Here is a 121,896-nt window from a genome sequence, read left to right as displayed (position 1 = left end):
TGGCCAGTAGAAGCCGTGGATTTTCTTTTTCCAAGAGTTGGGGTTTGCAGGAGTCCAGCTAAATGCTTGTAGGGTAAAGACAGCATGCAGAGGGTGACATCAGCCTGCAGCGGGGGCCAGAAGCAACAGAGCACAGAGAGTCTGGTTTTCATTTACAGTTTGGGTCAGTCCCGCGGTGGGGAGGGGGAAAGGAGGGGTCTGGAGGAGGGGAGGAGGAGGAGGAGGAGCTGGAGGAAGCCCTGACTGTATCCCTGGACCCATTCCAGATTGGAGCTCAATCCTCCACCAAAGACGGCTCAGTTCTCCTGGGCTCCAGCCTTCCGCGAGCACCACAAGGGGAGCTTTCGTCCCCCACGCACCGGGTCCCCTCTCCTGCAGAAAGAAAAAGAGACACAGCGAGTGGGAAAAACATGCATCAGGTTCCAACATAATTGGACATAGAAGCCCAGGGACATACACTTCTTCAGGCTTGCTCAGGGTAAGTGCGGTTTCCCCTCTGTTTTCTCCAGTCTGTGGTCAAGAAGGAAATGCTTTCAACCTGGGGATCATTTCTAGGTGGCTCTCACGTTCACTCCTTTAGAATCAGCTTTCTGTACATGTTTCAGGACTCCGGGAAGATTCAGTTCATTTTCCTTTCTCCGTTTGGGCAACTGGGTTACTTAACTCGGTTAAAGCCACGGACAGGACGGCCCAAGGATGACAGGGGTACCGTGGTGGGGCGTCACGGGCTTTCTCTGCTCACCCTACGCTGTCCTGACTGTAGCGTTTCTGGGCTCGTGACTTATTGGACGTTGCCTCCTCTTTCTCATACGCGGTTGGAATCTGCTTTGTTAGCAGAAGTGTCTCTTCGGAGGATTCTGAGAGCTACCTGTTGAGCGGCTGCTTGGGGCGAGTCTCCGCGCTCTCCCAGGTCAGCCTGGGCCTCGCGTGGGCAGGGGCTGGTGGAGCACATCTGTTGCCTTCTGGGGATTGGGTGACTTTGGTCCCCAGGCTCAGGACCAAGTCAAGAGTTGCTCAGCCATGACCATCAGGGTTTCATCTTTTCAAGACCCTGAAGTCGCTGCTGAAGTCTTTGTCCTCTGGGGTTGCTTAGAGGAGCTGAGGAGTCAGAGGTGGCAAAGAAAGTTGGTGTCTGGGCAGCAGGCCCAGTGGATAAGGCAGGGCTCCTGGGGCCACGGGCCGGCCTGTATTGCCCAGATGTGGCGCGGGTGCCAAGCTGGGAGGCCCAAGGCCCGTTCCCTGGCCAGGAGGGTGGGGCTTGGGTCCTCTCTCGCCCAGGATGGAAAGTGCTCCCTGACAGTTGCCAGCCTGCTTTGGGGACCTGTTTCAAGGGACTACTGTGTTAGAAAAGGGACTGGGGTTGAAGCAGGATGGGGTCATCGGGAGGGCCCTGTGGGGCGTTGGGGAGTATGAAAGAAAAATAAGCATTTCACAGCAAGCCCAGGGAACTTACTGGCCTGGACCCCAAGAACAAACTGCTCTTAGCCTATGGGAGTGTCCTGTGGCCAGTGGGAACACGGGGGTGTTGACCCTCGCCAGCCAGCTTTTCTCCCTACGCACGGCTCTCTCCACATGAGCACTGTAGGATCTTAGAGCCGCGAGGGTGCTCAGAGCTCCTGTGGATAGATCATTCTTAGCCTGGGGTCCCACAGCTTCCCAGGGGACCCATTCTTAGCCCTCAAAACACTGAGCAGAAATGGCTTTGAAATCAAGTGTTCTTTGTCCTAACCAAAATCATATTGAAGACTAGCCGGCTGTTGGACATGACTGGAACTTCTGAGTTCCTTGCTGGGCTAAAGATAAGGGAAATGATGTTTGGTTGGAAGCCACTCAGGCACAGTTCCCGGGTTTTCAAGATGAAGCATCCGGGGCTCTGAGATGCGAAATTACTTGCCGAGGCCACAGAACTAGTAGGTGGCTGAGATGGCAGGCAAATCTTTACCACTGCAGGAAAGCGGATGACGGAGCAGTGGAAGACCCCAAACTAACTGACATCTAGATTTGGAATGTGCTATTTGATTCATTCTTCCAAAGGAAATTGTCGTCCTGTCACATTCTATTAAAAGTAATGGGAAAGTTGGTTTATGCTCCCTAAGAGTCTATCCACTAAATGGGGAAAGAAGTGCGGGACAGGTGAGCCGGTCCTCAGGGACAGACATTGGCTCTGTGACGAGAGCACCTGAGCAGCCTTCCCTCCTCGGGGCACCTCTGGGGACGGGGGCTTAGGGGATGGAAGCCTGCATCTTGCTTCGCTCTTGTGCGGGCTCATTAACGAGGGTGAAGGCATGGGGGTGGGGAGGTGAGGGGCTTTGTAGAAATTCAAGATATAGGAATGGTCACGTGGTCTTGATACCTTCTTTGATGAGTCAAGTATTTTTGGTTCCCACAAGATTTATTTCTCTCTTACCTCGCTCACGGCAGTGAGAAAACCATGAAGACCTTTGTTGGAGATGAGGACTTGGGAAAGTGTTCCACAGCAGGGTGGTGAAGTGTGGCCTCCTGCCTCTCTCCTGTGGCAGAGGGGGAGGGCGTGGCCACTGCACTGTCCTGGGAAGTGGCCGGGGAAGCCTCTACAACATTAGTCCTTGGCCCTGGCTCTTTTCCTACTTGGGAGAGTACGTGCCCCACCTCAACATGCTTGTGGTCCTCAGGTGATGGGGTATGTGATGCATGTCCAAACCTGGGGTTTTAAGATACAAGATAAGCATCTTTCTGAACAGGAATTGTCTTCATTTCTGCACCTCCCTTTGTTACGGTAGGATTCACTACATCTCGTTCTGACATCAAAAGTGCTTTCGTGGTCTCAGAGCTTAGGATTTAATACATCACTGATAATAAGTAAGGGGAAACCCTTCTACCCAGCTGATGAGCCATGATGGATTTGTTTCTTAGGTGAGGCTCCCCCCCGCCCCCACCTTAGTTTTGGGTTGGCAGGGTCCAGAGGCTTCAAGCCAGCTTGAGATTAGCCCTCCCACCCCTTTGAACGTTGGTAGAGTTTATGCCCTCGAGGCTCCCTTTGTCTGCTTGCTGGGAGCATTTAGACCGCAGGATCAGGCACAGTCTTTCTCACCACCCGCCTTTAGGTGAAGTTCCACATTTAAGATTTAAAATTCACCGGCAGGTCCCGAATCCTGCCGCATGAAACTTTCTTGCAGGCATGCTAACAGCTTTAGCCAAAACTTTTGCTTGAGACTTAGTTTTGTCGCTGTTTTTGTTGAGGATTTGCTGTCTCTTTGGGGGTGAATCCCAGGCGGTTCTCCCCCAGCGACCTCCAGGAGCAAAGCTTTCAAGGGGCCTGAGCAAAGAACACACCACGGCTGCATAGAGAGTTGAGGATCCGAGGAGCGACCTGACATTTAAAAAAGTCCTATTAGTAGCTCTAGCTAAGGAAATGAAAGCTCCAAAGGATTCAAATTTTAAAGCAGGGGAGCTTCAAAAATCTCCTGCTAATTCAGAGGGTTGTGAACTAGACAAGGATTGTTGCCTTCATCCCGCGTTTCTAGAGATGGTTTTTCTCTTTTCGTTGTAAAAATTCTGGGAGGTGATCCTACCCTTTAAAGAAACGCTGCTCGTCCCCTCCTAACCATGGATAATGACCGTCTCAAGTTCAGGGGGCGCACACGGCGTCCTGGTTTACAGAGAGAGGTTCTCTTCAGGAATTCATTATGTTAACTTTTGAAAACATAATTTGAATTCCCTCTGGTCTCCTAGGTCTATTTTGGGAAGGAGATGAAATTTTGGGTTAACATGTTCATCCTGATAGTATAGCCTTTTCTGAAAAGGCAGCCCGTTTTCCTTCCTCTAGAGGGCAATGTCTCCCTCTGAGCTCCGGAAAAATCTCAAAGTGGTTTCTGGGGCGTTTCTCAGGGTGAGGTTTAGGGTTCATAGGCGGTTGGTTGATGGACATCCCAGCAGAGCTCCTGGGGAACTTTAGGACTGACCTGGAGACTGTTTCAATACATCAAAAAACTATGACTGCTTCTAATACTTGAAGTAGATGTAAATTTAGAGTTTTATTTTTTTTTCCGTGCTCAGGTATGAATGTACTGAGGTGAAATTATGCCTTGAAATGAGGTGAAATTATGCCTTGAAGTGAGGCGTTCTGTACTCTAAAATAATCGCATTACAAGGGCATTAAGCAAATTAGAACTTTTAAAGGAAAGATTATGCCCATCTCTAATAAGAAAAGTTTAAATTAACATGTAATTAACCTGGGGTTTCGAACCAAAGCAAGTTTGCACGTCCATACCACACTGTATCTGTGTAGAATTTTGGAATTTCAGAACTGGAGTGGACGTGACGACGAACTGATCCAGAACTCCCAGACTTTTCATGACCTGCCCTTGGCTGTTTTCTCCTAATAGGCAACTTGTTTGAACATATTTTTAAAAATCCACACAAACTATAACTATGAATGTCCCATTTTAGATATGTGTTAGTAAAAAATTAAAAAAAAAAATCCCACTGTTAGGATCCTGAGTTACAGAATTCCAGCTGAGAGCAAAGAAACCTGACCATCTGCTTCGTCTGGGAGTTGTCCTATTTATTTAAGCTTAATAAGCCCCATTGCGCTCCATGGCATGGCGCTTTGGGGCCTTGGGAGGGGACAAAAATGACTAAGACATAGCCTCTGCCCCCTGGTTGGCAAATATGTGACTTCCATTTGGCTATTTGAAATACCAAAAAATTACTGCCTTAGTGGATGCCTTCTCCACACCCTTTACACTTCGGATGGAGGAGGAGGGCCCAGAGAGGGGAATTACTGGTCTGAGGTCGCAGTGCTAGTGGGAGAAGAAAAACCAAGATTTCCTGGGCTCTTCCCCACATGTCAAGACGTTCCCACAGGCAGATATGCGGGACCCGGTATATGGAGAGCGCAGTCTTTAAGAGTGCATTGTAGAGGGTCAGGTGAAGAAAGCACTTCTTTTCATTGACCAGTCTTCTATGGAGTAGCGTAGTTTAAGTTTATTTAGCAGATAGGTAATTGTTGTTAAAAAAAAATCTGCAAAAAACAAGGAGAGAAGCAAAATAAGGCAAATACAAGAACTTCTGCCAAACCCTCTCCCGAAGGCAGACTCTTCATCCTTTGTAGGGGGCTGGCCACGTTCAGCATAGCGTAATCCTGCTGTTCTCCTGAATTTTAGGAGGAACTACAGAGAAACATTTGTGGGTTTGGAGTGGCCAGGAGAAAGCACACTGGGAAATATTTCTGTAAAATCTCCCTGATTTGTGCTATACATTCAGCTTTCATGGACCCCGGGCATGGAGAATTGGCCGCTGGAAGAAAGAACTCGTGGTTGGCTTAATTTCAAAATCAAAAATTGAACAGCAGCTGGAGATGACTCAGGTCTCGGGGGAAGCCATTCCAGGAAACTGGGTTTTCTCTTCTGGAATGTTCATTAGTTGTTTCAGCAGCCCAGTGTCGGTACCTGGAGCTGGAACCAGCTCAGCTAAGCCTACAGATTGCCCTGACTCCACCGGGCGACTCTGTTTCTCATGGGGGCAGCAGGAAACCCACCACCGGTCAGATCCTTGGATAACACATGGAAGAAAGTCACAGGCCCACTGCCTGTTAAATTATCAGGCAATTAGTCTTATTTTATGCATAAAATAAGTCAGGCTGGGAGAGATTAACTGACCATTACTGGTAGAGACAGTAACGAAGTAGAATTGTTCCAGGCTGTTACACTAAATCCAATGTTGATGATATTTTATCAGATGTCTCAACTTAATTTTTTAAAAAGTCTCTATTTAAAAAAATTTTCTCTTCTAGACTTGATCAGGAATCAAACTAGAAAACAAACAAATGTTTAATTTTTCCTTGCAATATGAGAACATTTTAGCTGCTTTGTCTGAGTAAGTCAGCAATGGAACACCGTGGTTCAGGAGAGGTGGTAGCCCCAAAGACCGTGGCCAGGAAAGAAAGCAAAGAGGACAGAGTATGCCAAGGACCAACCTGGGGCCAACAGCGCGATGTGTCATGGGGCTGGAATGGAATGGGTGTTTGTGCAATTTCTTTTGAAGCATTTTCTAAGGCACTCTCTTCCTTCACGTTAAATCTGAACTAGTCCCTGCCTGATGTTCGCAATTAGCAGTATAAATGGAGAAAAAGCCTTGTCTGCCTGCTTTATATTTAAGAGGATCAAATGTTTTTTACATTTGTATGGTGGTGTCTAGTTTTCCAACTAGAGCAGTTATGGAACTTTCTGCTTCATGATTATTGTTTTGGACCCTAAGAATATGCCTTTAAATAAATTTCCAAGTATCTGGGCAGTGAATTTGGAGGTTCCTCAAGTTGCCTTTATGGAGGAAGGAGGCCAGCTCAGCACGTCTTCGCACGTGACCTGATTCAAGGAGGAGGCCGCATGCGAGGGGACACCCCAACCCTCCCTTTCTGTATTGATCTTTTCGAATCATGAGCTACTGAAAGGGAATTTGTTTCACTTGATTTTAGTAGGAAGAGAGAAGACCTTGGGTCAGCTCCTCAGTGTCAAACAAGGATGCCAGCAGAGAGTGAGGCCAAGTCAACACAGACCATCAGAGGAGTTAAAATTTTGCTATCACAGGAAACATGTTCAGGGTGGAGGTCAAACAGATAATTGTTTACAGATATGTATGCATGGATGATGTTTTCTTCCCTAGTGCGTTTTCATAGAGTAGAAATGCGAGATTCAATTTGTCAAGTAAAAGTAAAACACCAGCTTCCCGTGTATTTCTTTGGAGGGATTTTCTTAGGGTTGTTCCAAATCATTTGCTTGTGAGGGTTCCCCTGAAGCTCTTTCAGACAGCCATATGTGTAAAATTCCATTCTCCTCTTTCCTTGACCAGAGGACTTCATAAACCCTCTCTGAGCTTCCTCTCTGGACACAAGAACGGGGACTCCTTTCCCAGGATTCAAGCAACAAAGGGGAGAAGAGAAAGAAACAGAGAAGGAACTAGGGCAGCAGCAAGCTCGAGACCCCTGAGGTTTACTGAAATGGGACTTTTCATTCCGCAGAGTCCCAGCTCTCCCCACGTGGTCCTCCCCGTTCTTGCAGCTCCCATTTCGAACGGGACAGTGAAGAGTTAACAGAAAACCTCGAACTTGATAGGAGAACCAGCCTGATTTTAAAAGGCACTGCTAGGAGAAGACCAAACAAATAGCTTCAAAATGGGAGCTCTGGATGCATTTAAGCCTTTGTTTTAAAATGATTTCCTTGTGTGCATGTGTGTGTCTCTTTCTTAAAAAAGACTTCCAGACGTGGAAAATGAAAAAGCTTTTGAGTAGACTTATTGAAAACTAATTTCACAGAATTGCAGAATCTCTTGGGAAAGTCTTTGGACTACGACTGAATACAATTTGAAGTCCAAGGGCCATGTAAAGCCACCTTTATGCAAAGAGGTATCTTTTTAAGTTTCAAGTGGACAGCTACTAAAAGGAAAAAGGCACCTTTTTAGAATGAGGCAGAATAAAAAACAGAAATTCCTAATACCAAATAGAAAGATAGGAATGAAAGTTTCGTGAGGGTCTGTTACTGAGTCTGTTGCCTTTAGGGCACAGAGGCTGCGACACAAAGCAGCAGCCCACCCCACCCCACCCAAGATTCTCAAGAAGGCAGTGCTGACATTTTTTTCATATTTGAAAGGACAGCAGCAGACAAATGGATTCTGTTGACACAGAGTCTGTGGTTTGTCACCACCAAATAAGTCTATTTTTTTCCCCAAAAAACATGGGGAGTTTCCTTGAGATCTGGGCCAAATCCGGTTCAGAATCCTGGGGTTCTTCCTCTGGGCTTTGGAAATACAGACTTTTGTTAGTGCCCTGGTTAGTATTCTGGTTCAGTCTTGTTTTTATCTAAGTGGCCTTGGGCAAATCACTTGGCCTCACCTGGTTTCAGTTTCCCAGTCATAAAATGGAGGGAAAAGCAGCCATTGGGTTGTTGGGTGGAGGGTATGAAATCTACCTCCGAGATAGGAGCCCAGTAAATATCATTTGTGCTCTCTCATTTCTCTTTCCTTAGGGAGGGAGGAAGAGAGGGTTGGTTGGAGGGTGATGACGGGTGTTGTCGCCTCCTTCCCCCTTATTAAAATGGGTGAGCAGGGTGACCATTTGGGGCGACGATGTTTGACATCTTTTGATAATCGAAATGAAAAAATTCTCCAAGATTCGCTGCCAGGAACTTCGGTTTTAAAAATTGGGATTCCAAGGCAGGATAAACAATAGAACAGATTTAATCACAAACAAAAACATTAACAAATATTCAACAGCTGGGCTAGGGATCTTTGGGCCACATGACTGACTCCTAAGCCTGATGGCAGGAAAAGTGTGTGGAGCTGAAGACGTTTTTCCCGCCTGGGAATTCAGCTCCACTAAACCACGTGTGTTCATTAGTCATCAGTGGAGCCTGGAGAACTCATTATTCCACAGGCATCATCTCCTGTCCTTCCTTTACAGAGCTGGAAGACCTCCTCTCCTCTCCCCCGCCCCCATCCCTTCTCCTCTCCTCCCCTTCCTCCTCCTCTCCACACTTTCTTGATAGATTTTGGAAAAGATAACTCCTGTTCACTTTATATTTGTTTGATCACTTTATGTCCCAATGGGAAGCACTTCGTTTAGCGAGCTACTTTTTAAAAGATGAATATCTTTAAATGTCATCTTTTTCAAAGATGATTATCTTGGAAATAAAAATCTTGACATGTGATTTTCAACCAACTTAAAATTCATTTTCTCTCTAGAGAATAGTTGAAGCAAGTCATGGCTCAGAAAAACATTACAGATTTCATCCTATTATGATTTAGATTTTATTGAGCTCTATCAAAGACTAGAAAATTACTTTGGAATTTCTCCGTACAGAGTCCATTCCATGTTTAACATATGACAGAAGTGGTGGATCCGATGCTGTGTGAGATATAGGGATGGTTAAAAACCCTTAGCAAAAACTGCTCAATGTACAATTCACCCACATTCTCTGTCAAGGTTCTCTGCGGAGGCATCTCCAGCTCTTCCCATCCCACCCTCAGCAGTGGTCAGACAGGTCTCACATCATGTCCCATGTTTTTCCACATGGATTACATAGTCCAATGCTTTGCGGTGAGCTTCTGTAATATTCTGTTCTAATTCTCAAACAGAAATACCGCTTAAAATCCTGCATGGATCAAATATTTAAAACAATTGAACTGGATCCCCCAGAAGATTTGCATTAAAACTTTTTGATTGAAGCAGTGGTTCTTAAACTTTTTTGGGGCATTTACATGTACACAGATGCCTTTTAGAATCACATATGGGAACATGGATCCTATCCCCAGAAAAATCCACATACACAGATACAATTTTGGACACATTTTTGTGAGGTTCACAGATCCTTTGAAATCTTTGGATCCCATATTAAAAGATTATTCTCAACCAATTATAACATTTCAGATTTGGAAAGGACAGCCTAGAATTCTGGAAAAAATCCAGCAAATTTAAATAATGTGGACAATTTTCCCATCAAGTAGTTTTCTAGTAGGATGCTTATTGCTGATAAAAAACGTTCTATGTTTAATTTCATTTTCTTATTTTTAAAATTTTATTTATTTATTTATTTATTTTGGTAAGGAAGATTGGTACTAAGCTAACATCTGTGCCAATCTTCCTCTATTTCATATGTGGGACACTACCACAGCATGGCTTGATGAGCAGTGTGTAGGTCTGCACCTGGGATCCGAACCCATGAACCTTGGCCTGTGGAAGCAGAGAGCATGAACTTAATCGCTATGCCACCAGGCCGGCATTCGATGTTTAATTTTAATAGTAAGAATCAAGAATAGCACATGTACAATGTACTTTTGCATTGTTCTAAGGTGTATATCACCAGTTAATGGAGAATACACACACAAAAATCACAGACATTGCAATTGATTTTGTTTGTTTTAAAGAAAAACTCAGGAATAGATCTAGCCAAGTGTGAGGGAGGAAGGTATGGCTGGATGGAAAGATCTGGAAGATTACCAGGGTAGACCATGGGCTTGAGGGATTTCTAGAGAGCAAATGGGAGAATGCTGGGGTTATGGGTGTGGGAGGTCATCCTCAGTGGAGAAAGTAGACCAACCAGCCAACCAGTGGGTTTCTACCCTGCCTGTGGAGTGCCCCAGACACTGACCAGGACTTGACTAGGATTGAGGACAATGTGGAACCAAAGTCGTGAGTGTTGGAGGCTGCTTTTCTGTGTTATGTAGATCTGTGGCTAACACGCATTGACCACTTCAAGCCAAGAAGATTGGACTGTGCTTTTGGAATGTTGCCATTATCATCACTAGCAACTACTCCATTGCAGCAAGAAATACGTCCTCTTGATGACTTGGCTCCTGATCACCATCAGGACAGCATTTCCTTCTCACTGTTGATGCATTTCCAAGAGAAAGTTGTATTGACAGGTGGTTCTGTTTTAGCTGCTGAGATTGTGTCTTCTAGCTCTCAGAATTTGAATCATGGGGTAAATTTTTTCATCATAGGTGATACTTTTTGTTGACTTTCCTTGGAAATCCGAAGCCACAGTGGGTCTTGGAATCTTTTCTCTAGTTTATGGTTTTATTTTTCTCTAGCCCACTAATTTTTGGCAGGCCAACCTAGGGCCCACCTCTGCCCTGCTCTTCCTCACAGCTGGGCTGCAGGATTTGGACTCCAGCTTCTCCTTCTGCACCTGAGCTTAAGCAGGAAGCGTTTAACAGTAGAGCCATGGGACTGAGCTGCAGGTTTTCTTTGTGTCCATTTTACCCATGTCCTTGTGTGGTGGCCTCAATAATGAGCTGCTCCTTTGTTCTCCTTGGCCCTCCACGCCATCTTGCTAAGTAGTCTATCTGGATACTAGTCCCCTGCCTCATTCATGACAAATCCACATCTCTGATTAGCCAGACAGACTTTCTTCTGCTATCAATCTCTAGATGGAAGGTTGAGAATATTAGACCACTAGAACATTGGCTTTATTAGCAATATGGGGAAAACGGAATTCCTACATTGTACAATGGGCAACCATGAATAAAATCCCCAGGCCCGTGGGGCATCTATGGGAAGCAAGATCAAGTGAGTACAAAAGCTTAGTCTTTAGGTGGAGTCGATTTCACGGCTCAGATGATCCTAGTTAGGGCAGAGGTAACTTTTGACCAGATCTTAATGTTTACCTCAGATTCTTTTTCACTTTCATGAAACTCAAGTCTTCTCCCCCAAACCTTGACATTTTGCTGCCATGTACTTCCTTTCTCTTTCCTTTCCAAATATTACTTAGGAGAAAGGACAAATATTGTGCTATTTAATTTTAGGGGCACATACACATGCTTTAAGAAGATGGCTAGTTGTGTTGTTTTCCCATTTCAGCTCTTAAATGCTATTAAACCCCAAAAAAGAGATGCCACATTTATATCATTCCTGTTAAATCAATGCCTGCATTTTAGGGGTACATAGTTACCCATACTTTAAAAACCACAGGTGACTTTTCCTCTCTCTCTTTTTTTTTTTTACTGTGGTAAAACACATATAACATACAATTTACCATCTTAGCCATTTTTAAGTGAACACCACTGTAGTGTTAATTATATACAACTTGAGCGCAACACATCTCTAGAACTTTTTCATCTTGGAAAACTGAAGCTCTCTACCCATTGAGCAACAGTTCCCCGTTTCTTCCTCTCCCTGCCCCCTGGCAACCACCATCCCATTTCTAATAGTTTGGCTATTTCAGATCCCTCATAGAAGTGGAATCATACAGCATGTGTCTTTTGCAACTGGCTTATTTCACTGATCATAATGTCCTCAAAGTTCATCCATGTTGTAGCCTATGAGAGAATTTCCTTCCTTTTTAAGGCTGAATAATATTCCATTGTATGGATACACCACATTTTCTTTATTCATTCATCTACTGATGGACATTTAGGTTGTTTCCACCTCTTAGCTATTGTGAATAATGTTGCGGTAAACTTGGGTGTGTATATATTTCTTTGAAATCTTATTTTCAATTATTTTGGATACATATCCAGAAGTGGGATTGCTGGGTTATATGGTAATTCTATTTTTAACTTTTTGAGGAATATCTATAATGTTTTACTGTTTTCTATAGTGGCTGTACCGTTTTACATTCCCACCAACAGTACACAAGGGTTCTGATTTCTCTGCATCCTCATCAACACTTTTTTTTCCCCCACAGATAGTGGCCATCCTAATGGGTATGGGTTGATATCTCATTGTGGTTTTGATTTGCATTTCTCTGATGATTAGTGATGTTGAGCATCTTTTCATATGCTTATTTCCATTTGCATATCTTCTTTGGAAAAGTGTCTATTCAAATCCTTTACCCATTTATAATCAGATCACTTGTTTCTTTGTTGTTGAGTTGTGGGGGTTGTTTATATATTCTGGTTATTAACCCCTTATCAGATATATAGTTTGTAAATATTTTCTCCCATTTTGTAGGTTGCCTTTTCACTCTGTTGATTGTTTCTTTTGCTGCACAGAAGTTTTTGAGTTTGGTGTAGTCTCATTTCCCTATTCTGGCTTTTGTTGCCTGTGCTTTTGTTGTCATATCCAAGAAATCATTGCCAAGGACAATATCATGAAGTTTTGCCCCTATATTTTCTTTCAGGGGTTTGATAGTTTCAGATCTTATGTTTAGAACTTTAATCCATTTTTAGCGTTTGAGTTAGTTTTTGTAAATACGTCAGGTAAGGGTGCAGCTTCATTCTTTTGCATGTGGATAGAGAGTTTTCCCAGCACCACTTGTTGAAGAGAATATCCTTTCTCCATTATATAGCCTTGGCACTTTTATCAAAGAACATCTGACCACATATGAGGGTTTATTTCTGAGATCTGTATTTTATTCCATTGTCTACATATCTGTTTGTATTTCAGCACCATACTGTTTTGATTACTATAGCTTTGTAATATGTTTTGAAATCAGGAAATATATGGTCTCCAGCTTTGTTTTTCTTTCTCAAGATTGCTTTGGCTTTTCTGGGTCCTTTGCAATTCCATAAGAATTTAGAATTTTCTCTCTATTTCTGCAAAAAATGCCATTGGAATTTGAATAGGGATTGCATTGAACCTTTAGATTGCTTGTATAGTACGCATATTTTAATAATAGTCTTCCAATCCATGAATATGGGATGTCTTTCCATTTATTTGTGTCTTCTTTAATATCTTTCAGCAGCATTTTGTAGTTTTCAATGTACAAGTCTTTCACCTCCTTGGTATTTATTCCTAAGTATTTTGCTTTTTTTGATGCTATTATAAATACAATTTGTTTTCTTAATTTCCTTTTCAGATTGCCCATTGTTAGTGTAAAGAAATGCAACTGGTTTTTGTGTGTTGATTTTGTATCCTACAACCTTGTCAAAGTTGTTTATTAGTCCTAACATTTTTTAGTGGAATCTTTAGAGTTTTCTACGTATAGGATTGTGTCATCTCCAAACAGAGATAATCTAACTTCTTTCTTTCTAATTTGTATGCCTTTTATTTTTCTTGCCTAATTGCTCTGTATAGGACTTCCAATACTATATTGAATAGATGTGGCGAGAGAGGACATCCTTGCCTTGTTCCTGATCTTAAAATGAAAGCCTTCAATTTTTTCCCCATTGAGTATGATGTTAACTGTGAGCTTTTCATATATGGCCTTTATTATGTTGAGGTAATTTCTTTCTATTCCTACTTCTTTAAGTGTTTTTATCACGAAAGTATATTGAATTTTGTAAAATGCTTTTTTTCTGCATCAATTGACCTGATCATGTGGGTTTTGTCTTTCATTCTGTTAGTGTGGTGTATGACATTGATTGATTTTGTGTGTTGAACTGTCCTTGATTTCCAGGAATAAATCCCACTTGATCATTTACTACCTTTTAAATGTGATGTTAAATTTGGTTTGCTAATATTTAGTTGAGAATTTTTGCATCAATATTTTTCAGATATATTGGTCTGTAGTTTTCTTTTCTTGTAGTATCTTTGTCTAATTTTGGTATCAGGGTAATGCTGGCCTTATAAAATGAAAGTTTGAAAGTGTTCCCTTTACTTCAATTTTTTGTAAGTGTTTGAGAAGGATTAGTGTTAATTCTTCTTTAAACGTTTACTGAAATTCTCCAGTAAAGCCATCTGGTCTTGGGCATTTTTGGGGGGTTTTTGACTACTGATTCAATCTCCTCACTCATTATAGGTCTATTCAGATTTTTAATTCCTTCATGATTCAGTCTTGGTAAGTTGTATGTTTCTAGAAATTTATCCATTTCTTCTAGGTTATCCAATTTGTTGACGGATTCCTGTTCTCACTTTTTCCAGGTTTCAGGGAGTGTTATTGATGTTCTCAATCTCTCAACAGTGATATATTTTGCAAGTCATTTCACATGCCCAACTTGCCCTCATTTCCCCTTGCCTCTCTCAGGGAAGAGTCAAACCTTTCCTGAGGTGGAGATTATAAAACCAATTCAGAACCATTTGGACTTTTAGGATTATAAGACAGGAAAAAAATCTCATTTGAAAATGTGCCATTTACTTGAAAACCAGAGATAACTGTTTTTGATTTTCATTCACACTGATGATGGATGTCTTTTCATGTCATAATTCACTACAAGTTCTTATTTTTAACCTCCAACCCCTAACCAGGAGATATAAATGAGGATATAAATAAGGTAACCTAATCTCTCTAGATTAAACATATTTAGGTTTCTTAAACCAAACGGGATTTCCCACATAACTATAGTCTATACTATATCATTTCCAATATAAAATAGTACTTCCTGAAACTGAGTACAAGAAAAAATAACCAATGATATTAATTAGCACCCTGAAAGTTTATGTTAATGTCGGGATTGGCTCTGGGCCCTCCCTAGACCCTCTTTGGAGAAAGTTTGATCATCTACATGTTCCAATCGTCTCACTTGGTCACAGGGAGGTGGTGAGCCCGTCCACCTAAGGCTTTCCACTTGCAGTTAAAGGAGTCCAAGGAAACAGACATCCACAAACCCTCTGGCCTGAGTCAGGTAGAGACCTGGGCAGGTGGCGATGCCTTTAGCTAGTGCTTTAGAGGAACAAGCACTTAACAAAATCAGACATGGGAATGAATAGCTCACTGCTCCTGAAGTGTGCATGTGAATAGCTGTCATTGAAGAAAGACTTCATGAAACATATATTTGGGGAGTTCTGGGTTAAATAAGGTGCGGCAGGTTTCTTTGCTTTGTACTCTACTTCTCAAAGCTATTATATGTTAATGTATATTGTAACTCTTCCAGAAGGGACTTGTTATTCAATGCTCCTTAAACTCTGTTGCTCATGGAACCTCCTTGTCTTTCCCTAGAACTTTTCATGGAATGAATGTTCCATGAAATACACTTTGGGACTTGCTACAAAAACCTACCTTGGAAGAGAATGTAAGGAATGGTGGTTAGAATTCACTTAGTATCCATTCTGTGTCTGACCTTTAACAAGCAGACTGCTCCACAGTCCTCACAATTATTATTATTGCTCTGAAGTTATAGATGAAGAAACTGAGGCTGCAAGCAATTAAATGACCTGCCTAAGGTAGGGCTTGGTGGATCCAGGATCCAGGTTTATCTGCCTCCAAGCACCTTGTCTTTCCCCAACATAACTAGCTCCTCATTTGATTTCTAAAAAGCCCCAAATTCAGGCTACTGAGCTTGATTGATAAGTCATCACGGAGTATAAAAAATGTTTTTCTTCATATCCTTTCCTCTTATTAGCCTTCAGAGTGGCCAGTGCCTTTTGAATGCCAAGGTATCCCTTAATATCTATGTGACTTGGGCCAATTACTGTTTGAGCCGTAATTTCTTTATTGAAAGCATGAAGGTTAGCATCTACCTAGAGGGATGATGCAAAGATAAATGAGATAATTATGAAAAATGGCTCTTGACACATAGCAGGTGCTGAATAACTTTTGATGACATGACGGCAAAACCAGTGCTTTGATGACATTCTAGCTGACTCCTGCTGCCAACGTTCCTCTCCTCTAGCACTGTCACCCAAGCCCCTGGCCAGGAAGCCCCTGACCAGTCTGGGTGAGGGTAAGAGAAGTCACTGGTACATAAGCACAGCTGCAGCCAGGACCAGCTCCATGATTTGTGGACCCAGTGCAAAAGGCCATAATCTGAAAGTTATTGGAAATTTTGATAGCTCCAGGAATGCATTAAACCAACCAACTGCACAGATCACGTACCCATGACCTAAGAAAAATTCTGGGGAACCAGAGCCTTGGGTCAAGGGGAGGAGAATAGAAGGGCTGTTCTGGGAAAGGGACTTCAGCCCAGACCGAGAAGACCTAGGCCAGCTCTCTGAGGAGTTTTAAGGAGGCCCCAGGCCCCAGCTTATCCCATTGGATTGAGGATTGAAGGGTGAAGAGACTGACATGAAGGTTTCATGGGGGTGGGGCTGTTTTCTGGTTTGGGGTGGGGAGAGGGTGCTTTTCAGGGAAAAGATCTCGTGACACAGGCTTCTGAGCCCGTCTGAACATGATCTTGGCTGGTGGAAGTCCTGTTTGCAGCCACCAGCTGGTGTGTGGATACAGGAGACCATGCTGCAAGGTGGTCAGCCCTCAGGTCCAGTGTCACAGCCTTGTTAATTCAACATCCCTGGGCTTTTTCCATTCTTAGACTGGAGATTGGCACACGGCAAGTTTTTGTTGGAGGAAAAGAGCTAAATATTAATACAGAAGAAGAGCGAGATGTGCAATGGTCCCGATGCTGTGGTTGTATTTACACATGCTGTGATTCGGCAAAGCCCCTTCTGTCCCTGAGCTGAAGCTTTCCTGTGGGATTCCTCCAAACGTGATACATAAAGGGAAGCTGGGTGTCACAAACCTGCCACTTTTTGTGCTTCTGGGCACCTTTACTCCTGACCCCCTCCTGTTCTGCCATTGGTTTAGTGACATGCTATCATTACCTGCCTCCATTTGAGAGGAAAAAGGTTCACTTGCATGGTTTTTAGCAATGGCTAAAGAAATACAGACACCAGATTCAAAGATTCTCGTTTCGTCAAAACAATTTTTCATAGGAGAGAGAAATTCCTGATTCACCAATTAGGAATCTGAGGGTCAAAACTCGATCATCCTCTTCGGCCCTGTTTTCTCTTGCAGGTGCTCTCTTGGTGCTTAGACAAATCCAAAATGAGGAAACATCGACATTTGCCCTTAGTGGCCATCTTTTACCTCTTTCTCTCAAGCTTTTCCTTCACTCGCGCCCAACAACAAGCAGGTAAGACCCAGTAACGTCTCTTAATGTTATTAAAAGGAATAGCGTTCTCTGATTTTAGATCTTAGACATCGTGAGTTTGACAGGGAGCTTAGATATGCTTTTAAGAGTCAGCCGAGCCATTTATTACAGGATGTTCACATTGTTTGCAGATCTTTTCAGATTCTTTTTACCCAGTGAGAGGTGGTTTATTTTTTACTAAAACTTGGGTTTGATGTCTTGGACTTGGTTTGCGAGTGGTTTGTTTTCACATTGGGTGGGAACAGAAAGTTCGTATCACAAATATGTTACCATCTGAAGAGCTCTTCCACATTTCTGGCACTGGTTGGTCTCTGAACTTACAAAATCAGGAGAAGGCAACTATTGAGAGTAAAAGTTATTTTCTCTGAAAAAGAAAACAAACAAAGATCACCCTCTTTCTCTCTAACTCTGGACACAGAAAGATATTTTTCATCTAGAATCGTCAAAACATCGGTTTCCCAAAACTATTTAAAAAAATCGATCCTAATTAACCCTATTAAGAATCTGCCTCCAGAGTTTTAGAAAAGTGAGAGACGCTGCATGCATTATGAGCTCAGAAGGGTTGACTTGGTCCCCCTCCTTCCCTGGGGAGCTGGGCCTCTGATAGATTCTCCCACCATGCTTGGTAGTTCTCAGATGGCGGGGAGGTGAGTGCCACCTCAATGGAAGGGGGTGTTGGTTGGGGTATTGGGTGAACCTGAGGTAAGTAGAGTCTGGGAGCCTACTGTGTAGAGCCAGCCTGGCCCACAGCTGCAGAAGGGCCTTCCCCAGCCACCGACAGCCTGGCACCCTGAGTCACCTGCTTCTCCTTTTGAGTGAGAACTAGATTCCTCTTTGAAAGAGAGAAATAATGTTTCACGTCTATGAAGGCTTTCCTGGCTCTGAAAAATATGTAGTAACGACTCAGGGTCCCTTTCTTCATGCTTAAATGTCAGAAAAATGAGACTTTGTCCTTCTTTACGTTTACACAAGTCTTCCTCACTTAAAGAAGACTATTTATTGCATTTATTTTTTTCTTGCAAATTACCCGAAACATTGGAGGTTAGTTAAAGTAAAACAGTAGTAGTTTCACTATTCCTTCTTGTCAAGGCCCAGTTTCAGACATAAAACTGAAGAACGAATTCATAAGATGATGGTTGGTTATCTGGGATAGGATGTCCTTCCGGTCTGATCAGGTGGGTCTTGGGGCTCAAACTGCCACAAAGAATCAGGCTTGAATTAAAGGACACCCCAGGGGATGCTTTTTCCCATCTGGAGCCTGCTTCTGGCTCATGTATGCTGGTCATTGCATACAGAACTGGGGTCAATGATGGGCGCCCACAGCTCTTGAGTCCTCGTGTCCAGGTCCCTTCTTGTGAGGTAAGTCAGCTACGTGCCTGTGTGGCTAGTGAGGTGTGCGTTATTTAGGAACAGCAGAGTGTAAACTGAATTAGTCTAGGCAGGCTTTGCACTGATAGGAAGAAATTGCTTGAACAGGAGAAAAATCTAAACCAATGTCTTTTTTTAAAGATGTCAAAAATGGTGCCGCTGCCGATATAATATTTCTAGTGGATTCCTCTTGGAGCATTGGAAAGGAACATTTCCAACTTGTTCGAGAGTTTCTGTATGATGTTATAAAATCTTTAGCTGTGGGAGAAAATGATTTCCATTTTGCTCTGGTCCAGTTCAACGGCAACCCACATACCGAGTTCCTGTTAAATACGTATCGTACTAAGCAAGAAGTCCTCTCTCATATTTCCAACATGTCTTATATTGGGGGAAGCAATCAGACTGGAAAAGGATTAGAATACGTAATGCAAACTCACCTCACTCAGGCTGCTGGAAGCCGGGCCAGTGATGGAGTCCCTCAGGTTATCGTAGTATTAACCGATGGACACTCGGAGGACGGCCTTGCTCTGCCCACAGCGGAACTTAAGTCTGCTGATGTTAACGTGTTTGCAATTGGAGTTGAGGATGCAGATGAAGGAGCGTTAAAAGAAATAGCAAGTGAACCGCTCAATATGCATGTGTTCAACCTAGAGAATTTTACCTCACTTCATGACATAGTAGGAAACTTAGTGTCCTGTGTGCATTCATCCGTGACTCCAGGAAGGGCTGGAGACACAGGGACCCTTAAAGACATCACAGGTAATGGCGACTTCGCCAAGCTGCTGCCTGCCTTGCTATTCTTTGGAGATGAGCTTGGCAACTGCTGGCATTAAAGCTACATTACGGCTGAAAGAGGGTGGGTGGATTAGGGAAGAGATGACCATTCACAGGTTTAAAAACAAAGGTTTGAATAATCTCTGTAGTCTCCTTCTAAAACAGAGCATTCACCTATAGCTGAGAGGAGTTCTTTGTTTTTGAAGCAATTCATATTCTAACTCTAAAAAACCAAACTTGATATTATGATCCCACAAGAGGTATTTCTACCTTCCTTGGAAAGGAAAGCCCTGGCGTGGCTAAGTAGGCATCTGACAAAAATCCCTCCATTTGTTATTGGGACAAAGGGCCCGAGTCCTTTACAGAAAACTTCATGTCTGAGGGAGCATGAGCTGAGGCAGAGAGCATGTCCACTTTTGTGTCCAATGGGATAACATACAGAGCTCCTCTTTTCCACTCTATAGAATTTATTTCAGAGAATTGATGGAATTAGAAATTGAGTCCTGGAGGGTAAGTGACACACAGTAGGTGGAAGAACCAGAACTGGGGGCCCTTATGTTTCAGCTCTAGGTCTGTTCTTACTTCTCCTCCATGCTATGACCATGGCTGTGCCTGTAGAGACTCTTACGGTTCCAATGACCATCATCATTGCCACCCTGGAAGCCAATGATAATGCATAGATGCTATATTGACGTGTCATTGTACAGTGACATGTGGGGAACCAATTGACTGGCAAGTTATTTAACCAGTCAAACCCATTAGCTCTCTTTCTAGTGCTAAGTGCCTAAAAGACTGAGAGGGAAGGAATTTGATATGGAAAACATCAAATGTATTGTACTGCAGCATTTTGACAAATGCCCAGGGTTAGGCTTACTCATTAGCGATGGGCAGGGCAGAGACACCTCCTTTTGTCGAGAAATGAGTCCATGTAGCCATTTGAAAGTTGATAGCAGAGAATTCTAGGAGAATGGGCAGGGAGTTACGGTGGAACCAAGAACCTCAGGGCAAAGATGAGCTCCTGAAGGAGAGAATCATGTCCTCTGGAATGGAGTGAAGGGAAGAGAAAGGGGCTGTGTTTCTAAGATTTTGAGGTGGATAGGAGGGAAGCTGAGAAAGTTCAGGTAGGGTTAGCATCAATCATCTCAAAAAGAGAAGATGCCAGAGGGAGAGAGGCCGTGGTGTTTGGGAGCTTGGAGGCATTGGAGTTATTTTGAACAGCTGCTGCAGGGCTGTGAGGAAGGGACCACAAAATGTGCAGGAAGCAACTGCTGCCTTGTAGTGATGATCAGTTATGGGCAGAGATTACGAGACTGTGGCATTCTCCATTAGCACGGCACCTGACCTTCTGCAGGTATCTCAGGCACTCTTGGAATAAAAGGAGTTACCGGGTTTGGAGCTTGCAAAGAGAGAATAATAGAGAGGCAAATCCAGTATGAGAAGGAACTCCAGTATGGTGGCAAGTAAATTCCTGAAATAGCCCGCCCTGGCTGGGCAGGGAAGCAGATGAGAGCTGCATGCGTTGGGAGACTTCTGAAGAGCCAGAGGATGAGAAGCTAGGATGAGGGGGAAGAGTCCTAGAGGCAGCTGAGTGTGTAAATAGGAGGACACTGCCATGTGTATGGAGGGAGACTTGGAAGGCAGATCATGGGAGTGGAGGAGTTTCAAGTGATGCTTGAAGAGTGGGTGTCATGTGCTTAGGATGCAACAGGCAGAGGACCATTGGGGATAGGGCAGTTGGGGTCTTGAGAGTCTGGTGCTCAGGAGAGCTGTCCATATAGATGTTAAAGTCTCTGGAGATGACCAGAGGGTATGTGGCGTGGACACAGGCTGAGCATAATGTAACTGAAATCATTTAGGAAGATTGGAGAATCCCTTCAGTGTATGGCAAAGAAGTGGATAATTTTTTGAATGAACGTAGAGTGAATGGACAATCAGGCCTCAATAGACAGGCATAGCACAGAGGAAGTGATCATATGGAGCAAGGTTTACGGTCACTTTTCTCCTAAGCTTTTGCAAGTGGTTGCCACCAAGAGGGTTTCAGAGACAGGAGGCAGGAGGTGAGGTGAGTGGCAGAAAGTCAGTCCCTTTTTAGTTCAAGATGGTAGATGAAGCGAGAAGGAGAAAGAGTTGAGATTTTGAGGCATAAATCAGCTATCTAAAGGGCCACATGGGAGAGACATCTAGAAGGACAGAAGGGACAGGAGGAGTCTACAGGAAGGTAGAACTTTCTGTATTGTGATCAGAACAATTGGGAAATTGTAGGTAAACAGTACTAGACTTCAGTTTTTCATGACAGAGGTTCAGAAAGCAAGGGATGGGGAACGAGATGACTAGATGTTGGGAGAAAGGAACCAGCAGTCTTAGGCACACAGAGCTTGGTTCAGAGAAGGGTTTCAGAACCAACCAATCCCAAGGTGTTTCAGGATATTGTTTACAAAATGGTTTCCCCAATGGTTACTCATGGTTTCAGCTTTGATAAGGGTGGGAGTGCTAATGCCCCTACCAGAGGGTCTACTTCTAATAGAGAGGAGCAAGTGACAGTCTGTATTACTTATATTTCACACCAAAAAGTGCTCCCTACTTCAAATGACATACTTCACCTCTGTATTATGACACAAGTGTTGATCCTGCCTGTGGGACCCTTGAGGGCATCCCAAACCAAACACTCCAGGTTACAAGGAAATGCCAAGAGGGTATCTATAATGACCTACTCTGTTCGCTACAATATTCTTGGTGTCAATAATTCACTAAACATCACATTTCTGAATACGGGGATAATAACGAATCCATGTCAAAAACAGTGAAGGGGATCAGTGAAGAAATGGGACATCTTTTCTTTCTTGATGTTTTGGCCAACTCAGGAAAAGGAGTGGATGAGTTGGCCTTTATATTTAACCACTATATGAATGACAATCAATCAGATTGCCGTATGAATGCTAAATGAGCCTATCGACATAGCGTGTTTCCACACAGATGATAAAACCTTTGTTTTTATGCCAAGAAAGCATCTCTGTCTTCTAGTGTCCAAGCCACTAGCAGCACCGGTGTGGAATATTAATCCGTTTATGTTGTCTTTTCTAATTAACTTCACTGTGCAATTCCTCTAGTATCATGTCCCCCTGCATGTTCCACAGGGAGAAAAGAATAATTCTCTGCTTATAGTCTTTGGCAAAGGGAGTAAGGAGGGCATTACAGAGATTGCTAGTAAGTTAGGGCCATTTCTTCCCATTGCCTGTCCACTAGGTAACTTTTCTCCATGAATATACACAGTCATGCGCTGCATAATGGCGTTTCGGTCAATGACAGACTGTATATATGACAGTGGTCCCACAAGATTAGTACCACACAGCTGAGGTGTGTAGCAGGCTATACCGTCTAGGTGTGTGGAAGTGTAAGTGTGGAAGTGCACTCTATGATGTTTGCACAACAATGAAATCACCGAACGATATACTTCTTATAACATATCCCCATCGTTAAGCGATGCATGACTGCATATGTATACAATGTGAAGGATTGCCGCTGTCCTAAATGAACTCCACTCAAATAATCAACTTCTAAAAGTTGTGTTTTTAAAACTATCTTTTATAAATGGATATAAGATCCAAAAGCTTTATACCGAAGCGAAAGCTAAGGGCGATCTACGAGTAGGGCAGATTTCAACATGAGCTCTCTTTTCTCTGCAAAATATAAAGATTTCAAAAACTCATAAAACCTGTCTACAATTTTGTGTTTGTATAGGAAATACAGAAAAAGGAATCATCCCGTGAGCTAAGGAAGGCAGTGTGCCCACACTAATGTGCTCAGGAAAATAGCATTTCCAACGGTGTTAAGGGAGCCTATGATTTTTCCAAGGGCACTGTGAAATTTTTCCATAGAAAATGCCACAGAAGGTGTGATAATAAGCCATAAAAGCAGAAAACCAGACAACTTCACATTTTTAATTTTAGACAGATCTGATTACTCTTAAGAGTTAATATTGATCATTGGTGTGCCTTGCTGTACGCAAGAACCTGGGGTTCTTGTATCTATTTGAGGCTTCGGCTCTCCTGGGTAACACAGCATGCCCTTGTGTGTCCCATCATTGTGTGCGTAAGAAGACAATGTTGTTTTTTCAGTGATGACAAATTATCCAACATTTTTCTATGACTCGCTGCTGTTCAGCTTTTTAGAAGAGAAATAATCAAGGGTTTTCCCTCAAGGTTCATTTATCTTATTTATACGATTGTAAATTACAATCAGAAAGTAAGTAATAAATGAATAAGGAATGTGTCATTCTGAGATTTAGGTATCATTTTTCTATTATTGACCCTGGGATCATTGTTAATCCTCCTTTTAAATGTCTCGCTATGTTGAGTAAGTGACAGATCTTCCTTTGTCCCTTGGGGTTACTGGTTTAGGTTTGGGAAATGTTGCAGGACTTTGTGGTATGGACTGCAGGACCTCTAGCTTGTGTGATGACCTGAGCATTTCTACGGCCTGTTATGTGGTTCACACCGCTAGTATGGCAACTTCCAAAATCCTTCAGGAATCAGGTTTTAGCTAAAGAGAGGCAAATACTTTGGAATTCTTAGCAAAGGCCCAGTCTGATGTAACACTTGTGTGTGACAATTTTTAAAAACACAAGATCTTAATTACTGTAGTAAAAATTACCCTTCTCATAAGACCTTATAAGATATTTCCAAGTTAACATTACAAGATATTTCCAAGTTAATATTACAAGATGTATTCCAGTTAATGTCTCTCTGTATGCAAGGAATTCATCAGCAAAAGTGTTGTCAGGGATTTTGTGTCTGTAAAGGAAGGAAGAGCAGTTCTGATGCTATCAATCCCTGGGTCAGCTCGCACAATGAGAGAGCTTGGGTTAGAACATGATTTCACTACAGCAAAATTCTTCAATTTTGCGAGACAAGATTTGTATTCTGTTTCCATAGTAAAAATAAAAGCAATTTTGTTGGAACAAGGAAATATTAGTTTTAAGTACAAAATTTTCAGCCTCATGAAAAAGATCAGCATGAATGATCTTACCTGTAATATTGCAATTACACCCCAAATATAGCTTCTTGAAATCCTAGGATATAAATATTACATATGCTCACGTGAAATCTCTTCCTGTTCCTCACACACACTTAAGTTATTAAAAACATTTACTAGAATAATTTTGCTTTCCCTGTAGTTTAAATCAGTCTGATTTAAACGTTCTAGCTAGGCCTTTGAAATATTCTACTCAGGTTTGTAGATTTACTGATGGCTATTTCTCGCTCAGTGCTTCTGTGAAGCCCCCATTCTCAGTAATGGAATGGAAATTTCATGTTTGACATTGTGGGGAGAAAAGAGATCTTGGTCATCCATTTTTATGTCCATTTGTATAAGCCCAGAGCTAATTCTGATTAAGGGTTTGTTAGATGCTCCCAGTCTTGCTAGGCTATCAGTTTAGGACGTCATAAAAATAAGGTTGGATAATTATGTCATGACTGGTTTCATATCATCCTGCTTAACATCGTTCTGCATTGTGTGACTGAGTATAGAGGCAATGGCAGGAAGAAATACATAAAACACCTAGCCGACTCCCAGACCTGCAACTGAGTTTCATGCAACTAAATGCCATACGTGACAAGACCATCAAACCAAAAATTGATCAGGGTATTTTTAAAATTAATTAATTTACTATGAATTCAATTAATTTTAGTTAATTAATTACTTTAAGTGTAGCTTGAGCTGTTCCTTTCAAATTCACAAAGTTGCATGTGTGCCGCCGTTTTGGCTTTTAAAGAAAAAAAGGAGAAACAGCAGTTGCTCAAGGAATCGAGTGGTTAACATACTGAGATGATGAGTCTCCAAACCCTGAATCTGAGATTCTGCCTTGTAGCGGCGCACTTGGACAAAGAACGTTCTCAAAATCACTTGAGGATTATAAAGGAAATGTCCCCAAATTAGAAATCGTGTTTGGACCTTAGTAAATGTACTCGTTAATCTTCTCCTGTGGGTATGGTAATGCAACTACATTTCCCTCCAAATTTAGTAGAAACTTCTAGAATATGTATCCAGGATTTCTCCCTCATGAAAGTGAATATGATGTTTTAAAATTTAACTACAAAGATGGCACAAGTGAAAATTTGATGAACATGTTCCTATTTCACACCATCATTTCTAAGAAGTTGCCTCTTATCCTTTCCGAATGCAGAACTAAAAGAGAATTTCACGTTCCTTAATCAACATGTGTTTTGTTTGTCCATATTTCGTGTTTCTCATTGGTTTCCAAAGAAACATGTCAGAACACTGAACGGTGCATGTGGTCACTTGTTCTAACGCTTTCACATTTTTTGCATTTCTTTCTTTTAAAGCACAAGACTCTGCTGACATTATTTTCCTTATTGATGGATCAAACAACACCGGAAGTGTCAATTTCGCAGTCATTCGCGACTTCCTTGTAAATCTCCTTGAGAGACTCTCAATCGGAACCCAGCAGATCCGAGTGGGGGTGGTCCAGTATAGTGATGAGCCCAGAACCATGTTCTCCTTGGACACCTACTCCACCAAGGCTCAGGTTCTGGATGCAGTGAAAGCCCTTGGGTTCACTGGTGGGGAGTTGGCCAATGTCGGCCTTGCCCTTGATTTCGTGGTGGAGAATCACTTCACCCGGGCAGGAGGCAGCCGAGTGGAGGAAGGGGTTCCCCAGGTGCTGGTCCTTATAAGTGCCGGGCCTTCTAGTGACGAGATCCGCGACGGGGTGGTAGCGCTGAAGCAGGCTAGCGTATTCTCATTTGGCCTCGGCGCCCAGGCCGCCTCCAAGGCAGAGCTTCAGCACATAGCTACCAATGACAACATGGTGTTTACTGTCCCGGAATTCCGTAGCTTTGGGGACCTCCAAGAGCAATTACTGCTGTACATTGTTGGCGTGGCCCAAAGGCGCATTGTCTTGCAACCGCCAACCATTGTCACACAAGGTACGTATGCTCTTCTTGCCATCCGTGTGGGAGCGGGGTGTTTTGTGTGTTGGGTTTTTAGAAGTAAGGCGGGCACCTTACAGAATGATTGGCCTCAGGAGAACCTGTAAGTACCCACAGCCGAGTCCTTCCGAGGCGAGCTGGCTCTTGGATGTGATGATGGTGACTGCTGTAGTGTTTGAAGAAATGAAAGACCCATGCGTGAGTGGGAAGCTCGTGTTAGAGAATGAGTTGTTGAGAAAGGATGCTTTTAATACTTGTAATTCAACAAAGCTTTTGCTTTGAGATTATTAACAACCACTGTATTTTCAACTTATGATGCAGTCATCCTAAAAATGGATCTCAGGGCTCATTACTGTTATGGGAAAGTAACTCCAGGATAATGGCATTGGCCTCTAAATGTCAGTATGTTAGAAATGCGTGCATAGATACGTGAGGGCTCTCTCCCCAAGTCCTGTTTGTGTGGATTATTGAGAGTTGCACTTCTGAAGGTAAGAAATAACAAAGCTCCCGCTTGGTAGAATATTAATAAAAAACTCTTTTCCTGTGTTCATCAAATTCAGGAGTAGTTCTTTTGACCGGAGAGATTATGATATATACTCAGATGGAGGGCCTTTGGCAGAAAAGCCCAGCTGGAGTCATTGAAGAAATGTAAAACTAACCAAGTCACATAACAAGTATACATTTAACAAATGTAGGCGGTGGGAAGCGAATTTCAAAATTTAAACAAGACTGCAGTGTACTTGGTGGTGTGGCAGTTAAAAATCAGGCAGATCCAGTTGTACCAAGTTCCTTTAACTAGTGATTTTATTAACAATGGTATTTAGCTTACTGCTGGGTGGGGTAAATTAGAATTGAAGTGAAATTACATGCAGAAAGTTCTCTCGATAATTTTAGACGTCCCTCTCATTGGAATACAAACTAGTAAGGTTCCTCTGGGCTTGCATAGTTTTGGAAACAAGCAAATAATTTCCACAGATTTTGTACGCACTGAGGAAGCCCCATGGCTGCATCAGAAGAACTGGCCTTTGGTGCTGGGTCTTATGTTAGCCAGCTGTGTGATCCTGGGCAGGCCACACAACCTCTCTGGGCTCCACTTGCTTGAATTTATGATAATGGAGTTATACCAGATGAAGATATTTCTCTTATAGGAGAAGTCTCAAATTCTTTCTTATTTATGGGCAGCACATTGCCCCCATTTCAATTTTCCCTAGCTAACTGGAGTATTAACTCCTTGTTTACAAACATCATCTTTAATATTTGTGATTAACTGGTAAATATTCAACAAACATTCTTGGCTATCCAGTATGTGCCCGACACTATGCTAAACATTGGAGACATAGTGCTGGTGGATGAGACCGACGTGGCTGCTGGCTTGTTACAGTATAATGGTGAGATAGATAATAAAAATATAAACCAACAACCCAACAAAATGCTCCCAGAGTGTGATAAGTTAGATGAGGACGCTGAAGGGGACCGTCATGGAAAGAATGCGGGAGGAGAGGTTTGGAGAAGGGGACCAGGGAAGGCTGGTCTGAGAAGCTGCAGGATGGGAAGATGCAGATGAAGAGTAGAGGGAGGGATGTTCCAGGTGTGGTGGTCCTGTAACATGAAGGAGGCTGGACCCTTCCCAGAGCTGCTGGAACAGCTGCAGGGCAGGAGCTTGCTTGAGGCATGGATGCTGGAGAAGCCACTAGTTTAGGGCGCAAGCATCCACGGCTTTATCGTGGGCACATCAAGTTTGAGGTGAGCCTGGGAGTTGGGTACTGACATTTGCAGGTGGGTTGAGAGGGGTGGTCTGGGAGTGTGGATGGGGAAGAGAGGAGGCCTCGGGGACCAGGCTGCAGGAACTGTACTGGTATGGCTGGGTGTGGAAAGGAATGCCCTGGAGAGGAACTGGGGAGGAGCAGTCAATGATGTGGGGAGACAAGAGAGCATGGGGGGGTCAGAAGCCAGGCGAGGATGTGTCTCAAGGGCAGAGAGCTTGCTTGGGCCCCAAACTGCTGAGAAGCTGAGTACAATGCAGACCAGGAGCACCCACTGCATGTCCACATGGAGGTCACTGATGGCCCCGGCAGCTAGTCTCAGGGGAGCGATGGTGGTGGTGTGGGGAGAAGAGATGGAAGACGCACAGTGAGGCGAGAAGACAAGTCTGACACTGGAGGTTGTGGTATATGTGGTGAGAGCTCGCCTCCAGTGTCTTCTATTTTCTTGGTGACCTGAGGTAAGATGGTTGTGTGGGAGGGGTAGTGGGACAGGTTTGAGCAGAGAGCAGAGAATGAAATAGTCCTTCTGGAGGATGGGAAAGGCAAGTTTCCTGGAGAACAACTGACCACAGGCTGGTGTTGGTGGTCTCCCGTGTGTGGTCTGGGGGTTCCACACACCGAGGTTGTGTGATTTTCTCAGGAATGTCTAGCTGCCTAGGGGACACGTGGAGAGGAGAGAGGAGCAGGGTGAAGGCTTTGCCAGGAGTGTCTGAAGGAGGGAAGGGACAAAGGAACTTAGGGCAAAGCCATGAAGATGGGCCCAATAGTGAGGGACTTGAAGTCAGAAAGGGGCTGATTGAGAGTGAGAGGGAACAGATTTGGGGCCTCCTTGTGGCTGAAGAAAGGGTGGAGCACGCGTGAGCTGGAGGGAAGACGCCAGACAAAGGGTTGGGTGAGTGAGATTTCAGAGGTGGGGCAATGTCTGGAGACAATAAGGCCAGGTGTGGCCCTAGAAGCAGGTGCTGGGGGCACAGGAGGACATGCTTTATTGGAGGTCAGGGTCCCTGAGTCACTGAGAAGAGCAGCCTAAGAGTAGCCTCCAGTCACTGTAAGAGTAGGGTGGAGAGGAAGGCAGCACTGAGGACGAGTGCTGGGGGTCTGGACGTTTGAGGAGAATTTGCTTGAAAATAGTAGCATGAGAGAGCAAGGACAGTCACCCTGGTCCTGGGCTTGTGAGGGCTGCAGGGGAAGCTGCGTCATGGGGGATGTGCTGGTGTCGGTCAACATGGAGGTGAGGGCTGAAGCCGACAGATTAGCGGGACCTTCAGTTTCACCTCCCCACAAGGGTGTTTCAAACCTAGTCACAGCAGAACCGTGCGAAAGAGAGAAGACGGCTCTGTTTGGGTCGGCATCTCATGTCAGGAAGAAGGATGTCTCCTACTGGAAGGGGATGGGAGGGCTGCCTCTCGGCCAGGTGAGGTGAGTCAGCCTGGGGATGGGGGGGAGGTGAAGGGTGATCTGTGTTTCTATTCATCCATCATACACGTTATATACATCTTGTGGAACGTAGGAATCTCTGCATTTATGATAGCAACATCAACTTCTACATCTATGGTATGGAAGGGGGTGTGTGTGTGAAAGAGTGTGGATCCAGGTGTGCTCACCTTGTATGTGCATAAAAGGCACACATGTAGTTGTCTGTATAGCTGTGTAGATGCCTTTTATGACCAGTGGCGCAAAGGAGAGGGAGAACGAGAAGGCAGGGCGTGTGGCTCTTGGTGTTTTTCAGCCCGCACGTATAGTGACAGTTCCACCTGTCTGCAGGTCTCTATGGAGAGCATGAGGACTTGGAACTCATTGTTTATACCACAGCTTGATGCCAAAGCAATGTCCACATGTGCCTGTCCCTGGATGTGTTGTATCTATGTGTGCATTTACATGTGTTCTCTTAAAGAGGGACCAATGATGTCAATAGAGTCAAGTGTCGAGTGAATTTGTGTTACATAGAATCTATCTGACTGTATGGAGTGATGGAGGCCTCCTCACGTCCCGATAATTATTTAATAGCTTGCAAACACTCTTGCCTCAGCTTTAACCATTTATGTTCTCCTGAGTCTGGGAAGCCCTATTGGGTTTCTGGACTGGGTGTTGTGGTCTGATACAACTCCTTGTTCCCGAGACCCAGGCGGGCTGCCTATGCTTCGATGCAACAGGTGGAGAGAAGTTCTCAGTCACTTCCTGGCAGTGATCTTGTTGATAACTGTCGCGTTTTGGCTTTGTGGTTTGTCTTTATGTTATCACAGTCTGAACATTTAACTTAGGACCCTCACAACGCAGGTCTCTGAGATGAAAATACTCCTGTGTCACCTGTTGGTTTTGACATCAATTTCCTTCTTATATTTTATGAAGCCGAGTAATTGGCTTCTTTTTTCTTTGCCTGAGAAATCAAGTCATGGAAACAGACCTGAAGGGAGGGGGGATGTTCATGCTCTTTTAGCTTCTGCACTTGGGGATAGGTGTTTGTGAAATCAAGATTGTGAAACCAAGGACCCTCTGCGCAGACACTGATCTTCTTTTATTTGAGTCACGGGCTTCATTCTGACCTCTAAAATCCAAGCGATAGATTTATGGCAGAAAAGAACTTTCCGACTTTTACAGTGACAATGTGCTAAATAGGTGGCTACTAAAACTAAATTTGTTTTTGTGCAACTATTTTGTAAAAGGTACTAAGAGTGCGTGGTGAGGGTGGGCCCCCCTGCCATCCCATGAGGAAGGATGTAGCTGTAACTAATGTGTGTGTTGTGAGGAAGTCCTCAGGGGCTCCCACTGACGTCACATTGGCCAGAGTGAATGGGAGCGCCCTTTGACTGGAGTTAGCTGGGTAGAGAGTCCTAGTTGAATGTGATTGGTAAGGCTTTTCTACTCACCTTATAACGTTGTACCTACAGTCATTGAAGTCAACAAGAGGGACATAGTTTTCCTCGTGGATGGCTCATCGGCTCTGGGACAGAACAACTTCAATGCAATCCGTGACTTCATTGCCAGGGTCATCCAGAGGCTGGAAATCGGACAGGACCTTATCCAAGTGGCAGTGGCTCAGTATGCAGACACTGTGAGGCCAGAGTTTTATTTCAATAGCTACCCCAGCAAAAGGGAAGTCGTGAACGCCGTGCGGAAAATGAAGTCCCTGGAAGGCCCGGCCCTGTACACGGGCTCTGCTCTGGACTTTGTTCGAAACAACCTGTTCACTAGTGCGGCTGGCTACCGGGCCGCTGAGGGGGTCCCTAAGATTTTGGTGTTGATCACAGGTGGTAAGTCCCTAGATGGAATCAGCCAGCCCGCCCAGGAGCTGAAGAGAAATGGCATCATGGCTTTTGCCATTGGGAACAAGGCGGCCGACAAGGCCGAGCTAGAAGAGATTGCTTTCGATCCCACCCTGGTGTTCATCCCTGCTGAGTTCCGAATCGCCCCTTTGCAAGGCATGCTGCCCAGCTTGCTGGCACCTCTGAGAACACTCTCTGGAACCACTGAAGGTATGGTGGGGAGGGTGTCAGACGCACAGTAGGGTGGTCTCCAGGTAGAGCCTTTGAGAGAAAAAGGCACAAAGTTTTATTTGTGTTCAGCTAAGAGACAACTCTTAAATGAGGGAAATGACAGCAACAAACAAGGTTTATTTCAGGTTTTCATTTACCCTGAGTTGGGAATTGTATGACTTAAAATGCCATAGGATACAACTGTGTGTCTTAAAATGTCATACGATAGGAATTGTGCGACTTCGAATTTCATAAAACAAGGATGGTCTGACTTAGACTGTAGGACCAGGGGCCACCAAGCTTCTGGCCCCGGAGGTCACTTCTCAGTTCTTATCTCTCATCAGGTCCCAGAGTTCTGTCGCCTCTTGTGACTCCTGTCTAGCCTTCCTCCCACCACCAAGATGTGGCCTGGTTCTTCCTTTCCTGAGTCCACTTCTCAATGACCCAAACCTGGCCAGCATAGAACATTAACCCTCTCTCCTCTCTCTTTAAGTGATTTCCTTCCATGGGAAAGCATAGTCAATGAATGGGTATGAAGACAGAAACCCAGTGGTTCTTCAAATCCCTCATTTGATATGATTATCAGTGAAAAATGAGTTTTAAAGACATTATAATGGTCTATGAGGTTACAAATCGAATAAGTACAATTTGCCGTCCTTATGAAGATGAATCTCACGGAAACAAGCTTTTCTGCCTCACACACTTTACCACGAGAAGCCTGTGCAATGCATGGTCCATGTTGCACGGACACACGCTTTCTACTAAGGGTCTCTGGTCTTCTAAACAAGTCCCCTTTCTCTTTTTCTTTTCTTTCCTTAAAACTTCTAATCCACATTTTCATAACCAAAGTTCAGTTTGAGAGAATGTGGGATAAAATTAGCTGTTAGGTTTAAACTTTAATGAGACACTAGGGAAGAAATGGTAAATAATTTATTTTAAGAACACATAATAAATGTGTTGGGAAAAACACTCTAATTTGAGAATTATACTTTTGATTCTTCTCGTGTATAACCTAAGCCAAGCATAGTACATAGTCTCTTGGTTTTTAATGTGTTTTTGTGATCCCTGTCGTCTCACCCTGGAGGGACTCCCATGGGTTGGATTATTGCATGGCAATGCTATGGCTCCCGAGAGGAGAAGACCAGTAGAGAGTGACAAATGGGCAGTCCTAGGACTATTTTGAGATGAGAACAGCCTAATTTTATTAATTTTTTTTAGCCCTAAGGAACTCATGTTCTCAGGTTTACTTGGGCTAACACTTCTAGTCTATCCATAAGTGGGAATCTCTCTGGAGAGGTGAACCCCAGAGGACACGGTGTCTCACATGTAAACCTGGCTGTGACCACGGTCATTACCATGAGCAGTCCAGAAAGGCACAGTACTCGTGCAGAATTCATTTTCAGGAAAGAAATGTTTATTTCAAGGATTCCCATCCTTTTTGCTGGTTATAAACATTCTAGCTTTGCACTGCGTCTCTCTGTGAGTCAACTTGGTTTCGTAAACTTGGCTATGAATATGCCTCACAGACACCAGCTGCCACTAGAGGAAAATATGCAGCCTTCTGCCATATTTTACAAGATGGATGTGCTTTGCCTCACTGATTTTCTCTGTGTTCTGAATGTTGGCATGTGTGCACAGGTTGCGGGCACACATGAGAAACCCTCCGGGGTTGTGTATGTCTCACCTTGTTTTCTGTGCTCCACTGCAGTTCACGTAAACAAAAGGGATATCATCTTTCTTTTGGATGGATCGTCCAACGTTGGAGAGACCAATTTCCCTTATGTGCGGGACTTTGTAATGAACATAGTTAACAGCCTTGATGTCGGAAGTGACAATATTCGTGTCGGTTTAGTGCAATTTAGTGACACTCCGGTGACGGAGTTCTCCCTAAACACATACCAGACAAAGGCAGAATTGCTTGCTCACCTGAGGCAGCTGCAGCTCCAGGGGGGGTCGGGCCTGAACACGGGCTCAGCCCTAAGCTATGTCCATGCCAACCACTTCACCGAAGCTGGAGGCAGCAGAATCCGTGAACGTGTCCCGCAGCTCCTGCTCCTGCTCACAGCCGGGCAGTCTGAGGACTCCTATTTGCAAGCTGCCAATGCCCTCGCACGCGCAGGCATCCTGACCTTTTGTGTGGGAGCTCGCCAGGCGAATAAGGCAGAGCTCGAGCAGATTGCTTTTAACCCCAGCCTGGTGTATCTCATGGATGATTTCAGCTCCCTGCCAGCTTTGCCTCAGCAGCTGATTCAGCCCCTAACCACATATGTTAGTGGAGATGTGGAGGAAGTTCCCATCGCCCAGACAGGTAAAGCTCCCCGACTGACCGCACAGGGCTGCCTCTCTCCCCCGCCACCTCCCTGCGGGCAGGTGGCCCCATCTGAACTCAAGACCCTGGTGCACTGTAGAAAGACGATGGCTCACTTTGGTTGAAGTATTTTGAATGGAGGCTTGAGACACTGTACCAGCAAGCTTAGATTCACTGCCTAAAGGGTGTTCATTAATGAAAGAAACACTAGAAAATCCAGCTATGTTCTGCCTTATTAGCCCACCTTATATTCAGAAGCCTTATTTATTGATTTTTTTTTTGCCCCAGTGCCCTGTGAAGATTCTGGAGCACAAATCCATATGGAAATGAGAGAGAGAGAGAGAGAGAGAGAGAGAGAGAGAAAATTGATTGTCTTTCATACATGAGTATGCATTGAGGGCATTTAAAGATTGAAATTATTTTCTTTATATGATTTTTTTATACTGAAAATCTGCCATATCTCAAAATTCATTTGTTATAAACCCAACAAAGGCTGCATCTTCATGTGAAGGTAAAATGACTTGCAAAGGAAGTCTGGATGATGATGATGATTGCATATTAATATGGTGGTAAGATATGGATGCATTAGATCCACTGGCTGGCTCACATCACTGATGGGTGGCAAGACTGAGCCAACTGAAAACTAATCAAAACAGTTCCAATGGGCCAGCCCCGGTGGCCTAGTGTTTAAGTCTGGCGCGCTTTGCTTTGGCTGGCCCAGGTTTGGTTCCCGGGCACGGACCTACACCACCCACCTGTCAGTGGCCATGCTGTAGAGGTGGCTCACATACAAAAAGAGGAAGATTGACAGCAGATGTTAGCTCAATGCAAATATTCCTCAGCTTAAAAAAAAAGTTCTAATAATTGTTTGAACCAAAAATAATGTTCACATTACATCTCATAGCCCTCTATGGGCTCTTGTCCATGTTTTTTTTGGTCTAATCACAGCAGGTTGGAAAGCAGTGACAGAGAGCCTACACGCAGAACAATCATGGGCACTATCTTGGGTCCCAACCCATAACCTCAAATTTAATGAAAAGATAATCCAGTTAGAGAAGACATGTGTCAACTCAGTTACCCATGGGTGGTTAATCCACATCAGCCTTTGTCACTAGAGATAGGTCAACTTTTAGCAAAAGGACAATCAGGACGACATTTTCAATAGTTTTATTCATAACAACTTGAAAACTCTGTCTGTTCTCCTACAGTGATTGTCACCTGATGCAAGAATGGAACCCTCTGGGGCTTTCCATTGGCTTGCTTTGCTGACTAGGCACGATGCTAGATTGGGTGGACCAATCTAATTGTTCGAGTCCTTTGCAAATATGCACTGCATCAAAATGGGGCATTTTAATGACAGCTGGTGCAGGCTTTCTCTTCTCTTGCTGGTACAGTGATCATCATGAATTTCATGAACTCCTTACCAAATGCTAGTGATGCTGGGCTGGTCAGTTTGGTGCCTGTCATGTTCCGGCCCCTCATTGTGTCCTAACCTACTTTCGTTGTAGAGAGCAAGCGAGACATTCTGTTCCTCTTTGACGGCTCAGCCAACCTGGTGGGCCAGTTCCCTGTCGTCCGTGACTTTCTCTACAAGATTATCGATGAGCTAAATGTGAAACCCGACGGGACCCGGGTTGCGGTGGCTCAGTACAGCGATGATGTCAGGGTGGAGTCCCGCTTTGATGAGCACCAGAACAAGCCCGAAATCCTGAATCTTGTGAAGAGAATGAAGATCAAGACGGGCAAAGCCCTCAACCTGGGCTATGCCCTGGACTATGCACAGAGGTACATTTTTGTGGAGTCCGCTGGCAGCCGGATTGAGGACGGAGTCCTTCAGTTCCTGGTGCTGCTGGTTGCAGGAAGGTCATCTGATCGTGTGGACACTCCGGCACTCAACTTGAAACAGAGTGGGGTGGTGCCTTTCATATTCCAGGCCAAGAATGCAGACCCCGCTGAGTTAGAGCTGATAGTGCCATCCCCTGCCTTTATCCTGACCGCGGAGTCACTTCCCAAGATTGGCGACCTTCAACCACAGATTGTGAACCTCTTAAAATCGGTGCAAAATGGGGCACCAACACCAGGTATGGCTTAGAACTTCCGCTTGCCTCTGCATCCCAGTTCTCCTATGCATGAGTTGACAGCAGGCTGTGGCTCAGGTCCTGAGATGGAAACCCTCTTCTGGTTTCCAAGGAAGATGGAAAATGAGGAGATGGTTTCTGCAGGAACACTGGAATATGACTTTTCTTTTTCCATACTGACTTTCTAACTCCTCTAGGACAAAAAAAGAGAATCAGGGTGATTATTTTTAGGGACATTAGAATATTTCATAATAAGATACGTTATAAAGATTTAGACATATCAGTGGTTAAAAATCCTTTTAAAAAACATTATTTTTACTATATGCATAATGAAAGGAACAGAACATGGTTACATTATAGCTAAAACAGTCCTTATTTTCATTTTCCCCCAGTCTTATTTCAAGTGGGTATCACTGTATTATAATTCACTCACTACATTCATTACGAATACAAGGTGTGATGAGAAGCAGATAAATTCCCACCTTAAACGCTGTATTAGAATTTCCAACTGCTAATTTATGTTAGTGTGACTTTGCGTTTAACTACTTAATATTTGCTGATAAAAATGCAGTGAAAAGAGTAATTAATTTCATGTAAAATCCTTTTGATTGAAAACTGAGAACCCAAAACTTCTACATTGACTTTTGGGCCCATTCATTGTTAGTCTGGGACTGTAAATCAGACATCTGGGTTACCTTCTTTCCTGTCGATCCTCTGTGACTCACAGTGAATCATGTGAAATCTCCCATCTGCAAAATGCTAATGCAGACTCAGCCATCTGATGTCTCTGTTTCCTCAACGTTTTTTCTTGAGTGCACCTTTGCGAGTCAAAAATACTGTTGGAGCATTGAAAAATTCCAAAATAAAAGGGCTACCTATTGGTGTATTAGTTTCCTATTGCCATTGTACCAAATTACCACAAGTTTAGTGGCTTAAAACAAAATGAATTCATTATCTTACAGTGTTAGAGGTCAGAAATCCAAAACCAGTCACACTGGGCTGAGATCGGGGTGTCAACAGATTTGCTTTCCTTCTGCGGGGTCTAGTGGATCATCCATTTCCTTGCATTTTCCAGCTTCTAGAGCCTGCCCACGTTCCTTGGCTCCTTGCCCCTTCCTCCATCTTCAAAGCCAGCAGCACAGCGTCTTCTCTCTTCTCTGACCTCTGCTTCCATCCTCATATCTTCTCTCTCCTTCAGAATCCTCTTGTCTCCCTCTTACGACACAAGATTGATTATACTGGATCCACCTGGATAATTGAGGATAACCTCCCCATCCCCTAAGTCCTTAAATTAATCACAGCTGCAGAGTCCTTTTCATAAGTTCTGGGGATTCAGAATTGGATATCTTTGGGGCCCATTATCAAGCCCAGCGCAATCGGTATGAAATTGTTCCTCTTATGTCCGTGTGAGTCACCGAGGCTGTCTTCCTTCCAGTTTCAGGTGAAAAGGACGTGGTCTTTCTAATTGATGGCTCTGAGGGTGTCAGGAGTGGCTTCCCTCTGTTGAAAGAGTTTGTCCAGAGGGTAGTGGAGAGCCTGGACGTGGGCCCGGACCGAGTACGCGTGGCCGTGGTGCAGTACAGTGACCGGACCAGGCCCGAGTTTTACCTGAATTCATACATGGACCAGCAGAGTGTGGTCGGTGCCATACGCAGGCTGACTCTGCTGGGCGGGCCAACCCCCAACACTGGGGCCGCCCTGAACTTTGTCCTGAGAAATATCCTGATTCGCTCTGCTGGAAGCAGGATAGAAGAAGGTGTCCCCCAGCTTCTGATTGTCCTCACGGCCGAAAGGTCTGGGGATGACGTGAGGGGCCCCTCGGTGGTCCTGAAGAGGGAAGGGGCAGTGCCCATTGGCATTGGCATCGGGAACGCCGACATCACGGAGATGCAGACCATCTCTTTCATCCCAGACTTTGCTGTGGCCATTCCTACCTTCCGACAGCTGGGGACTGTTCAACAGGTCATCTCCGAGAGAGTGACCCAGCTCAGCCGCGAAGAGCTGAGCAGGTTGAAGCCAGATTTGCTGCCTCCCACCAGCCCAGGTAAGGAGTTGCTAAGATTCATGTTTTTGGCTAAATGAAAGTCTCAAAGAGGGGCATATGCTTGGCTTGTAGTGTGGAGCCCCAAATTCTGTATAAAGGCTTCTGTGCAGATATCTGGAGGGAGAGGTCATCTAATTGACAACACAGTTCAATATCAGTTTTAAGCTGCCCCTGGAGGTCCAGCTGTCAGCCTTCCATGGTCACGGAGAGTGTGGCCACAGGTGCTCTGAAAAGCTGTGGCATAGCTCTGAAATCTTGGTATTTACAGAGCCAAAGTGTGAAGATTGCTTTTGAGTTGGCTTGGTGCTAAAAAGTAAGTGTCTTACCTGGGAGGAAGGCCACCTGGCTCTTACAACTGTAGTTTATTCTATTTCCTCCTTTCTCTTCTCCTTTTCTAGGCCTGGTACAATGAACTGAAAAACGGTGGGAGCCCTGGCTGCTGGGAAGGAAGGGGGCTCAGATATAGCCACCCCTTCAGAAATACCCACCAGGGGCCTCCCTTCTCTGGCTCTCGGGTGGGGAGGTTCGCTGTGGTGAAGAGGCTGCTTTGTCCTTGCCTTTGCTCCCTGTGGCTCCTATTCTGCAGAATACCATCTGCAACCTCAGGGCATGGGGTGGGGACTGGAAAAGACAGGAAATAAAGGAAGGGAAGAGTGAGCAGGGAAGGGAAGAGTCAGACTCAGGACACAGTGCCCTTTGGGTGAGTGAAAGACCTGAGGGTGCTGGCATGGGCCATGGAGAGGGGCCTTCATGCTGGGGTCCAGGACACAGCGCAGCATGCCCCACAGACTTCCATGGAATGTTCTGAAGCGTTCCAGATCAAACAAATTTAGGAAATAGTAGGATAAACAAAGTGAGGGTTGCTTCCCACCCCCCACCCCCACAATTGTTGTGTTTTGTGTATCTCCAATACAATAAGAGAATGCACCATTTCCCAAACGTATTTGAGTGCAGGAGTCCTTTTTTATGACACATCTTGAGGTCCCAGTGTTCCTGAGAAGGCACTTTGGAAAGATTGTCATAGTGTATGTGCGGCTTCTCTACTTTAAATACAAGTGGCTGTTTCTGCAACAATGTGAATCCCAGTCTATTTGCTCTCCCACCCTTCAAAGGGACTATTTTTTACCTTCTTTCTCCCTATCCTGCTTCTTCTACACTCTCTTCCCTCAGCTTACTCTGAGCTGATCGTCTTGATTTCCATTTCACTGAGAAAATACGAGGAAATTGGAAAAGAGCTTCCAGAAGCTCCTCTCGCTCTCTCCCAGCATCAGTGTTCATGTGTCAGCTTCTCTCCTGTTTGTAGGGTGAACTGTCTCTGCTTCCTCGGGTAGCCTTCCTCTCACCTACTCAGGAGCGTCATCTGCAGGTTTTCTCTCTCCTGCATCATCAGCTCTCCACTGAGCATGGGAAGGATGAGTCCTTTCAAGATACAAACATGTTGCTTTTTTTCCTCTTGTAAAAACTCTCTCTTGATGCCCTGCTTGCCCCTCCACTAGCACCTCAGTCTCCTTTTAAAAGTGTTGTCTATACTTGCTACAATTCCTCCCTGAACCCACTCCAATCTGTCATTCACTCTCACTATTCCATAGAAAGTGCTCTTGTTAAGGTCCCTCCATCTGGCAAAACCCAATGGTCGATGCTCAGGCACCATCTTACTTGATCTATGAGCACATCTGTCACAGTTGACATGCCCTCCTTATTAAACACCATCCCCTCTTGGTCTAGACATGGTTTTTGTCTGCCAATCTCTGCCTCCCTCAGAGTTACTCTTCCTTATCGTTTGCTGATTCCTCCTCTTCTCCCTGATTGTAATCACTGAAATGCCAGGACTCAGTTCTGGGACTGTATATTAACTATAATAGTCAGAATTAGGATACTTTGCCTGTCAGGTGGCGATTCTGTGACAAACCGGGAGGTGATTTGTTGATGCTAAGAATTTGGTGCCAACAAAGTTGAGGTCCACGATGATGCTTGATTCACAGGTGTCGGCAGCAAGAAGGACGTGGTCTTTCTCATCGATGGGTCCCAAAGTGCTGCCCCTGAGTTTCAGTACATCCGCACCCTCATTGAGAGGCTGGTTGACTACCTGGATGTGGGCTTTGACACCACCCGGGTGGCAGTGATCCAGTTCAGCGAGGACCCCAGGGTGGAATTCCTGCTGAATGCCCATTCCAGCAAGGATGAAGTGCAGAACGCGGTGAGGCGGCTGCGGCCCAAAGGTGGGAGGCAGATCAACATTGGGGGTGCCCTGGAGTACGTGTCAAAGAATATCTTCAAGAGGCCACTGGGGAGCCGGATTGAAGAGGGTGTCCCTCAGTTCCTGGTCCTCATTTCATCTGGGAAGTCTAATGACGAGGTAGATGACTCGGCGGCAGAGCTCAAGCAGTTTGGTGTGGCACCATTTACTATCGCAAGGAACGCAGACCCAGAGGAGCTGGTCAAGATCTCCTTGAGCCCTGAGTATGTGTTCTCAGTGAGCACCTTTCGGGAGCTGCCCAGCCTGGAGCAGAAACTGCTGACCCCCATCACGACCCTAACCTCAGAGCAGATACAGCGGATCCTGGCCAGTACTCCCTATCCTCCTCCAGGTAAGATTGACTGTTTGTTGTTGTTGTTCTCTGAGTGTTTTCGGCATAAAAAAATAACAGTCTTAAAGATCCATAGTTCTCATGATAAATTAAATTAAAATAAAGGGACACCTGTGATTGAACCTGTTGGGTCCATCACTTATTGCAGGGAAGAAGGATGCACATGATGGTAAACCATGGGGCATCTCAGTAATATGTTAAGACAGTATTAAGGAAGGACTTATGATAGGATCTGAGCTTGTGGTAGGTGATTTTGAGGAAGGCTTACGGAAATGGAACTTTGCCCTGGATTGGATGTTGTCAAGAGGTGGAAGTAATTCTATGATTGGGTATTTTACTAAATCTTATAACTAAATCTTTAATTGATAAAGAACCAGACATCACTCCTATTAGCCAGGATGGGTGGGGGAGTGTTTGGTTATTTTTGCTTTTGTTTTTGTCAATGTACACATAATTACAACATGACCTCAATTTTGTCTTGATCCACCATGGTCACAGTGTGGCTTTCTCTGGTGTTGATATTCTGTGAAATCTTTTGTATTCTACAAGAGAACCCAAGGCCTGTGTGTCATCCTGGGCCAGCTTTTCTATTTCTCAGTGTAAATCGTTCAATGTCATGACTGGCTCAGCTTTTGCTGTGCTGTGTTTCTGTTATAAGTAGCTCAATGATTTATGAGGCAAAGACGGGTTGAATTTGTTGAGTGGCAGCATGTGAGTAGTTTAATAAAATGGCACCTAAGAAGTATCTAGGATTCTAACTAAGAGGAAAACATGTCTCATCTTTCCCAGAACTTTTTGATTAATTTTATATCTAAAAATGGACTCATATAAAGAAAATAGGGGAAATAGTGAAAGTAAAAGCTTTGGATAAATGCTAGAGGTAGGTGAGCAGAAAGAAATACTGTGAGTCAAACACCTTGGGAGATGTGCTGGTCTGTTGGGAGAGTTGGGATTCTCCAGGCTGTCACCAGCTGAGTGGTGACCTTGGATGAGAGGACCTTGACCTCAGCTGTCTCTTTCCTTTTGTACAACAAATATGTTGGTCTGGGTGATTTCAACCCCTCCTGGTAGTTCGTGATTCTGTAGTTTATAGAAATCCAGGATTAATTTCTAAATGCTGCTTACATTTTTAAAATTCATTTTAACCTAGACTGCAAAGCCAAAATTAAGATAGAGTAAACTCAGAAAGTTTTGGAGAACTTAAGATATTTTAAGAAGCAAAAATTGTTTTGTTGAAAAAGGTCAAATTTTTAATAATTAATTTAAAAAATCCCAAGAGATAAACTCATGCACATTGGCTTATAATTTTAGTGTTAGTTAATATTATGGTGCAATATAATGCAAAGTTCAGAATACAGTCACGCATTGCTTAACGGCTGGGATCCATTCTGAGAAATGTGTCGTTAGGTGATTTTGTCATTGTACAAACATCATAGAGTGTGCTTAGTATAGGTTACTACACACCAAGGCTACATGGTACTAATCTTATGGGATCACCATCATATGTGCGGTCCATTGTTGACTGAAACATCATTGTGTGGTGCATGACTGTATAATGTGAAATTCAGAAAAAAAAACCAAATGAGCACCAGTCGTGTACTGAGTTTTTCCCCTTTTTTTCTTTTATCTGCAGCTGTTGAGAGTGATGCTGCTGACATTGTCTTCCTAATTGATAGCTCTGACAGCGTGAGGCCTGACGGCATCGCACATATTCGAGATTTCATTAGCAAGATTGTTCAAAGACTCAACATTGGCCCCAATAAAGTGAGAATTGGGGTTGTGCAGTTTAGCAATGAGGTCTTCCCTGAATTCTACCTGAAGACCTATAAATCCCGGACCGCCGTGCTCGATGCCATACGTCGCCTGAGGTTCAAAGGGGGGTCTCCATTGAACACTGGCAAAGCTCTGGAACATGTGGCAAGAAATCTCTTTGTCAAGTCTGCTGGGAGCCGGATAGAAGATGGGGTGCCCCAACACCTGGTTCTGTTTCTGGGTGGAAAATCCCAGGATGACATTTCCAGGTATTCGCAGGTGATAAGCTCCTCAGGGATTGTGAGTTTAGGGGTAGGAGACCGAAACATCGACAGAACAGAGCTGCAGACCATCACCAACGACCCGAGACTGGTCTTCACGGTGCGAGAGTTCCGAGAACTCCCCAACATAGAAGAAAAGATCATAACCTCCTTTGGACCCTCGGGGGTCACTCCCGCACCTCCAGGAGTGGACACACCTTCTCCCTCACGGCCAGGTATGAGCTGTGGGACTCATGACTACAGAGCGTAACATCAATATTTTTTAATTGAAAAAATGTAATTAGCATTCATTTGAGCAATTTTCTTCTCTCGGGGTTGTTGCTGCAGATAATATTAGAAATTAAATATTGGAAAAATAATTCAGTTGAAATTGTAGAAGGAAAAATATCCTAGAAAGCATGTGATCATTGATTCTTTCATGAGGCTTCCATGAGCTTCCATGAGGGTCACTGTAGCCCCATTGGAAGGTTCTTTAAAGGTGCATTGACGGTTAACCACAGACTCATTGGCTCTCAGAATAGGATGGCGTCTTTGAAGTTGGCCAATCCCTACCCCTCACTACTCCAGTATTGATCGCATTTAGGAAATTACCCCCAAATGCCATTGATTTTCAGCAGGCTCCCACAGAGCTCTCAGCCTGCTGGCAGACAATCTTTCAAAGGTGTAGGGGACCACATCCCGTTTTCCAACGTTTCTTCCAGCCCTTCCTTTCTCTGCCTCCAGCATGTCTCCTGCCTCTCCTGCCAGACATCAACACTTATTTCTGACCAGAAGGAAAGTGTTAGTGGCATTTCCTAAGACACCCGAGATCATGGATGCTTGAATCCATGGCTTTTCACCTTTTGCATGGGATAATCAGGACTCAGTTTCACTGAAGTCTCATGTCGCCTTTCCTTTTTGTTTAAGTGATTTATCATTTATCTTCTTGTTTTTAGCACAATGTTTTGAGGGGTGTGATTTCAGGAACTACAGAGGCGCGGAATAGAGCAAAGGTGTTCACTCTGAATAAGTCATAGGAATGGCGTATTTCAATTCTTTTAATTGACATTTTGTATACTTATGTTCTGAATGTGGAAACCAAATTTCCTCTCACTTTCATTTTAATCATTTTTAGAAAAAAAGAAAGCAGACATTGTGTTCCTCTTGGATGGTTCCATCAATTTCCGGAGGGACAGTTTCCAGGAAGTGCTCCGTTTTGTGTCCGAAATTGTGGACACGCTTTATGAAGGGGGAGACTCCATCCAAGTGGGGCTGGTCCAGTACAACTCTGACCCCACGGACGAATTCTTCCTGAAGGACTTCTCCACCAAGCAGGAGATTATCGACGCCATCAACAAAGTGGTCTACAAAGGTGGGAGACATGCAAACACCAAGGTGGGCATCGAGCACCTGCGGCTGAATCACTTTGTGCCAGAGGCGGGCAGCCGCCTGGATCAGAGGGTCCCTCAGATCGCATTTGTGATCACGGGAGGAAAGTCGGTGGAGGATGCTCAGGAGGCGAGCCTGGCACTCACCCAGAGAGGTGTCAAAGTGTTCGCGGTGGGCGTGAGGAATATCGACTCAGAGGAGGTTGGGAAGATAGCGTCCAACAGTGCCACAGCGTTCCGAGTGGGGAATGTCCAGGAACTGTCAGAATTGAGCGAGCAAGTTTTGGAAACTCTGCATGACGCAATGCATGAAACCTTATGTCCGGGTGTGAGCGATGTTTCTAGAGGTAATTCCCTTTAGGTGCATATTTTCAATCCTGTCCTGTTGATGTTCGAGAGTTATTTAATTACCTAGGTCCTTAGCCCTGGCCTAGGGACTCCTTATGGGTTGGGGCCTGGCTGTCACCAGTCACTGTTATGGGATGTTTTTCCAGGATAAGAGTGGAAGTCTGTCTTTTCTTTCTCTTATAAGATTTACTCTTTCCCCTTATTCTTTAATCCTCCAAATAATTCAGACTTATTGATCCCTGTTTCTGTTTATAGGTTTATTAGATCAGTTAAATGAGATCAGAGTATTTGAGTCCTCAAGTGCATTTCATTTAAAGCACAAACTTGGGATGCATCTAAACACCAACTGTGTATCGCGCCCAAATTGATGAACATCACCACAAAAGCAAGCATGTTAAAATGGCCTGCAATTTTGGGTCCTAACAGTCAGCATCAGTTTTCCCTATGAGAGAGGCAGATCTAATTCCTTCTCAAGGCTCAGACATAGAAGATCTTATTTTGCCCTTGAGCAGGATGTGCTGGTCCATGTCCCAGGGCTGTGCCTGTATGTTGAACTCATCTCAACTGCCTTGACTTAGAGCTCGTTGACTGCTTTTTCCCTTTACAGCCTGTAATCTGGATGTGATTCTGGGATTTGATGGTTCAAGCGATCAGAATGTCTTTGTGACTCAGAAGGGCCTCGAGGCCCAGGTAGACACCATCTTGAATAGAATCAGCCAGATGCAAAGAATCAGCTGCAGCGGTACCCAGATGCCCACTGTGCGGGTGTCGGTGGTGGCCAACACACCCTCGGGGCCGGTGGAGGCCTTCGACTTTGCTGAGTACCAGCCAGAGCTGTTTGAGAAGTTCCGGAACATGCGCAACCAGCACCCCTATGTGCTCACTGCGGACACGCTCAAGGTCTATCAGAACAAGTTCCGCCAGTCCTCGCCCGACAGTGTGAAGGTGAGCAGGGGCTCACCCTGGTTTCAGCTTCCTGGGGGGTTTCTGGATTTTTACGGGTTGGGAGGAACACTTTGACGTCTGGAAGCCCCCATCCCAAACTGTTCTTCTATGAACGCTTTCACGCTTGGCGGGGTTGGTAGTATCTATACGTAAAAGTCCTTTCTTATCAACTGATCATAATAATCTGAAATGTAATATCTCCTTTGTACTACTAGGTTTACTTAGGCTCCCCAAAAAACAAAATCCTAGAAGCTAGTAATTGAGCTTGAATGAGTTGAATTTGTGATTAAAGTTTAATTATAGTCCTACCCATTAAATACGTTGTGTTCTCTATGTATATGTTTTTCTCTCTCTTTCTCTATACGTGTATGTGTGCATACATACACATACAGTGTGTGTACATACACACTATCAGTTCAGCAGGACTGCCATGACAAATTGTCACAAACTAGGGACTTAACCAACAGACATTTATTTCCTCACAGTCCTGGGGGCCGGAAGGCCAAGATCAAGGTGTCGGCAGTGTTGGTTCCCCCTGAGGCCTCTCTCCATGGCTTGTAGATGGCGCCTTGTCCCTGTGTCCTCACGTGCTCTTCCCTCTGTGTGTGCCTGTGTCCTGACCTCCTCTTCTTGGAAGGAGACCTGTCCTATTGGATCAGGGCCCACTCTAATGACCTCATTTAACTTAATTGCCTCCTTAAAGGTCCTGTCTCCAAGCACAGTCATGTTCTGAGGTATTGGGGTTTGGGACTTCAATAGAGGAATTTTGAAAGGGAACTATTCAGCCCAGAACATACACACACACATGATTTCCAGAAACTCTACCACATATATAGAAGAATGAGACAAAATGTTTTTATTTCCATTGTTATTTGTGTTTTTTTAAATAAGCACTACAATATACTCATTTACTTTATTCCTCATTTTTTGCACAATATCGAAGAACCATGAACACGGGACGCTTGTTTCTCAAACTTGGCCCTCAGTTCCCTCACCTGTCAGATGAGGGATCTGAACTGGCTGATCTCCCTTACAAGAGTCTGCGATGTTTCTTTTCAGTTTCGGCTGGGGTTTGACTCATCTTTTATTTTCAGGTGGTGATTCATTTTACTGATGGGGTGGATGGTGATCTGGCTGACTTACAAAGAGCCTCTGAAGAACTCCGACAAGAAGGTGGGTTCCGGGGCTTTCTCAACGTGAGTAGCAAACCTGAGTGAGTCAAGTGTATGGCTCTGCTGGAGGGGAATGACTGCTACAGAGTCCTCTGGGGGAGCAGATTCCTCCTCCCAGCATCTTGGCCGTCTGCGCCTGCCTGGGGCTGTGGGATGGGGCTAACAAGGATTCCCTGTGTACCCTAGACAGCTGCATTACCAAGGCACAGGCCCCACAGGTTCTCAGACTCATTCTGGTGGTAGAACATCTGGAAAGCGTGATGCTTTTGCAAAAGAACATGAAGTTTTGATTCATTCAGCTGCATCATATAAACTAAGAATTAATTTTCCAGCCAAAAATATTGCTGTAGTTTGGTTTGCGGTCATCACGGCTCAAAAAATACTGCAACATTAAGTAAAAATACACTTATATTAATAAAATAATTAACAAAAGAGTACTTTCCAAATTTAAAGTGACTGGATAAGCAATGATGCCTATTATCAGATGCAATATTTGTTCATTTGCTGTGGAATTCGTTGGCACTGACTATCAAAAAGTGGATGCCGACACCAGAGCTTTAAGAAGAATTTATGGGAGCATAAATTATCATAAGAACATTCTGTTAGTTTGTTTTTTCTGAGCAATCGCAACGAGATTGCTGTTATCTGACTTGGAGGTGCGATATCTCAGTTCTTCTTACAGCATATCTGTGTTATGTAGGACCAGACTTTGAGAATTTATGTGTGAATGGATGTTGTGGTGTCACTTCCTATATATAAATTGTTGAGTTTAGTTATCGACATATCTGAAATAATTGCTCAGAAGAGTCCAAAGTTCCAGTATTTCAATTCTTCAGAGCAGCTAACTAGTTTGATTAAACACGTTTCAGTTAAAGGACAAATTTTATACTGAAGTTTTTTCTTTTAAAAGAAAGTCAGGAGGGAAAAAGATGTCCTGGCTCTCGAATGCCTCGGTGAGCCTTGTTAAACGTGCCTCTCCTCGCAGGTGTCCGAGCTCTAATCTTGGTGGGCCTTGAACGCGTAGCCAACCTGGAGCGTCTGATGCAGCTGGAGTTCGGGCGAGGGTTCACGTACAACAGGCCCCTGAGGCTTAACCTGCTGGATCTGGATTATGAACTAGCCGAGCAGCTTGTGAGTTTTCATGTCTCTGCACACAAACCGCTCTAGATCCCACACGTTTTGGCCTCTCAAGATAATGAAGTCAGTTATCACCAAGCAAACGGAAGAGGGTCCTCTGGGTGGGTAACTTAATTCATTTAATTCACTTGGGACCCGCGTTGCTGCCACAACATGTATGAGCCCTGGAAGTGGAGATATCTAAGAGCTGGACAGACGGTGAGCTGGAAAATGGGTGTCTAGACATGCTGATGTCGTCCCCTTAGAATTTCGTCTGCTCCCTTTAATGAACGTCTTTTCATTCATAAGATTGCTCAGAAGGCAAAACATTGAGATTGACCCCCCGCCCTCCAATCAGGAAACAGTGTCCACAGCATCTGAAAGCTTACATAGTGAAAACAAGAATATGCAGGAAAAGAAAGACGATTTCTGGGTGGAGAAGTGCTTCTATTGCCTTCTCTTATAGTTTCCATTGAAGGCACCCCTCTGGGGCGTGTGCCGTAATCCTTGTGAGTTCAGCCTCTCTCAACTGGAGGCGTTAATTCCGGGTTTGGGAGTGGAGGGTGGGGCTTTTGGGAGATGTGGGGCTGAGTGGTCAACTCAGAGATTCTTTTGGCCACAGCGGACTGTGAGACGAGCTGTCTCTGCCCTTTCCTTCCCTCCCACTTTCTTCCAAGGGCTGGAATTAGAATTTTTTTTGTTGGGTGGAAGGAGGTTGAGTTCATTGACACATCTGGGATATGGAGAAAGCGAAAACTCCAGGAAATTCACTGCAAGAAAATGCACATGACCCCCATGAGTTTAGCAGGTGGGAATGTATTTTGGGAGTGTGCTTTCCCACATAAGGTCAGAGGCTGGGATGGGAAGGGGATGTTGAGGGTGTCTGATGGGTGTCAGAGGACCTGGAGTTGTGCTGTGGCTAAGAGGCAGGGACCACTCGTGTCTGCCCCACACCACGGCTACTCGTGGGGCCTCCTCCAGGCTGGCGTCACATTCCGTGACTGTGATCAAGGTTCTGAGAAAGGGCATATGGAGCTCCCTTTTAAAACCACCTTCCATCCTGGCCATCTGCCATTGTTTGTTAGGTTTTGCTCTTTGGAGCTTAAAGTTACGTAAGTTACGCTTAGCATTTGAAACTTAAATATCTATATTGGAAACTTCTAGAAACAAGGCCCAGCCTGAGGTGACATTGTGAATTCCTCTTGTTTTCCTTTGGTGGCTCTTCACTCTCCCATTTGTGACTTCTCACCCCAACCCTGACTGCTAAGCCAGTCTTTGGGGGAGCACCATGTGGGAGTGACTTCCTCTCTCACTGTGAAATCCGCATACATCAGATTTTGACCTTTATGACATATTTATGTTTTTTTCCCTCAGGCATTTATTGAGATTTGAACTTCTTTTTTTCATTTCGGTAGGACAACATTGCCGAGAAAGCTTGCTGTGGAGTCCCCTGCAAATGCTCTGGACAAAGGGGAGACCGAGGGCCCATCGGCAGCATCGGGCCAAAGGTGCAGTGGCTTTGCCCTTTTTTATCCCTGGGACTAGATTTCAGAAGTCAGGCTTTACTTTGGCTGGGTGGTTTCTCTAACATCATCCCATGGAGATGGAGGAGGGAGAAGAAGTATTTCCACGTTGTAGGACAGAGATGTGACAGCAGACCCGTGTCCGAATGTCTGCGACAGCCCCCCTTCCCATGGGGCGAGGGAACCTGTTCTTAGTGCATTGCTTCTTCATTTTATAAAATAATGTCAAAACCAGTGGGCGCCAGTGACTGACGGCCTCACTGTGGGTGGTCAAAAGGGATTCTTAGCGTTTGCCTCTCAGTTATGGGAAACCGACAGGATTTCTTGGTAGATCAAGAGCCTTAAAGATCCTGATAGAATAATTACACGGAGGTCGTGAGGGCAAAAACTGTTAGGTTCAAGGGAGCACCCATCGCTCGGCTAAATTTTAGCGCCACTCTGCCACATGAAGCGGGATCAGACAGATACTTAAATATCGAACAGAGGAAACCGTGGGTTTGACCAAGAAACCGATTCTCTTTGTTTTAGGGTGTTCCCGGAGAAGACGGCTACCGAGGGTACCCCGGTGATGAGGGTGGGCCCGTAAGTAGAAGTGCTCTCCTCCTTCCAGCCTTCTTTCTTCCTTGCGCCTCACGTGTTGCGGTTGAATCATGGAGTTCATTATCTGTTCAGTTTCCAAAGACTTTTGCACTGGGAAAAAAATTAGATTCTAATTCCCTGAACAACTTTAGTCCTATTTCTACGCTATGGACAATCGTATGATGATCTGAACACGACAAATGTGGATCTGAAGTGCTGAGGTTTTACTTATTCTAGTTCGGAGGGAGGGGAGTCAACGGCTTTGGAGACGGGGGGTCACCGATTATGGCCTGCCCTGTGTCTGTGACATTCAGATGTCCCAGCAGAGATGGGAGTGTGCCCGAGCTGGGGTGCAGGCAAACCCAATCAGGGCTGTGGGTGTTGAGCCCTTTAAGGGAAGTCTGTCAAGGGGGTGTGCTGACTTGGGTCATCAGTGGCCAGGGATCCAGTTGGGGGGGTGACAGAACCTGCAGCAGGGCCTTCGGGAAGCAGAACCTGGGACAGAAGTGGCCTGAGAGGCTTTGAGACACTAGAACAAGGCCCAGCCCTGGGATGGGGATAAAGAGCCCCTTGGGGAGGAAGTGAGGCCACCGGGTCCCAGCTGGCAGTGTTGGGCATCAGGGCTGGGCCCAGTGCCCCACTGGAGAGCTGGGAACCAGGGACTATGCACGGAGCACTCAGGCTGAGGATTCTCCATGGGGGCCCAGTGCTCACTCACACCCAGTACCCAGAGACCCGCTCATCCTCGGCCCTCCAAGAGGTCCCCTCTGTGCTTCAGACCCTCCCAGACCTCTCTCCCTCCAGGGGAGGGAACTGGAGGTTCGAGGCCAGGCCTTGCGCAGCATGTGGGCCAGAGGCGGCCAGGGAAGCTGGCAGCTCCGCTGGCCTCAATCAGCAGCCCAGCCCTTGGAATCTGCTTTCTGGAGCATGCCTTTCACAGTGACACAAACTTGGTGGAGACGCGATGACTAGGAGCTCCAACCTGCAAAACGCCTTTGTGTCTCCTGACAGGGTGATCGGGGTCCACCGGGTGTGAACGGCACTCAAGGTTTCCAGGGCTGCCCCGGGCAGAGAGGAATAAAGGTACAGTGTGCGGGACCCTGAAGTGTGGGGAAGAGACCACAGCATCCGGCGTGCTGCGGAGAGGGGGCTTGGGGGCACCTGCAGAAGCGAGACCCAGTCTCTCCCAACGCCTCCCGGGTGTGGAGGGCCGTGGGGGCTGCGGCGGCTCTGCTCTCAGCCTTCAGCAGCCAGTGGCCTCTCACGGGAAGGCAGCCCAGAGTCTGGCTCCTTCGGGAGCACCGGCTTCGCTGGGAAGGGAGCCTGAGAGTGGAGAAATACTTTCCTATGGAAACTTGAAGCAGCCAGGGAACATTCAGGAGTACAGACGGAATGGGGGCCAGGGCAGGGCCGGGAGAAGGTCAGTGCCTGGCGGCTTCAGCCCCTGGACCCTGGAAGGAGCCAGAGAGGTCGGGGGGAGAGAGAGACTGCATGCACTGGAAGGTTCTTTGTGTGAAATACTTGTATTCAAGGGCCGACGAACCTTCTCCTCCATTTGCTGACGTTTGAGAGCAGGTGCTCAAGGGAGGGGTCAGCACATGGCAAAGTTGTAAAGAGGCCTTGGAGCCCCCGTCCTTGGCTGTCGGGACCCACCCCTCCTGCCCAGGGAGCCAAGATCACCCAGTGCTCAGGTCCAGGCTAATTAGCTTTAGGATCCCCCATGTGATGGACAGAGGTATCCAAACAGATGAATCTCTAGCATTAAATTTTCAGACACTGTGGGGTTCAAGTCGGGGACGGGGAGGGGACAGCCCTGCGCCTGTCCTGTGGCGGAGGGACCAGCCTCCAGGAAGGCACTGAGGTGTCCCCTCTCTCTTACCTTCCAGGGCTCTCGTGGATTCCCAGGAGAGAAGGTACTCAAGCTTGTTTTGTTTTTTAAGTGTAAAACTTTCCCGTGTTTCTCATTCTTCCTTTGCCGGATGGCTTTCTACACTCACCTGTGTGTCTTGTTCCCTCCCAGGGTGAATTAGGAGAAATCGGACTTGATGGTCTTGACGGTGAAGATGTAAGAGATTTCACACTTCGGGTTCAAATTGCTTGTGGTCCTGAAGATTTTGGTGACTAATGCCTCAGGCTACGGTAGAAATGGTGCCAGGAATGACCTTTTATTGTCTTTGGCAGGGAGACAAAGGATTGCCTGGGTCTTCTGGAGAGAAAGGGAATCCTGGAAGGAGGGTAAATATATTTCCATAGTATTGATATTATAGATAAACATTTCATTTAGGGAATATTTCTTTTACTCGTGTACGTGAAGACTGCTTCCTCCAGGCAGCCTTCCCTGACTTCTTCCGGGCGTGCATCCTTGGCATCTCTCACGCATCAACTGTGACACGTTATGTTATCTTTTCTTGTTTGGAGAGTGTGTCCCATAGGGCAGGCACTGAGAGTGTTTTGTTTAAATAAATCCCCAGTGCCTGGCTCAGACTGAGTCCCCAATAAATATTTGTGGATTGCCTGAACAAATCAGAAATATCTGGAAGTAATTTTACCTTCACGGCAAATGAGTACATGGTAAACGCTGTTCTAGCTAAGATTTAGGAGTCGAAGAATGCAATTTTAAGGGCAAGATAAAAATTTGAAATCTTACCTAATTTTTTGTCTCTGCTTGTACTTTTTTATTTAGGGTGACAAAGGACCTAAAGGAGACCAAGGGGAAAGAGGAGATGTTGGAATTAGGGGCGACCCGGTAAGGACAGCTCTGTGGAGAATCTGTGATCTGAGTCTGGGGGAGGGTTGTGGGCAGAGGTGGGGAAAAAGGAAGAATTTTCCTTTTGAAATTGCTTTAATACGTGCTGATAAAATATGTGGTTCGTCCTCTCCTTAGAATTCTGGGGTGGCTGGAGGTGTGTTTGCTCTCTAGCTGCAAAGATAAACGTTTGCAAGACCTGTCATACAAAGACCTGAGAAGTTTCCCTAAAATGTGGTCTCAGGGTACTTTAAGTTTGTTTTAAGAAAAGAGAAGAGTTCGTAGCTTTTCTTGTTTCAGGCTCTATAAAACCTGTAAGTTTTTGTAGGTGACCATTGCGGGGACCGGCCTCTTCTTGTCCATGAGGCCAGAGTAGCCTGGGGCATCGTGCTTCCTGGGGAGGAAGAAGCATTGCCCCCCTGTTGGGGCAGAGAGTGGGTGCTGACCGCATGGTCAGGGTCTGTCAGAGGCAGGTGGACGTTCTGTGGATGGGATGTGACTGAAGGGACCCGTCTCTTGAGCCTCACATTCATATCATCACGAATATTTTTCTGAGCACCTGATCCTGCGGCGGTGGCTTTCCTCGCACATGTGGCTCATTTCCCTGACTTGTGTTGTTTTCAGGGTGACTCAGGGCGGGACAGCCAGCAGAGAGGACCCAAAGGAGAAACCGGAGACCTCGGGCCCATGGTACGATGCTCCTTGTTCCCAGACTCTCCTGTGCTGGAGGCCAGAGAAACAAAGCTCACACTGGCTCGCCAGGGGCCGAGGGACCATGGAAGTGGTCTTTGAGGCTGGGGAGCATATGCGGTCAGGAACAGAGGGCCCCGTGAAGCCCACCCTGTGTGCCCATGAAGGACGTTTCCATTGTGGAACAGAAGCAAGCCCTACCGAGAGGAGCTTCTTCTGGGCAGAAGTTGTGCTCTTTAGATATTTACGAAAGCGCTTGTCAAGCCAAAGGCTGTGGGGGCGGGCACGTACCTAAGTCTAGCGCACCTCACGACAGAGTACCGACCTTCCTCTGCCTATCCATCCCTTTTCCTGTAGTGTCTCGTGCAATATTCCAGAGTTCCTGCTCTTCTTTGCAGATGAAAATCTTACACCAATTTTCTTCCCCACGCCAGGGTCTGCCTGGGAGTGACGGTGTCTCGGGAAGTCCTGGAGAACCAGGGAGGGACGTGAGTGTCTCTTACAGCTTTGGAGGGAGGTGGCGGGGCCTCTGTGCTGGTATTTAGCAGGTGCCCTCCAGATCTTCCAGACACTGCCTGGGGCGTTGTTACCCAGCAACTCTTTGTTTAAAGAATTTAAAGAGATTTCTGAAACCTTTGTCACCCAAATCTTGATGCTTATGGAAAACATTCGTCCTTATTGTTTGATCTGTGCCCCATCTGTGCCCATCTCTTCTCCCACCCCCAGTCCCGCTTACTCCCCTCCCCAAAACTCACCGAACAGACACTTTTTAAAGTATTGTCTTCCCATCTTTCAAGTATCTGGCCAGGTTTTATCCCACTAAATGTTTAAAAAAATCCCAACAGAAACACGAAAACGGGGGCGGGGGGGGGATGAGGGAATATGGGGCAGGGAGGCTGCTGGGGTTGTATATTTGTGGTTGCTTTTAGAATTGTTTTTCGTGTGCTGCTGTAGCTCAAGCAAGGAAACGAGACTCAGTTTTCTAGTGAATCGCTTTTTGAAATCGCTTTCCCAAGGCATTTCAGAAATGCCCTTTGTAGATTAGCTGATTGCATGCCTAGTCTTTGAGTCTTTCTGGAAGAGCTGCTAAAGCCAAAGGGATAAAGATCGTCTTTAGGAAGCCAGTGGAATGCTTCCAGGGCCCAGGGGCAAGATGGTCTGGAAGCTCATACATCCTCTGGGGTGCGTCAGGATGCTGGGGGCGGGTGCCCAGGGCAGGTCTCTGCTCAGAAGCTGCCTGGGACTATGCAGCCTTGAACGGGGCCCCCTCAGCTGTCTCCCCAGTGGCAGCGACACATTTAGGGATCAGCAGCTGGACAATCGGGGGGGTGTATGCTGAGGTGAGCGCTCTGAAAAGAAGTAACTCTCACCTGTAATCAGATGATATATCATGGGCCAAAGTTTGCTTTTAAAATTCAGAAGAAGACTTAAAATTTGAAAATGCTATCTTAAAAGGTTTATTTATTTATTTTTTTGAACAATGCTGTTGAGCTATATAATGAAAAAGAAATGAGGAAATATTCGATTGTTACAATGTGCTGTACAACTCAGCTCGCGAGAAGGGCCAAAACTTGTTTTGAGGAAATGGCTTAAACTATAGCAGCGCATACAATTAGTTTTAATTCTGCGCGCGAGGTAGAAACTCAGGTTTGAATTCAGTACAGGCGAGCTTTGGTTGTCTTCCAATGGGACCTCGCTATGCCAGGTTCACGCCAGGATAAATTGTGTCCATCCCACTGGCTACCTCATTCCCCACATCACCATTCAGGGCCTCCACAGGATGCCTCTGGCCTGAGCAATGAATCATTGAACACTGGGGGCCTCTGGTCATGGTATAGGATGTCCCCTTCAGGAGGGGACAGCCTGATGGTTACTCTGTGGAGAGTGGTCTGGCCCCTTCCCTTCCCCATGTGTCCATGTGTTGTCTACGGAAGGAGGCCAAGGTCTTCAAATAAAGAAGCTGCTGCTACAGTGAATAATAGCAAAATGGTCCCCCCAGGAGATCACTGGGCTGGTCCATTGGGAATGGAGAATGTGGCTCCTGGGTTGATGCAAAAGATGGGCCAAGCTACCTTGACGGGTTTATTACAGTCTCCAGAATACCAACCCCTAACCTTGTGAAGATAGATCCAGGACGTTCACATATTCCCGTTCCAAACCTTTCCACTGAAGCAATCACAAAGTGGGAATTAATGGATTGCTTATGTAGCGGGCCCACATTTATTTGAACTAAGGGTCACTTCTGGAGCATCGAGGAAGACGTTGCCAAGTCATGAGCCCAAACGAAGGACACCTCTTAGGTTCACATATGTGCACTTTGAATGCTTTACTTGACTGAGTATGTGTTATATTTGGCCAGGAGAATCTGGAGAGTTTGGGACTCCCTTCCATTATAATTAACATATTTCGCTCCTTCTCCCTACAGTTAGGAAAATGGTCGAAAAATAGACAGGTTGACATTCCCATTTCGCATTCCTTCTTTGAAATTGGCTGGGACTGTGCAGCCAGAAGGAGTCATTATTTTGCTTGGCAGGTCTGAAGTGAATCTCAAAACTTCCATTTGGATGATTAACGGGGCAGCACAGAAGCAAAGCTGTCCCGAGGTGAGGGCCGGAGAAAGGGTGTCTTTTCAAGTGAGCTTCCTTAGGGCTGACTAGGCACAGAGTCTGGCACACAGCGGTGCCAGATGACTGAGTGGGTTGAGTCACAGAGAGTCCTGGGCTACGTCCCCAGCATCCCGGCCTCCCCTTCACAGATTATGTGATTTCTTCCACAGGGTGGCTTTGGCCGAAGGGGACCACCAGGAGCTAAGGTAAGCCTTGGGTTGGAATAATTGTAAGAGTGCAAAGTGACAACTGGCCCCAGGTGTCAAATGTCTCACCCTCGAGTTAGCATGTCAATCTCTCCTAGAGCCCCAGGACAACCGTGATTGTTTGCCCATCCCCTTGTCCAGACATGATTGTAGAACAGATTGATGATGTTGGCATAAACCATCCTGACCCCTCCCTGCATCTTTTCTTGTTTCAAAGGGCAACAAGGGCGGTCCTGGCCAGCAGGGCACCGTGGGAGAGCAGGGGACCAGAGGTGCACAGGTCAGTACCCCCTGGTGTGATTGCATCCCTTGGGATATTTTCCCGGATGTCATAGTATTTCTTTTTGTAATTGAGGTGACAGTCAATTTTACCAAGTTGAACACAAAATTAATCTTTTTTTAAAGTGAACCATTCAGCAGCATTTAGTACATTCACAATGTTGTGCAAACATCATCTCTATCTAGTTTCTGAACATTTTCATCATCCCCAAAGGAGACCCTGTTCCCGTGAAGCAGTCATGCCCCCTCCCCACAGCTCCTGGCAACCACTAATTTCCTTTCTGTCTTTACGGATTTGCATATTCTGGACATTTCCTATAAATGGAATATTAATAGGTGGCCTTTTATGTCTGGCTTCTTTCACTTAGCATAATGTTTTTGAGGTTTATCCATTTTGTAGCATGTATCAGTGCTTTGTTCCTTTTTACGGCTGAATAATATTCCATTGTACAGATATTATGATGCTCATGGTGCATCACCTCAACACAACACTTACACTGGCGTTTTACCTCTTCAGGGTCCACCTGGTTCCACCGGTCCTCCAGGGCTGATCGGCGAACAAGGCATTCCTGGACCTCGGGTGAGCCCATCTACACCCTGCCCCTCTCTTTAGTTAAACAGATAGCACGATGGTCGAGTGGGCTTAGAGCTTTGTAGCTGGTGTTGCTGTGGACAGACTTTCCTCTTAGCCTGACTCTTTGGGAATACAGATCCTGGGTCTGACCTCAGTCCTTGCAGCAACTGGCTAGTTCACCCTGAGGAAGTAAGAGACCTTTTTTCTTGGTGTTCCAGGGGCTTCTAAGTCCCAATGTTACTCCTTCCGAACGTAGTTCAGCTGGATGGTAAGCAGAGAAAGGATGTGCCTTATCTCGGAGGCCTTAGGATGGAGCCGCATAAAGTCTAACTAAATCTGCCAGCGTTCTCAGAGTTTGCTGCATTGTCTCGTATTCAGCTGCTGGAGATTGCTCTCGCAGTTCAGGGTTTTGTGTAAGGAGTTCCCCATCCTCAGGTCTGACACAGAAGATGTTCCCTAAACTTGCTGTGACTATAAACATCAAGATCCATCTTGGCTGTTAGCTATGAGCAGAAACATGTCCTAGCTGAGCTGTGACCAGATGCCGTGTCCCTTGTATCTGACATGATATTGAGGGAGCTGTCCTATCACTTATTACAGAAAATAATAAGGGTGAAAAAACTGGCAGTGAACTGGCCTGTTGCTACATAAATATGCAAAAATGTTTGACAGTGCTTAGAAAGTCCTTCCCTGGTTTGAAATCTGATAAATACTATTTTTAAAGATTTTGTATGTGTGTTTTTTTTTTAACATTTACTTAAGCCCTGATTAGTCAAGAATTTAAGATGGTTCAGGGCTGAGGTGAAGCTTTTCAAATACCTTAAAATGACAAGTAGCGGCCACTATCTGGTTTTTGCCGTGAGTGTTAGGGTCACTTCTGGGCCCTGGAGGTTGCGCCGCATTTTAAGAGCTATGTTCCCTCAGTGAATAAGTGTGTACAGCTCCTACCTGTAAAACCAGGTGCTCATGGTGGAGGCATGGAAAGGGCGAGGAGGTAAAGCCACATAAAATCTTGGTGTTTGTCCTCTAGTCTGGAACTTAGGAGATGTCCATTAGTTATTGCAATGTGCATGTGTTTGTGAAAACTTGCTGAGCAGTCACACTAATATTTTAGATTTGCACAGCTGTCTGCATGCATGTGTGCATTTGGGTGTCCAGCGTCATGCGTGGCACTGAGTGTGGCGGGCTCTGACCTCCACACCAGGGAGAGGCGGGGTGCAGACGCTACGGTTTGGAGGGTCAATATTTCACTGACACCCTTCTCTCCTCACGCTCCAGGGAAGCGGAGGTGCTGTGGGCGTCCCTGGAGAACGCGGCCGAACTGGTCCCTTGGGAAGAAAGGTTAGTCTTGACAAAGGTAGAGCTTGTTTCCAGAAGCCAGGGCCCCACCGGACCCTACGTCGCTGCTCCCTCATTTGTCAGTCTGTCCGGCTGCTTAGTTTGTACACCTCTTCTCGCTTCTGGTGTTTCCCATCTCAGCCTCTCCTGTTGATAACTGCCTTGGCCAGTGGGATCACCAGCCCTGCCTGCAGGGAACACACGGCTGTGCTTAGTGGGTTGGCTTTCTTGCAGCCAGAACTGCCAGCAGCTGGTGGATTATCTGATCTGTTCATGCCTCGGTGGGTGATGATAGAGCCACTAGCGGCCTCAGAGCCATTTGAGTGGATCAGGGCATTGAGCACAGCTTCAGCATGCACTGAGCGCACATTCTCTCAGCAGCGGCAGTGAGCACAGCAGCTCTGCCAGCTAGTCTACGGGCCCAGACCCCGACTATTCGGGATAACAGCAGCTTGTTACGTGAAGGCTGCCTGAGAACCTGCTTTCTGTCAGCCTTGAGAAAAACTGCTATTCATCATAACCAGTCTGAAAGGGCAGCATTTTCTCAGGAAAAGAAAGGCATTCATGTGAATCCAGAACTGTCTCGATGCCTCTGGTTGGATTTCCCTGCTGAGTTCAATGCCCACTGACTTTCATGGCTTCTTCCCCGTCTCTCTCTCTCTCTTCTCCATCAGCATATCCCCACGCCGTGCTGATGAAAGTAACAAACGCAAGCCTTCTTGGATTCTTTTCCAGGCCACCACACGTGAATGTTGCAATTTAAAAAATCACTTTTAGTAAAATCTAAAAGGTGAAGGGAGTGGCTTGCAGCAAGCATACCAGTGACACCACCTGCAACAAAGGCAGATCTTGGAATCACGTTTCAAATCAGCCCCAGACCCACAGGTGTCTCACTCTTGTTTCTCCTGTCTAGGGCGAGCCTGGAGAGCCGGGAGCGAAGGGAGGACTCGGGCCCCGGGGCCCCCGTGGGGAAACGGTAAGATCAAGATGCGCTCGGGGCCCAGGCTGCCACGACTCTTGGCTGAAATGTTTAAGAAGCGGGAGATGGGACCTCAACCTGCACCAGCTTTGTCACTGCAACTTGAGTTGGTTCCAGATACGGACAACTTGATAGTTGCTTCTTATATTATTGGGGATATGATTGAAAATCGTGAACCTGCCCCTTATAAACAGTAAATAAGTTTCAAAATAAAAAGTTTCCTTTGAATGAGACATCCTAGCAATAGAAATTATCACTTCGATAATTCATTTTAAAAAATTTATTTAAAAACACTCTAACTGCTCTAACAGTAATTTTTTAATATACATTTCTATACAGGAAAAAGAAATCTACAGTACGTTGGGAATTTTTCTAAAATGAGTCATTATACCTAAAAACAATATAAATGGACCAGGTTGATCTGAATGTTATAATCCCAAAGCTTGAAAATATTTTTCTTGTGTTTGTAATTTCTCTGGAGCTAGTTTAAAAATCCATTTTTATGGTCCTTGGTCTCCCAAGCAGAGGGGGAAAAATCAGACTTTAAAATCTACTCAAACCATCGAACGACAGCTCTTCCTGATTCTGTTTCCATAAATTTGGGGGTAACAGCTCTTTAGCTGTTGATGTATGTTTAAAACTGTAAATTAACTAAGGAGCATGTTCTGTGCATGTTTTAGAGATATTAATGTATATGTCATATAAGGTCTTCTGATGCTTTTGAAATAATTAATAGGATCCAGTTGTAAGAGACCCCATGAGAGAGCGATAGGGGTGGTTCTGAGAGTAGAGGGAGGTGGGTGTTTGGAAGGAACCTAGAGGCATGACCTGGAAGGAAAGGAAGCGGCATGGGGGAGAGGGGGGTAAGTTGTGAACACAGGAGGCTCAGGAGGGTATCAGAGGTTGAGACCTGTGTTCTTGCTTTGAAGTAGAATCTAAGACTCATAGACGCATAGAGTCAAGGTGGCCTTTAAGAGTCCTCTCAACTCTAGGATCCCATGGTTCCGTGAGTCTTTGATGCTACATTCGAACAGCACCTTTACCAATAGCTATTAGTTCTTTACGTTGGTTATCCACAGCACCATCTTTCTGAAGTAGTCCTTTATGCCCATCCACCTACAGACATGGAGGATGGGGCAGGAGTAGGAACCCTTCCTTGATCTGTACCTTCATCTGGGAACATTTCAAGGACTCAAGGATGCCCTGCTCAGGGTTTAGACAGAGACGATTTTGATGTGCCTGACACAGGAACCTACAGTAACACGATGTTTCCACTCTTAGGGAGATGACGGGCGAGACGGAGTTGGCAGTGAAGGACAAAAAGGCAAAAAAGTGCGTATCCGCAAAGATTCTTGAACTTCTGACACATTATATTTTTAAAGGATTGTCTCTCAAAATTTAATTTTAGTAGAGGAAAGTTTTCTCTTTTGACGACTTTATGGATATATTTTTTTCTGCTCAAGAATAACTTATTTTAAATGAATTTAAATTGGGACCAAATATTGAGTCATTTGTTTACTTTTTATAGGGAGAAAGAGGATTCCCTGGATACCCAGGTCCAAAGGTAAGTATTCCCCTAGTGGTAAAGCATCACCATTGTTTTAGGATGAGTCTGATATGTCCATGGACTGAAAATCACAATATCTCAGTTCTAGTCTTGGATCAGACACTTACTAAGTGAGTGATCCTGGAAAAGGCCCCGCCATCTCCAAGATACTCCCTCATCTATCAAATGGAGATGATATGCACTTGTCGTGGTGTTTGCCAGGATTAAATGAAACAGCCCTGCAATAAAATACTCCTTAAACCTAGCAATGATGTGATTGATAGGATATTATCATTGCGGGTTCAGTAAGCTAAGGCTGCAGATGCCACAGCTGCAGTAGGAATCCAGCGGAAGAGTCACTCAAAGTCAGCCATTTGGCTGTCCTGGGAAGTGGGGTCCACAACCCAGAGACCCTCAGGCAGGCCTTCCGCTCCAGAGCTTAATGTGCTGCTTCCTGGCTCTCTTCCCAGGGTACCCGTGGTGAGCCAGGGACAGACGGAACACTAGGACCCAAAGGCGTCAGAGGCCGAAGGGTGAGTTCCCTGCACCTTGGCTGCAGGTGAAGAATGAGCACGTGTGCAGCAGCGTGGTTAACATGGAGGCCTCCATTGCTTCTTTGAAAATTATCCTTTCTCACCTGGAACCTGGCTGGTGAAAGAATGGGGTGGAAGAAAAGGGATCCTAAGCCCTAGGGTTGACGTCCTCAGGACTCCCTGTGGTTGTATCTGTGCTGTTCTCCTTTGGCCATGGTCCCCTTATAGGGAAGCCCTCAGATCCCTTTCTCTAACACATCTCAAGTGTCGCTAGCCCACGGTCCACTCCCAGTATAGCACCAGGGGAACTCAAGTCTCGGAATGAGTGATGTGGCAAGGCTGTGCAGTCACATTCGGTCATGCCCACCGGACAGTGAGGCTACAGGATTTCAGGAGGTACGGGAAGTGCTTACAAAGCTTCCAGGCTCAGAGGTGAGCCAGGCCGAGAACACGTGCATCCCCACCTCCCCACCATGATAAGACTCCTCTTCCTTAAGCTCCTTTTGGTTTTGGATTACTCTCTTCAGTGGATGTCTACTCATCCTCTTAAGATTGTACTGAGTCGTGAATTAGCAAATTGAGGTCTAGACACAGGTAAAAGTTCCTAAGTTATTTTTAGCTTAAAATGTAGTTGAAATCATTATAATTATCCTGTTAATTTGCTCAGTGAGGGCCCGTCAAACTAGATTGTTTACTGCTCAAGGTAGAGTTTTAAAATATTGGATTGGTTAGCTACACAATTGGATCGTGTAGTGATCTAATTAATTGTCAGTTACTGATTTCCTGTGCATCCATGGAGAGTCTTATCAACGGTTCTTGGGTAAACATCTGTCTTACCTTTACCGGCCAGAGAACACAATTGTGGTGAGATGCACATCAATTTTGTTAAGGCCACTTGTCCCTACACTTGAATTTTGGAGACCCTTAAGCTCTTTTAAAGTGAGAGATTTCTCATGGTGATGGGGGATGCTGAACGACGCCACTGTCACCACCCCTTCCAACTGCAGGTGTTGAGAATTTTCCGTCTTCTGCCACAGTTGAGCAATGTTTGTTCTGGCCCTTCTAGGGAGACTCAGGACCTCCAGGGGCAGCTGGACAGAAGGGAGACCCTGGTTACCCGGGACCATCTGTAAGTACCTACCTAGTTCCAATTGAGCCACGCAGGGGCTGGATGCCTTACATGTGGTCCTTGAAAACTTTCTACCATCTCCTTTTTTCTCGAAGGTGGTGTGCTGCAATTTTGTTGTTATTGTTTTCTGTTTTCATTTTTTTAAACCACTTTCCTCTGATACCACAATGGAGAAAAGAGCTTTTAAGTTTTAGAGTTGTAAGAAATTTTAAAAAGAAGTTTCACGTGGAACTCTGTAGTCTATGGTGTGTCGTAATTTGCCTTTTCAATTTCTTCATGTGAGTTTGAGGTTTATGTAGAAGACAAAAAAGAGAGAAAATTTTTAACACCTCTTGATTGCATCTTGTAGAATAGTGTAATTATGTCAAACCTCAATCTGGGGAATGCTTCTGTTGGTCTATAAAATCCCCAGGGAGCCCTCGATTTCATGGTTTACGACCCGCTAGCCAGGAGGGCATCCTGCTGCAGCCCTCCCATAAAATCTCTTCGTTCCTAACATCCTTGTTTCCTTATTTGAATTTCTCCCTGTAATGTCTCTTCACATTGAATTTAATGAGGTTCAAAGGAGAATGGAAAAGATAATTAAGGAAACGGAAAATCACTCCCAGAAGGAGAGGTGAGGGATTAGCCTGGTGGGACTCGGGAGAAGAAGGCTGAGTCACGTGATTGTTGCCTTTAAAGAATGAAGCACTTAATGGGAGAAAGTTAAGCCAGTTACTGCAGATGAAAAGCAGACAGAAACAGTTTTAGGGAAACACACCTGACTGGCCCACGGGGCGACTGCTTGACCATCAGGCGGCCACATATTGGGATGAGAGGCTGAAGGCCACCGTGGGTCTATCTCTGGGGCTCCTCAGGAATTGAATCCAGCCAGGATGCTTCAGACCTGGAGCTGACGGGGTTAGCTGTGTGACTCCTCACTGTCCCTTCTGTGAACAGGTTATATCAAGCTGGCCGTTGAAAGGAAGCTCTTCTCTAGGGAGACATGGCGTTGAGCTTCAAGCTGAAATGTGTGACTTATGTGGATTTGTAATAAGCTTCCTGGGGCAGAGTTATTTACCTTGCAGGGGAAAGACACACTGTTATCCTCCAAGTCTTTTCTCTTTTGCTCTTTGAGCCTAAAATACTTGATAGGGAGAGCCTGAAAATGATCAAGGCCAGCCGAGGTCCCCTTTTGCTTCCTCTGTCATGTTTCTAGAGCCAAGGACTGTCCCTTTATGTTCCACATCCCGCCTGTCTGTGGTGCTTCTCACACCCCCGTCCTTGTTTTACAGGGTCTCAAAGGCAACAGAGGCGACTCGATCGATGTAAGTTGCATGTGTGCAGCAGGAACCCTTGCCCTGTAAGCCTTCTGTCTGCTCCCCTTACATCCTCCTTCCTTTCCTTTTACAGCAATGTGCCCTTGTCCAAAGCATCAAAGATAAATGTCGTAAGTACACAGTTTTCTGCCGTCTATGACCTTCACATTTTTACGTCTGAAATTCTCACGTGGCAGACAGGTCTTTCACGCTTCTCTTTGTTTCTTTTATAGCTTGCTGCTATGGTAAGTTGATTTCAGCAGTTTCGCTTTCTTCTGAAGAAAGAAGACTCCTTTGCCAGTAAGTAAAGTTTGTCTTTGAAAACCCACCACTTCCCACAGGACCCCTGGAATGCCCCGTCTTCCCGACGGAACTGGCCTTTGCCTTAGACACCTCTGAGGGGGTCACCCAAGACACGTTCAGCCTGATGAGGGATGTGCTCTTGAGTGTCGTGGGCGACTTGACCATTGCTGAGAGTAACTGTCCTCGGGGGGCCCGCGTGGCTGTGGTCACCTATAACAATGAGGTGACCACGGAGATCCGGTTTGCTGACTCCAAGAAGAAGTCCGTCCTCCTGGAGAGGATTAAGAACCTGCAGCTGTCTCTGACGTCCAAGCAACCGAGTCTGGAAACCGCCATGTCATTCGTGGCCAGAAACACGTTTAAGCGAGTGCGGAACGGATTCCTGATGAGGAAGGTGGCCATTTTCTTCAGCGATAAACCCACGAGGGCGTCCCCACAGCTCAGAGAGGCTGTGCTGAAGCTTTCAGATGCGGGCATCACGCCGTTGTTCCTCACGAGACAGGCGGACCCGCAACTGGTCAACGCTTTGCAGGTCTGTGCTTTACGGGGTTTGTTGATATCTCCTCCTCTTTTTCTTGGGCTCTGAGAAGGTTCCCAGGCACATCTGTGCCCTCCCTGATGGATTCATGCCCCATCGTTTCTAAAAGGTCCTAGATGAGGCTGGTGGGACTGAGAACTTCTCTAGTGAGATTTCCAGAACAGCCTTATGGCTCTGGCATTAGATCGACTTATTCCCACCGCGTCCCTCCCCACATGTAGGAGGAGAATCTCCCAGGGCTGACCTAGGGGGCCTACAGTCTCCTAGTGAGGTCCTGCAAACATCTGTGACCCCACCTCTAGTCTGCACCGCTCTTCAAACCTTTCTTCAGCCAGGCTGGCCTCCAAGGGTCAGCCTATGCAGTGGCCAAGTGCTCCCTTGTCATCTGCTAACTAACTTGTTTAATTGTTATAATAATATATATAATAATTGATTAATGAATCAATTAATATTTACTCAGTGCCAATTTGGGTGGCACTTTTCAAGACGGGCGGATGATGGGCACGAAGGGAAAGAGCGAGACCGAGACCAACGGTGAAGCAGCCTTGGCTCTGGTTCTAACCCGCTCGCTTTCTAGTTTTAAGTCACTGAAAGTAACATGGTCATGTCCCCAAACCTCTCTGTGTCTTAGGTTTCTCACCTGTAAAAGATGAGGCAGGACTGAGATGGTCTTTAATGTCTTTCCTTCCAAACTGGATGTTCTATGGTTTTCTTACTGCTTATGTCAGCAAGCGATGGCTGGGTCATTGCTGCCATCTCTCACGGTTTATTCTGCCAAACCACAGGACAGCTTGAGTATGGGGTACTGGGCTTGGGAATCCAGCATGGGCTACCAGCTGTACACTCTTCGGAGGAGCTGACTGACATCCCTCTTCCCTCGTGTGGGCTGAGTGACCCAGAACCATGCATGTTTCTGAGCGGCATAGTTTCAGGACGTTCAAAAAGTCAACTATTCATTCACTAATTAAATTTAATATTCATTAAATGAATAATTAGTGATGGGGTGCCAGGTGCTATGATGGGAAGGACGTTTTGAATCTTCTAGAAGTGATTTCATTACTTGTTTTGTCATTAAGTCCATTTCTAGACCTGGGGGAGTGGAAAAGGGATGGAGCTAACTTTTGTTCATTGCTATTATTATGGCTGAAAATAAGGATAATATTTAGGTCCTGCTATTTGCTAAAGGTTATACCTTTTCACACATTACCTCATTTAATCCTCCAGATAACCCCTTTGGGAATTTACTATTATACCCATTTTGCGGCTGGGGAAACGGAACCCTGGAGAGGTTAAATAACTTTCCTTCAGGTCCAGCAGAAAGTGCAGGAGTGGGGTTCAAACTCCAGCTCATCTCATCGGAAGAAAAATTATGCTTTCCTATTAATGACTCCCCCTTCCAAAAAAACGAGACAATACTGCCTACTGGGAAATAGATTTTATTGATGTGACTCTAATTTGTTCCTCAATTACATTTTCAAGTAGTTCCTTATCACGGACACTCCTACCAAGCGTTTCCTTTTGTTTAAACCAGATCAATAACACAGCGGTGGGACACGCGCTCGTCCTGCCCGCTAGGAGTGACCTTGAGGACTTCCTGAAGAACGTCCTGACGTGTCACGTTTGCTTGGGTAAGGTGCTTCTGTAACAGGAAAATCTGTCCAGCAGCAATTGCAAGGCATGCTCCCCATTGAGGGACATTTGAGTGAATAATCACCGTTTGTATCAAGAGCTGGAGTTAATGAAGATTCATAAAGCCTTGTATGGACCAGTGTAAATATTACATAAGTAGTTTCTATATTCAAAGTGGACTCCCCCAAACAGAGCTTCTCTTTGATACGGATATGGTTAGTTTTATAGGTAGTAAAGGAGAAAGTGGGCTCTGCTTATGTTTTAACCTTGGAGTCTAGAATTTAATTATCTGGCCTTGTGACTTTCTAGAAGATACTTCTTCCAAGAATGGTCCTTTTGCTTTTCTTTTGTCTTTAAATGCAATGCCAGTGTATACTAACAAGGATGTTAGCCTACTTATGTGTTTCATCTAGAAACTGCTAAGTGGTGAGAACGGAAATCTGGCCACAATGATTCAGCACGATAGAAATGGGTTTCTATCTATGTGGCAATTTTAATTACCCCAGGCGCTCAGCAGATCGATGTGCACTGTCTCGCTAGGGGAGTCACAGAATGAGTGGGTACCATGCTTCTTTCTAGACATCTGCAACATCGACCCATCCTGTGGATTTGGCAGCTGGAGACCTTCCTTCAGGGACAGGAGAGCAGCGGGCAGCAATGCGGACCTCGACGTGGCTTTCATCTTGGACAGCTCCGAGTCCACCACTCCCTTCCAGTTCAATGAGATGAGAAAGTACGTAGGGTACCTGGTCAGACAGCTGGATGTGAGCCCGGACCCCAAGGCCTCCCAGCACTTTGCCAGAGTGGCACTTGTGCAGCATGCGCCCTATGAGTCGGTGGGGAACTCCAGTGTGCCGCCTGTGAAGGTGGAATTCTCCCTGACTGACTACGGCTCCAAGGAGAAGCTGGTGAACTTCCTCAGCAGCAGAATGATGCAGCTGCAGGGGACCAGGGCCCTGGGCAGCGCCATTGACTACACCATAGAGAACATCTTTGAAAGCGCACCCAACCCACGGGACCTGAAAATCGTGGTTCTGATGCTGACCGGGGAGGTGCAGAAGGAGCAGCTGGAGGAGGCCCAGAGAGTCATCTTGCAGGCCAAATGCAAGGGGTACTTCTTCGTGATTCTGGGCATTGGCAGGAAGGTGAATGTCAAGGAGGTGTACAGCTTTGCCAGCGAGCCAAACGATGTCTTCTTCAAACTAGTGGATAAGTCAACTGAGCTCAATGAGGAGCCTCTGATGCGCTTCGGGAGGCTGTTGCCATCCTTCGTCAGCAGTAAGTCCTGCATTGGATGGCATGGGCCCTGGCTGTGGCTTTCTGCCAGCCCACACCCTTGAGCTATCAGGGATGGGGGGCCATAGCATGGAAAAGACATCGTGTCCTGACATTGACTTGCTCATTCATTCGACAAATTTATATCAACACCTACCATGTCCCAGACACACTTTTAGGAGCCAGGTTGACAGTGAACACACAGACAGAAATCCCTGTCCTATTCGCTCATCTATTCAACCAAATTTGACTGGGCACCTCCCAGCCATAGACACTACATCTCTGAGAGTTTACAATCTAGGTGGACGAATGAGTCAAGTGCACATTTATTTATGCATGACATAATATGCTCGCAAATCATAGAAAAGTGTATCCTGATGGGGCATTGGGGAAGCTTCTAGAAGTATTGATCTGGGTTAGCCACAGCCCCATGTTTGGATAGCTCTGGGCCTTTGCTGCTATAGCTCCCCTCCCCAGAATGCTCTCCAACTCTCCTTTTGGCAGCAAATCCACATTCATCTTCAAAGCTTACCTCCAGCTGCCCCTGCTCACTGTGGATGCTCCCTGCTCCCTAGGCTTGCTCATTGTTAACCTGGATGCTGTACTTACTGCATCTATTACATGGCCCCTTGGTCATTCATTTATGTGTCTGTGGTCCCAGTATGGTCCTTGAGGAGGTGTGTCATTCACCACTGTGTTCCCAAGAGCCTGGCACAGTGCATGGCCAGAGTTGGCACAGGAAAGTGTCTAACAAGTGGGGGAGATTATAAAGTTTGAATAAACATGTATATACGAGGAGTTTAAGAGTTTGTTCAAGGCAAAGGTGAGGTCCAAGAAAACAGTACTGACATCTGTGAAGGTCTGTCCCCCAAAAATTTTAGGGAAAAAATGTGAAGCAAAGGTAAGCCATCAAGTTCACCCAGGGGCCATTGTCACTGCCTTCAGAAGATTAAAAACAAAAGTTCCTTAAACACAGCATCGAGAAAATATTAAAACTAATTTGGTGTTCAAGAGCTTAGATACTTGTTAAAACTCTGCTCTTGATTTTTCTCCTACTCTTGTCTTCCCGCTAATGTTGACTAATTACTATCTTTAAACTAATCATCCAAACATTGCCAAATAGAAGATATTGGCTTAAGATGTTTTATGGCTCAAGTACAATTATACTTAATGTTTAAAATCACTGGATTTATCTTGTCTGGAAGAATTAACTAATTCAATGAATGCTTATAGTTACCTACTATGTTATCCATTTAACTCCTTAGCAGATTAATTTTAATTTTCATGTGATTTGCATGTGCTTAAAATGTTTTTCCTCCATTTCTCTCTAGGTGAAAATGCTTTTTACTTGTCCCCAGATATCAGGAAACAGTGCGATTGGTTCCAAGGGGACCAACCATCAAAGAATCTTGTCAAATTTGCTCACAAACAAGTGTAAGTGATTATAATAATTGCCTCAAAAATTACAGCACTCGAGGGGATTCAGAAGTCCTCCGACCAGTGCCTAACTTACAGGGTGAGGACATTGAAACCCAGAAAATGTGACTTCCCAAAGGTTGTGTGGGTCATTCTTTTTGAAGAATCTGCTGTATCTGTTAGCTATTGCTGCATAACAAATTGCTTGAAACTTAGTGGCTTAAAACAACAACTATTTATTTAATTTGCAATTCTGTGGGTTAGCGATTTTTGCTTGGGCTCAGCTGGGCAGTACTTCTGGCCTCTTCTGGGCTCTTATGTGTTTGTGGTCAGCTGCTTGGCAGCTATGGACTGGTAGTCTAGGATGGTCTCACTGGATGGTTCATCTCTGCTCCCTGTGGTCTGTCATTCTCCAGTAGGCAATTTTGGGTTTGCCTACAAGGTGACTGGGCAGGGTTCCATGAGAAAGGGAGAAGCGTGCGAGGCCTCTTGAGGCCTAAGCTAGAACTGGCACACTGTTACTTCTGCCACATTTTATTGGCTGAAGCATGTCCAAAGACCAGTCTGTCTAGATTCAAAGGTGGGGAACTAGACTTGGTGGAGACCTGTCACATCACATTATATAAAAGACGAGGGTACAGAGAGGATGGGTAATTGGCTCCATAGGTCCAAATGGTCTACCATATCTGGTGTGAAATGATTTTATATAGAAGGATTGCATACGTTAAGCAAAAAGTGGACTCCAGATCTTAAAATAATTAAGGCTGCAATAACATAGGTGATGGAGGTACCAATCGGAGGCAACATGCATGTTCTACTAGGAAGACCAAGGAGAGAGCTGGGAGTTGGGTGGGATGCAGTACCCATGGTGATGCTGGCCGCCTGGCACATGCTCAGTGGCCTAATGCCCAGCTCCGTCTTTGGTGCCAACTCCAGGGCCAGAAAGAAGGGTGGTGTGACTGTGTGGCAGAGGGCTAGGCAAGAGGGACATGGTGGCAGAAACTGAGCTCAGGCCATGTGCCAGCAGTCTGTGCCCCTGAAAATAATGCCACAATGTGTCATGCTTTGGGGGAAGTAAGGGTTCTGACCGTTTCACCCCGAGAGATGGGAGTTCGAATTATCCTTGAGCAATGAGTATCTGGCTTACTCCTGGCTGACCTTCAAGGTGGGAAAGAGAGATTGTCTCTTCCTACTGCTCACCCTGAAGTCCTTCGGCTCTCTCTCTCACCCTGAAGTCCTTCGGCTCTTGCCTTTGTCTTCGGAGAGAATGTTCCAAATCTCCTCCTGATAGGTTGAGAATCATTGCACATTTTCGGCACCATGATGCTCATCCTGCTTCACCTGGGTTCACAGATTCTCTTTTTATAGCCTTTAATTATCTTCGTTGTTTCTCTGGAATGTTCCCTAAAGTTGGCTCACCCTTATCTTTAGGAAAACAGAATGAACAAGGTAACCTAATATTTGCAGTTTTATGAAATCAACCTGAAAATATGCTGCATATGCCATGTAGCATGATATATCTACCAAATAATGGATGTTCATCTCAGGGCAAGAAATGGACAAAGGCTGAGTCTGTGCTGTTGTATCTATTTGACTACATTGCTATTCTCTTTTGAGATTTGTAATGGATCAAGAAATTATAAAAAACAACTGCATACGCAAAAATTAATACAAACAGAAATACACAATAAGCCTTGGAAGTGAAACAGTATACACTGACTTTATAATTTTCCAGCTCAACATGGCTAGAAGGGATACTTATTTTTTGGTGAGGAAAATTGGCCCTGAGCTAACACCTGTTGCCAATCTTCCTCTGTTTTGTATATGAGACACCTCCTTGATGAGCGGTGTGTAGGTCCACACCCGGTACCCGAACCCATGAACCCCAGGCTGCCGAAGCGGAGCTCACGAACTTTACCACTACACCACTGGGCCAGTCCCAGGGGATAGTTTCTTATAATGAGAGTAGCTATTAGCTGATTTTATTTAATTTTCAGTGTATATGTTTCAGTTGGTTAATTTTTATAATTAGAAAATTGTTCAAATATTATTATTATTATGAACAACAATAATTATTATTATTACAATATTTATTATAGTCTCTTTACTCTCTTGCCTATTTTTGTTTTATGAATTGAAAAAAAAGTCAGGTGTATCTATAGTACAAACTAGGCTTCCTTTTTAATGATTCTGTTATTTTATTTGCTGTTCAATATCTTTTTTGTGGCACAGGTGCTAAAAAGAAGGAATTTAACATACGCAGCATGCAGTACAATACAGAAGATATAAAAGCTAGAGTGTGCATTTTGCTAAAACAGCCAGTTTTGCACAGTTCGTGGGGTCATGTCTTTCTATTTTAGAGAGCAGTAAAAATACGTATGGTTGAAACAATCTTTAACTTATTTTAACAGAAATGTTCCAAATAACGTTACTTCAAGTCCTACATCCAAACCAGTGACCACAACGAAGCCAGTGACCACTGCCCAACCAGTGACCACCACCACAAAGCCAGTACCTGTGGTAAACCTGCCGGCCTCCAAGCCCGCCCCTGCAAAGCAGGCCCCCGCAAGACCAGCGGTTGCCAGACCGGTGGCTGCCAAGCCCGAGGCCGCGAAGACGGCCACAGTCAAACCTGCAGTGGCTGTGAAGTCTGCAGCAGCGAAGCCAGCAGCTGCAAGGCCCCCCACCGTTGCCAAGCCAGTGGCCACAAAGCCCGAGGTCCCCAGGCCCCAGGGAGCCAGATCAGCTGCCACCAAGCCAGCCACTGCGAATCTCATGGGTAAGAAAGTCGCCGTGAGGGCTGCTGACTTGTGACGTCCTCATTTACTGTGTCTAGGGCACGTCCCTCGAAGCCTGTTTACAAAGCAATCGAAATACAGTCATTGATCTGGGATTTTCTACATCTAGAGGATGCACTTGAAAAGGCGCTGCTCACAGCATGGAATTGTCAAAACATTGCTTTTTTTCTATATTAGAAAGCACTTTGCCTTATGGCCCTCTGTGAGGCTGGCGAGTTCCATCTCAAGAGCTTGTGAAATGAGTTTCACGCTCCCTCCCACCTCTGTTTTCTCACTCCCCACGCTGCCTTGGAGTCGGGGGTGGGCAGGAGGAGCTCCCCATTCTCTCTTGGATGTTGGTGGGGGGCATGGCCCACCTCTTCTAGAAATCCAGTCGTCTCAAGCTAAAGGGATTCACTTTAAGAAGTAGAGTTTTAGATCCCATTTCAGGAGTGAGAGAGAGTGAAAAAGCCTGTCTGTAGCTCTTGGCAACGAAGCAGATGTTTCTATGCTTGGGCTCTGGAGCCAGACCTGTCTCCTTAGAATCTGACTCCAGAAGATCTAGATGGAGCTTTGTCCCTGCTCTGAAGCATAAATGCATAGAAAAGTGGCCCAAGTTGTGCCCTGTGGCAATATCAGGGTGTCTAGTTTAGCAAAATAGTGGAAAAGTGTGAGCCTGGAGAACCAGCCTTTCCCTCTGGACCGAACCACATGCTAGTATCACCCACGAGAAGAATCCTTCCAGGCTGAATTAGATACAAGGGGCAGGTGGACTTAATGAGACCCAGAGTGTGTCATTGTAGCTTTTCCTCAAAGATGCTAGAAGGTACCACAGAGGGTCACGAACCTTTATAAAGGTGAAGGCAGAATGTATGTGCTCGTGAAACAATGGAAACTGTCTTCATTTTATGAACAGAGAGAAAGCAGAGATTCCTTTAAAAGAATTTCATGTGATGCCCTGAAGTTTCACGACTTCATATATTTTAAATTACGGGACGCATTTTGTGTTGAACGCTCCTCTTCAGATTAGCACACTGGACCGTGAATTTTCAAAGTATCTCCTTAATAGGAGAGATCTTCAATCGGAAGAAATAAGATAGTTGTGTACCTTGCTGATGAATAATTAGATTTTTAATTACGATGAATTTCACATTTCATGTATATTGGTGGGTTATAGGACCAATATTTCTCAGGAGCTTTCTGAGAAACTAGAGCTGCTCGCCTAAATTTCACATCAACTGTCTACGGATACAGCTCTTTCAGATTGCATCTCTTGCCTGTATGTTACAATTATTCAGGGTTGTATTATTGTTTTTATCTCCGCTCTCTCCACACTCTGCTTTGATCTATCTTCCAGTTAAAGCATCTCGAGAGGTCCAGGTGTCTGAGATTACAGAGAATAGTGCCAAACTCCACTGGGAGAGGCCGGAGCCCCCGAGTCCTTATTTTTATGACCTCACCGTCACTTCAGCACTCGATCAATCTCTGGTTCTGAAGCAGAATCTCTCGGTCACGGACCGTGTCATCGGGGGCCTGCTTGCCGGGCAGACGTACCACGTCACAGTGGTCTGCTACCTGAGGTCTCAGGTCAGAGCCACCTACCAGGGAAGTTTCAGTACAAGTAAGTACATGGTCGGTTAAAGAAAAGTTGGTACCTGATTTCTACATGGCGGCTCAAAAGGAACATGGGGGAGCAATTCTTATTCATTGAATCTGTCCTGAAATCATAACAAGGTTAAAACAAAATCCTGGGTGTTTGGGTTGCGCCCAACTTTATAGATTAACAAAGGAAAATGGGATGTCTTGAGAACTGTTGTCCTGCTCCTGGGGTCCTGGGCTCCTCTGTGTGGGAGACCAGATCCGTTTGGCCCGAGTGCAGCCTCTTCCCTGGGAGAAAGAACTATACCCTGCCAGTCTGGCTGGGGGTCTTGACCGCCCACAAAGACCATGTTTCAGAAGCATGTTTCCATGTTCGGTGAACAGAACCACCGAGTCGCTGGCTTCTTAGGGAGTAACCGAGGAGTCCACGAAGTCTCATCACCCCAAAGGCCAAGGGATGTCCACAGCCACTGCAGAAAGGCATCAGCATGTCCCTCCCCCGGTCCCACCACGCTCGGGCTCTGTTCTCTGCCATCTGTTGTCTCCCCAGCTCCTTCGCCTCACTGAGGCCTGCCCTTGCCTGTTTTTCCAGTCTCTGTTAATTACTCATGCCATCCCCCTTTCCTTTCTAAGTTCTTCTGGACTCCCTTTTCCATTCTTCTTGACCTCCACTGCTCCTGGGTTATGGAAGAGAGGCTCACATCCTTTTCTCCTTGGGCCAACGTTGTTCAGATCAAGAAACTATGCTTGAAGGGAGGGAATTCTCAACAGTCACCATGGACGAGGGTCATGAAGTTTTGAGTCCGAAGACCCATCCACCCCCAGGGCTCTATTTTCTTGGATGGCAGTAGAAGAAGTTATATGGGAGATGAGAGGATTTGTTCAAAATTTCAGGCATATCCTCCATTTGATTGTTAAGAGATGAATCCAACTTGCAGACAACAGACATGGTGTAGGCAGAGACTTCTTGGGTCTCTATGTTTCAGTGATTCACTCTTGTGTAAGACGTTAATCCAGAAAGACAAGCTTGCCTCAGTCCCTAAGGATTCCTAAGCCCTTCAGTTTCTGAGTTACCTACCAGTTGCATATGTTTTTCTTTTATAGAGAAAACTCCGCCTCCACCTCCACAACCAGCAAGGTCAGCTTCTAGTTCAACCATCAATCTAATGGTGAGCACAGAACCGTTGGCTGGAACTGACACTGGTGAGTTGTGAAAATATTAGATCCACTAATGGCACTAAGAGAGTATTCCTCCAAACATTTAAAACTCACTGAAGTCTTGATTCTAGGTCATCTGCTGGGGTTCTAATTCTCAGGCCACCCACGACTTCTATGGGGACAGTTCAAATCTGTTCTGCGTGGCCCAACATGGTATTATTCTGCATATTCCTAGTTGTAAGTGGTGACTTACCTTGCCTGTCACTGGGCCATTAGGGAAAATTGGATGGGAGTTACTTCTGGGGCTGTGGCCAGGCATCACATATCTGTTAGTCATTTCCCCTGTGCCTCATACTGGGGCCCGAGTTGGTTTGTGGTCTGTGATGCTGCAAACAGTAGGATTTCATCCACGCAGTGGTTTAATCTAATAAAAAGCCGCTTAGAAGAACCCAAGACAACCTAGATTAGAACCCATGAAAGACGTGAGTATGGAAGTGACCCCTGGGAAGTCCTGGTCCTAATTCCCTAAGCACACACCCTGGCTCAGTCTATCATCCCACTCTCTGTGCCTGACCCATAGTGTGTGTGCATTTTCTGTTAAATCAGTCACTAGTGTTACCCACTTTTGTTCCCAGGCAGTGGAACTCTGCGAGACCCGTAACCCTCATCCAGCAGAACGTGAGCTTAGGCTGTTTCTCATCCATGAGAAACTGATTACTGAGATAGTTGACACGCTTTGCTTGAGACGATTTGGCAAATGATGTTGGTACTAATACCTAAAATCAAAATTCTGTGGGCACTTAGATATATTATTGTCTTACAGACCCCAGAGCAGAAAGTTTCCACTAACAATGGGGACAATTCATTATTTTTTTGGTGCATTGGCCACAGTCAGGAAGAGGAAAGCGTAACTCTTTATGATGTTTATTTCCAGAATGGATTATGGTAAAAGGCATATGTTGAGTGCCTAGCTGCGTCTGTATTGTGCTAGATTTAACAGCAGCTGTGCTGTTTCAGTATGTATTGCATTGTCACAGCAGCAGCACGTTATCTGGTGAGCTGTGGTGTACGTATTCCTCATTTTACGCTTTCCACTGTAAGCTTTTAAAATGATGCTTGTTTCTCATCTTCCCCTTTCTGTAGAATCTATAGCCTATCTCATCTGTGTTTGAATAAAATTAGATGGTTTAAGTGTTTTCTGGTGCCACAAACCCATCTCTTTGGGGCCACTTGGGAGTAGAAGCCTCTTGTTTCTTTTAGTTGTTTCTAGAGGGGATCTTCTCTATTGCTAGAATGCTTTATACCATCAATGCACTTTCCCTATGTCTATATATATATATATATATATATATATATATATATATGTATATCTCTATCTCTATATCTATATCTACATTTACCTATCTGTTAACTATCAGTTATTCATCTATCATTATCTATGTATGTATCTATCTATCTCTCATCCTTTTATATGGCCCTTTTATAGGACACAGCCCATACTGACATGTGGCATCAAGAGTTACTAGAAAGAAGGTAACTAAGTCAACGCAGGAACTGTGAAACTCTTATACACATAGATATGTCATAAGGTTAATTAAACTGTGTACAGAACTGAAAAATGCTTAAAATAGTTTGCTTTTGGAATCAAGTTGAGGAATTGGTCTATGTTAGAGACAGCCACGTGTTTTTCAACCTCTGTAGCCTTTCCAACGGAAAGATTGACAGAGCGACAAATTACTTCCTCGTGATATAAGTTTATGAGAACAATTCAGGAAATCATGGTAGATTGGGACATTAAGCTAGACTGCTTAGGAATTGTCTAAAAAGATCTTACAAAACTTTTAATGTTACTGTTTTCAAATCAAACGAAAAGAAATGGAAGAAGGGATGTGGAGTGAGAGTTTCGGATGGGCAAGAGAACTTAAATCTCAACCTCTTTGATTTTTGCTCCTAAGCAGTTTTCTGAGTCCTGCCTCGAGGGGCTGTGGATAAGCCTTTGTCCCCTGCACGGGAGTGGGGTGGGTGCTCTGCAGCTTCTCCCCACTACAGCTCCCTTCCTGAGTCACCTTCATTAGGCTTCCTAACATGGTGCTTGAGCTCAGAGAGAAGACACCAAGAATTTCCTAGGATTTCCCTGGAGATATGGGTCAGGACAGATGCGACTCTAAATTCAAAGTCACTGAAATCTGAGCGTGTTGTTCCCCACTCAGTGGTAATTTTACTCCTCATGGAGTATGGGAAATGTAAAATTTCTAGCTTCATTGGAAGAAAATGACTAAGAGTCCACTCTCCAGTGAGATTTAGGGGTTTTGTTAGTTCTCTCCGTGTGGTTCAGAAGAGACAAGAATATCCAAACAGTTTTGAGTTAATATAAACAACACAATCTTTAAACAAGAATCTGGCTGGGCTGCTTTATTTTTTAAGACTGAGTCACGGGTTCAGACGTAGGCCGGCATTTTCAATCTAGACCTTTCACACTTAGCTCTCCTCGCTCCGTGTGACAGAGAGGAAACAGTTTTTGAAGTTGGGGCTTGGGTTTCTTTCAAGATGACAAGTAGTTTGATGGAGATGACTCCAACGCTTCCTCCTTCCTTCTGATCAAGCCTGCATTCTGATCATGCAGCCCTTAAGCCCAGGCCCTGAATGTTCTTTCACCATTTCACATGGGTGTGAAAGACACATGGGTGCGTCTTTCCCACCTAGTGATTCAAGTCAGTGTGAAAATATAAATTACACTCTTTTTGTTAAGGACAAGGCCCTGCATAATTGATCTCTAGCCTCACAGTATCAAAACCACACTTTGCCTGGAGAAGGCGCTTAATACTCATTTGCTCACTGAACATACGTAAGTGTGCACACACATACACACACACAAACACACGCCCTTTTTGAATGCTCTTTCTTCAGTTAAATTAACTGCATATTTACTTTAAAATGTTAACATTCAAAATGGGTAAACAGAATGAAGAGATGAAAGCTTGACTTCCTCCCAACCTCCTCCCTCCCCCCTGTAATCAAGTCATTTTAGAAATTTTCCCCAGGGAGATAAAACCTTTTAGTTATATTCATATTTTTTGCAGATGAAAAAAGGAGTGACAACTCCTCACTTTATTAGATAACTTTTTGAAAATATGGTAACTGCGTTCTTACTCAGTAGTTGCATGTATACTTTGCGTCCAAATGTCAATTACCACAATATGCATTATTTCTCCAAAGATGTATTTTCTAGAAAATTAAGGCAAAATTAAAATTTAAAACTAGTTTTTACATATGGGCGTGAAGGCAGTTTAATTCCTCTCATTTTCTGAAGCACCAATTAATTAGAAATACGGTTTGTGTTCAGAGAGACACATCCTTTTCTTAGTCTTAAATGTCAGATCCTTGTCCTGGCTTCATTCTTCTTTATCCTTCCTCCATGAATAAAAGATTCACTGGATTGGGATTCTATCTTAAGGACCTGTGTTTTGTCATAGTTTACCACTTTGGACTTAGGGAATATGGTGACCAGTGTTTGAATCTATGCAAGAGTTTGTGGGCAAAACCCTATGAAATGGAAAAGTCTCTAGTCCATGTCAGCTAATGAAGAGGAGGAAGAGTGAGCAGTTTTAACACCTGGGTTTTCATTGGCGTATGTTAACGTTCGCCCATTTGGAAATTCGTGTGTAATAGATACTTCTTTATCAGGAATTTGATGCAGGCACATAATGGGAGGACAGTCTCCTGAAGGGGTTCTTTGTCCCCCAAATGAGGACTGGCCCTGTGTGGTATGGAGTGAAAGGTGTGACAGCAAGGCCCAGGCCTTGAGATGAAGGTAGATGACATTAGCAGACCTAAGGCATCATTACTAACCACTCAGCGTTCCAGACTTTGCAATATTACGTGATTCCATTTTACATGGTTAATACTCTCTACAAAACAAAACAAATCCCCCCCCAACACAAAAAAATCCCAGCCCACTTTTTGCTTTCCTCAGCGTCTGAAAGAATCACACCCACTTTTCTGTGATAGATTTGTTGCCTATAAATGGCAGTTAGCAACAATTAAAGGAATTTTTCAGTGATCGTCACAGCCTTAAAAAAGCATTGAATGTGCTAGGCGTTTTTACTACATGCTTTGTTACTGCTAGTTTTGAGAGTGCTGTCTAGTTGCTGATTATGGTTTTAGATTTTTATCACCAGCTCTCTCTTCTTCCTTCTCATTTTTGGCTGAAGAAGACTCGGATAGATATTTTCTATGCATATTATTAGTAAAGCTAAGACTCTCTGAAGTTTCTAAACAACAACAAAAAATCTAACTCAGAAAATTTATTTTTTGCAATATCACAGAATGACTCCTAAATTATAAGGATTCCAAAATAATCCTTATATGTTGAATAAAAGTTTCAATGCAGAAGAGAGCAAAAATAGCCAACAAAGTGTGTAACATTCTTTTTTACTTATTCTAGAAATGAGCGATCTGTAGAAATGATCACATTTTTGTCTGACCAGGCACTGAGGGATCAATTACACAGCTCTGAAAGAAATAAGTTCACCAATCTTTTACTTATTTTGTTGACTCTAAGGTGCACGATCTTCCCCATTGTAGCACTTCTGAAGTTGAAATGTGACCTACAATTGATGACATGTCATGGTGTTTGGCAGTGTTTTGTCTTACTTAGTGGAATATAAAATAATCGTGCATCATAAAATTAAGGCATCTTAAATTTGATGAATTACAATATTTGGTTGGCCATGTTCCACCGTGAACATGTAGCATTGGCTGGCACAAAATGATACAATGGGGAAAACAGATGACTTTATGTTAATAATTTAAAGACCCACAAGTTTAGATAAATTGAAGAGCTACAGATATTTCCTCTATTTGGTTGAAAAGAAATAGCCATCTTCAAGGCTGTGTGTTTATTGCTGCGTGAGAATGTATCCAGGTCAGTTGCAATGTTTGGGTTATAACGAGCCTCAAAGGGTATTTGACATTCTTTTATTGTGAAGTATAAAAGGCTGATAAAACAAAAGTCTATTGGTCAAGATCTGAAAGAGCAAAGGGTCCAAAACTTAACCACAGCTACATTTAAAATAAAGAAAATAACACAAAAAGTTTCTTTGGTACTTTGTGAGCCAATCAATACTCAAAACATAGATGCAGAAAGGTTTTTGAAATTAAGGAAAGTCATACTTGCTTCTGAGGTTTGGAAGCATTTTATACCATGTCGGCAGTGTAGGGTCTGAAGGATTAAACCATCTTGTTGTTTTTGAACCCATTAAACTGATGAGGAACATATTTACACATATTTACAAGTGCGGCATTAACGCTTTCCATTCCCCCAAGTTTGCTCAAGGAAGCACTTCAATAGTGACAACTTACTGGTCTGGAAAATGTCAAAGCTCATGCTTTAACAAATTCTTTTAGACATTATAGATCTCAAACTACAAAAGAGGCCAAATCTTCCAGTTCAACACGTTTTCTGTTTCAAAGAGTAATATTTTTTCTAATTATAAAATTATATATAGTCATTGTGAAAAATTCAGAACATACAGAAAAATATAAGAAAATGTGATTCTCATAGTTGCAGCATTGATGGCCATTGATGACCACCATTAATGACCCAGTGCAGGTCCTTCCTGATTTTTTTCTATGAATATTACATGTGGACACACTCATGCATCACATGGGTACACACACACACATCTCTATTACAAAAATGGACTGTGTTTCCTAGGGTGACTTCCACCCCACGGTGGTTTTTCTAGGACATCCCAGTTTGGCTCCTGTGGCTTCTGTGAACAGAAGAGATCCTGTGAACAGGGTTTTTCCAGACACCGTGCTGCCATCTTCTTGTGTTTCCTCTTGTATTTGGATGCTCACTGAGGCCTAGTAAACAACCACTCTTTCACCAGGAATTTTTGCCAGACGGTGGTCTTTCTTTTAAAATGAAACTTATTTGCATCGTTATTCTAGGCTAAAGCGAACCAGGAGAGGTTATAGATAATTTTCACTTCCCACTGTCTTTTAGGCTCCCATTGGGTTCTTAATATAAGGAGGAAAAAATTAGTGAATGTGCAGCCAGACACTCCTCTCAGACAAAACAGAGGCCTTCAGGGTCCCTGCAGGGTCACATCCAAAGGGGCAAACTGAATCTGGAGGGAAAATATGAACAACTGTTGTGTCTGAAGACTTGTCTGGAGCAAAGATCAATGAGGTCTAACCATTGCTCTTTGGACTACGAGAGATTTTAATTTTTTGGCTTTCATATGGTTGTTTCAGTATATGTAGACATAGCTTAGGGAAATCCAGCCTGAATGACGTGTCTCAGAAATCAAGACAATGGGAGTTTAAAACGATGAGGCTTCTTAGGAACGTAAAACCTCCCATTTTCGTGCTTTAAAAATGGAGAATCCCAGGTTTTTGTCTTTGAATAATGTGGGGCCCTCATTAATATATTTCTCTTGGTTTTCCAAATATCTGTTTGTCCGTGGTAATTGTGTCCTTATCTTCCATTTGTAAACACTGCAGGATCTTAGCAGTGACTCTCCCTGGAATAAAGGGTGTAAAATGCAAGAGCAATAGTTGGGTTTTGGAGAGTCAAGGTGGAAATTGAAGGAAGCCGGAAAAGCCAATCAGTCAGGGAGCAGAACGTCCTGCTGCAGGGCTGCGTCCAGGCTGGATGTCCTTGGGTCTGGGTAGACTTCTCGTGTCTGCTTCAGATGAGCCCAGAGGAGTGAGAATGGAAGGGCTAAACACAGATGGCCAGGACTGAGTGCACTAGGAGCAAATAAAACGGAACAAACATCGGCCATTTAGGGGATGCTCTGGGGAAGAAAGGAGAGGGGATGAGGCAACCACTTGGCCCGGCCTCACGCTAACAGGGGAACCCATCAGTAAACAAGGGATAAATTCTGGTAGTTGAACAATCTTGCCTTGCTCAGTCTCCTCTATGACATTCCTTGGAAGCCAGACATCAGTTATGGGCACATCTGAGAGAGAGGAAGTTGTTGTCGTAAATCGCCGTTTTCTTCTGGCTTCATTGGGCCTTCCAAGGCTCTCGGTAGTGCCACTGGCTTTCTGGGTCTGCAACTAGGAGATGCTGTGTGGTGGAGCCACTAGTTTTCACGCTTGGGTGACAACTTCCCCGCAGTCAGCAAGAAGTGTTTTAGACCAATTATGAGCCTCACTCCTGTGTTCCTTGGAGTCTGGCCTGTTGTGGTGGACCCAAGCTTTGGTTCTCTATCTAAAGTCTGAGGTTTTCCTATAACTTCTTGGTATCCATCAGAACTGCAGATGCCCGTCAGCTCTGCAGCTCTGAGCAACACACGTATCTGGGGCTAAAGGCCCACGGAGAGTCAGCCCTGCGAGGGCAGCCTGGGTGATTCAGGCCTGTCAGCTACTCACGTAAACATACCGTTATCTGCTCCCGGGAGTTTTGTCGAAAGAAGGTTTACGTTTACCAAACTTTCCAGAAACGGTTGACATTAATGCTTCTTTTTCCCAGGACAATCTGAAGTTTGCCAGAAAGCCCTGTAAACAGAAGTTTTACTGTGTGAGAACTGAAAACGTTTCTTTCCAGGCATTGAAGGAACCGTAGCTTTGACTTTGCAGCTGGACTGCATTAGAAGTAGGCATTTAAAACATAAACTTCCTTAACTGGGAAAAGAATGCTTCTCTGTCGTCGAAATAGCTTTGCTCTGTAGCATTTCTGCCGTTGTGAATTTTACATCAGTGTTAGCGCTTCTTTTTACTCCCTTGTTTAACTTGGCGGGTCACGGAGGGGCTCAGCTACACACATGCGTGCACACATCTACACACGCTCATAAAGGATTTTTCCTCACTTTAACTTTTATTTTTTATCTACTTGGCTGGTAGTGAAATGTACAGCCTGCATTTTGAACTGTACTCTGGCGAAACTTAATTGCTATCTTGCCAAGAAGTGGAAAACTCCAAGCTTTTAAAACTCGGTTTCTTCTCTGGGGATTTAGAATTGAAGGAATTGGAGAGTAAGTGGCCCAGTGATTGGAAATGGAAAAACACAGTTCATTTCATCTTAAATTACCCAATAATGGTAGCTAACGTTTGGGATTCTGAATGTGGTTTATAAAGTGCTTTCGTCGACGTGATTGCATTTATTGCTCACGAAGCTACAGGTGGTTCTCATGTCCCTTTGGCAGTGGGGAAACTGAGGCTTGGGGAGGATAATGGATTTTCCCCCTCGAAACTCTTCTCTTTCCTGTCTCTGACGGCCTTGTGACTACATCTTCAGCCCCCCGCGCTGGGAGCAGAATAACTTGCACGCTCGAATTAATGCTCTTTTCTCATCTTGTTCTTAAAGATATATGTAAGTTGCCAAAGGAAGAAGGAACTTGCAGGAAATTTATGTTAAAATGGTACTATGATTCGGAGACCAAAAGCTGTGCAAGATTCTGGTATGGAGGCTGCGGTGGAAACGAAAACAGATTTAATTCACAGAAAGAATGTGAAAAGGTTTGCGCTTCTGGTAAGTGATTATTCTTTTGTGTTTGTGACTTTTGCAAGTAAGACAAGAGACCCAGCCCAATAATTCACGTTTTCAAGATACTTGAATTACAATCCTTATGATAGATGTTAAAAAGAAGATAAAGTGCATCTTCAGATAAGAAAGATATGCAAATCAAACACGTGAAATTAATTTTCTGAATTATTATTATTTCCTAAAAACTTACTTGTATACGTGTATTTTTGCCAATGCAGAAACACATGGCTGACTACTCCTCGCTCTTTGGAAATGTTACTAAGTCCCTGTTATTCATAAAATATTGTAAAAAACATGATTATTAGCAAAATAATAAAATGAACAATTATAGATAACTCCAAAGATAAATAACCCCTATGCATTCATCTTTACATAATTTGCTTCCTCTAAATAATAATAATGTTGACACTCAGGCCATCCAATACCTCCATTACTTTGGGCAACTCAGTTGGTAATAAAATCAGAACCGCTTCACAGAGAACCTGGGGCCAGTGCCAGAACAGGAGGTCACTTTGCATAAAGTCCTGGCAGATGATGCCAGGCTGGAGAATGGGCTCAGATTGCACAGACAGCCCCAAGCCCCAGGCCAAGAAGCTTCCTGGGAACCACTGAAGGTATTGAGCAGAGAAGTGAGATTGGTGATGAAAACCAAAGGCCACAGAATCATTTTCATGAGAAATACAGTTATTTTCAGTCAGTAATGTGGCTTTTCCCTTTCTTCTTCTCTCCCATCCTCACCCCACCTGTCCTCTCCATCAACGCTCAGTGCTTGTCAACCCTGGAGTCATTGCTGCAATTGGGACCTAAGCATGGCCGACCAGTGACACATACCTCTTGAAGAAGAAGGAGTAGCCATTTGCAAGTCGTCTTTGTAGAAGCTCTGGGTATAGATTCCCTTGCACTGTACCATTTCATGCTTTGATTTACACTCGAACTTGGATGGAAACGTTCTGCGCATGACCTATCAATATGGTGCTAAATGTGTCTGTGGACCCAACGCTCTCTGTCTCCAGGCAGTTATATTGTATACTTTGAACGTCGTGTAATAGTTACCCACTGCTGGTGTTTATGTGAACATTTCTATAAATTCAAATTCCCTCTGGAGTTTCACGTTATGCCTGTTTCAGGCATATGCAAGTTCTAGAAAGTAACCCCAAATGTCACAGCTACTCTATATAACTTCTGCTTGGTTCATTTCTTTCCCTCTTAATTAAAGCACGACTTTAGATGGAAAGCCTGTGTGTGGTGAATAGACAAGAGTCCAAGTTTTTCATTTTCCCCCCAATTTCCTGGATTAGATTTCCAGCTAATTTCCTTTTTCTGAAGCCTCGAACAAATAATCTAGTTAGAAGGAAGCAAAATCCCTTAATCTTTGTGCACTGTTGTGGGACCAATGCCTTGATTAAAGAAGGAGAAGAAAGTCATAATAGAGAATATTTTTGGCGTTCCTCTAATGTTGTGTGGGTTTTTTTTTTTTTTGTGCGGGGGGGGGGGTTTAATTTTAATTTTAAAATTTTTAGGAAATTTATACAAAGAAACTTTTTAATAAAGTATATTGAAAGTGTGATGACTTTGGTGTCGTTGGCTGTCTTGTTTCTATAGTACCTATTGTCTGAATCACGACTAGGCCAGGGGAATTGGGTCTCGTCCAGGCCAACGGTCCTGGGCACCACCTTTTTTTTTTTTTTTTGAGGAAGATTAGCCCTGAGCTAACATCTACTACCGATCCTCCTCTTTTTTGCTGAGGAAGACTGGCCCTGAACTAACATCTGTGCCCACCTTCCTCTACTTTATATGTGGGATGCCTGCCACAGCACGGCTTGACAAGCAGTGCGTAGGTCTGCACCCGAGATCTGAACTGGTGAACTCCAGATGCCAAAGTGGAGCAGGCAGACTTAACCACTATGCCACCAGGCTGGCCCCAGCGCCTTTTGTTTCCAATGGAGGGAGCAAAGCGCTCTCTCAGGCAGCGGGCCAGGAGACCAGGTGGATTCAGCTCGCTTGCACAGCAACACCCCGTGGCCGGGTGGATCGTGTTCCTGGCTTAGGACCCCAAGAACCTTTCTGATTTTAAGAGCCAAGCTGGCTTTCATCCTGTCCTCTAACTTCTGGTTGGGCCCCAGAGCCTTGGCCTCCTTCCCTGACTCTTTAGAATGATTGTTTCCTCGGGGGTTCAGTTTTCTCCCACCCCACAGTGGCTGAGAGATGAGTTGCAGCTGGCCCAGGACTTCCCACCCCTTTTCTGGAGTCTCAAAGGCAAAGCATAAAGTCTTTTTTTTTTGTTTCTTTCTTTAAAGACCTTTTCTTCTTGTCTTCAGAAATAACATAAGAAACAAACAAATACGCATTTGGGTCATACCTGAATTCCATGTAGGAAGGAAACTTAATTTGTTTGTCAAAACCCATCTGCTCTGACAAGTGCTTCTGGCAGAGCTACGGGGACCTTGGGTGCGAGCAGAAAGTTCATATAAGATTGGGGATGAATCTGTCAGTTAATCTATTGAGAGCTGAGAGAGGAAGAGAGAAGGTGTGTAGAGCCAGGGAGATGGGGTGGTCACAAAGACCACTCCCTGTGATTTCTACCCAGATCTTTGCAATTTCTAAAGTCTCCAAATGCACTCAAAGGGAGAGAATCTGCATAGAAACTGGTGGAAGAACTAAGCTTTGCACCCGAGTCAATGTGGGAGAGAGTCAAGACAACAGGGAGAAGTGGAAGGATGGTGGGCCAGAGGGGACCTTCGCTGGGAATTCGCAGGCATCTGGGGAAAGATTTGGGACTACACAATCCACAACATTGGGGATTGGAGTTTACTGCACCTCTTTGGGACTCAGAGAGCCAGGCTGAACATCAGGGCAGCTTCAGGGAAAGCACAAAGCTTTGGGGACCCCTGAGAAGCCCTCACAGACAGGGGCTCCTGGACCACGTCTGCCCTCCAGGTCACGCCAACACCCTCCCCAACTTTGAAGGGCCCCATTTTTAGCAGGAGGCCAAGCCGGTGGACCTACAAAGAGCCCAGTGATAGTCATGAATGCCTTTCAAATGGATATTAATCTGAGTGGGAAATGTACTTTCTGTGCCTTTCTCAGTGACAGTCATCCCAAAGTTCTCCGGCCCACGGGAGCAGCCCCCTTCTGCATACATAGGCCTGCATTCCTCCCAGTTCATCCCATTGGAGCAAAGACACGTTTGTAGTGGGGCTGGAGAAAGGGAGCCGCACTGGTATAGTGGGTGGAATATAAACCATGAACCAGTCTGTATTTCTTTCTTGGGGCTGCCATAATCAAGTCCCACCTCTCAGACTGCTTAAAATAGAAATTTATCCTCCCACGGCTCTGGAGGCTGGAAGTCTAAAGTCAAGGTGTTGGCAGGGCCGTGCTGCCTCTGAAACCTATAGGAGAATCTTCCGTGATGCTTCTGACTTTCTCCTTGGCTTGCAGCTGCATCGCTCCAGTCTCTGCGTCTGTCACCACACGGCTCCTCCCTGTGTGTCTCTGCCTTCACGTGGCCGTCTTCTTAGAAGGTCCCCAGTCACATTGGATTAGGGCCCACCCTACTCCAGTATGACCTCATCTTAACTAATTACATCTGCAAGGGCCCTATTTCCAGATAAGGTCGCATCCTAAGGATCGAGGTTTAGGACTTGAGCATATCTTTTTTGAGGGAAGGAGACAATTCAACCCATAACACACTTTTAGCATTTCCAACATCTGCTCCCAATTCTGCTCTGTCAATCCACTGCTTACAGCTAGGTAGTAGCTCTAGTAAAGAGATTTCAGCTGAATTCTATAACTTCCTAGTCACTTTTGGTTATTAAAACCATCACTACTGGATCTTAGGGCTGGGTCCTGTTCATTTTCAAGCTTAAATCTCAGAGCCTATTCAAGGCCTTTTCACTGTGAAGCCCAGCGCAGGCTGGCCTCAGGGCACTGGCTGGAGTGGGAGTGGAGAAGTCCACGGCTTGTTCTCCTGCCCCTTCCTCCTTATCCTCCAGGCCTGTAGATTTCAGCCTTGGAGCTCCTCACTGGACTCCGGGGGCAAGGTTGCATTTGGTTTTCTGCTGCTGCTGCTGTCTCTGACCCTGCCCTGCCCTTGGTTCCTTCTGCAGCAGAGTCCCCACGCTGACTCTCTGTTGGGGCATATGGTTTCTCTGGTGGAATCTGTGGGGGCCTAGCTTGGGCAATCTGGTGTCTATGAACCTCTTCCTCCCCTCTCACAGAATGCTATTGGGGGAAGTCCTCCTCCTGGGCTCTTGGTGCCACAGTGTCTTTATCCAGTAGACCCCCCCTCTTGGGGTACAGGGTAAGCAAGTCAGCTCAAGTCTAGCCACCTTCTTGGGTCATTTAACCCACAGAAAACTCACATGAACTTGCCACATCAACTGGCCTCCCTCTTTCCACTCAACCACTGAGCTCCTCCTGCAAGTCCAGTGGTCAAGCACATGGTCAGTTGACTGCTGGTCTCCAGCCCCGACTCAGAGGGAGTGGGAAGGAATGATTCAGACCCCTCCATGCTCCCGCCCCAACTTTGAGTGTTTCTGTTAGGGCTTTGTCTTCAGGGAAGAGGACAGTTGAGTGCCCCTTCCCGCCGCCATAGGAAGTGAATCTCTTCCTTCCCCACGGGAGGTGTGAGGAGAGTGTGGCCTCTTCACAAGTACTGCATTGCCCTTGAAAGGTCACCATGACCTTCTCTCCTGGTCCTCTTCTGCCTCAGCAGTGACTGTGGTGTACTCAGAGCTGGGGCCCTTGGTGATCAACTCTGGGAAAATGGGATCCACCAGGCACCCAACACGAGCCTCTTGTAGGAACTTAACCAGCAGAGACTCTGGTCCCCAGCCTCCTTAGCCATGGGTGGAACACTGAATTTCCCCTCCTTGTCCCTTGTCCCCATAGAAGGAAGATTTGGCACCCCAAGACACCCCAATAGTGTGTGTGATGGGCATCTTACTGAAGACTCCTTGAGGGGATGGGAGAGAAGTTTCATCACACATTCTATGCTTTGATTTCACTCAAATGCCGTTTAACAAGCTGTCTCAGCCCCAAAGTCCCCCAACAGCTGCCTCAAATCTTCCCCTCCTCTGCCCTCACTCACCTGCTTAAAATCCCCTCCACCCTCGCAGCAGATCAGGCCTTCCCCTTGGCCTGGGCGCTTCGACTGGGAAAACCAGAGCCCAAGAGATGGTGGAAGGGTGGGCGTCTTGCTTCCTGCACTGTTCACGTGAGGTCTGTTCACCCCGTCATGTTAAAAAAAATCAGCTTTACATATAATAAAATGCATTCATTTATGCGTATTGTTTGATGAGTTTTGACAAGTGAATATACCCATATGACCCTCAGCACACTCTCAAGGTGCAACATGTCCGTCATCCCATCAGGGAGTGTGTATAAGAAACACTGAACGTTTTTATAACTTTTCTCCCAGTAAATTTATGCGTAGAAATTTATCCTAAGGAAATAATTGGAGATGCACAGAGATTTGTGTTCAAGGGTATTCAATATAGTCCTATTTGCAATGACAAAATGAGTTAGAGACCATCAAAACGGCCAATAAGAGGAAGATACTTAAATAAATCATGCTTCACCAACAGAAGAAACAGACGAATGGCCATTAAATAGTTTGTAATGTTGGTAAATGGTCCATGCAATTAATCAGTTGATGTTTATCATAGAATATTAAAAAAGGAGACAAATCTGTATAATTAATATAACAATTTCATATATATATGTGTACATTCACACACACACCAATGTATGTTTCCCTTCGAAAAGAAAAAATACCAAAAGTAAATACAATGAAATTTAAGCAGTGGCTATTTCTGATGTGGTGATTTAAATGTTCTTTAAATGTCTCTACACTTAATTTTTTTTCTAAAATTAACATGCTGCCTCTAGCAAACAGTTATTTTAGACTTAAACACATTTTCATATATGAATTGCACTATTTGTAGATTTAAATTGTTTTATAATTTGTGTTTATGGAAGCGCTTAACCATTCATTCATTCATTCCTTTGTTCCACTAGTGTTTATTGATTATTGACCACATGCTTGATCCAGATCTAGGTGCTGGAAATGCAGTTCTCCTGGAACTGACATAGTTGGGGGACCGGACAGCATACACACCTCTATAAAATGTTAGGAGGTGGGAAGTGCTGAGGAGAAGAATAATCGTGGCTGTATTTCCTGGTCCCTTGTTTTCCTAGCCTGCCCTTATGCAATTAGCACGTGGTGGTCCCCAGGAAGAGAAACCCTGGACTTCAGGCGAGCCTGAACACCCGCCCCCAGGGCTGCTCAAATGTGCAGGGCCAAGAAGAGCTGGAGGGAGAGCTGGAGTCCTGAGAAGCCCTCTCAGCCACAAGAATGCTCCTGAGGGTGCTTCCTTCCCACGTGTCTAGACCCTGATCCTGAAGTTGCTTTATCCCCCACTGTTAGTTATAAAATGGAGTGGTAGGGTGATGAATGGGCTGGGCCACCCCAGAGTTTCAATTTTACACGAAGATCCCGTTTCCATGTAATTCTGTTTTGCTCCACAGAGACAGATGGTTACATTAATTCATTTGACAGACACTGAGCACATAGCGTGTGCCACTCTGGGCTTTGGGGGTACATTAGCGAACAAACCAGACTGGACCTCTGCCCGAGGGGCTTCAATTCTCATGGCAGGAGAGAGACAAAATGCAAGAGACGTGATGAAGGAGCAAGTGACGTGCTTTTATGGGAGATGACAATGGCTGTGGGACAGAGAAGGCAGAGTAAGTGGGGCTGGCGGTGCCATGGTTTCAGTAGGGTGACCACCACGGGCCTCATTGAGAAGAATGATTTTGAAAAAATACCTGAAAATGGTGAGGAAGGCCACCACGTGGATAGCTGAGGACTGAGTTCTGCATAGAGGGGATCCTAAGAGCAAGGAGAGGGCCTCAGATGTAGGAGGAAAGCTGAGGAAAGCTGTGGGCTGGGCTGTGGCCGGAGACGGGAAGGGGCCGGAAGGGCTGTTGGTGGCTTGGGTAAGTCTCCTGGCTTTTACTCAGGGGCACCGGAGCCATTGTTCAGCGGTTCGCTCAAGAGGACTGACATGATCTTCCATGAATTTTAAGAGATGCCCCGGCTGTTGTATGTGGATCAGATGCCAGAGCAGGGAGGTGACACCAGTGCTGAGGCTGTGGCAGAAATCAGGTGATAGGTAGTGGTGGACAGGAACAGAGTGATAGTAGAGGAAATGAAGTGTGGGCTTTGGGTATCATCTAAAAGATGCAAGAACTGATATAGTTTTGGGGTTCAATTTTTCACATTCATTCCCACAAAGGAACTAAAACAAAACCCTGGGATGGATCATCTGTCCTGATTTTGCATTCAGCAAACTGTGGGCTGAGCTGTGGACTCCTGACCTCTTACAGCTGGGGGCCTCTTTCCAAGACCTGTCCTTTGCCAGACCACACCATGGACTCTGTGCCCTTCCTTGAACCCTGGCATCCCCATGACCCAAAAGTCACCCAGTTCTTTCTGGGGCAGCCTCAAAGAACTTCCAGCCTGGCTGCGTGGAGGTGGCTTGCCAGTAAAGAACACTGTTTTGGATTTTGTGAGCAAGAACTGAACTTCTGGCACTGAGGTTTTGGGCTATTCTGGCGTGACCTTAATCCCACAACTCACCCCCATCCAGTAGCAGCTGTGTGTCAGGCACTGTACTAGGTGCTTCACACACATTATCTCAGGCAGCGATGCCTGGTAGTGGTCTTTATCTTAGTTTTACAGATGATGAAACAGAGGGTCAGAGTGGTCCAGTTCACCCAGCCATGAGCTAATGGAGGCTGTATCTGAGCAAGTCGTCGTGACCCAGAAGCTCTCTCAGAGCTCCCAAGGATGTATTAGTTCCTGTGGGAGCCTCCCTGTCATTCTCTAGGGACTTCAGACTAGATCTGAGCTAAGCTGGATCTGAGTTATGGCTCCATGTCTTCTCCCAGCACAAAACATACTCTCCTCAGCACGCTACCCAAATCCTTCTGTTACTCTCGGTGGACAGAGTCTCTCTATCCTTCCCTCTTCCTTTTATTCCAGTTTTATCCCATCTCTGTTTCATTATCCACAGCTGCTTTGCTCAGGAAGGGACTCAGAGAAGCTAGACGTTCTGGCTTATGTTTAGGGCCTGTGCAGAGGGTGGCCTGTTTGGGCCTCTGAGGCCAAGTCACTGGGACATCTGTTTGGACTCCACTATTAGTACATTTTGCTCCTTTAATCATCATCTTTGCTGGATTTGTGGACATAAGTGCCTTCTACTCCTCACCCTCCTGGCCCTTTACAGCTTTCTACATAACTAAAAAAAAAAATCACAACAAATATGAGTGGGTGCCGATCTTTCTGTAGGAAGTGCGTATCATGAACTCTCAAGACCAATTTTAAATTTCTTCCCTCAAGCTGATTCATTTTTAGGGAATGGTTGAGATTTCCCCGCCAGATTTCCTTGTTGTCAGATTTGAGCTGAATCTAGTTGTTCTTCAGGAGCCAGTTTCTCCAGGTCCACCCCTCTGGCCACAGCTTCTGGAGAAGTCAGGGGCTGCTGATGGTGCCGAGCCACTGGGCCATGGTCCAGGGGCTGCCCAACGGCCTGCTCCTCCTCCGACTTCTTTAGTTTGCTGGTGTAGGCTTTGATGCTAACCATGCCTCCTGCCTTCCCTCAGAGCTGAAGTGCTGATGATGAGCTGTTCTTAGCACCACTGATTTCCCAGGAGATCTTCCTGTTTCTTTGGAACCATGACTCCAGAGTTGGACAGTCCTTCAGAGGTCCTGAGACCCAGTGTGGAACCGGTTCAAGGATTCCTTTCCACATTATTCCTCATTGCCAAAGAAGTGGTATTGTAAAATCCAGTCGTGATAGCCCAAAGGCATTTGATAGTGAGTGGATAATGGAAAACAATCAAAGAAGAAAGAAACTCTGTGCATAATGGGGACACTTTCCAAGGAAAATTCACCCTGGAAAATAGATATGGATTTCCTGACTTAAGTCAGAGGTGTCTGTGCAAACTTTCAGGCCATTGTTGCAAAAAGTCATCTGGTAGAAGGGGTATCTACAGATGGAACTAGTGAAGCATGCTTGAGTTCAAGAAGAATACTGGAGTTCTAGTACCTGCATGAATTTTCCAGAAGATGTTAGAAACAGAAATAGTGGGAGAGATCTTGTCAAGATGGTGGTGCAGACAGACTCTGAACTCACCTCCTCCTACAAACACAACCGTGTTACGACTATTTTTGGAAAAGTTACCCTGGAGAGAAAACTGAAAACTGGATTAAAAAAACCCCACAACAAGGGACAGTCCTGACAGGTGGAAGGGGCAGAAATTCCTTCTGGAGACAAAAAAGCCACCTTCTTGAGCAGCAGAGCTTCACAGCCAGGCAGGCAGGAGCCACCCTAAGGTACGAAGCCCTTCCTGGAGGGGTGGGGACCTTAGCAGGTGCACGTTACCACTATAGGTATCCTTCAGACTCAGCACAACTGAGACAAGGGTCCTACTCTTTGGCTTCATGGGCTTTTACACCCCCAGAAAAGCTATCAGATGAAAAGCTGATAAAACCCACCTCTTAAAGGGCCCACACGCAAATTCCCCCGTCTCAGAGAGCAACCTAAAATCACCAGAAAGAAAGCTATGCAGTCCTTTGGTGAAAAGAGACTCACCTGGTAGGCTCTGCATGCATCTTGGTGAGAGGTAAGACCTCTCCAGAGACTGAGACATTGGTGGCAGCCATTGTTGTGACCTAGTACAGGTGTGCTGACACAGATGCTGGCAGACACCATTTAAATTCTTCCACTGGCCTGATAGCCCATGGATTTGCCACACCCACTAGAGCACAGATTTAATCCAGTTCAGCCAGGGAAGACAGCCTGCCATAGGGATGAGCCCCACCCAACAGCAAGCCAAGCCCTCAGGCTACTTGTTGACCTGCATAGGCTGGGTGCCTTGATTCTACATAGGCAGGCAAGTGTGTCCACCTCTGTGGGGCAGGGCCTGTGTAAGGACCAGGTGAACTGTGGGGGGTGTTGATGGAGAGGTGAGGGCCTCTGCAGTGGGGCCACTGAGTACACTCCAGGGGGTCAGAAAGTGTGCATGGACCAGGGCTGTGTTGACAGTGTGTGTGGACCTGTGGGGAGTGGAGCTCATCAGTGGCAGAAGACCTGTGCTTCACAAACAGCCACAAAGAGGATCGGCCCCACCTTCCGAAACCTGAAACAATTGGGTGCTCCTATGCCTAGGGCAAGCCCCACTCAGCTGCAATCTTAAGACAGCTGACAACAGCCTTGCAGTCCTGAGGACTACAGCAACTGTAAGCCCCTGAGCCTAGCTACCAGCTACACTGGGTACCTACCCAATTATCAGGAAAATTGTAAAAGGAGTGTGCTATTAGATCTTGAAGACAATGGTGCTGAGGGTCCCCAAACCAGATTTACAAACAGTTGGCCAGGAGGGAAAGACTAGGTACTCCCTGGGTACCTTCAGTAAGAGCAACACTGCCACAGCAGAAGGACACAAATAGCCCACACAGGGTCACTCCTGGATCCTTTGGACTGGTGACAAGAGGGAAGCACACTGCTAGACCTCAAAAGGCATCTCTTACATAAAGCCACTTCTCCAAGCTCAGGAGACATAGCTGACTCACCTAACACATACCTATAAGCACAGAGAAAGAGGCATAATGAGGAGGCAAAGGAATACATTCCAAGCAAGAGAACAGGACAAAACCATAGAAAATGAACTAAATGAAACAGAAATGAGCAATCTACCTGACAAAGAGTTCAGTCAAAAACTCATAAGGATGCTCACTGATATTGGGAGAAGACTGGATGAACACAGTGAGAATGTCAACAAAGAATTGGAAAATATAAAGAAGAACCAATGAGAAATGAAGAATACAATACTGGAAATGAAAAATTCACTAGAGGGACTCAATAGCAGAGTAGATGATACAGAAGAATGGATCAGTGAGCTGGAAGAAAGACTAGAGGGAATCACCCAAGCTGAGCAGATAAAAGAAAAAAGAATTAGACAGAATAAGAACAGTCTAAGGGAATTCTGGGACAATATCAAGTGCACTAACATTCGTATTATAGGTGTCCAAGAAGGAGAAGAGAGAGAATTAAAATGTCCAAAATTAAAAACAAAGAGAGAATCCTAAAAGCAGCAAGAGAAAGGCAACAAACAACATACAAAGGAAAACCCATAAGGCTATTGGCGGACTTCTCAGCCTAAACCCTACAGGCTAGAAGAGAGTGGCATGACATATTTAAAGTTCTGAAAGGAAAAAACCTACAGCCAAGAATACTCTATCCAGCAAGGTTATCATTCAATATGGAAGGAGAGATAAAGAGCTTCCCAAAAAAGCAAAAATTAAAGGAGTTTATTACCAAGAAACCGATTCTATAGGAAATGCTGAAGGGACTTATTTAAGTGGGAAAGAGAAGGTCACAAATAGGGATAAGAAAATTATCAACAAAACAAAACAAAACCAAAAACCAGGCAATAAAATCACTGGTAAAGGCAAAATACAGTAAAGGTAGAAGATTAACCACCTACAAAGATAATATGTAAGTTAAAAGACAAAAGTACTAAAATTATCTATTTCAATGATAAGAGGGTAGTGGATAGACACAGACAAAATGAGAGATTAGATATGATTTCAAAAACATAACGTGTGGGAGGAGGGAAGTAAAAGAGTAGAGCTTTCAGAAAGAGGTCAAGCTAAAGAGACTATCAATTAAATATAGATTTCTATATACATAGAAGATTATATAGGAACCTCATGGTAATCACAAACCAGAAATCTACAATAAGTAAACAAATAAGTAAGAGGAAAAAAAACAAACACATTACTAAAGAAAGCCATCAAACCACAAGGGAAGAGAGCAAGAGAAGAAGAAAGGAACAAAGCAGAATTACTAAAACAGAAAGAAAAAAGTAACAAAATGGCAATAAATACATTTTTATCAATAGCTACTTTAAATTTTACTGGACTAAATGCTCCAATCAAAAGACATAGGGTGGCTGATCGGATAAAAAATAAGACCCATATATATGCTGCATACAAGAGACACACTTCAGACCTAAAGAAACTCACAAACTGAAAGTGAAAGGATGGAAAAAGATATTCCATGCAAATGACAAAGAAAAGAAAGCGGGGGTAGCAATACTTCTTTCAGACAAAATAGACTTTAAAAAAAAGCTGTAACAAGAGACAAAGAAGGACACTACATAATGATAAAGGGAACAGTCCAACAAGAGTCTATAATGCTTGTAAATATCTATGCACCCAACATAGGAGCACCTAAATATATAAAGCAATTATTAACAGACATAAAAGGAGATATAGACAGTAACACAATAATAGTAGGGGACTTTAACACTTCACTTACACCAATGGATAGATCATCCAAACAGAAGATCACTAAGGAAACATTGACCTTAAATGACACATTAGATCAGACGAACTTACTAGATATACATAGAACATTCCACCCAAAAAACCGCAGAATACACATTCTTTTCAAACGCACATGGAACGTTCTCCAGGACTGATCAATAAATTTAAGAATATCGAAATAATACCAAGCATCTTTTCTGACCACAAAGGTATGAAACTAGAAATCAACTACAGGAAGAAATCAGAAAAGCCAGAAAAATGTGGAGATTAAACAATGATGCTACTGAACAACAATTGGGTCAATGAAGAAATCAAAAGAGAAATCAGAAAATACCTGGAGACAAATGAAAATGAAAATACGACATGCCAAAATCTGTGGAAAACAGCAAAAGCAATTCTAAGAGGGATGTTTATAGCAATTCAGGCCTACTTCAACAAACAAGAAAAATCCCAAATAAACAATCTAACAGTGCACCTAAAGGAATTGGAAAAAGAAGAACAAACACAGCCCCAAATCAGCATAAGGAAGGACATAATAAAAATCAGAGCAGAAATAAGTGAAAAAGAGACTAAAAAATTAATGAAACTAAGAGATGGTTCTTTGAAAAGGTAAACAAAATTGAAAAACCCTTAGCTAGATTCACCAAGAAAAAAAGAGAGAAGGCTCAAATAAATAAAATCAGAAATGAAAGAGGAGAGATTACAATGGACACCTCAGAAATACAAAAGATTATAACAGAATACTATGAAAAGCTATATGCCAACAAATTGGATAATCTAGAAGAAATGTATAAGTTCTTAGAATCATACAACCTTCCAAAACTGGATCAAGAAGAAGTTGAGAATTTGAATAGACCAATCACCAGCAAGGAGATTGAAACAGTAATCACAAACCTTTCAAAAATGAAAGTCCTGACCAGATGGCTTCCCTGGTGAATTCTACCAAACATTCAAAGAAGACTTAAATATCTATCCTTCTCAAACTCTTCCAAAAAATTGCAGAAGAGGGGAGGCTTCCTAACTCATTCTACAAAGCCAACATTGTCGTGATACCAAAACCAGACAAGGACAACACAAGAAAAGAAAATTTCAGGCCAATATCACTGATGAACATCAAAGCAAAAGTCTTCAACAAAATACTAGCAAATCGAATACAACAATACCTTAAAAAGATCATACATCATGATCAAGTGGGTTTTATTCCAGGGAAGCAGGGATGGTTCAACATCCACCAATCAATCAATGTGATGCACTACATTAACAAAATGAAGAATAAAAATCACATGATCATCTCAATAGATGTAGAGAAAGCATTTGGCAAGATACAGCATCCATTTATGATAAAAACTCTAAATAAAATGGGTATAGAAGGAAAATACCTCAACATAATAAAGGCCATATATGACAAACCCACAGCAATTATCATTCTCAATGGAGAAAAATTGAAAGCTATCCCTCTAAGAACAGGAGACAGACAAGCATGCCCACTTTCACCACTCTTATTTAACATAGCATTTGAAGTCCTAGCCAGAGCAATCAGGCAAGAAAAAGAAATAAAATAGATGCAAATTGGAAAAGAAGAAGTGAAACTGTCACTATTTGCAGATGACATGATTTTATATCAAGAAACCCCTAAAGAATCCAGTAAAAAACTTTTAGAAATAATAAATGAATACAGTCAAGTCACAGGGTACAAAATCAACATACAAAAATCAGTTGCTTTCTATACACTAACAATGAAGTAGCAGAAAGAGAAATTAAGAATACAATCCCATTTACAAGTGGAACAAAAAGAATAAAATACTATGAACAAACTTAACCAAAGAGGTGAAAGATCTGTACACTGAAAACTATAAAACATGGTAGAAAGAAGTTGAAGGAGACACAAAGAAACGGATAGTCCATGCTCTTGGATTGGAAGAATTAACATAGTTAAAATATCCATACTTCTTAAAACAATCTACAGATTCAATGCAATCCCCATCAAAGTTCCAACATTTTTCACAGAAATAGAACAAAGAATCCTAAAATTTATACGGAACAACAAAAGATCCTGAATAACCAAAGCAATCCTGAGGAAAAAGAACAAAGTTGGAGGTATCACACTCCCTGATTTCAAGATATACTAAAAGCCATAGTAACCAAAATAGCATGGTACTGGCACAAAAACAGACACATTGATCAATGGATCAGAATAGAGAGCTCAGAAATAAACCTACACATATATGGAAAGCTAATTTTTGACAAAGGAGCCAAGAGCATACAATGGAGAAGGGAGAGTCTCTTCAATAAATGGTGTTGGGAAAACTGGACAGCCACACGCAAAAGAATGAAAGTAGACCATTACCTTACACCATGCACAAAAATCAACTCAAAATGGGTTAAAGACTTGAATGTAAGACCTGAAACCATGAAACTTCTAGAAGAACACATAGGCCACATGCTCTTTGACATTGGTCTGAGCAGCATATTTTCAAGTCCCATGTCTGACCGGGCAAGGGAAACAAAAGAAAAAATAAACAAATGGAACTACATGAAACTAAAAACCTTCTGCACAGCAAAGGAAACCATCAACAAAACGAAAAGACAACCTAACAATTGAGAGAAGATATTTGCAAACCATATATCAGATAAGGGGTTAATATCCAAAATATACAAAGAACTCATATGTCTCAACAACAGCAAAACTAACAACCCAATTAAAAAATGGGCAAAAGATCTGAACAGAGATTTCTCCAAAGAAGATATATGTGCGGCCAACAGGCACATGAAAACATGTTCAACATAATTAACTATCAGGGAAATGCAAATCAAAACTACACGTGAGATATTACCTCACTCCGGTCAGAATGGCTATAATTAACAAGACAGCAAACAACAAGTGTTGGAGAGGATGTGGAGAGAAGGGAACCCTCATACACTGCTGGTGGGAATGTAAACTGGTGCAGCCACTATGGAAAACAGTATGGAGTTTCCTCAGAAAATTAAGAGTAGATCTACCATCTGATCCAGTTATTCCGCTGCTGGTTATTTATCCAAAGAACTTGAAAACACTAATGCATAAAGATACATGCATCCCTATGTTCATCGAGGCATTATTCATAATAGCCAAGACTTGGAAGCAGCCTGGTGCCCATCAAGGGACAAATGGGTAAAGAAGATGTGGTATATGTACACAATGGAAGACTACTCAGCCGTAAGAAAGGATAAAATCTGGCCATTTGTGACAACATGGATGGACCTTGAGGGTATTATGCTGAGTGAAATAAGTCAGAGGGAGAAAGTCAAATACCATATGCTCTTACTCATAAGTAGAAGATAAAAACAACGACAAACAAACACATAGCAACAGAGATTGGATTGGTGGTTAGCAGAGGGGAAGGGGGAGGGAGGAGGGCAAAGGGGGCAATTAGGAACACATGTGCGGTAATGGATTATAATTAGTCTTTGGGTGGTGAACATGATGTAATCTATACAAAATCCAAAATATATTACCATGTACATCTGAAAAAAAAAAAAAGGAAACAGAAATAGCACAATACAAAAAAAAAAATGGTGAAGCCTACATACTCAAGAAAGAATATTTCTGTTTTTAAAGACTCAAATTAGAGCAATTGTGCTTGATAGGCGTTCTGGTTCAAGGGATTGCCAGGTCGTTTGTGAACCAGTCTTGGTTTGGGTTCCTCTAAAAGCAGCCCCTGACTAAGTTTTGGTTGCAGGTAGTTTGGGAAGGTATGTGGAGAGGGAGTTGAGAAACAAGACAGATAAAAGTCAAGAAAAGGTGCGGTAATTTTGAGCAGGTTTTCACTCTAGCTGCAGTGACAGTGAACAACTGGGGCTCCATCCTACTGGAGACCCACCGGGAAGTGGGGAGAATGTGATAAGGAAGGGGGAGCTGGAGAAGATGGAGGTTTGATCCAGATATTGACCATGGAGATGGAGAAGCGAGGATGGGTTTGGACTTATTTTGGGAGTAGAGTCAATAGGACTTGCTTATGAATTAGACATGTGGGTAAGAAAAAGAAGTGAAATGGTTGATGAAGTCTTTTACTGAGATGAGGAAAAATGGGGAAGGAATGGCACTTTAGGGGTGCCATCTGCTTCCTTTTGGAGGTGGGGTGGTATAACCAAGAATTCTCTCATGTGCATTTTAATTTGGAACGCCTATTGAACTTTCAAGTGGCCATATCAGTCAAGAAGGCAGCTGATGTTTAGGGGAGTGGCTGGGGCTAGGGGTATAAATTTGGCCGTTTGCGAATATGTAGTATTTTAAGCCATGAGTTTAGACTAGCTGACCTAGTTTGCAAGTGTAGATAAGGAAGAGAAAGGGAGTCGGGAGAAGGCTCTGGGGACACTGACAAAGGCTCAGCAGAGGAGACAGACCCAGCCCAAGAGGTTGAGAAGAAGCATCCAGAACAGTAAGAAGAGAACCAGGAGAGAAGGTGTCATGGAAAGCCTGAAAAGAAACTTTCCAGAAAATGGAGAGCTCAGCTGTGTAGAATGCTGCTGAGACAAGGGCAGAGCAGTCTGGAGAAGACTCGTGTGGATGTTGATGTGTATTAGATGCCCTCAGTGGCCAGGAATTAAATCTCCTCTGGAGTTGGCTTGCCCCTAAGGACATTTTTTATCTCCACTTCCTAAGAAATCCAGGGTGTGGGCTTTGGGATTGGTCAATTAGATGTCTGGATAGTGTCATCAAGGATCCAGGTTCTTTCCCGCTCTCTCTGCTATTTTCAGTGTGGGCTCCACCCTCAGTCTGGTAACAAGATGTGACAGTATCTAAAGGAAAAGGAAGACCATCGCTCTCAAGGGTGGGAAAGCATGTCCAATAGCTCCCCAGCAGACAGCCTTGGGATCCCATTGGTTAGAATTGGCTCAGTGGCCTTCCCTAAGCCAGTCATTGGCATGATGACTGACAGTACCCTTAGACAAACAAGCCCACCTCCCTGGAGGCCCGGGGACCTGAAGATCAGTGGGCTGTGGTCAGGAGCATGTGGGTTGACTGAATCCAATATTGCGTGTGCCTGGGTTTGTGTGTATCCACAATACATGACATGTGCCGTGTAACAAACCGTGTGCCGTTCATCCAGTGGTATAACCTTTATTCTTCTAAATTAGCTCTGGATATTTTCCAAAGAAAAAACAGAACAACAGAAGCAAAGCTTTAGAGCTTTTGTTAAAGGGAAGCACTTGAATGAGTGGGACTAACTGAGGTTTAGAGTCTACTGTGTTTACCTCCTTGTGATCAAAGAAACTTGTGACTGTCATCTCAACTGCCTCAACGAGGCGCCCGCTTTGCTGGATCTCTTGAGTTGCACGTCGGTGGTCTGTGCCCGACACTCAAGCCTGCACCGAAATCCCCATCTTCCCGACTTTCTGACGGCCTTCACTAACCCCTGGGCCAGATCTAACGATTGTGATGGATGACAATGTTTTGGAAAATAGTACAATGGTTGAGTATGAGTTTAGGGCTGTGCAAAAAGACTTCAAAAATTTCTCCATCTTGGTTTTTCTGTACTTTAGTGGAGCAAAAGAGGGCTTTGGCACTACAGTGCTTGGCCCTTATTTAGACACAATAAATAGTTGGTTGAATTTCCCACTTCATCAAGGAAATTAATGCTACTCATGATAAGACACAACTTCAGGATAAGGAAAATAAATATTAACCATCTCCAGAAACAAAAACTTACGCGTGTTTTATACTGTTCAGCATAAAGGTCCCAAATTAGAATAAATTCTAATATATTCTGATGTATTCTGATTCTGTTCTATTTCACTCTATTTTAGTCTATGTCTTAGAATATATTCAGAAAACTGTTTCCTTCTATGAGATCACCCTAGGAGAGGCTTGAGCTGAGGATCGGGTCTGTTTAGCATCAAGCTGTAACCAACTGGCCAAACAGCTTTGATTTGTAAAGTAAATGTCTGAAGGGAGTTTATGAGTGGCTAAAGTCTCTACCACAATGAATCACACAGGGATTGTCTTTTCTCAGACGACCAGAATGCAACCATCCATCAGCTCAAATCCTCATCCTTATTTGAGTTTCAAAAAAAACCCTTCATTTTCACTTAAAGGATGCTCATATGCAGGTTCCGGTTAGCTCACTTGTCCCCGAAGAGCTCTCTAGGATGGAAATTTGTCCTCCGCTTGGGGTCCATGTTCTTGTCCCTGTAGCCATCCCACTTGACTTTCACATGCCTTTTAAGGAGACACACTCGGCCCCTGGAAGCAGTTCAGCCGCTGCATTCCAGTTTACGCACATGAAACCCGTTGCCTGCCATTTAGCAGGAGAGCATTGGCCAGCGTGGCAGAGAGGAGGGCTAAAAATAGCCGGGTGTAGTTCAATAGGCTTCGCTGGGGCAGCCCGTTTTCATCTACTGAGAAAATATAGGAACTCTCTCCCGGGTCTCATTGGGACTCTCTAATTCCCTTGTTTGGCAGAAGTTGTTACTCAAACTCTACCCCAAACTAATTTTTGGTTTTCAGAGAGGAGATCCACCAGCATGCCACTCCCTCTTGTCATCACCCTGCCAGTGAGGCTGATGCCTTCTTAGGCTCCTGGGCCCTGGGGTCCTCACCTTTCTCACTACATCTTTCAAAGTGGACAGAATGGGACAGTGCCAAGGAAATGTGTTAGCAGCCCAAGCAGCCCCTGTGACTGTGTCTCAGAGATCATCCCCAATCTCAGTCCTTTGTGTCTGTTTGGAGCTCATTTAGTCACTGGAATTAGATGGGACCACAGATGCAAATGTCTTCAAAGGCTGGGCAGGCTTCATAGACGAGTCAGTCCAGAGGAGGGACTGCCAGGTTTAAGGCATATAGGGGGACATGCCCATCTTACAGGTTTGAAGATTTTAATACACTGCTGCCAAATAAATGCCCCTAAGCAAATCTGGCCGTTGGGCCATGAGTTTGCAATCTCTTGTTTAGAGACGCTGAGTTAAAATTTGTTGTTGCTACGTCTGGTCTGCTGTGTACAACTGGGCAAAACTTTGCAGCTTTGGCCTGGAAATGAACCCCTACTTGACCTCAGGATCACTGAATGCGACCCCAACAGAAGCATGAAACAGATGATGAGGTCTGGAGGTCTTATCGTAAACACGCACCTGACAATGAGAGTTGCAGAGTCATTTGAAGATTCATTATGTTCAGCAATGCTGGTTTCATCAATAATAAACAGAGAGCCTGATGCAATGCAGTGTGTCCTGGATGTGCTGAACATTCAGGGCCACAAGGAAAGAGGAGAGTAACCTGCAACATGAGCCAAGTGCTGAAGACATTTTCATAAACCAAGTGTCTGGAGAAAGAAGCTTCTGGAAGTGAAATTACAGACCAGGTCCTCCTTCTCAAACTGGCCTTGGGGATTTGGCCTCTTCTGGTCATCATCATGTCTGGTAATTATAAAATCCAAGAAGATCTAAGAACCCTCATGCTAAAGTGGATGGGAATATGCATGCCTTTTAATGTCTAACAACCATCCTGGTGTGTATTAGCACTCAGTGCTGCGTGCTACGTGTGTGTCTCTCTGCCGGACTCTGCATTGACAACGATGGATATGATAGAGTCTTTGTCTTTCTGGTCTAGCAGGTGAAACAGACATGGACACAATAATTGCAGAGCAATATGGTAAGAGCTTTGATAAAGGCACGTGCACAATCGAGAGGTCCTCTGAGAGAGGTCCCTGTGAAAGGCCATAGGGACAAGAAAATGAAAAATGTTGGCGCTTGTTCATAAATAGCACTTAGAGACACAAGTATAGACAAGGAAATGCAAGATAACATTTGTTCCAGCGGAGGTGAGAATAAAAAAGAGAGGAAGTTGAGGAAAACATTTGAATCTCCCTGGGAGCACCAGGGGAGACCTAAAGGTGGGGCTGGCATGTTATCAGGGTCTAGAAAGATCAGGCACCTCTGCTCAGTGTGTACCCGAGCACGTGCAAATGCTCGAAGGCTTTGGAGAGAGGAAGGTGTTCAGGGGACATAAACTTTGTTATTGCTGGATCTTCCTGAGATGGTAGGGATGAGGCTGGAGCGAGAGCCAAAGAGAAAGTCATAAAGGGCCCTGCTTGCCATGGAAAAGAGTTTACATTCAATGCAGTGAAGGTGGAGGGACTTTGACTAAAAACTTGTGCAGGCAAATGACGTGATTATATTTCAGTATAGCAGGGCAATTTACTCCCCGCTTTCTGTTGTCAAGAACTGTTAGGTTTATGTCAACAGGAGCAGGGTGGTAGGGAACAAGGCTGTTAACAGTCTAGCCAGAGATGAGAAAGGCCCTAATCTGGGCTGTGCCACTGGTGCGGGAAGGAGTGGAGGGGTCTAAGAGATGCAGAGACAGAATGAGAGGACTCGGTGGCTGGCTCGAAGTGGCTGGCAGGGAGAGAGGAGGACTGATGATGGCTCTAGCTGTCTGGATTATGGACTGGATGTGTGGTGGAACCATTCCTTGAGACGGGGGACACATGATGAGTTACAGAATGGTCAAGAAAATTATGAATCCTGGTTTTGAGTTTCTTTGGGTGCATAAGCTAAGAAGCAAGCACTAAGAGCCACCCATTTGAAGCAGAGGAGGGAAGTCAGTTGGGTGACAGATTTGGGAGGAATCCCTGTACAGTTGAAGCCTTGGGTGCAAGTGTTATTGCCCAGAGAGACTTAGAGAGCAAAGAGAAAGAAGGCAGCCACTGCAGAACATCAACATGTAAGGCTAGACCCAGGGGTGGGACCTTTAGCTGCATTCCCAGGGAATGGGAGAGAAAGACTGGAGACCGGGAGGGGTTGATTCTGGAAACCAAGGGCAGGGGAAGGAGAGAATTTCAAGGAGAAGGTGATCAGTAGTGTCCGATGTCTAGCTGTCACTTACCAAATGCATCACGATGGTGGTTCTTGTTACTGATCATTATTCTGTAGCATCATTTTGATGCATGCATGATCTTTCACGGGTGTGCAGGAACCACTGGTGTACCATCTCGTTTTTTTGGACACCTACATTATTTCCACTTTTTTACTATATAAACCACACAGTGATAGGTAACCTTGTGCATAGATATTTACACGGTTATCTTTTGGTTACTTCTGAACGCATGATAAGAAATGAAATACATGGATCAAAGACCACACCCTTTCTTGCCTTTTGGTAGGCATCACCAAATTGCCCACCAGAAAAGCTACACCAATTTAAACTCCTACTAATGGCCTTTGAAATGTCTCATCTGTCTGATAAGGATATGCTCATTTTATTAAATCTTTGCTAATTTAATATATGAGAATTTATGTTGCATTATTCTCATTTTAAAAATTATCAGTGAAATTAAAATTTTAAACATACTGAATTTATTTCACGTAGTTGTAAAAAAACTAACAGAAACATACGGTGGCTTTCCAAGGCCAGGGACTGGACTCCATGCTTGACACACATCACGTTTAATCCTCGCAGCGCTGATGCAAGTCCTTCATTTGTAGACGGGGCAGTAAAGACTCAGAGAGCTTCATAATTGCCCCAAGTCACACAGCTGCTAAGTGGACAAATAGGCTTCTGAGTGTAATGCAGTCTGAAAGTCTGTCTTGCCAGTCGCGCTCTTTGTCTATTTTTCTTTTGGCCTGTTGTTCTATTTTAAAGATTTCTATACTTAATGGATGACTTTCACAAATATTGCACATTTTTAGAGTACTTACTGTTTTCCTTTTATGTGCTTTTAATTTTTTCTGAACTCTAATCTATTGATTTTTTTTCTTTTTCTCTTACAAACTTCATCTCTGCTGCCATGCTTATAAATGCCATCTCTATTTCCAGGTTAAGAAACTGTGTAGTAGATGCTGTTTGGGCATCTGCCCAGGCCCTGGGCCCCTTCTTTGAGGACCGCCCTAGTGTCAGAAGCCATGTCTTACTCAAGGAACCACAGCAAGGGAAAAATCCCTGGGTCAGCCGTTAACCTCTAGAAGCAAAGTAAGTTTTGATTGTCACCTTGGCAGCCAGGGGCTTAAGACAGGCTGGCTCAGAGACCTCAGGCTGTGGTGCAGGCATCATGGGTACCACAAACTGAAATTGAGAGGCAACTCACCAAGGTTCTGTTGCCAGGGAAACCCCGGGTGTTGTGAACGGAGGCCTCAGATTTCTCAGCCTCTCAGGTTATCCTTGGGCCCAAGAGCCAAAGGGCTGATCCCAGCTCTCAGTGGCCTGCAAGGAGACTAAGAGAGGCCTCTAAAGATAAGGGCACAGCAGCAGTAGCACCATGACCTAACATTGCATGTGTCCCCAGCCTCGTCTCTCTCATGGCAGGATGCCCAGACCAGGAGCATGCCTCCTCTTTCTTGGGTGTGGGGCATGAGAGAAGGGGTCATTGGTGCCACTTCTATCTTCCGTTTCTTGATTGTGATGCCCCAGTGTTTAGGTTTCTTCTCCTTTTGCTAGGGTCTGGAAGAGTGCCTTATTTGGTTGAAACACGCGGGGGTTCCGCGTGCAGAATGAGGCTGCTTGTGAATTCTACAGGCAGCCAGAAGCCCTGCTGCGGAAGCTCTGGACTGGCCAGTGTGAGGCTGATCTGACAGTTTGCTCCATCACTCATCAGTGCCCAGAGCCTCCTCCCACACACTCTCTACATCCCCCAATTAGGCTATCTCCCCCTTCTTCCCTCCTTCCCAAACTTTGCCCTGGGCCTTCTGAATCGCCTCTATCATCTGCAATCTCCTCTAGTATCTTCAATAAATTTTTCAGAATGATCTTTTTCCCCTATTCACCTTACTTGAAAAGTGGCTTTCTGCTAAGGAGTCTGCTTTCAGCCTCAGTCCCCTGAAAGGCTTTTCTTCGAATCCCAGCTCTGCCAGCACCGGAAGCATCGGTTTACCATCTCTGCTCCCATCCGCACTCTCCAGAGCTGTTCCTGCCCGTCCCCTGCCTTACTCTCATTAAGTCCACTCCCTTCCATTTGATTTGTCATCTGCCCACTTTATGTCACTCTGCTCACTGCACTCTCTTCCACCCCAATGACTCTGACTGTCCCTGGAGTTGGCAGCGTTGATCCCCAAAGCCTGTCCCGGTAACCTTTCTGCATGCAAATCTCCGTCTCAGATATTGGTTCGGTGACCCTGACCTGTAGCAGGAAGGAAGCACCCAGTGGCTGGGTACCAGGAAAGTGATCTGGTGCGTAGGTGTCTGACGGGACTTTTCCAGTGAAGTGCTCTATGTGGAATGCATTGCCTCCTACGAGCCCATACATTTCGAGTAAAACTATTAAAAGGGGACACTCTATGAAATTGATTAGTTCAAAGTTGGCATGAGACCGAAGTCAAGTCTCACCATGCAGATGGGAGAAGATGGTTGGAGGCCAGTGGGGTGAAAACAGACATTTGGGTTTCAGTGATTTCCATATCTAGCTGTTATTCCTTATTATTCACAAGTCTTTGGGAGCAAGGGTTCGGATTAAGTCATGTGTATGTCCCTCGCAGACCCGTAGAGCCTCTTGTTCAATGCACCTGCACAGAATGGTGAGTGAACACGTGCATGTTGGCTGCTAGGTGGTGAAGGACATCTCTGGGGACCCTGGGGCTGTGAGCCAAACTCCTGCTACGAGCTGACTTCCCACTACAAAGGCTGTCAGCTTCCAAATCCTTGCTTGAGTAACGCGGGGAGCCGAGCAGCTGATTGGATGCCAACTTGAGGACTTGCCTCCTCTCCCCACAAAACTGGAGGCTGGAGGGCTTGTGCAGACCACTCGAAGTCTCTTTTTTGTCTTTTTCAAGTAAAACATTGGAATTAGAATTGCCGTCTTATTTCGTTACGCTCTCTCCCTTCTTCTCAGCTTTATTCCACAATCATTAGTCTCTAAATTATTTTTGTTTTATTCCTCTTGAATCATTCCAAAACTTTATTTTTGTAATCGTTTCATCCTTTCTAACGGCATCTTGGTTGTTCCTAAGCCCAATTTAGGCTGCTTCATTTTGCCTTTTTAGGTTGTTTACTTAGTCCTCTCATTTCTTTGAAAATTAACTTTGTAAACTTCAGGCCTTGTATCTTTTAAATTTATTTTCACTGCTATTTGCTTATTTTCTTTAAAGACTTTTTAGTTTATTGTAAGACAGCATGTGGAACTAGCATATGGGGACCAGTTGTGAGGCTGTTACGTGTCCTTTTGCTCCAGTACAGCCAGGCCTTCCGAAACCTTCTGGGGGTGTGAGGAGCTGTGAGGAGCCAGTGACGAGCCTTGACTGGATGGAGTCAGAGCAGAGTTCCTGCACGTTCTGGAGCCCGTGTATATCCCTTTGAGCACATAAGGACTCTCCTTTGGAAATAGTCCTGCCATGCTAGTGAATACAAGGTGGTCATGCCACTTAGGTTACCACTCACCAATCAGTTGTTACCCAGCTCACCTAGACATGACGGCAGGTGTGCCCAGCTCTGCTCCATCATTCAGTGGGAGATCTGAGTTGGTGCAAGCAGGGTCCACAGACACAGGAACCTGGCACGAGCAAGTAGCTCAACTTCCTACTTCTGTCACAATGCCACACTTCTTCAACCCACACCTACGACAGTTTACAAAGGAGAAGAAAAATGGAGCATGACATACAGATGTCTCTGCAAAATGTATCAATGCCATGTGACGGTAGACTGATGTCCTGTTAAGTCTTCATTGGGGGTACCCTGAGGGACAGAAGAGAAGGGAAAACTTCCTAAAGGCAGGACTGGGAGCAATGGTCTGTTCACTCAGCATGAAGGAACTCTAACAGGGAGGAATGATGACTAGCATTGCGTCTAGGCACCATGTCCTTCCCTCAATTGCTTTTGTGGGAACCAGGGATGAAGAAACGGCAAGAGATGAGGATCTATACTGATTCGGGGACCATGACATGAGAGTCAGGGACTCGAAATGAGCAGGACTGGAGGATTAGAGACAAAGAGATTTGGGGTACAAGACTAGTCCTTTAGAAATGAGCCCAGAAGCTGAGGATATCCACATCTTGTCTGAAAGCCCACCCAAAGATCTCCACTGCAGGGGATTCTCTTAGTCACCAGGCAGATGCGATGACTCACCCTGGGATCTTTGTTAGCTTCTTGCCTCTGATGATCAGTGCCTAAAAAAGCCAAGTGGCTCTGGAGCTTATGATAAAGCCCATGTCTGGGATGCATGATATGGACTCTTCATCAAGCTTGGCCTGCTATTGCTGCCACTGGGTGGTCTACTTGCCAGAGAATTATGACTGACCTTGAACGCCTGATGTGGTGTTTTAAGGAACCCATCAACAACTCCATGGTGGTCTGATGACATCGACCTCATTCCACCATGAGGGAACAATAATTTGTCCTGCTTGGAACAGACATTCTGAGTTTGGGTCTGCTTTTCCTGGTTATCATGTGCTGCCGGCATCACCATCCAGGGACCTATCAAATGCCTTCTTTACTGTCACAGGATCAGGATGCCACACAGCATTGCTTCTTTACAGCAAATGAAGTTTCACAGGTTTTATCATGTCCGCATGGCCCAGAAGCTGCTGACCTTATAGAAGAAATGGTGAATCAGTTAGGATGAGTTAGGTTACACTGAAGTACTAAATAAGTCCAAACACAACAAAGGTCTATTTCTCACTCACATTTCAGTCCAACCCAGCCTGGACTGAGGCTGACAGAGGCTTCATCTTGACAAATGCTTCCACAGTTACCGAGGTAGAAAAAAAAAAAAGCTAAGTCAGCTCACACCCTGGCATGTCATCACTTCCACGTATATGTCAGTGGTCAAATCAAGGCACAAGGCCAGACTTAACTTCCAGGGAGTGAGGAAGGACCTTCCTACTAGGCTGCTGGAAGGAGAGGAGAACCAGAATATATATGGTCATCCTAATGACTAATATAAATGTCTTACTGAGAACTCAGATTTGTGCCAGTTGGGGAACAACACCTTGTGAAAAAAGCTTTGTCCTGTAGGCTGTGCTATATACTTATAGCCAGAGACCAACATATAGTGCTGTTTCTTCCAGAACTGGTATGTAAGTCTAGGAACAATGAGGTGGAAGGGGATGGGTAACTTTCCACAAGTATCCCTGATAACCTGGTTGTATTTTTTTCCTTCGTGTTGCCATGATGCTGGGATCTCCTGGGTTAGAGATTTTAGCATACTAGGGAGGACTGCTTTTTCTAGTCTTACAACAATGGTTCGATCCGCTGAGTAGGAAATAGTGCTGCTATGTGCCCATTTGGCATTCCTCATGCTACTGAGATAACCAACAAAGAAGCGAGTTATAGTGCTTGCAAGATTGACCCTGACTCTCAAGGGGAAATAAGCTATTTGCTAGTAGTCGGTGGAGAGGAGCATGGATGCAGCCCACAGGATTCCCTCCTGTGCCTCCCTGGACCACCAAGCATAGTGATTAAGGTTAACTGAAAAGTACTGCAATTCCATAGAGGTAGAACCACCAAGGACTCAGATTCCTTAGCTGTGAAGGTCAAGGCTCCTTCTGGGCTAAGAACCTCAACCAACTGAGTTCACCCATTACAGCAAATGTACCCCACTAATGCAACATGTTAATAATAGGAGAAACGGTGTGCTTGTGGGGGATTATGTGGGAACTCTTCAGTACTTTCTGCCCAATTTTTCCATAAATCTGAAACTGCTCTAAAAAATAAAGCCTACTAATTAAAAAAAAAAAAACCCCAAAACAAAACCCAAATGAGTTTCTAACGGGAAAACATTAACTGGGGGTGTATTCTTCAGAGAATGCATGCTCTGCTCTTCTAAACAGCATGTCTCTTTCTTTGTTGTTGGAACAGCAAATCTGGTGCCCACCTTCATCCACAGTGGCCAAAGGGCAAGAACTTCTCCTTGTTCTGGTTTAGCCAGAGGGTGGCTGTCAGAGTTAATAAGGCTGACCACAAACCCATGGTAGAGTTACCCTTCTCCAACCCCTGAGGTTAGGTGTGGTCACGTGACTTGATTTGGCCAATGATAATTCGAGTGAAACTGGCACGCCACACTTTGAGGTAGAAGTTTGAAGATGATATGATGGCCCACACTCCCTTTTCCTGCTTCTGCAATTGAGGAAGTAAATAATAATGTGGACTTCCATCAGCCTAGATCCTGAGGACTAGGGTGAGCAGAGCTACCTGGCTGGACATACAGCATAAGCAAGAAGTACAGAGGTTGTTTTAAGCTTGCAGTGTTGGAAGCATCAACTGCTACTTAACCCAACTAGTAAAATATGAGCCTGAGAACACCTTTGAATGATAAAGGCTGACTGAAATGCAACCTGGAACAATTAAATTAAGGGTAGAGCCATCCCTCTCATTACACATTCAGATATATGCAAATATATGCATTAAAAAGCAAGAAAGAAGGACTCCACAGTAGCACGCCCGGTTGTGGGAAAGTAGGTGATTTGGGCTCCTTCTCTGTATGTTTCTGTTGCCAAATTCTCTTTTATTTTGATATTTTCATATTTTGCTCATCATGGATTTTGTTGTATTTATTTTAATTTTTAAAAATATTTCGTTACAATACTTGTCTTGATTGCTGAGATTTTCGGTGCCTCCTTAAAGTTTGTGACCAAAGTGAGTGACTCACCTGCCTTGCCCTAGTCTCGCCTTCCCTCTGCCCATCACCAGCGTCCTCCTGCAGCCTGTACATCTCTGTGGTGTCAGAGCCCAGGGCTGCTTTATCATTGTATAAACACCAGCTGGCACAGCCCCTGCCTATTGTAGGAACTCAGTGGATAAATGGACCTGTAATTCTTCAATAATATTAATAATAATATTAATATAATATTATAATATTGTCATATATAATCATAATAACAATAATATAGCACAGTGCTCACAAGGCAGAAGTGACGTGGGTGATGGGGCAGGATGAGCACTGAGCCCCTCCTTTCTCGACTCTTCCTAACTGTGCTCACCTTCACCCCCTCCCTTGGGTGGATCAGTTCTCATCCTTCCTGGGCCAGTTCTGACCAGGGCAGGAGATATGTCAGCATCCTTGGCTCATCACCTGTCAGGGTCCTGAATTATTCTTCTGCCTGATATCCAATTCTTGCTTCCCCAGCCTCTAGTGAGACTTACTTGGTGTGACTGAGCTCCTCCCTATTTCCCTGCCTGTTGCTGCCACTCATCCTGAGTCTGGAGCTCAGCCCCAACCCATCTCCTTGCTGAGGTCTTGATTCCTGCCTGACTCCTGCTCCCTCCAGGAGCCCTGGGTCGTGGTTCCTCTGCTCCAGTGTCTGTCTGCAGATGACCTGAGCCTGGTGGACGAGGAGCACCAGCTCCTCCTGTTCGGAATGTGAGCTGACCCACTTGCAAACCAACTTGATGGCTCTTCCTTGGGTAGCCTCGTCTGCTTGGACGTGACTGAGCATGCTTCTCCCATTTGGCCACAAGCCCTGGGTCTTCCTGGCTTCCTCCAGCCATGTCTGATTCCTCCTTAATTCCATAGCCTGAGTGGCTAATATCCTAATCTCCAGCATGCCTTGCACCCAAGTCCTCTTGATAGTAACCAGAAAGGGAAACGACAGTGGTGCAGGCTTGAGTAGGCATTTTCAGTCCTAGGGAAGGTGGCAGGAGGTTAGAGGTTAGAGGTTGGAGGAAGCTTATTACACTGGAAAGAGTCTGGAGTTAGAGGAAAATGCATGGGCCTTGGAGAAGAGCAGAGTGGGTCTGAATTTCACCTTGGGGACTGAATATCTGGGAACACCAAGGAAGCTTGTAAACCTCGTAAGCTTCAGTTTCCTCACCTGCAGAAGGGGTTCATTGAGCTAATGTATGTGGAATGTTCCTTGTCAAGTGCGCAGCTCAATATAAAATTTTATTTCAAATCTTTAGTGATTATTTCCTTTTGCTCTTACAGAACACTTTTTCCCTCATTACCAAAAGGTAATACAAATATTATGATTAAAGCTGGAAGCTACTTTGCCTTCCTTATTTCTCATCTTAGTTAAGAGTGAATGGTCTCATTGCACTCTACTTTTAAATGACTTCTTATCTAAAGTTTGGGAATTTTGTTATTGCAAATACGGACAAGTTCTGTTTATTCTGAAGTGCTTATACATCCTATAAGGGTTTACTTTAACTAAAAGTAGATGTTGGAGATTTTGATATAATGACTGAAAGCTCAACACCATGATGAATGTTGAACTGGAGATCAAAGGCGATGTTCAGTCATCTGTGGAAGCTGGTCTTGTATGAATTAGCCATGATTCATCTTAAGGAAAACATTTGATGCTGTGTTAGTCATGGAAAATCCTGTGGTCTAGCCTGGCTTTGGATTTGGCAATTTCATATACATTATTTCACTTAACCCTGACAACAGTTCTATAAAGAAGGTACAATGGTGCAGAAGTGACAGTGGTGGAGAAGGTACTATGTTGAAGCAGGTACTAGAGTTGGAGAAGGTACAATGATGAAAAGGTACAATAGTGAAGGTACTGTGTGGAGAATGTAAAACGGTGAAGAAGGTGCTATGGTGGAGAAGGGACAATGGTGGAGAAGGGACAATGGTGAAGAAGGGACAATGGTGGAGAAGGGACAATGGTGGAGAAGGGACAATGGTGAAGAAGGGACAATGGTGGAGAAGGGACAATGGTGGAGAAGGGACAATGGTGAAGAAGGGACAATGGTGGAGAAGGGACAATGGTGGAGAAGGGACAATGGTGGAGAAGGGACAATGGTGGAGAAGGGACAATGGTGAAGAAGGGACGATTGGTGGAGAAGGGACAATGGTGGAGAAGGGACAATGGTGGAGAAGGGACAATGGTGGAGAAGGGACAATGGTGGAGAGGGGACAATGGTGAAGAAGGGACAATGGTGGAGAAGGTATGATGGTGGAGAAGGGACGATGGTGGAGAAGGGACAATGGTGGAGAAGGGACAATGGTGAAGAAGGGACAATGGTGAAGAAGGGACAGTGGTGGAGAAGGGACAGTGGTGGAGAAGGGACAATGGTGGAGAAGGGACAATGGTGGAGAAGGGACAATGGTGGAGAAGGTACAATGGTGGAGAAGGGACAATGGTGGAGAAGGGACAATGGTGGAGAAGGGACAATGGTGGAGAAGGGACAATGATGGAGAAGGGACAATGGTGGAGAAGGGACAATGGTGGAGAAGGTACAATGGTGAAGTACGTATAATGAGCCCCTTTTACAGATTAGGAAATTAACCTATGCGACTCGGAGTGGCCATGTCAAGGTCAACAATTTGATGAGTGAGGAGTGCTGGTGTTTTGCCTATGGCCCTTGTTTCACCACATTTCACACACTCCAATTAGCTGCTCTGTGTGTTTGGATGAAAAGTGAAGAAAACAAACCCTCATCCTCCATGTTGGTCATCTCTTTGGTTATTGAATGGCACCAACTAGCAGGTGTGACTATACATGCATAAGAGATATCCTTTCAATGTGATTAGCTAACTCCTTTCTTTGGACGATCCATCCCAAAGATGCCAGAGCTGTGGCTTAAGCACTTTTGTAAATAAATGGGTTGTAAATTATGAAACTTGTCCTATTAAAACAAAGCAGGATTAACTTTTTTGGAGACTAGCACTATTAAAGCTTTCAGCTAGACAAGTTGTTTGTAACACACAAACTGTCCGTACATAGTAGGTGCATTTTTAAGGAACTTAGTGCAACTAGAACTTCCCTGAGGTGTGCACTCATTTGCATGGCATCCCTGAGCTGTTGAGGATATCGAGGCAGGGCCATGAAAGGTGTGCTTGGATGATGTTAAGACTGTCTCAAATACGCATTGCTGGAGGGTGTGTGTGGTTTTCACAGCACAAGTTTATTATCTTAGCTAAACTGATGCTCAACACAACCCAGGGCGACAGGCAGAGCAGATATTGTATTCATTTCATTGACAGGACACCCAGGAAGCTCAGAGACAAGTCCAAAGGCATAGAAGGCAGACCTGGTTATATGACTCTACTCGGATTCTCTGTATTTCCATAACATTAAGGTAGATCATTGTAATTTGTGTAAGGTGACTGGTTTGAAATCATTCTTCTCACTGCACATCACTCACTGGGACATCTGGGGTAAATAACTACTCTACGTGCAGCTGTCCCTACCCAGACCTCATTTCCTTCTTTCACAGGAGTTTAGCTAGGAAATGTATTGACAGATGGCATCATCTGTTCTTGCCAAGACATTTGACAAGCTTTTGATGATCTCCTTGTGGACATGCTGGAGAAATATGGGATGGAGTCTGGCTAATGGTGTCCAGAGGAACTGTTGACTCAGTAACCCAATGGCTTTTGGTCTTTGGTGTTGCAGAACTCTGTCCCCAATTCTAGATGGTTCAGTGTTTTTATCAGTCCCGTGGACAGAAACACAGAAGTCACTATTTTCACATTTATAGATGGCGTGAAACTGGGAGGGAGAGTGACGAGACCTTGACTGAAGGGGACAGAATCTGTAAAAATACGCTTTAATAGGCATAAATGTAAATATTTTTATTTGAGTCTGCTCCCCCAAATTCCGCAAATAAACTACCTCCCCATATAGGATAAAGGAATGGTAGTTTAGCAGCAGCATGTTGCAAATATCTTAATGGTTCCAACCAATATCAATGTCAGTTAAATCTGAACACACACTGTGATACACCTAGTGAAAAGCTAGTTTGATCTCACATGAGTTCATAGAAATATGGAACCTAGGTGGAGTTCTAAGGAATTGCCACTCCCTAAAGAGCCCATAGGTAAAGTGTAGTCTGTGCAGGAGAGTGTGCCCGGAATGTGGAGGTGGTACAAGTCCCTGGCCTGTGAGGATGGTTGAAGGCACCAGAGCTCTTCCATGTGGCACAGAAGATGTGGAGGTAAGAGGTCATTGTCATTCCCTACATATCTGTGAAAAGCTTTCCTATCAAAGAAGGATTATTCTTGTCCTCTTTACCCCTAAGGTTTAAAACCAGATGGGTAGATGGTATAAGATGAGGTGGGCTGCACAGGGCTGGGATTGGTTCTCTATTCCAGACTCCATAAAAACTTAGGAGGCTGGCCCAGTGGCATAGTGGTTAAGCTCGCTCACTCTGCTTCGGTGGCCCAGGGTTCGTGGGTTCAGATCCTATGCACTGACCTACGCGCTGCTCATCAGGCCATGCTGTGATGGCTTCCTACATACAAAAAATAGAGGAAGATGGGCACAGACGTTAGCTCAGAGACAATCTTCCTCAAGCAAAAAAGAGGAAGATTGGCAACAGATGTTAGCTTTAGGGCCAATCCTCCTCAGCAAAAAAATAAACACAAGAAAACTTTGAAGAGGAGCACACAGACAAGGATTTGACCACATGACTTTGATGTTCACTAGGACAGTTTACTCAGGAAATGTTCTGCGGCAGAGATGAAAGTCATGCTGAGCTTTGAAGAATGAAGAGGCTTTGGATGCAGGAGGCGTGAAGAATCTCAAGAAGTCATTCAAGGGGCAGCAAGAGCAGGGTAGTAATCAGATGGAAGGCAGAAAAATATGATGGTCATAAATATGAATTTTGTAGTCAGACTCATGTTTGAATCCAAACTCTGCCACTCGCTGGCTATGCAACCTTGATGTTGTGGATAGAACGATCCTCCCATTCCCCTCCCCCCAAAGACATCCACATTCTAATTCCTGGACCCTATGAGTATGTTACATTGCAGGTCAAAAGGGGAATTAAGATTGCAGGTGGAATTAAGTTTGCTAAACAGTAGAGAGTGAGAGGAGTTTGGACTATCCAGGTGGGCCCAATGTAATCAAAGGTCCTTAAAAGGGAACGAGGTGTTGCTGAGCCCCAGATGGACTTGATCGCACCCCCACTGAAAAGCCTAGAGAGAAGGGCAGAGAGAAGAGAGTCAGAGTGAACCCTCCATCGAGGAGGAACCGCCCTGGAGCCGGAGTGACGAGAAGTGCCCCGCGGAGCCCGTCCTGGGTGGGAGGGGAACGCTCTGGACTCGGCCTCCAGCCTCCGAGCTCTCAGCTCCGCCCTCTCCCTCCAGGCCGAGGAGCCACCACCGCCATGTCTTATCCCACAGCCTAGAGGGAGGTTCTCTCTGGAAGGCAAAGTCGTGTCTTGAATACGGAGTAGGTGGGACGTGGTATTCCACTCTGCGTCCCTCTCCTGTCCTGCTGTCTGGAGAGGAAGGTTCTTGTCCCAGGACAGGAGTCTCCATGGGCCATGCTCTGCTCAGGGTGCCCGCATCATTTCTCATCCTGCCACCTGCTGCATCTTGCGGCTGCATCCCCCTGCCTTATCCCCAGGAGTCCTGAGCAGAGGGAGGTGACCGAGCCTGGGGCGTCCCTGCTGGCCATCAGAGGCCTGGGACCCGCCACCATGGGGGCAGTGCCACCCCCTCATCAGGGTCACCCTCGGGCCTCGGGGGTAAAAGGCAGAGGCTGTGTCCATTCTATCCTGTCCGACGAGGGGTCATCGCAGGGCAAGTCTTGTCATTGGAACTCCTGTCTCTCTGTGAGCAAAGGGGACGTGTGAGGGGACGTGCGAGGGACCGTGATGGGGCAGCCATTGTGACTGTGTCTTAGTTTGGGGGTCGAAGTTCAAGGCCTAAATTAGAAGTATTGTATTTTATTAAATGGCATATTCTATTCAGATTTTCATTTATTGTATTCTACCTTATTCAGATTTTATTCAGAATTTCCAGCTCCTAATCTTCCATGAGACACTCAAGCTCCTGTTAGGCTAAGCTTTGAAACTGACTCTGGGAAATCTCATCCTTTCCTCCCAAACTCAGCCAGAAAGAGGAACGCTAGCCAGGGAGTCCAGCATCTGTGGACATCAGGCGTCCCTGATTCACCTGGGCTCAGACCTTTGAAATGCTTGCAGATCTTTGCGTCAAGGCTAGACTATTTTGAATATACCTTCTTTGGTTAGATTTGTGTTGCAAGCTGTATTCATTTTTACATAATTACAAAACTAAATGAAATTTTAAAAATTTTGCCTCTATACATTGAAAACGCAGTGCAACAAATGAACCCGTGTGTCCTCGTTTGTAGAACAACTATATGGATTAGAACTATTCCTAGAGACTTTAAAACACAGTAATTTATCTATATGCCGAGACAGTGACAAATTAAAAAACCATTTCCCTCAAAAAAAAAAAAAAAGCGAAAGAGAGGCAGAAGATCAGAGGCAGAGAGGATGGTGTGATCGTGGAAGCAAGGTCAGAGAGATGCTATGTGGCTGGCTTTGAAGGTGGAGGAAGGAGGCCAGAAGGCGAGGAATTCTGGCAGTTTCTAAAGAAGGAAAGGGCAAGGACAGGACACAGGTTCTCCCGCGGAGCCCTCAGTGGGGAATTCAGCCTTGCCACACCTTGGTTTTCACCCATGAGACCCATTTCAGACTTCTGACTTCCAAAACTGAAATAACACATTTGCGTTGTTTTAAGCCGCTGCATTTGTGGTATTTGTTATAGCAGCAATAGAAAATGAATACATTTGTGTTAGTTTGACCTCTCTGACCCAGCTTTTTATGTGTAAAATAGAGATATTAATAATATCTCCTTCCTAGAATTCTTGCAAGTAAAGCACCCTACGTGGTATATTGTGTGTGTTGAGTAAAAGAATCGTCATCATCATTATTATGAAAGACAGTTTGACGTGTGAGTTTTCCCCCAATATCGTGTTGCTGTCATAAAAACCTGTAACAGTAATCAATATGCTCCTCCACCAACTCGTGGGACCTCCTAATATACCCCTTGCATCCCCTGCATCAGAAAACGACATGACCACTAGGATGGAGATCCACAGCTACCTGACTCCTTCTTTCCAGTTTCTGGGGAAAGACTAATTGGTCCAGCTGCCCAGTTTGGGCCAAGTACCTACCTACCCAGTCCGAATATGATCGACTATGGATCACAGGGAAGGGCAATTTCTAGAAAAGTGATGCTGAGCAAGTTGTCTGGTCTAGTCAGGAGTCCCCTGTTTGGTTGTCTAGTATACACATGTGTGTATACACACGTACAAACACACACACATACACACACCTGATCATTGCATCCAAGGGTGATATCCCAGAGCTGCTACTGCCCGCTAAGTATAGGGTCTCTGGTGAAAACTATTTCTTCCCATGCACAGTCTTGCTATGGTGCAGATGTAAGTCCTTACCACCTGCAACCAGGCACTAGATGTCCATCACATCTGATGTGAACTGGGGGAGACAAAACAAGATGGAAATTGGGAAGCACCGTCCATTGGTCAAAGGTCCAGAGCACGTGTTGTTTTCTTCTGGGCAGAAAAAGAAATGTGTGTCTCCTTGTTGACACATTGCCCTGGATGTGGACCGAAATCCTTGGTAAGTCCTTCTAGTGGGCACAGATTTTGCCTGTTTGAACAATTTCCTTGTTCTAGTATCCTTCTGGGCAGGTTGAAGAGAGGAAAAGGAAAGATCTTCTTGCAGTGTGGAGTACTCATCAGTCTAATCCATTGCTGGCGTGCAGAGAAGATGGGGGTGCAGCCTGGAGATTGATGGAAAAACTCAAGACTCTTTTAGCTAGGCTTGGGAGTTTTCTGGTGACCTAACTACCTAAAAGATTGATAAAATTCCTTTCTCTTTTATTTTTAAGGTATACCTTTGTATATTTTCAATGCCAGAAATGTTGGATAATTGTGATTTTTTTTCACCAGGTCCATTAAAGGAAATTGTCTATGCTTGGGTAAAAAACTTTTGGGCTTTTTGATTTCTTTAGTTCTGAATTTAATGACCTGCAGGAGGTAGGCATGGGGAAAATAAACAGGGGTCTGAGTCTTAGTGAATTTGTTCTCTAATATGCCCTGGACTTTAGCCCCAGCCTTTTCAGGTTACATTCAAATCAAGTTTGCTTATATTCATTTTTTGCTTCATTTAACATGAATTTGTTAAATGTCCACTATGTTCCAAACATTGCTGTAGGCATTGTGACTATAACTATGAACAAAACAAAGTTGTTGTTTTCAAGCAGCTTACACTTTAATAGAATACTCGATAGAAATTGGAAGCTGTTCAGCAAAATCCAGTCTCCCTTTCTTTAGACACACATCAAAACTCTATTTCCAAATGTCCCTTAAAGTTATGTAGGGCCGTATGACCAAGTCCTTTCTAATCAAATGGGCAAAAGTGGTATGTCCCAATTCCAGGTTGGACAATGGAAACCTCCCATGCACATCTCTGCATGTTTTATTATCTTCTGTTTACTGGATTCAGGGGGCTATGGAGCCACAAAACAGATGGGCACAGATCGCTGAATGATTGCATGGAGGACGGCTGAACTGCCAACTTGAATACCTACCCAGGCCCGTTATATGAGCAAGAAATAAAACTTTTGTTACATTGAGACATTATGTGTTTGAGTCTATTTGTTATTATGTCAGTTTAACTTACTCTAAATAATATACAAGACAGGGAAATAATATATAGCATGTTCAGTGGTGACAAGTGAGTGATGTGTGTGTTTTATAAATGATCCTGGGGGAAGGCTTTTCTGAAAAGAAGCCATCTGAGCAGATAACTGAAGGAAGTGAAGATGTGAGACAGCTTTGAAAAATATCTCCTGGAGGGGAGGGGTGGTGGTGAGGAAGGGGTGTCCTGGGCAGAAGCAACCACAAATATAAAGGCTCTGAGATACGCATGTGTTTGATTGGGGCTCAAAGGAGCTAGCATCTTGAATTCCTCCACCTCTTCCGAGATATCCTCATTCCAACCATGAGGGTCTTATTTTTTGTATTGGTATTTCAACTTTAGCTTTAGAAATAGTGTGGTTTCACAAGTGCCATGTTATCTAAATCTCAGTGTTATTATGTTGCAGGATATAGGGAGAAGGAACTGCCCTTAACCAATAATAAACTTGCCCTGCTATGATTTTTCTGCTTCCAGGCAGTCACCTTGGACTGGAGCTTACATTCTCCTTCAGCTCCTTACCAAAGTCAGTACGAGGGAGTCAAAACATCTTGGTACCACGATATTTGCTGCCAAGCATTCTCAAGCATCAGCTTCGGTAGACATGTGATCTGACGCCCAAGCGGTGAGGAGTTGTCAGCTTTCCTTCTCAGGATGGAGGCATCTGGAGGACTATGGCTCCATCTCTGTTTAGCGCATTCCATGCGTTAGAATGAGTTACTTGCCATTAATTTCTGATTTTTCTTCTTTGTAAATATTTTGGTTACAAATAACAGAAACCACTTAGCAATAGGGGGATTTTTTGATGATTGTTGAGTTGGCTATGGAATTCAAAGACTAGATTCATAGACTGAATACCATCGGGATACTGTCTTTCTGTGTAAATAATCAATCAACAATCAATTAACTTTCTGCTTTATTCTGCATATGCTTGCGTCACCATGATATTTGCATCCACCTGGGACACAGTAAAAGTGGCACAAATTGTATTAAGGAAACCAAACCAATGAACAAGATATTTGCAAAATAAGAGCGAGACTGAAGAAAGAAAGAAAAGGGTAGAGGTGACAATCAAATTTTAAGGCATCCATGGGAGAGAGGATGGGGGAAATATTTATGCCAATAACATAAAAATTGTACAGGGCCTTGGCATCTCTTTCTTTGCACTGCACAGGTGGCTCATGAGCAGCACTGCATATGGAATAACAGCATAGGCTTTGAAGTCTGAGTGACTAGTGTTCCAATATCACATTTACCACTTATGACCTATGCGTCCTTGACAAATTGTTTAATTTCATAGAGTTATGTTAAGGGTTCAAAGATACAATGTTTAGAAAACGCATTCCCAAGTGCTTAGAATTTGTAAGTTCCTAATAAGCATTACATTTAATTGCAATATATTCTAAAATCAATATCTCCATCCAATTATCCCTCACAGAGTATCTGTCTCTTAACTATCCCTCTTCCTAAAGGCTCTGTTATCTCTTACCCCAACTCTGGAGAGTGGAGAGACAATGAGGCTAGGAAACAGGCTTGATAGTTTTCTTTTCCTGAGTCTTAGTTTCCTTTCTCTGAACACACAGTGGGATTCATCAGCTCCCACATATGTCCCATCCATCATGCAGGTAGTGGGTCCAGACAATGAGTTCTGGCCAAGGAAAAGGAATAAAGGGTCTATCCTGTTGAGATAGTGAAAAGCCATCCTCTTTTCTTCAGTCTCTCCGTGGTGAACATGAAAGCCCAATGTTCTTGATGGTGGAGCTACAAAATCATGGAGACTTTCATTAGCCTGGGTCCTTGAGTGACTGTGTGGAGCAGAGGTCCCTGTTGTACCATATAGGACAGGTAACGTGAGTGAGAAATAAATTTTTGTTGTATTAAGCTCCTGAGATTTTGGAGTTGCTGGTTGCTGAAGCATAATTTAGCCCACCTTGCCACCCCCACTGCCCCGCTAACCCACCACTTGAAAAATGATGGAGAAAGACGAGCTGATCTCTCACCTTCAAAGAATCTACATTTCTACAAAATGCTATCGTTGCCAAGAATCTCGCCATGATCTTTATGTCTGCACTATAGTGCCACTCTTTGCAGAGAGAGAAATTATCTAATGCATCTTTTGCTCCCCTGCACCTGGCACGGTGTTCAGTACCTAATAAACATCAGGAGTGGTCACTGGGTATTCCTTATTGTTGCTTATTGCCCAATAATATGACTCAAAAGCTAGGACAGGACTCAGTGCCCTTTACCTTAATTTACATTTTTATTTTCTTATTTAAATTCCTCGAAGGTCATTGACATTATGACCATAGGAAAAACCTAGATTGACTTGGTCAATTTTTAGGTAAAAATATTTTGACACATTCGTGTTATTCCTCCTATAAGCTAGTTAAAAGAAATTTATGCATAATCACATGCTTC

At 44.6% G+C, this 121,896-nt stretch overlaps 1 protein-coding gene across 1 annotated transcript; it reads left to right on the top strand.

The window, feature by feature from the left end:
- The first annotated feature begins 266 nt into the window (after positions 1–266).
- COL6A3 (collagen type VI alpha 3 chain) lies at positions 267–84,327 on the top strand. Its single transcript, XM_070618673.1, has 43 exons — positions 267–478; positions 17,082–17,199; positions 25,701–26,303; positions 30,958–31,542; positions 33,251–33,850; positions 35,359–35,931; positions 37,364–37,972; positions 39,955–40,560; positions 42,194–42,808; positions 43,708–44,307; positions 44,916–45,253; positions 46,348–46,426; positions 47,411–47,556; positions 48,957–49,049; positions 49,593–49,646; positions 50,655–50,726; positions 51,530–51,556; positions 51,664–51,708; positions 51,825–51,878; positions 52,327–52,389; positions 53,014–53,079; positions 53,514–53,567; positions 55,856–55,891; positions 56,109–56,171; positions 56,688–56,750; positions 58,023–58,085; positions 58,996–59,058; positions 60,343–60,393; positions 60,590–60,625; positions 61,078–61,140; positions 62,207–62,269; positions 63,544–63,576; positions 63,662–63,698; positions 63,801–63,812; positions 63,909–64,402; positions 65,940–66,036; positions 66,617–67,315; positions 68,644–68,746; positions 71,140–71,507; positions 72,863–73,126; positions 74,209–74,307; positions 82,583–82,747; positions 83,529–84,327. The coding sequence occupies exons 2-43, from the start codon at positions 17,112–17,114 to the stop codon at positions 83,567–83,569; spliced, it is 8,883 nt and encodes a 2,960-aa protein (XP_070474774.1). The 5' UTR covers positions 267–478; positions 17,082–17,111; the 3' UTR covers positions 83,570–84,327.
- Positions 84,328–121,896: the final 37,569 nt, after the last annotated feature.

This window comes from Equus przewalskii, chromosome 5 (genome assembly GCF_037783145.1).
Source record: "Equus przewalskii isolate Varuska chromosome 5, EquPr2, whole genome shotgun sequence".
In the NCBI taxonomy this organism is placed as follows: domain Eukaryota; kingdom Metazoa; phylum Chordata; class Mammalia; order Perissodactyla; family Equidae; genus Equus; species Equus przewalskii.
This window is presented reverse-complemented; position numbering and strand designations above follow the sequence as displayed.

Coding starts and splice junctions, on each gene's coding strand:
- COL6A3 (XM_070618673.1), top strand. CDS start 17,112: ATGAGGAAACATCGACATTTGCCCTTAGTGGCCATCTTTTACCTCTTT. Junction 51,879..52,326: donor AAGGGAATCCTGGAAGGAGG/GTAAATATATTT, acceptor TTTTTTATTTAG/GGTGACAAAGGACCTAAAGG. Junction 55,892..56,108: donor GGGGACCACCAGGAGCTAAG/GTAAGCCTTGGG, acceptor CTTGTTTCAAAG/GGCAACAAGGGCGGTCCTGG.